Source organism: Equus asinus, chromosome 2, assembly GCF_041296235.1.
Source record: "Equus asinus isolate D_3611 breed Donkey chromosome 2, EquAss-T2T_v2, whole genome shotgun sequence".
Lineage (NCBI taxonomy): Eukaryota > Metazoa > Chordata > Mammalia > Perissodactyla > Equidae > Equus > Equus asinus.
Window position 1 is genome coordinate 13372080 of NC_091791.1, and position 141949 is coordinate 13514028.

Consider the following 141949-nt stretch of genomic DNA (forward strand, 5'->3'; position numbering starts at 1 on the left):
TGGGAGGAGGAAAAATGGCCTCTTCCCCAGTAATCTGCTTAAAAGCCAATGATTCTCTGTTAATACGGATAAGGAAAGAATCCAAACCATCACTTACGGTCTTTTTATGACTAGCATCAATCAGGCTATGACACTGAAGCCGGGTTCCTTTGTTTGAGCACGGTGGCCTGCAATGGAAATGTGGATGCCGTCTTGACAACAAAGGTAGAACTGCTTCCTAAAGGGAAGGAGGAGCTGAGGTGAATTGAATGCAATGTTAGGAGCCCTTAAAACCAGATGACTCATAGGTGAGATGGGCTCCAGCAGTTTCCACCTTCATGCTGCAGTAACATAAACTCTCTCTTGCTTCAGAGACTCTGGGGCTAATTACCTCTGAGATCTTAATATGAAGCTTTTACTCTCCTAAGATAGGCCATTGCAGGTAGGTGAATATTTAATTGACCCAATAAAAGGAGGGCATACTTGCTCCCTCCTTGAAGTCTCAGCTAGCCAGTTATCTGCTAAAAGGAATCTAACAAATACACAGAGTTTAAAAAATGTAATGCTTTGGGGGCTGGCCCCGTGGCCGAGTGGTTAAGTTCACGCGCTCCGCTGCAGGCGGCCCAGTGTTTCGTTGGTTCGAATCCTGGGTGTGGACATGGCACTGCTCATCAAACCACGCTGAGGCAGTGTCCCACATGCCACAACTAGAAGGACCCACAACAAAGAATGTACAACTATGTACTGGGGGGCTTTGGGGAGAAAAAGGAAAAAAATAAAATCTTTAAAAAAAAAAATGTAATGCTTTGCACAGACTGCTTTTTTGACAATTACATAAAATAGAATATAGTACCTCATTTGCCCAATTGAATTGATTCTACAGGGGGCTTAATTCCCCCCTGTAGAAGCAAAGGCGTGGGTTCCTGTGCCAAAGAAATGAGCTTGTGCCGGAACAGGCAGGTTGGAGAACTCATTCGACACAGCTGTCATGGTCTCCTCCACAGAGAGAGGATGCCATCTAGCATGGACTCCGGAGAGCTGCAACCAGCCTCGAAATGGCAAAAGGAAGCCTCAGGTTCCACATTTTGTAGTCTAAAATGAGTCCATGCGTCTGCTAGGCCAGTTGGTACACGACACAAGCAGTTCCCTTGTGCTACAAAGGGAATTCTGCTCTTAAAGTAGTTCTTGAGTCATAGAATATTTCCATCAGTACTTATATCGCAAGCTCCACAACCCTTGTGTGCTCTAGGATCCAGCTGGGATTCCAACGGATCCTCTCCTCTCTGGGATGAGTCTAATCTCTGCGTTTGGGGGAAGGTGAGGAGAAGATTAGCTCGTTCTTATTAATGATGCACGATATTCATTCCATTGAATGACTGGATCATAACTTATTTAACTAGTCATCCACTGATAAATATTTTTATTATTACCAATCTTTTGCTGTAACAATGAGACAATGATTTTTTTTAAAGAGTTAATGAGCATTTTTTTTCTTTTTGTCATCTACCTTTTAAATTTACATACGGTAAAATAAAACTCACTCTTTTTGGTGTTTAGTTCTATGAATTCAGACAAATGTATACACTTGTGTAACCACCAACACAATCAAAATATAGAATAGTTCCATCATCCCTGATTTTTTAACATTCTTTTTTCTTTCCTAAAAAACATCTGACTTCCTGAGAAAGTTAAACAGAATTAACATATGATCCAGCAATTCCACTCCTAGGTATATACCCAAAAGAATTGAAAACATATGTCTACACAAAAAGTTGTACACAAACATTCACAACAGCACTATCACAACAGTCAAAAGGTGGAAACGACCTAAGTGTCCATCAACAGATGAACGGATAAGCAAAGTGTGGTGTGTCCACACAATGGAATATTATTCAATCGTAAGAAAAAGAATGAAGGACAAGGCTACAAAGTGGATGAAACCTGAAAATGTTTTGCTAAGTGAAAGAAGCCAGACACACCAAAAACAAATATTATGTAATTCCATTTGTATGAAACATCCAGAAAATTCATAGAGACAGAAATGCAGATGGTGGTCAGATTGTCCGGGGCTGGGGAGCAGGGAGAATTCCTTAATAGGTACTGGGCTTTCTTATGGGAGGACGAAAATGTTCTGGAACTACATAAAGGTGATGGCTCCCCAACATTGTGAATGTACGAAATGCCACTGAACTGTGCACTTCAAAATGATTAATTTTATGTTATGTGAATTTTACCTCAGTAAGAAAAATGTTTAATCCAAGTAATAGTCGAGGGGTACTTGGATTAGACCAAGTGATGTCAGCTATTCATGTGCTGACCAACAATTGACAAACTACCTGGTGAGTAGGTAGATATTATTATTCCAATTTTATACATAAGGAAATTACAGACCAGAGAAAAAAAAAGACCCCTGACCAGAGAGATGCAGAGTTGGGACTCCAAGACCAGAACCTGACTCCTTATGCGGCATTGTTTCCACTCTCCTGCATGGTCTTCTCGAATGACAGGAAAGGTTTAGCATTTTTGCCAAGTGGCACTCATCTTTCATGAAAGAGAGAATGGGGCAAGAGGCCTAGAGTCCAGGGGAGTAAATGAGTGGATAGAGGGAGAGGCAGAGGCGAGGAGAAGGAAATCAACAAATACAGGACCCGAGCATTAGCACGGTGAAAGAATCACGAGAGGGGGAAGGGGACGGAGAACAGGAGACTGTCTTGCATGGGGGTGGCACAGTGGGGCTTCTCTGCAGGAAAGAGGCTTTGAGCCATGATAAGCATTCCCCGCTAGGAAATTCCAAATTAGGAGCCGTGCCACCCCACTGACCTGGGCAGGTCAGGGGAAGGCAGGAGTGAAGTGCTCCAGCAGCTCCCCTCCGGCAGCCCCCTCATCCTCCCTCCACCCTGAGAAGTGTCATTTTTCCCACTGGGAGGGACCATAGGACAAAAACTGAACAGTGTCTTCATTTTCAGCACAACCTTTTGTCCTACCTCTACTCAACCTCTCACTCTCTGGCCCCCAGCATCTCAAGCCCTCGGGGAAATGAAAAGCAGCTTCTCCTTGCACATGATTTGGAGCCCCTCAGCTAAGTAGCCTTAACAGAACGGGGAGATGCAGCCCATAATAATGCTTCGAAAACAATAAGTTTCAGTGTACAGGCTGTGTGCTTTGTGTTCTGGCACCAATATTTCTAAAATGTTGATGACTAAAAGGGGTCACAAACTATTTAGGCGAAGAGTATTTTCTTGTTGTTATGGGAGAGGTAGAGGAAAAATTCATCTGAGGGAAAGGCTCTCTTGTTTTGGGGAAACACTTTCAGGGGCTTTCAGTTATCTGAAAATCAAACTAACCTCCTACTCTGGAATGGAGAGTTGGAAATAATGAGGAGTTAAACTGTGCTGCATACTACTTTAAAAGGATGTCTTCATCAGGGGAGGCTAATCGCTGGGGATCCTTCTCCTTCTGGGAGAAGTGGGAGGTAGGAAGGTGGGGGAGGGCTGGGATGAGGGAAAAGAGGCAAGATCAAGGATGCTCCATAAGGTGTCCTCCCAAGTGAGCAGATCCCTGCAACATGAAGGAGCAGGGGTACTGCAAAGGAGAAAAGTGGTCCCTAACAGGTCCCAGAGGAGCTAGGAATGGGATAGAATGTACAAACAGGACAGCTCATATCCTGCCTTACGTTTGCCTTGTCTGCATTACAATTCCAATTTGTTATCCCCACGCCTTCATTTTAAAACAATCGCTTGGGGGCCAGCCCCATGGCCAAGTGGTTAAGTTCGTGGGCTCTGCTGCAGAGGCCCAGGGTTTCACCGGTTCACATCCTGGGCATGGACATGGCACCGCTCATCAGGCCACGCTGAGGTGGCATCCCACGTGCCACAACTAGAAGGACCCACAACTAAAATATACAACTATGTACTGCGGGGACTTGGGGAGAAAAAGCAGGAAAAAAAAAAGAAGACTGGCAATAGTTGTTAGCTCAGGTACCAATCTAAAAAAATATATATGTATCACTTGTCTTAGCTGGCACTGGGGAATTGAAAGAAAGGCATGTAACCACCCTGGGGCCCAGAGGTACAAGAAGACCAGCAGCAGCCCAGAGAAGCTGCTGGAGCAAGGGCAAGAGGGGAGCTGAGAAGCCCAGAGCAGTTGTCTGCAGTGGGGTGGATGCCTGAGATGAAGAGCATGCCTGGGATCAGTATGGACAAGATGTGGAGATTGTTTGGGGCCCCAGAGAGGTCCTAGGAATGGAGGTTGGTAAAAGGCTGGACCACTTGCTAATCTGGGCTGGTAGGGGCTCTGGTTGCTGGACTTTGGGATGCCAATGCTGATGACATTTTTGGTAGCCCAGCATGTCAGAGCTGAATCTAATAATCATACAAGTTATCATCATTCAATCAGTTGTTACTTCCTTCCTTTGAAATTTATTGAGTGACTGTTAAGTAGAAAGCATAGATAGGCACTGTGGGACCACAAAGATGAATAAGACATGCAAGCCCTGCCTTTAAACAGCTTCTAGGCTCTTAGGACCAACCAGTCACACATAAAAGAAACTGGAATAGAAGACAGACCAACGTGAGAAGTACAGACTGCAGAAGGAAGGATATTTTAAACTGTTTGGGTCCAGTGTTGGCAAAATATCCTAGAAACCACCCCTTTCACTCACTGGAGGGAGTGTAAACTGGCCCAGCCTTTCTGGAAGGCAGTTTGGCAAAACATACCAAAAATCATAGAAACACACACAACCCTTAGCCATAGCAGTTCTGTTTCTAGAAATACACCCTCAAGAAACAAATAAGAATATGTACAAAGATTAGCTATGAGGATGTATAAAGATCACAATATTGGTTATAATATAAAGAAAAACTTAAAGCAACACAAATCTCCAACAATAGCAGATGGATTAAGTAAATCATGGAACAACACTTCAGTGGTATTCCCACCAACAGTGTTTATCCTGAACATTTGGTATATAATCATGATGAAATATCAAACAAGCAAACTGAGGGACATTCAACAAAAGAGCCAGCCTGTGTTCTTCAAAATGGTGGTCAAGGAAGATAAAGAAAGACTGAAGAACTATTCCAGATTAAAGGAGACGAAAAAGACCAGACAACTAAATGCGATGTGTGACTTTGGGTTGGAACATGGGAGAGTGGGGCAGGGTTGTGTGGCTCTAAAGGACATTGTTGGGACAACTGATGACATCTGAACATGCACTATGGATTCAACAATAGTGTGTCAATGTTAACATCCCTGATTTTAATCATTGTAATGTGGTTGTTATACAGAAGAATGTCCTTGTTCTTAGAAAATACACTCTCAAGTATTGAGAGGCTTTAAGAAGTGAAGTAAACAGTTACTCAATCTACAAACTAGGATAGCCATCAGAAATGATTAAGAAACAAAACACAACTCAAATAATAGTTCAAGGCGACAGTAGGTTTGTGATAAAACACACAGGATTGATCACCAAAAGAATTATGTTGATGGTAACTGCCAAAGGCATTTAGGGAAAGGAAGTGTCAGCTGGGGAGGTCACAAGTGGCTGCATATCATGAGTTTTTAGCCAGGTCTTCAACCAGATTCATCTAAATTTGCTAGGAGTCTGGCATGGGCCAGGTACTGTGCCAGGCGCTGGGGAGAGAACAATGGACAAGATGGATGAGGTCCTTGCCCCGTTGGGGCTTCTATTCTGGGAGGGAGCCCAATAAATACCCAGTAAACTGACAGATAAAGTAATTGTAATTGTAATTTCTGATCAAAGGAAACACACAAGAGCCAAGACAGGATAACAGACACAATCACAAGGGAAGTCCTCCTGGTGAGGATAACAGCTAAGCTGTGACCTTAATAAGGAGGAGAAGCCAGACAGAAGTGATTGGAGAGCCTTCTGGTCAAAGAGCCCAGCGTGTGCCAAGGTGGGGGTTGGGGGTGGGGAAGTGGGGGTGAACCAATATGGCTGGAGCAGGAACGGGTGGGAGGAGCCCAAAGTGAGTTGTCTGAAAGGAAGCAGGGGCTCAGACTGTGTAGGGCCTTATACAAATTTGGGTTTTACTCTAATGAAATGGAAAGCCATTGAAGAGTTTTAAGTAGGAGACAAAATGACCTGGTTGGTGTTTGAAGAAGAACCACGGTTGCTGCTGAGCAGAGAATGGGTTGGAAGGAGGCAAGAGTGGAGGCAGAGAGCGGGTTAGGAAGCCGCAGGGCCCATCATGGGCGGGCAAGAGGGGAAGGAGGCAGACGGGTGGGCTCATGCTTGGACTTCTGCAATGTCTCCAGATCAAGGTCTATGGACTGTTACAGAGAGAGGCTGACAGGACTGAAGAAGATGACATCCATCCTCTGCCTTTCAGCCTGGTTCCCATGACCAGCTCTCCTGGTCTGGAGGGTATTACCAATACTAAATATTTCTACCTAAATCCTAAAATCAGTCTGTGGGTAGCATTTTGTGTTACAAGTTTTGTAGTGCTGTGCCTTAGTTTGGGTTCTCTTAGACCTTGAGACTAAGGTTCAATGCAAGAAGCTGATTTGGGATGTGCAGGTAGTATAGGTGAGGGAGGGGAAATCCTACAGGAAAGCAGGAGATGAAGGTGTGTAAAGTAACTTCTACAGGTGGCTAGAACTTAATCTGCAGGGAAACTCTAGGAAACACACCTCAACTAGTCTACCCAAGAGGTGGGGTATTTGTACACCAACTCCCTCCACTTGGTTATTGCAAGGGCTGCTGGCCAGGGGGTTAATGCTCTCCCATTTCTGCCTTTCTGTAGAGATGGGCAGAGCAGCCTTCCCCAGTTCTATAGAAAGGCCTCAGCACAGAGGTGCAAGCGTGGGCAGCTGGGAATCTCTGGAGCCCGAAGAAGCAGCAGGGTCTGAGGGAGACCAGAGACACGTGACATAGTGGCCTGGACTCTGTGTTGTGTTTTCTTCCACTTTTAAAATAGACTTCACTTGAGGGGCTGGCCCCGTGGCCGAGTGGTTAAGTTTGCGCGCTCTGCTGCAGGCGGCCCAGTGTTTCGTTGGTTCGAACCCTGGGTGCAGACATGGCACTGCTCATCAGGCCACGCTGAGGCGGCGTCCCACATGCCACAACTAGAAGGACCCACAACGAAGAATATACAACTACGTACTGGGGGGCTTTGGGGAGAAAAAGGGAAAAAAATAAAATCTTTAAAATAGACTTCACTTGAAAGAAGTGACCTAGGCCTTGTTGATGGCTGAGACCCCGAGAAGCTGTGAAAGAATTCCAGGGGAGAAACGATGGCAGCCTGGACTGAGGTGGTGGCGGTGGAGGTGGATAGAAGACAGTGTATTGTTTAGGTGCTGGTTGGTGTGGGTGGGGGGATGGCATTGAGGAATAGGTTTGAGAAGAGAAAGCAAGAGTTTGGTTTTGTGTTTGTTAAGTTTGCAGTGTGTAAGTGACATCCGAGTGGAGATGTTGGCAGGCTGGACTGGAGACACAGCTCTGAAAGGGGACAGGTGGCCGGGGGTCAGGGGAAGGGAGGGATGATAGCGGGAGCACAGAGGATTTTTAGGGCAGTGAACTATTCTGTATGATACTACAATGGTGGCTCCATGTCCTCAAACATTTGTTTAGACCCATAGACTACAACACCAAGAGTGAACCCTAATGTAAATTGTGGACTTTGGTGATGATAACACATCCATGTAGGCTCATCTATTGTAACAAATGGACTGCCCCAGTGCAGGATGTTGATGGTGGGGGAGGCTGTGTATGTGTGTGATCAGGGAGTATGGGAACTCTCTGTCCTTTCACTTCATTTTGCTGTGAACCTAAAACTGCTCTAAAAAATAAAGTCTATTAAAAAAAAACCAAAAAGGTCAAGGGATGTGCTGGGGATAGGCAACAAAGATAAGGAGGGAAAGGCTCAGAAGAAAGCCAAGGTATGCCGCGGGATAGAGAGAAGGGGACCGCACAGCACCTGCGAACACTGACTACCCGAGGGCCTGTTGGAGGGCTCTCTCACTCCAGCTTCACAAGAAGCCTGAGGGGTGAGAGTTCTTACATGGAGACCCTCAGACTCTGCAAGGGGAAAGCATCCGTGGGGTTTGAAGTGAGGACAAGTCGACCCCTTCCATCACTCTGCTGGCTGCCTTGGAGGAGATCAACTTGCAGCAGCATAAGGTCATGCAGGAGACAGCTAGGAGGTTAGGCTCAAAAGAGAAGCCTTTGCTGGGAGACATGGCTCAGCTTTGAGGCTTCATCTTCCCTGAACCCAGGAGAGAACCGAATCTGGGGCTCCTCATCACTGGGAAAAGAAGGAAAAAAAATGAATGCTTTTTGCCGTGGAAAGAGGAAGAATTCAGCAAAACCCAGGGTAATGTCTGCCATCCCTAATTGTAGCCCCAGCCGCCAGAATGTTAACTGTGGCTCCAGGGAGCTATTTTCCTAATCATCATAAAAAGTAGCATATATCTTTTCATTTGCCTTTCTCTCAACTAGGTCCAAAAATTCTTCTCCCAAACTCAAGAGGGAGAATTTCAGTTACTTTCTACTCTTTTGGTAATGAGGACAAAGTCAGTTTGTCTTTTTCCTTTAGGGGAAAAATTTGTGTTCTTGTTGTGACAGCTAGAGAAAGCTGAATAAAAAAATAAAAAAGCTGAATCAAAAAAGATGTTTTTCCCAGCATGAGTATGGAAAGAACATTTTGGCCACCATGTCAGCCACTGCTTATTCATTCGACAGACTTTTTCTGAGCAGTTGCTATGAGCCAGGCACTAGCACAGCCATTGGGACCACAGAGATGAGTAAGACGTGAGCTCTACCCTCAAGAGGCTCACAGTATGGTTAAGACATCAAGAAGGCAATAGAGAATTCCCGTGTGATATGACAAGAGCAATGAGAATGAGAAAGGCATTTGTATAATCCTTTCTAGGCACCTGGAAGGTTCTCTAACCCAGACACATGGGTGAGGTGGTCGGGGCAGACTTGGCAGGACAGTGCTGATATTGATGATCAAATACGAACCATGGCTGTCTTCTCTTGGAATGAACAAATGAAGGACTCTGCTTGTCCTTCCAGGGGAGGTGTTTGGCTGCAGCCTGAGATTAGCTGGAGGCCACTCACTTGGCAATTCTGAACAGGACGTTGGAAGGCTCACGTATGAAATTCCTTCTGGGCCTCTGGGCCTGAGATTCTAGGGTATTTCATCCCCTTTAAGACAAGGAGGATCAGCCTTTAGCCAGAGATCAGCAGACCAGGAGACCAACAGGTCCACTGGAGAGTTCTCGGTTCTAAATGTCCCTGAGCCGAGGAATCCTTGTGTAACTTAAGGAAAGCTCTTTTTACAAAAAAAAAAAATTTTTTTTGATGAGGAAGATTGTCCCTGAGCTAACATCTGTGCCGATCTTTCTCTATTTTGTATGTGGGATGCTGCCACAGCATGGCTTAACAAGTGGTATGTAGGTCCATACCCAGGATCCAAACCCACAGACCCTGGGCCACCGAAGCGGAACGTGTGATCTTAACCACTATGCCAGTGGGCCAGCCCCTGAGGAAGGCTCTTTAACCACAGGCAACTGCCTCAGCTTCCTGTTTGGGAAAGAAGTGATGAGCAGCGAGACTTCCTCTCCAATGGCCAAAAGACCTGGGAATTGGGCTGCTGTGTTGGGCCTCTGCTTGGCGTGAGGGAAACAGTAATGCTTTGTTGGGCATGCCTAAAATGCCAATGTGAAGACTGACTGGAATGACCGAGATTTATGGAGATCAAAATCACAAAATGTCCTAGCTTGATTGACATTGAGAGGAAAGGCAAAGGTGGTAAATTCTTAAGATGAAAATTAAACCATCTATCAAAAGGAAAATATAAAAAATGTAGACACAAGTTAATACAGTAGAAGTTAACTCTTTCCATATGACAGAGAGAACTTTTGCAAAATTGTACCAAGCTATTGGATACCCAAGAAGTAAGAAACTGAAATCTGCATCAATCTTAGAAGTGGTCAAGATTTCTTTCTAATCATAACTAAGACCCTTTTCGGGTAGATGGATGTCTGGCTGCACACTCAGTTGCACAAGCAGTGCAGGATAGTTTGCAGAGAGACCAAAAAAAAGACCCAGAGATGGCGTACAAGACATATAGGTTTATTGGGACTTACGTACAAGGAGTGTCCAAGAGCGGCTGGCTGGCTGGAGTTGTGCATCCGCTACTGTGGGCAGAGTGGGCGTTGTTTATATAGGCGGAGGAATGAAGACTACATGCTTGCCAGGAGGGACTGTCCTTTGTACGACCAGCATTCCCAGGAACAGGAGCTCACATTGAAGGGCTCTGTGTTCCTTCAAGATGTGATGTTCTTTGAGTGATATAAGCTAAGATCTGGGTTGGCCAGGCCCTGGATTGTTATAAATCCCAGATGGTTGGCATCCTGCCCAACACATGGTTGCTATAGGGCATATCGGCTAGTGTCCCTACAATGCGGGTCTGATAAGTGTCTTACCATTGTGGTCATCCTTATTCCTCATAATTAGCTTTAAAAGAAAAAAAATTCAAGGTTTCCTGAGTAAGAGCATAGTCCAGGAGCAGGGGCTTTTTTTTTTTTTTTTTTGAGGAAGATTGGCGCAGAGCTAACATCTGCCACCAATCCTCCTCTTTTCGCTGAGGAAGACTGGCCCTGAGCTAACATCCATGCCCATCTTCCTCTACTTAATATGTGGGACACCTGCCACAGCATGGCTTGACAAGCGATGCATAGGTCCACACCCGGGATCTGAACTGGCAAACCCTGGACCACCAAGCAGAATGTGCAAACTTAATGGCTGCACCACTGGGCTGGCCCCTCGGAGCAGGGGCTTGAAGGCAGAAAAGATTAAACTGCAACGAGCAGGTAGGTACGTGGCATCTTCCTTTCCTTGACTTCAAGTCCTTCTAGCTTCCCGAAGAGCCTAATTTGAGCCTGTCTGGAGATCAGTGCTTTTGCAAAAGCCTTATCCTTCACTCCTGAAGGAAAGGACGAAGAGGAAATTCATCACTTTGAGAAAAATAAAATGTATTCAAAGTCTGTGCCAGTTGTTAGAAAATGTAGCATGTTTGCTTGTGGGCAGAATAATAACATATCTATTTAACCCTACTCTGTGCCAAGTACCCCCTAAGCATTTTGCATACATTAGCTCGGTGCTCACTGCTAAAGCTTTGAAGTAGTGAGAATGGAGTGGACAACACCAAGCAAGTCCCCAAAATGGTGACCATCAATTGCAAGGGCAGAACCCACTAGAACTGCTCAGACAAAAGATCAGAAGGTACAGGAGCAGAGTATTTGGGGACATTTCACTGAAGGATAGATGGCTAATACTCCCCCATGCTCCAACACAGACCACCTTTTTAGTAGCATCTCCTAGAAAGCCCCATTGAGTACGTGACGCTCCAACAAATACTGCAGGAGGTGGGACAACATTAAGAATGGGGGCTCCGCATCAGCTTTTGGGGTTTGAATCCTGGCTCCTTCCCTTTCTAGCTGTGAGAGATTGAGCAAATTACTAAACCTCCCTCAGCCTCAGTATCCTCACCTATGAAATGGGGATGGTGAATTCAAAACAGTACCTGGCTCACGGGGTTGTGTGAAGACCAGATAAGATACTGCCTTCAGCCCAGAGTTTGGCCCCAAAGTATGTTCTCAATAGATGTTGGCTGCGAATAGTGACAAACCAAAGGGACAAAGGTCACCGATTACTGCTATCTGCTGTCTTCCCCCATTCCTCCCTCAAGGACAGAATCCATGTCCTCTGATAGCACTTTTTCTATGACACCCTTCTTGTCTCTTTCTGTAAACTCGCATAGCATGTTACCTGGACTTCTCTTTTATTTAATGTAACAAACCTTTATAGTACTTACTATGTGCCTGCAGACTGAGCTAAGTGCTTTTAAAATATTAACTCCCTTATTCCTCACAATAACCCTTGGAGGAAGTATTAATATCACTCCCATTTTACAGATGGGAAAACAGGCAGAGAGTTAAGCAACTTGCCTGAGAGAGGTAAGTACTAAGTGGCAGAGCTGGAGTTTGAACCCAGGCTGTCCACACTTTCATGCCCCTTTCAATGTTGGAGCTTGGTGGGTTGTTTTGTTTTTATGATCTTGTCCTTACTCCCTGAATACATGTGAGATCCTTGGAAGCACTGCCTGTGTGATCCACTCAATATACGCTTACTAAGTGATTAAAATCACATTGTTAATTGATGCAAATTCATCCAACCCCAGAAGGCTCTACCTGGGACCTAAATAGGAAAGGAGTGCGTTGCTCCAGAGGCTGAAATGGGCTCGGGGTGGGGAGGCTGCAGCAGTAACTGAAATAACTGACAGGAAGCAATAGCGGGAGGGGCTAAAGGGAAAACAGAAAGTAATATTACCTTTGCTCTAAAGAGCCCCAGCCAACAAGACAGGACTAATTAAGGCTTCTAAACTTTAAAACTGAAATGAGGCTGAGTGAGGCTACTCTCGAGGGAAGATCCACTGGGTCCTGTTGCTTTGGTTGGCACTCGCTGTACATTATAGTGAAGTTTAGTTATGAACCAAACTGCCAGTGTGTGGGGACTAGACTACATGTGCATAAAATAGGAGAGAGAGAGAGGTGCCCCCCAAAATGAGGAGAAAACAAGGGGTATGGAGCAGAGGATTACAGGTCTAAGGAACATGAAAAGAGAAAGGTACCCTGTGGCTTTTCCTGGCTCAAGCTCTGGCAGCTTGGTATCTAAAGTCTGCGGGGGTCCAGCCCGGTGGCACAGTGATTAAGTGCACACGTTCCACTTCGGCAGCCCAGCATTCACCAGTTCGGATCCCAGATGTGGACATGGCACTGCTTGTCAAGCCATGCTGTGGCAGGTGTCCCACATATAAAGTAGAGGAAGATGGGCACCGATGTTAGCTCAGGGCCAGTCTTCCTCAGCAAAAAGAGGATTGGCAGCAGACGTTAGCTCAGGGCTAATCTTCCTCAAAAAATAAATAAATAAATAAATAAATAAATAAAGTCTGCAGTGTGAGGGAAAAGATGAGAAGACTAGAGTAGACATAATGTCATCTAACAAAATGGCTGGTGAAATGGCGCCGAGGCTGAACTCCAAGTCAGCCACAAATACTGGTGGGTTAGATGTGGGGAGGCTCTGAGTTCTAGTCCTGCCTCTGCTTCCGACCAGCTGTTGTTACCACACAAAGATGGCGTTCTCCTACCCGATGCACATAAAAAAAGCCAATTATTACAGCATCAGCTTTTGGGAAAAGAAAACAGCTTTATCGCCAGATCCATCTACAAGAAGACAGGAGGCATGTGCTCTCAGATCTGTCTCCCCGACCCAGGGCTTGGGGCAAAATTTATGGGTCGAAAGGCAGGGTGGTCTGAAGTGTGGAGATAGATGATTGGAGGCAAGGAGAAGTGAGGTAATTGATGATCCGCGCAAGCCTAGTTAAGCTTCATGGCTCTTTATAGGATGCGTGTTCACAAAATGGCAGCGTTACCATGATCTGAGGGAGGAGTTTTCAGCCGCTTGACGTCAAAAGGGTCACTCATCAGGTGTTTGCATGGGCCCAGTTGATGGGCGGGTGTTCTCAACTGGCCTGAGCTGGACAAGTGGGGACTCTCAGATCCTGAAAAACAACTCTTAATTACTTTATTGATAAGATGGGGTCAGTTGAACTGGTCCCAGTAGGCCCATGGTTATACTATATGACTTTGGGAGGGTCTCTCCATCTCTAAAAGGCTCAGTTTTCTCGTGGACAAAATCACTGGGCTAGACTGTAGCATGATTTTTGTTTTTGTTGTTGGTGTCTACTTCTTTTTAAAACTGAGGTAACATTCACATAACATAAAATTAACCATTTTAAAGTGTACAATCCAGTAGTATTTAGTACATTCGCAATGTTGTGCAATCATCTCTATCTTATTTAAAAACATTTTCATCACTGCAAAAGAAGACCCTGTATCCATTAAGTCGTCAGTCTCCTTGCCCCCCAGCACTTGACACTGCCAATTTGCTTTCTCTTTCCACAGATTTACCTATTTTATATATATATATTTATATTCTTATTTTGGTGAGGAAGATTGGCCCTGAGCTAACATCTGTTGCCAATCTTCCTCTTTTTTTTTATCTCACCAAAGCCCTAGTACATAGTTGTATATCCTAGCTGTAGGTCCTTCTAGTGCTTCTTTGTGGGATGCTGCCACAGCATGGCCTGATGAGCTGTGCACAGGTCTGCATCCAGGATCTGAACCGGTGAACCCTGGGCCACCAAAGCGGAGCCCACGAACTTAACCACTTGGCCACAGGGCCAGCCCCCCTATTTTATATTTTTCATATGAAAGGAGTAACACAATATGTGGCTTTTGGGTCTGGCTTCTTTCACTTCACATAATGCTCTTTTGAAGTTCATCCATGTTACAGTATCAATCCTTCATTCCTTTTTATGGCCGAATAAGCTTCCATTATAGACTATAGCATGATTTTGAGCTCCAACACTATGATCCCTTTTGCTTTTCAAACATCTGTTCAACAAACACGTAATGAGCACTAATTAAACACAAGGCAGGTGCTGGGAGCATGGTCAAGAAACCGGTGGCCCTGTGCTTCTAAAGCAGTCCTTTCCAAAGCTGTCCCTAGCGGTCCCTGCGATGATTTTAGGAAATGCACTGCTGTGGGCATGGGGAGAAAAATAAGTAACATCAAACTCCAAAGTGAGAAAGATACTGTCTTTTTAATGCTCTTTAAATCCTAGGGGCCGGCCTGGTGGCACAGTGGTTAAGTGCACATGTTCCGCTTCTTGGTGGCCCGGGGTTTGCCGGTTCTGATCCCGGGTGTGGACATGACACCACTTGGCAAGTCATGCTGTGGCAGGCGTCCCACATATAAAGTAGAGGAAGATGGGCACGCATGTTAGCTCAGGGCCAGTCCTCCTCATAAAAAGAGGAGGATTGGCAGATGTTAGTTCGGGGCTAATCTTCCTCAAAAAAAATAAAAAAATAAAAAAAATAAATCCTGATTAACCAAAGAGAAGTCTCACGTGATACCAGGGTGTCTGCAACCACCTCTCATCCTCCCTTTTTAACAAAAGGCTCACACTTTCAGCAGGCAACTGTATCTAGTTGATACTGAACAACATTTTGTTTTAATGTATCCATTTTAAATTGCTTGCTATTTATAGCAAATTATAAGGCTTTTCCATTTAAGTTATTTAACATTTTCTTTCAAATAAATTCACTTATGTTTTTAAAAACTGAGTCAACTCAAAGAAAATAGTAAATAATATGCAGGTGATATGCAGACTCAAGGAACTCATTTGGTAATGGAATGACTGGTGTTTGGAAAACACTCACTGAGAGGCTGTGGTCTGTCACATTTACTGCAAGGCCAGTGTGGGATTTTTATATATGTTTGGTGCCTTCTTCAAAGGACCAGGCTCACTACTGAGCACTTAGCTTTACTAATCGACAGAAAACAAATTTGAAATTTGTCCCAATTCTCCCAATTTTGGGAAAAGAGGGCAAAAGGGAAGCCCACAACACCATCCCAAAGGTTTGCTGGACACATGTCTTACCCACTTGGCTTACTAACGGACTAAAATTGCATTAACAATTTCATTTCATGCAGAAGCCAGAAGACTCTATCTGAGACTGAAATAGGAATGAGATCCTTTTACAGAAATAGTAGAAACAGTAGTCCACACAGGTTAACAAAAAAGTCAGTAGGAAATATGGAAATAAATATCTACCTCCCCGAGTGGATTACTTCTTTTTAGGATGGGGTTACAAGGAGACAAAGTGTCGCTTCCCCAAGTATTCAGCTACTCCGAAGCCATAACGGTAATGTTCTCCTCAGAATCCGGCCGAGGGACCCGACAGGGACATTTACACATGCAGGGTCCCCTAAAGGCCAGGAAGCTGTGGCTCAACCGGGACCCCGTCCCCTCCCTGCCCGCCGAGGCCCCGCCCCGCCCGCCGAGGCCCCGCCCTCTCCGTAGGCTCCGCCTCCGCCGCTTCTCCCTCGGCCCCGCGGCTCCCGCGGCTCCCGCGCACACTGAAGATGGCGGCCGCGGTGGGAAGGTTGCTCCGGGCTCCGGTGAGTGGCTGCCGGCTGGGGGACAGGCGCGGAGACACTGCGGTGGCTCTGGGAACGTGCTTCCCAGACGGGATCCCGCTCCCCTGCGGCCTGAGGGCCTTTCGCCGTTCTTGGAGGATGTCAGCGGGTAGCGGACCTGGAGGCCTCCTCCTCCACCGCCCTTCCCCCACCCCTCCTGCGGTCCCTTCCCCAGTCCCTCCTGGCTGCGAACCGCAGGTCTCTAGTCCCCTCTCCACCTAAGCACCTGGTCCTGGAGGCAGGCGACCTGGCCCCTGGTCCCGGTTCTGTGACCGACTCTATGACCTTGGACAAGTTTCGCCTTTCTGAACCTCAGTTTACTTTCCTCACCTTAAGGTAGAAAGAATGGTGCCTCCTTCATCAAGGCGTTGCTGTGAGCGTCCGCTACATGCTGGATGGAAACCAAAGAGCTAGCGTGCAAAAGGCACTCCCCCCCGGGGCCCCGCGTCTGTCCCCGCGCTTTTCTGCCAGCAAAGCCTGGTACCCTCTTGCTTCCCACTCTCCCGTTTCTCGTGGCGGGTTCAACGCAGGCTCTTTCTTCTTCCTGAGTCATGCTGGACCCTGAAGTTGAGCAAACATTTGCCTTGAGCCCTGTCCAGATTTGCCCAGAAGCTGAACTTTGCTCTACTTGTTTGCCTGTATGAGGGCCTGGAAGGGCCTTGTCGTGTCTAAGGAGGACCTTGACGTGGGAAAACATTCTCAGCAGGTGGTGCTGGTAGAGGGGCCTGGCCTAGCGCCCTTGCTGTTTGAACCGTCTGTGTTGCTGTTAAGAGAATGGAGTCTTTATGTTCTTATAATTTTCTCCTCTGCCTTGCAGTCTTTTTTTTTCACTTGTATATTTTTAAAATAAAAATAGTATGTGTTTAAAGTGTACAACATGATGATTTGATCTATATACACATCATGAAATGATTACTACAGTCAAGCTAATTAACCTTTCTTCATGTAGTTACCATTTTTGGTGTGTAATGAGTGTATCTGAAATGTATTTTCTTAGCATGTTACCAGTGTTCAGTACATTATTATTGAGTATATTCAACATGCCTGTGCATTTTCTAGACTTATTCCTCCTACATAATTGCAACTTTGTATCTTTGACTAACATCTCCCCGGTACTCCTCCTCCTTGCAGTCTTGAAGGAGAAAGAAGCAGAAGGGGATGTTAAAAACATGGAGACTCAATCCATGGTCTTAGAGTTGTGGGTTTGGTATGTGGTTCATAGGAACAAGGACAGCTGAGGCCACCATTGGCCTGATGCCCTTTCAGCAGGGCCAACCTTCAGCCACCATTCTGGAACTACTTCCTAATATAAAGTGTTTCTCTTTCTAGATTGCCCGACACGTGAGCGCCATTCCTTGGGGCATTGCTGCCTCTGCAGCCCTTAGGCCTGCTGCTTCTCAAAGAACGTGCTTGACAAATGTATTGTGGTCTGGTTTCAATCAAGCGAAACTCGCCTTTAGCACCAGTAAGTGTTGTTACGCCTTGGTTTGTCCTAGGTAATGGAAACATGAACCATGTCTCTGGACGGGAGCTCTGAACCGTGGCTATACGTTAGACTCACCTGGGGAACTTTTAAAAACAGAGCACTGCCCCAGTCCCACCCCAGACAAATTAAGGCAATCTCTGGGGTGAGACCAGGATGTCAGGATTTTTTTAAAGCTCACCAAGTGATTCTAATGTGCATCGAGGGTTGAGAATCACACACTGCCTTGTGTCACATTTGCTTGTTGGTTGCCAGAGGTTTTGATCCTCTGTGTTGAGGAACATGGAGGGGCAGGGAGTCTCAGGTGCCTTCTGGGCTGCTGTGTGTGAAGGGGTGTGAGATGACTGGAAATGGACTGCAGATCATCTAAAGGCTTTTCGATTCAAACCTGCATGCTGGCTCCAGTTGGCCGCATTAGACCAGTCTAATGGACTCCTCCATGAGCTGAATGAAGCCTAGCTACTTCTTGAGGTTTACTCCATTCTCTAGAATGTGGAATTTACTAAGATCAGCCTCAGATAATGAATGGTATTTGAAAATGCCTCCTTTGGCTTTGTCCCAGCTTTTATTTTTTTTTTTGAGGAAGATTAATCCTGAGTAACTGCTGCCAATCCTCTTTTTGCTGAGGAAGACTGGCCCTGAGCTAACATCCGTGCCCACCTTCCTCTGCTTCATATGTGGGATGCCTACCACAGCATGCCTTGATGAGCAGTGCCATGTCTGCACCCTGGATCCGAACCGGTGAACCCCGGGCCGCCAAAATGGAATGCGCACACTTAACCACTGTGCCACTGGGCTGGCCCTGTCCCACTTTTTAAACAAGCATACGTTTAACATGTAATGGTTTGGGGGATATACTGTAGCAGAGCCTTTGTTTGTGGGTGAAATATTCCAAAAAGTTTCACGTTTTGCTATTCTGGGACTTTATAAAATTTCTAGTAGTGATTTGATGCTGTGGGTTTCAAACTTTCCTCATCACCTGTCTCAAACCCCCACTTCCGACATCTCTGGAGCCTAGGCATTTTGACACTTAATCTCCTTTGTCCCGTGTCCCCAGGTAGAGGCGAATCCTCCCCAGCTCTGACACATCTCTCATGTCCTTTCCTTTCTTCCTTTTCTCTCTACCACACCCCTCCCCTCCATACCTCTCACTTTGATAACTGAAATCACCTCCTAACATCGGTCTCGCCTCCGCCTGCTCCCCTCACCCACCCTGGGCCAGAGTCATCTTCCTAAGAACAGCTCACTCCTCTTCCAGCTCCTCCATGAAATCCCCCAGGGATTCCTTTATCTCTTGTTTGAAGAACAGACCCCTCAGCCTGATATTTAAGGGCCCTCACGGCGTGGCCTTCAGCCATCCTTGCTTTGCCTCCCACTCTTCTTGCTTCCACACACAGCACTTCTCTCTGTTCTAACCAAACTGTGCCAGGGGCTATTCCCCACACCTCCGTTGCTTCCTCTAGGCCGTTTGCCCTGTCCCATCTGGACTTGGCAAAATCGGAACCATATTTAGAACCCACCTCCAGTCTCATGTCTTCCTTAATTGCATCCTTACAATCTTCTGTCTTCTTGTTTTAGTTTCTAAAGCACTTTGAATTGAATTTGTACAATCTAGAACTATGGAACGAAAAAAAACTTAGCTAAGATCTACAGTTGAACTGAATCTTTTAATTAATTTATACTACTGATTAACTATTGCGAGAGGTTTAAATAAAATCAAATAGGTGCTTGATTAGTGATTGGACTATATATGTGTGTGGTTTTTTTCAGGTTCCTCATACCATGCCCCTGCCGTCACCCAGCACGCACCCTATTTTAAGGGGACAGCCGTTGTCAAGGGAGAGTTCAAAGAACTAAGCCTTGATGACTTTAAGGGGAAATATTTGGTGCTCTTCTTCTATCCCTTGGATTTGTAAGTGTAATTTCTACGATGCTGTACTGTCATTCTGAGTGTGAGCAGAGATCCCTGCTTCCACGCTGACACTTCCTGTCTCTGGGTTTTCTCGTTAAGGGCAAGGTTTTTGCTGACCGTTTATCACTGATGACCTTGTCGATACAGCCTGCATCTGTAGCTAATGTACAAGAGATAAGTTTAGGGGTGAATGGCATTCCTTTTAATGGGGTAGGGTTTTAATATGGCTCTATTTTATCTGCTGTGGAGCACTGGTTCCTGTAAGCCAGTCTGTGAGGAAGTTTTCACAGGTCTGGGGTAAAATGAGAAAAGTAAGGATAATAAAATGAATTTTCTTGTAAAGCTACTTTATTTAAATAAAATCTTTTTTTTTTTTTAAGATTTTATTTTTCCTTTTTCTCCCCAAACCCCTCTGGTACATAGTTGTGTATTTTTAGTTGTGAGTCCTTCTAGTTGTGGCATGTGGGATGCTGCCTCAGCACGGCCTGACGAGCGGTGCCATGGCTGCACCCAGGATCCGAACCAGTTAAACCTTGGGCCACCGCAGTGGAACGCATGAACTTAACCAGTTGGCCACAGGGCTGGCCCCTAAAATTGTTTTTTTATTCTTAGAATATACCTCCCCCTGCTTACTCTCATTTTTTGCATTTTTTGATACAACTCTTAAATAGAAAGATGATAAATCATTTCTTTTAACTGGACCTTATTCCTTCTGCCCTTTATTCCTAGCACCTTTGTGTGCCCTACAGAGATTGTTGCTTTTAGTGACAAAGCCAATGAGTTTCACGACGTGAACTGTGAAGTTGTCGCCGTTTCAGTGGACTCCCACTTCAGCCATCTTGCCTGGATAAACACCCCACGGAAGGTATGAGCATCATTCACCCTGCCTTTGCACTTACCGTCTTAAAAACGGAAATGATCCCATAAAAGACCAGCCTAGAAGTTGTTAATGCGTGATGAGTCCAAAGTGGGCTATTCATAAGTCCTAACCTCCTGGCAAATTCTGTTAAACTCTGTCCATATCTCCCTTGACATTGCATGTGTTTACTTCCCCCTCCCCTGGTATTTTCCAGGGTACAAAGGGTAACAGAGAGTGGGCTCAGGGCAGGGAGAACAGCTCAGGTCCATTGCCTCCCCTCTTGCCTGGCAGATCCCACATACCCTGCGTGGCATGTGGGATGGTGGTTAGGTTCTCTGATTTCATTGTTCTGCGTGATCAGGATTCTTGCCTAGAAACTTGCCTGGGAGAATCAAAATTTCCAGCTGTACCCCTGGACTATCACTATCAAATGATTCAAAGTATTTTTTTTATTACTCTTGCATTTTTATGCTTCAGAAATTAATCTTCAACTAAAAGAATACTTAAAGAATTAGGGGGTGATGGCCCAGTGGCCCAGTGGTTAAGTTAGCACGTTCTGCTTTAGCGGCCCAGGGTTTGCTGGTTCAGATCCCAGGTGTGGACCTACACATCACTTGTCAAGCTATGCTGTGGCAGGTGTCCCACATATAACATAGAGGAAGATGGGCACAGATGTTAGCTCAGGGCCAGTCTTCCTCAGCAAAAAAGAGGAGGATTGGTGGCAGATGTTAGCTCAGGGCTAATCTTCCTCAAAAAAAAGAAAAGTTAAAAAAAGGATTAGAAAAGCAAAGATCTCTCATATTAGCTGGGTTTAAATGCTGCCTCTGCCCCTTTCTGGCTGTGACTTGGAGCAAGTTACTTATCCTTCGTGTGCCTGTTTCCTCATCTGTAAAACGGTGATGATAATAGTCTCTACTGAGGATAGTTGGGAGGAGGAAGTGACTTAACAGAAAGAGCTTAGAGCAGCACTTGGCCCATTGTTGGTGCTCAGTTAGTGCTCCCTATTGCCATTATTGTTGGCCTCTGACATCGTGTTTCCTGGCCGAGAGTGTTGTGAGAACGCACAGTATAACAACCAGTCATGTTTGTGTTTTTGTTAGAATGGCGGTTTGGGCCACATGAACATCCCGCTCTTGTCAGATTTAACTAAACAAATTTCCCGAGACTACGGTGTGCTGTTAGAAGGTGCTGGTCTTGCACTAAGGTAAGATTCTGTTTCTTATGAACTTAAAATTGCTTTTCATGTTAGCATCATCTTACTTCTTAGGGGATTTATAAAGACCTTGGTAAAGCATTTTTAAAACCAAAAATCCTTAATTTTAGTCTTTTAATAAGCATTGATGGATGCCTCCTTTGAGGATTGGCAGCCTTTCGGAAATGGCTAGGACATGTTTCCCCCCATACCATGCTGGGTCTGTTTCCGAAGAAAGATATCAGGTGTTGATGGTTACACTGCTCCACTCTCCCTGATCATCTGGGAGCCACATGGGGGCATCCTCCTGGCAGCGGAGCTATCAGAGTGTTTGGAGAAGGGACGTCTAGCAAGGTAGGAGTCAGTATCCTGGAATGGTTAAGATCTCATACGAGCCCTGGAATCAGATTGGAGTTTGATTTTTTTTTTTAACTCAGCTACTTAATAGCTATATGACTTTGGGCAAGTTATTTAACCTTTTTTTTTTAAAACAAGATTTTATTTTTCCTTTTTCTCCCAAAGCCCCCAGGAACATAGTTGTGTATTTTTAGTTGTGGGTTCTTCTAGTTGTGGCATGTGGGACGCCGCCTCAGCATGGCTTGATGAGTGGTGCCATGTCCACGCCCAGGATTTGAACTGGTGAAACCCTAGGCCGCCAAAGCAGAGCGCACTAACTTAACCACTCGGCCACAGGACCGGCCCCTATTTAATCTTTTTGAGTCCCAGTTTTCCCAAAACTAAAATGAGAATGTACTTCCCAGGTTGGTTGTGAGGATTAAATAAGGTGAGGCAGCTGAAGTTTTTAGCACAGATCCTGGTAGCTGCTGTGTCCAGGAATGTATTTTCTGTCCTCATTCATTCTGTGGTTAACCTTTTATTCCTTTGAGTGCGAAAACTTTCCATCTTTAACAGTCCCACATTCAAATGCCACCTTCCTGGGAGGGATGAGAACGTAGGCCTCAGAATTGGCATCTTGATGGCTGCTGAGTGAAGGAGGGACTGGGCGGAACCTTACCTCCAGGAAGCAGGCAAGGACCCCACTTTGATGTGCCTCACAGTTTTGCTGGGGGCCAGCTTGAATCCACTTGCCTGCCCTCTTGTAGCTGACCTCTGGTCTGTTTTCTTTGTGGGTTACACCTGGAATTTTAGCTCTGGGAGCCACCGTGGAGCTTAGGCCTTTTTGACTCCAAGAAGATTACTGTCTTCCTTTAATAAACCAAAGTCTAGCTTTGACAGAGGTGACAAGGGAAGGAGAAGAGGAGTGCTGGCTTTCTCCCCCCAGGATCCCCTTCCCTGTAGAGTCTTGCTAATTTTGCAGTTACCTCCCTGCTGGTTTCACTATTGGGATTGACAAGGGAGAGGAGAGGAGCCGAGCCTGGCTTATAAGATAAGGCTTCTTTCTGGATCCGTGGGCCCTGCTCCATCCTAGCTCTGCATCTGTATCTGCACCATGGACTCAGCTTGGCTCCACTCTCCAGGAGCATGCGCCAGGACCTATCAGGCCTCAAAGCCTACACCCCTAAGGGCCTGGCCCAGGGAGGAAGAACCACCTTTTTACCTTGTGAGTTTTCTCTAACTCAGCTTTTCCCTGAGTGACTAACACTTGGAAAGCCACACCCTCTTAAGACAAACTGTTAAAACCTGTGAGTTAAACACATCTGAAATGTCATAGTAACACCAACCCTTATACAGAAGATGAACATGGGCCACAGGGCCAGGCCTCTCATGACAGTGCTGCTGGGTGATAAGCGACAGGCTTGGTTTGTGTTTAGATTTCTGCTCTGCATAGACTTAAGGGTAGTAGATTGTCTGCAAAGATTTTCCCATGGGATCCCCCCATTTACCCAAGGGTTCACTTATTTCATATTTCCTGAATATAGATAAAATATATCTCTGTCCTTTCCCATTGCCTATAGTTTCTTGCCAAGACTTGGTACAGCAGCCCAAAGAATGCTAATAAGTAAAGAAGCGTTTGTTCGCTGTAGTTCAGTGACTTTCAGATACTGTGTGAAATTCAGGTGACATTCAGGTCACATTTGTAAATGTGACCATAGTGCCATGGTGGCCTGGTCCAGTCTTCCTTTTGTTAAAGCACCTATCATCAATAAGAGATGATAAGCTTTTTGTGCAACAAGGAAAACCCCATTTTTAAGCATATGATAGCACTTAGTAAATGCTTTATTAAGGAGAATTAAAGACAGAGCGGGTAGAAGTTAGTTTTTCTAGCACTGGTACTGTTGAGGTACTAACAAGGATACATTCTGATGCAGAGGGCTCTTCATAATTGACCCCAATGGAGTCATCAAGCATTTGAGTGTCAATGATCTCCCAGTGGGCCGAAGCGTGGAAGAGACCCTCCGCTTGGTGAAAGCATTCCAGTATGTGGAAGCCCATGGAGAAGTCTGCCCTGCAAACTGGACACCGGATTCTCCTACAGTAGGTTTCTTTCCCAAAAACAGTGGGACCCCCACAGAGGGTCCCAGGCCCTCACTGCCTCAAGGGCTGCTGGCCTGGAGTATCCGCAAAAGGAGTCCACCCTTGGAACAAGGGTGCTGATGGTGTGCCAGTGGGTGAAGCAGCTGAAGGGTGGGGGTTGGGGGTGGGACCAGGCACCAGGCAGACTGTTAATGTAACTTTCATCCATGTATTTTTAAGGGAACAGACCAGTCTTTAAAAAGTTAAAGAACATAGGTTAAAATCGAGAACTTTCAGCTCAGTTTTGAGGCTACTATACAGTCCATCACTCAGTGAAATGTTGTTGTATTTTCAGATCAAGCCGCATCCCACCGCTTCCAAAGAATACTTTGAGAAGGTAAATTAGCACATCCTCCCACGTGCACCTGCAGCTTCTCACAGCAGAAAAGAGCCACAGTTGGAACTCACTTGTAGCATTTCAAAGATTATTATTTACAGAAGGCAAAAAACCACTTATGTTTGTATTCATAAATATTACTCTAAATGTTTTGTTTTTGTAACATTGGCTGAAACCTTTTAAACGTGGTTAGTTACTAACTTAAGTCCTTTACTGGTAACGTATTGATGGCCAGCTAGTTTATGTAGATTGCCTAGTTCACCTGTGTCTTGGATCATGTCTTCAATGGGAAAAGGAAACACTCTTCTTTCTTAGTCTTACTTGAACCTTAGTGTACAGCAGAGTAGTACAAACATTGAAAGCTTCTGATCAAGGGTCCTGAAATTTTCTTCATGAATTTCTTTGTATTAAACTGAATTTTCTTGTAAGGTAACAAAAATCATAGTTTTAAGTTGTTAGCATCAGGGGTCTAATTTAACTCTTGCAATGGATGTATATGTGATTGAAACAAATGTGAATCATATTTTTAAAGAAACATGGTGGCAAAGTGACTTAACTGATCATGCATGGTCCCCATTCCTGAGATTTATAGTTTATATAGATATTTTACTTATTTTGTTAGCTGACTTAATGTCTACATACATTTCTAGATATTGATTGGGTGTAATTATGAAGGATATTTATTGAATCCAGGTATTACATTTTGAAATCATTGTAGTTATTTTCCTTTCTGAAGTGCTCAATAGAAAGTATATAATAAAAAATAAACATATTTTAAAATATTTGTGTTTTAACACCATTCATTGTTGGTTCAGGTTATGTTGTGGGGCTCTAGTTTTCCTTCTGATTATATCAACAAATATTTATTGAGCATTTAGCTTGGAGCCCAAAAGAGGAATAAGATGCTGGCTGCACACCCAAGGAGCTCAGTGTAGGGGGCGAGAGAGAGACACGGAAGCCTTTGTTCATTATTTCAGTAAGTCCTTGAGTGCCTACCGTATGCCAGCTGCTGTTTCAGAGGCACACGAGTGAACAAAAAAAGACAACCCCCTTCCTTCATGCACTTACGTTCTAGAGGGGGAAACACAATAAACATAATAAAAATACAGAGAATGTTTGGAAGCATTCCAGTAAAGTGGAGCAAGGGGCTAGAGCAGAGGGTTGCGGATGTTCTGGATAGAGTCATCAGGGAAGGCCTTAAGGGAGAGTCAGTCTCTCCAGGTCCATTTTCTCATCTGTAAAACGAGGGCAGTAAGTGTACCTGTGTCAGGGTTTTGATGAGGATCAAATGAGATAAAACATGGAGAAAGTGAGGGAGTTAGGGGAATAAGAAGGTTCCAGGCAAAGAGCATGGCTGGTGCAGAGGCCCTGAGGCAGGAGTGGGTTTGGGGTAGATGAAGAGTTGAAGGGCTATGTGACGGGTGGGCAAGAGGAGAATGGTAATGGAGAGCCCAGAGTGCCTTATGGGCAGGCTAAGGAGTTGGGATTCTGTTCTGAGGTGGGGAACACCAGGGAGGTTTTGAGAAGAGTTACATAACTTGTTCTAAGAGATCACTGGCTCCTTTGTTAAGACTAGACTGTACGGGTCCTGAGGGGGCTGGGAAAACAGAGAGGTCAGCTGGGCTGGATTTGTGACATACTGGAGGGTAGAGCCAACAGACTAATACGGGTGTGCCAAATACTATGGTTCAAAAGATGCATTCCTAGGGCATAAGGGGAACATAGGAGGGGTACCTCACCCAGCTATGGGTGTCAGGGAAGGCTTCCTGGAGGAGGAAAAACTCGTGAAGGCAATAGAAAAGTGAGCCAGGTGAGCTGAGCAAAAGGAACCTCGAACTCACATGGGCCTAAAGGAAACCGTGAGCTGGTGTCCTGTTCCTGGAGGGAAGGGAAGGCAAGGCGAGGGAGAGAACAGGCCAGCTGGGTGTTACTGGCCCCAGCTGAGCACGACCAATGGACCCAGTGATGGCTGAGGGCTTTGACATGTTTTATCTCACTTGATCCTCAAGAAAACCCCTGAGATAGGTACTATTGTCCTCATTTTACAGATGATTATCTAAATAGGCCTGGAGAGACTGACTTGACCAGGGTCACACACCTAAGTAACTGGTGGCACTGGGTCCCTGACCCGGGACTCCTGAGGACCCCTGAGCGCCCCACACATCCACACCGGCTTCATGAACACGCATAACCCCCCACCCACCCCAGTGCGGGCACAGGGAAGGGGCAGCAGGAGGAAGGAAGGTGCATTTGTTCTCTACAAATGGACCCTACTTGATCTGGTGTTCCACAGAAGAACTCGATCTGCCCCAGTGCTGGAGAACGACTGTTGGGCCGAGAGAGAAGGCACCATATGCAGGGCCAGCTTCACAGGCTGGGCCAGGGCCCCACACTTAGAAGGCCCAGGTTTTGGTTTAATGCTCTAATGTTGACTTTTTGAAATTCTTTTCTTTTGGTAAGGAAGATTCTCCCTCAGCTAACATCCGCTGCCCATCTTCCCTTTTTTTGGCTTGAGGAAGATTTGCACAGAGCTAACATCTGTGTTCATCTTCTATTTTGTATGTGGGACAGCTCCACAGCATGACTGATGAATGGGGTAGGTCCTGCCTGGGATTCCAACCTGGGCAGCAGGAGCAGGGTGCAGAACTTAACCACTATGCTACCGGGCTGGCCCCCAGACTTTCTGAAATTCTTCATCTCTTTTTTAATAAGGAGCACCACATTTTCATTTTTTACAAGGCTGCGAAAATTATGTAGCTGGTCCTAACATCCCCAATACCATATACACTCAACTTTTAGGGCAATTGAAGGGATTTTCGAGGGTAACGTACAAATCTTGGGCGCGCCCGTGCTCCCCGTAAGATGTGGGGTGTTCTCGGCGTGTACTGAAATATGGGGGTTCCCCTAGGTGACCCCCCCAGCCCCAGCTCCCCCCCCACCCCCCCCCCCCCCACCCCCCGGGCCTGGAAGCGGCTACCCTTAGGGAAGGAGCAAGTTTGGAAAGACGGGTCTGTGGGAGGGGTGGGCTCACGGGAACAGGGGGAGCGCGGGGACCGGGGATGAAGGCGTGGGACCCGGTGGCGCTGGCCGGTGGTGACACCCACGAGCCGGAGTGCCGAAACCCGGGAGCGGGAACAGGGGGCGCGCACGCGCCCGGGGCGGGGCCCGCCGCCCGGCTCCTCCTCCGTGGCTGGTCCGGCGGCGGCGTCTCCCGCCATTGCGTAGGTCCCAGGAGGAGGAGGAAACGCTGGGGCCAGGCGGCTCCCGGGTGCAGCAGCGCCGCTGCCCGCATGGAGCCCAACGTGCGCTTCTGGATCACGGAACGCCAAGTACGGCCCGGGCCGCGGGCTGGGGGCGGGGAGGGCGTGCCGCGCCGCGGGGAGTCGCCGGCTGGCCCAGGTGACCTTGGGCAGGCCACGTGGTCGCACCACTCGCCTTTCCTTAGACCCCAGTAAGGGACGGAGGGGAAACCCAAGCTTGCCGGATGCCGGCGGCCACAGTTGTTACTGTGTGTCACCCCTGCCCCAGGCCTGGCTAGGGAGGGTCGCCACAAGGTCACCCTCAGATCGCCCTGAGAAGCAGTGCCCCCTCGCAAGTGTGTGCACTCTGCTGCCTAGGCTGTTGCTGAGCATCAGGTTGGAGAGGAAGAGGTCCCAGGAGGCCCCAGCCTCCCCACCTCGGTACGCTCAGCCAGTCAGAGAGCGAGACTTCGGGGCTGTGGGAAGCCTGGGTGGACCGGAAGTAACACAGACCCCGCCTCCAGGCCGTGTCCATAGAAATATGATGGGAGTCACACAGGCAATTTACAATTTTCTAGTAGCCGCATTAAAAAAGGTAAAAAGAAACAGCTGAAATTAATTTATAATAATAAATTGTATTTATCCTCATACAAAATATTAACATTTATATTAACATTTCAATATGTAATCAATATAAAAAATTATTAGTATTTTACATCCTTTTGTTGTACAGTCTCCAGAATCCGGTGTGTAGTTTACACATGGGGCCCGTCGATGTGGCCTGGCCACATTTCCCGGGCTCCATAGCCACATGTGACTAATGGGACAGCACAATGCTAGGGTGTTCTCTTACGTGAAGTAGGGCCTAGCCTGGTTTTTTGAGGTGGTGAAGTTGAGAAGGCACAGGGAGCTCCAGCTGCCTCAGCAGAGCCGAGCCTCAAAGCTAGAACCGCTGCAAACTTTGGGGGTTTTTTGAAGCAAACCATGCCTTCTTTCTCCACATGGGAACCAAGCTGCCTTATATGGAGGCCTCGCTGGGGTATGGGGTTGCTTATGACTGGAGTTAAGCCTTGCACCAACCCTGAGAGGTGAGAAACAGATTCTGAGACCTTTCTGGGTTGTTGCTTTAAGGTCATATGTGCGAAATGAACGTAGGCCCATTTGAGCCCTAAGTGTAGGCTTTTAAACCTCAAAAGCAATTTGATGTTGGAGTGGTTAAGAGGACAGGCTACTGAGTCATTTCCTGGCTGAGTTTCCTTGAATACCGTCTTGAGCCCTTCTAAGCCTCAGTTTCCTTACCTGTAAAATGGGGATGTTGTAAGGATTCCAGGAGATGCTGTAGGTAGAAGGCAGATCACAGTCCAGGGCCCTCTTAGGGTCCAAAAGAAATGTTACCCGTTATTATTACCATAAATCTTTGTTTTTCTGCTGCCGTTAACCTCTCTGGCGCTTTTCCCCCTCTTAAGTCTTTTGTTCAAAGATTTCTTCAGTGGATGGAATTATTGGATCCTACAAATCTGGTCCTTTCAATTGTAAGTATTTTCTTGTTTTCAGAGATAATGAATTTCACATTTTATTCTGAAACATGATGACTGTGTGTCCCTTTGGAAAGCAGTTGAAATAACAGAATCCATAAATATTATCATGTTTGTATTCCTTCCGACTGAGCTTGTTAGATTGGAAGGGTGATACATAAAAGCAGACATCCATTTAACAGGTAACACCAAGCCCCAGGCCGGGTGCTGGTGGTTCAAAGGGGATCAGAAACCCCCTGATAATGGAAGACACACTGGCAAAGCTAGTCACAGACTTTGACCTAGAGCTCTAGGGGTGGGAGTACCAGGAGTCAGCAACAGAGGAAACGCCTCCCTCTGTCCGGGGCAGGAGGAGTGTTGAGGGAAGGCGGAGAGGGAGCGGGGACTAGTACCTCCTTTTATTGCTCTTTGCTTTATTGCACTTCACAGATACTGCATTTTTTACAAGACCCTCCACCAGCAAAAAGATTACGGCTTGCTGAAGGCTTGGATGGTGGTTAGCAGTTTTTAGCAATAAAATGTTTTGTTTTGGTTTTTTTTGAGGAAGATTAGCCCTGAGCTAACATCTGCTGCCAATCCTCCTCTTTCGCTGAGGAAGACTGGCCCTGAGCTAACATCCATGCTCATCTTCCTCTACTTTATACGAGGGACGCCTACCACAGTATGGTGTGCCAAGCAGTGCCATGTCCGCACCCAGGATCCGAACCGGCGAACCCCGGGCCACTGGAGCGGAATGTGCGCACTTAACCGCTGTGCCACCAGGCTGGCCCTAAAATGTTTTGTAATTAAGGTGCATGCATTCTTTTTTAGACATAATGCTATTGCATACTTAATAGACTACAGTATAGTGTAAACATAAATTTTTATATGCACTGAGAAACCAAAAAATTCGTGTGAGTCACTATATTGCAGTGGTCTGGAACCAAACCTGCAGTATCTCAGAGGTATACCTGTGTACGCAAAGTCCTGGATGGAGAGCAGGTCGCCCAGTCACTGGAGCTTTTCAAGGGGGGAACCAGGCAGTTCCTGGGGTTTGTTTTTTTTTTTTTTTCCAGGAAGATTAGCCCTGAGCTAACTGCTGCCAATTCTCCTCTTTTTGCTGAGGAAGACTGGCCCTGAGCTAACATCCATGCCCATCTTCCTCTACTTTATATGTGGGACGCCTACCACAGCATGGCTTGCCAAGCGGCGCCATGTCCACACCCAGGATCTGAACCGGCGAACCCTGGGCCGCCAAAGCAGAACGTGGGCACCTAACTGCTGCGCCACTGGGCCGACCCCAGGCAGTTCCTGAAAGGCGTTCGGTGCCATGCGGACGAGAAGGGTTTGCGCTCAGCTGACAGGGCCAGTGGTGAGGTTATTGTTTCAGAGGGTGTCTTTGCTGGCCAAGTGGCGAGTAACCAGAGGGGACCAGACTGTAGGCAAGGTGATCAGTTCAGGGAATGCTTAATTGTCCAAGTGAAAGATGAGGGTTTGAACCAGGTGTGGCTAAGGGACGAAGAGGAGGAGATACCCTGTCACCTGCAATGATCCTCAGGGCCAGAGCCAAAGGGACACTCCCATCCTTGTGCTCAAGGCCTTCCACACAGCCTTGTTCACAGTAGAGAGAAACAAGAAACAATCTGAGTGCCCATCAGCAGGGAAATAGATAAATAGTGTGTGGTATGTTCATACAGCAGAATACTGATTAGCTGTTAAAAGTGATGATCCAGGGGCCAGCCGGGTGGTGCAGCGGTTAAGTTCGCACATTCAGCTTCTCGGCGGCCCGGGGTTTGCCAGTTCAGATCCAGGGTGCGGACATGGCACTGCTCGTCAAGCCATGCTGTGGTAGGTGTCCCACATATAAAGTAGAGGAAGATGGGCATGGATGTTAGCTCAGGGCCAGTCTTCCTCAGCAAAAAGAGGAGGATTCGCAGCAGTTAGCTCAGGGCTGATCTTTCTCAAAAAAAAAAAGTGATCTAGTTATCAACATATGATATTAAGTGGAAACATGCAATATTTATGATAAGTGGAAAAACATCTGTGACGTTTAGTGGAAAAGGAAGATACATAAATACAGCATTTATGCAAATTACAACATAAAAAACCAATACTACATATTTGTTTATGGACATATGTATTCGTGTATGTATAAATATTAAAAAAGGGACTGGAAATTTATACCTTGAACTCATAACAGTGTTTCCCTCTGATAGGATGGGGAGGGAAATGAGACTGGGGGTGGTGGCTCTTTTTGGAAAAAAATTGAGAAGCACATATAACTGAATGTTTACTGTTGTTAACTCTGGGTGAGGGGATTATGAGCATGTAATCATTCTTTGTATTTTCTATATTTCATTTTTTTTCTCAAATTAAATAGAAAAGAAGAGAGGAAATAAGGCTGAACTGACTAGATGTGGGGGTGAGTGGGAGAGCAGGGACTTGCAGGTTTCTGACTGGCACAGCCAGGCGGATGGTGTATGGTTCACTGAGACAGTGGACATCAGAGAGGAATGGGGACAGATGGCAGCACCAGTGGGCAAGCTGCTGGATCTAAGAAGCCAGGGGTCTAAATCTGAATGACACACGGGACTGTCCTAACGGAGACCCAGAGTAGAGAGTCTTGGCTACATGTTGTATTGAAATCAGGTGACAATGAACATGTGATTCCTGTATCTGGACCAGTCTGAACGATGTTGAGATCATGGCTTGATTTCTTTATATCTGATTATAGGAAAAAATAGAAAAATCGAGGCAACTATTGTTAACAAATCAAGATGCATCCAGACATGACGTGGAGGACCAAAGGGTATGTGTGCCCGCGTGTGCCTGGGTCAAGGCTGGGCGCGGTGCCTTCAGGTGATTCTGCTTGCGTGATCTGAAATCAAGTGGAATTTTGTCATTGTAAACACTGCCCAGGGGATCTGCTTTTCAAAACTGGGTTAGTTTTTTTTTAGGAAGATTAGCCCTGAGCTAACATTTGCTACCAATCCTCCTCTTTTTGCTGAGGAAGACTGGCCCTGAGCTAACATCCGTGCCCATCTTCCTCTACTTTCTGTGTGGGATGCCTCCCACAGCATGGCGTGCCAAGCGGTGCCGTGTCTGCACCCAGGATCTGAACCGGCGAACCCCAGGCCGCCGAAACGGAACGTGCACACTTAACTGCTGCACCACCGGCCAGCCCCTGGGTTAGTTTTTGAAATGTGTTAGAATTCCTTCTCATAAACCAGATTAGTGTTAGATGCTAGTAGGAGAAACTACTATTAAGGAGAAAAAAGCATGGGGTTCCTCCTATGCAATGGGTATGAGGGAGGATCCTCCATAGCCGATTCCTTGAACCCCCTGGCAAAGTCTAGAATCCAGGCAGGCCTCCGAAGTCAGAATCTATCTCCCATTCGAGGCAGCATTCTGGGGTAGGGTTGCAACCTGCCCAAAGACCCAAACCAAGTACTTGTTATCTGTCTTGCATGTGTGGGGCTTTCTGGAGGCCAAACATCAGTCCCATGCAGCAGCCTGGGGAAAGCTCATACAGTTAACTTGATTTTTCTGAAAACTTCTCTGGGGCCTTTGGGCTGACATCCTGGCTTTGTTGCAAGTGACTTGGCTCACGCCGTGGTGTGTGGTCTGCACACAGCCTCTCTGCTCTGAGCCAGCGGCAGGCCAGATCCAGGACTCACCTGAGGGGCAGGGCGGGTGTCGGCCTCGAGTTCTCTCCAAAGTCAGAGACTGAGGACTTTTTCATGTTCTGGTTGTTTACTTTATGTGGATCATCTCTTTGCTGGTTAGTTCATTTGTTCGTTTGATTCATTTGATTCTATTTCGATTTGTTCTGTCCACATGATAGAGAACAGTTCTGGCCATCACTGAAAGGCAGAGCAAGGCAGCTCCAGAAATGGCAACGGAGAGGAGATTTCGTTCGCTGCCACACCACCTTCAAAAGCTATGGCTTTCTTTTTCTCTTTTTAGATACAAGAAGCTTGGAAGAGAAGTCTGGTAAGTTTCAGCCCCTTCCTGATTCTTAGTCTCCTAAAAGAACAAAACCAAAGGTCAGACTAACCTTTGTGTCTACCCTTCTGAAGTCCACCGTGCATCCTGACAGCAGCAAACTGATCCCCGTTCCTTTTCGACCTTCAGGTGAGTCGATTCTAATTTTCAGAAGTCGGTTGGGAAGACATGGTTTGGAACAGTTGCAAAACTCTGCCTGCCTTATTTTAATTTTTTTTTTTCCTAGAAGGATTTCTGATGATGAGTCTTAAAAAGATTTAAAAAGAATGTTGGCAGGATCTGGGGTGGAAAGTGGAGAAGAGCAGGTTTGAGGCCCAGAGCTGTGTCCAGTCCTGTGGAAAGATCCGGGCTTTGGGAGTGGTGGGACAGGCCTGGGGGTGAATCCCGCCCTGCTCCATCATGTCCCAGCGAACAGAGCCAATTATTTCACTGATGGTTCCTAGGTGCTAGAATTAGGCATTCCATTTGGTATTCTCTCTCTTGTATCTTAACTACAATGAGGGGAATAAAATCCATGATTGTATAGGGTCCTTCCAAATATTAAATTCTCTCTATATTATAAATAGGAAACTGGTAACAACATAAATATCCAACAATTCAGACTCTAGTTAAATAATTCATTAAAAAGAGTGAGGTAGGGGCTGGACCCGTGGCGTAGTGGTTCAGTTCAGTGTGCTCTGCTTTGGCGGCCCGGGTTCTCAGGTTCGGATCTCGGGGGCAGACCTATACCACTTGTCACCAAAAAAAATCTTCCTGACCAAAAAAAAAAGCAGTGTAGTAAATCCTTCATGCTAATATGAGTGAATGATCTCCAGGAACTAGTATTAAGGAGAAAAAAAATGAAATACTAACAGTGTATAGTGATCCTATATGTATAGAGAAGTGCTGTGTGTTTACGAGAGCGAGAGAGAGAGTGAGAATTTTCGTATGTCCTGATAGATGTTGTGAAAGAAAAATACTCTTATTTCTCTTCTTCACACTCTCCTCTTAATACTTCACTTCTGATGCCCGATGAATGGGTGTTTCCCACACCCATCAATTCTGTGACACCAGCTGGGAGTCCTACAATTTTTACTTGGTTCTGATGTGTCTACCTGGAGTTAGCATGAGATTTCACAGGTTAAGGGCTCAGGCCCACAAGACTGCCCCCACCTCACACGCCAGTCCCAAGTGCAGGTTGTCCCCAGTGCTTCTGACCAACCTGCTGTAAACTAGAGTTCCCGTGACCCTGTCCTTGGGTTCAATTAGTTCACTAGAACAGCTCACAGAGCTCAGGAGAACAAGTTTACTTACCAGATAATACAGATTATATTATGAAAGGATACCACTCCGGAACAGCCAGGTGGAAGAGATGAATAGGGCAAAGTATGGGGGACGGGGTGTGGAGCTTCCTGCCCTCTTCAGGCGCGCCGCCCTCCCAGCACCTACAGTGCCCTGCAAGCCAGAAGCTCTCCAGACCATGCCAGTTAGTATTTATAAGTGGAGGCTTTTTTTTTTTGGAGGAAGATTAGCCCTGAGCTAACATCTGCCAATCCTCCTCTTTTTGCTGAGGAAGACTGGCCCTGAGCTAACAGCTTGCCCATCTTCCTCTACTTTCTGTGTGGGACGCCTACCACAGCATGGCTTGCCAAGTGGTACCATGTCTGCACCCGGGATCCAAACCGGCGAACCCCAGGCTACGGAAGCAGAATGTGCAAACTTAACCACTGCGCCACCGGGCTGGCCCAAAGTGGAGGTTTTATTAATACACATGGCTGATTAAATCATTGACTATTGGTGATTAGCCCACCCTCCAGCCCATCTCACCTCAGTTGGTCGTTTGGAGGTGGGGTGGGGGAGCTGAAAGTTCCAACCGAGTAATCACCTGGTTGGTTCCCCTGGCAACCAGCCCTTATCCTCAGGGGCTTTCTAAAAGTCACCTTATTATCTCAGGTGTGGTTGAAAGGGGCTTATTGTGAATAACAAAAGATACTCCTTTCAACATTATCAGTCTTCTCAGTAAATTCCAAAGGTTTGGGGATCTCTGTGCTGGGAACAGGGACAAGGAGCAAATATATACAGTCATGCGTCACTTAGTGACAGGGATACGTTCTGAGAAATGCCTGATTAGGCAATCTTGTGAGAACATCATGGAGTGCGCTTACACGAACCTGGATGGTCCAGCCCACTACACACCTAGGCTATATGGTACTAATCTTATGGGACCACTGTTGCATATACGGTCCGCCATTGACTAAAACGTCATTATGAGGCTTGTGACTGTATTTCTTATTATAAATCACGGTATCCCAGATGTATTCAATTCATGTGGAAGGATGAACAAGTAACTTGGAGCAAATGACCGCTTGCCTTCTGTAAGAAGTACCAGGAAGGCTGGAGGGAGCCTTGTCAGGTCCCTGTACTGTGCTGTTTTAAATTTATGCCATATATAGTTATTATTTTTGTTAGAAAAAAAAATGGTGCCCCTTTCCAGCCTCTCTCTGCCTCAGCAGCTGCAGTCACTGACCCTCTTCTCTTCTTTGCCAGCTTTCCTGCCTTTCACGGCGCCCATGGTGAGTAAGCTGCTACTCACCATTACGAAACCAGGAGTTTAGGAAGATGTCCACCTATCCCATAACCTTGGCGGCAGTGTCCTCCGGCTCCCACCCCTGTCCCGTGACTGCCTGATAGATGATTATGGACCCCCACCTCTGACCCATGTCTTCTATTCATGTAGTCCCACCTCCCACTTATCCATTTGGGCACCTGGGCCTCTTGAAGGTCCAGAGTGTCACAAGGTCATCCTCTCTTTGAACACCTACTGTGCGCAAAGCACTCCCGAGGAGATGGGTGAATTAAGACCTGCTCCCTGCCACAAGCCCACGTAACTGTCCGTCACCTTCTCTCCCCAAGCCCTCTCCCAGTACAAGCCCTCACCTGGGACCTGGAGTTGTCTCCCAGCCAGGCCTTCCCACCTTGGCTCTTACAAGGTGCTCTGACAAAGTGACATTACTTCTCCGTCACTTCTTCCACATCTGCCCTGTGTGTGCGTCCCCTGGCAAGTGCATGCTTCTCAGCTGCCCCACTCCACTGCAGGTCTTGGAGACAGGGACCGCTGTGCTCCTGGGCTTGCCCGGTGCCCACTGGGTGCTCATTCAGCATCACTTGCCCACTGACCAGTGGCCCCCCCGGGTCCACACCCTCCTCCCCTTGTCCCAGCTCCTGGGGGGCTTGGCTCTGCTTCTCCCCTGGGAAGTTCTTTGCTCCTACGAGCTCTCCCTCCCCCAAAACACTTATAACTCTACTTTATTTTTTTAAAGGTATTTTTGTCGCTGCTGTCAGTAAAAAATCTGAAGTCCATGATTTTACCTCAGGTAGCAATTATTTCTGTTTCATGGTTACTGAATTTTGTTGACTGGAACCAAAGTGTGACTTATTTGCCTGTCTTGCTGCAGGTTTCTTTCTATACCTACACCACGGCGTTCAACATCATCAACGGAAATGCAAGTTACGTGAGTATTGCGAGGCCTGGAGGGTCCGCAGTTTCATATCTGAAGTTTTTCTTTGTTTAATTGTCCTTACTGGGTAAAACTGTGGCATTTGCTAAATATGTACTTTTGCTTTTCCTTAGAATCGGCAGCCGTATGAGAGTATATTACTAGGAACAGGAGTAATTGCTTCTTCAACCTTTTTTGGAGTAGGTATTTTAAAAATCTGTTGACTCTTTTTCGTTCCTCAGAATCAAAAAAACTTCATTCTGGGGCCGGCCCCATGGCCGACTGGTTAAGTTCACGCTCTCCACTTCGTCAGCCCAGGGTTTCACTGGTTCACATCCCGGGTGCGGACATGGCACTGCTCATCAGGCCACGCTGAGGCGGCGTCCCACATGCCACAACCAGAGGTGCTCACAGCTGGAATATACGACTATGTACTGGGGGGCTTTGCGGAGGAGACGGAGGCAAAAAAAAAGATCGGCAACAGATGTTAGCTCAGGGCCAATCTTTAAAAAAAAATACAACTTTATTCTGATTACAAATTTATGTTCCAACTTAAACAATTTAGAAAGTATAAGACATAAAGAAGAAAATACAAGTCACCTGTAATCCTTTCGCCCCTCCCATAATCATGTGAATATTCCAAGTTTCTAGGCATGTGCTCAATACTATCTTCTTATAAAATAAATTTATGCTATAGAAATATACATTGTCTATATATGTATATATATTTGTACATACAAATATACAACTTGTACATTGCTTTGGATGTCAGGACATCCAAAATGTTAAAATGTAGATTTTAATTACATTTGTACATTAATTACATGTTAAAAAGGTAGATTTTAGAGTCAGGGAGGCCTGGCTCATCTGGCTCACAGCCTTGACGGCTCAGTGACTCTGGACGAGTTAGGTGCCCTCTCTGAGCCTCCGTGGCTTCCTCTGATGATCAGAGAAGGCACCACAGTGTTGCAAGAATTAAAGCCCTCACGGCGAGCACCTGCCATGTCCCGCCGTCCTGGGAGTGAGCTCGGTGCCAGCTCTCTGCTGTGGCGTCTGTGCAGCTGATTTTTGGTCCCGTCGATAATGATTTTTCTCTTTTATTTTCTAGTTACTCCCTCGTTTCCTCCAGTTGAGGTTTTCGCTGAATAACATCTTGACGAGAAAGGCCCTGCCCGTCGTCTTTCTCAGTAAGCAGGAAGCATGCGTCTCTGTCATCTTTGAGCCTTCCTCCATCTTCAGGGACACCCAGGTCCCTTGGCCACATCGTGGCTGATGATAGCCTCCATTTGCAGCTTGTCGGGACCCCCAGGCCCAGATTAAGTCTTTGGTTTGAAGGGTGACGTTTTCTCTGTAGATAGTGCTTTAGTTGCCAAAGGATGAACACAAACTCGGAAACACAAATTACGTGTTAAAGACTATCGTACAAGCCTTCTGCATGTATTAGTTTACTTAATCCTGCAACAACTTATGGATAGGAAGTGTTATTCCCATTTATAGATGAGGAGACTGAGGCAGGGGGAGGTTAAGTTACTTTCCTGGGGTCACACTGGAAGAAGTGGTGGTGTAAGTGATTCCAGCCGGCGGGCTGACTCCAGAGGGAGTGGCAGAGGCGCTAACTCACCGTTTGCAGTTTGCCAGCCTGCAGATTCACTAGTTCACACTCCAAATTTGGGTTTGGGAATCGTAGCCATTTGAAGGGTTGGCAGAATGCTGTCAGTGGTAAATCTGTAAAATTATGTTACAGAAACCTGGTCAAATCAGCTTAAACAAAGATGGGGGCATATTTCAAGGATCCCAGGGTTTTTCCTGGAATCCTGTCAGGGAGCCGGGCTGGACTTTCAGGGGTGCTGCAACCTCGTGCTGACTTGGACTCAGGATCCAAGACCGAGTCGCCAGCCGTTCTGACCCCAGCTCCACAGCCCCAGGAGAGAGCTTGGTTCTCACATGTCAGCCACCCAGGGGGCAGGCAAGTACAGCCAGCAGGAAAGAGGCTGACACCAGAAAAGATGTCCCTTCGCTGGACCAAAACTCATCCCTCTATTGTGTGTTCTCTTCTTTACATCCACAGCCCAGGTCAGTGCAGTGAATGTTATTGCATCCCGAAGCTTTGAGCCCTCGCGAGGGATTGAGGTCATGGACAAGGAAGGCAATGTCATAGGCTATTCCAGAAAAGCCGGGACAAAGGTAGGGGGACTCTATGGAGCCGTAGCCACTTGCCTTTTGGGTAAAGAGTTGAATTTTCTGTTTGAGAGCTGGTAACAAATTCATGTCTCCTTTCCACCTTTCCTATCCTGTCTTCCCTCATTATGCTGAGAGAGAGATTTTACATTTTGTATCCTGATGTTTCAAAGATGGCACGTTGGTCTGGGTTCTCCAGAGGAACAGAACCAATCAGAGATGGATAGATAGATAGATGATAGATAGATAGATAGATAAATAGATAGATAGATAGAGTATTGGCTCATGCAGTCATAGGGCTGGTAATTTGGTAATGTGGAGGGCAGACTGGCAAGCTGGAAACTCAGGAGCAGATGCTAAGTTTGAGGCAGAATTTCTTCTTTGGGAAATCTTAGATTTTGCTCTGCAGGCTTTCCAACTGGTGGAGATGCAACCCATACACACTATGGAGGGTAGTCTCCTTTATTTAAAGTCATATGATTGTAGATTTTAACCACATCTACAAAACAGCCCCATAGCAACACCTGGATTAGTGTTTGACTAAGTAACTGTGGACGATAGCCTAGCCAAGTTGACGCGTGAGACTGACCATTACAGATGGGCCTCCGCCAAATGCTAGGCCCCTCTCTGAGTGTGAGATCTTGTTCTGCAAGCCCAGCCTCTACCCTCCCAGTCTGCTCTGTACTCCTGGAAGTCAGTGGACACCCTCTCTGGGTTTAAGAGAAGCCCTGCCTCTCCACCTCACAGCAGATTTTCATATAGTCCTCATCTTTAAGGACCAATTTGCTGTCAAGGATGGCCTAAGGAAATCCAGGGCTCTGACCAGAGCTCTTCTAAAAGACCTTAGTTTTTAATAAGTTTTATCATTAAATAGTATATTCTTTTGCTTAATTCAACACAGTGGCTTCTGTGTGCATTCAGTTCTAAGAACCTGGAATAGCCTATGGTAGTTTCATTTTGGGTGTGGACTTTTTAAAAAAAATATATTTTCAGCAGGTGAGATCTTTTTTGGTCTCTGAGAAGTGCTTTAGCCAAAGAATTGTCATGTGAGGCAGTTGTTTGCAAATGGCCTGAGGAGCAGCGTGGAACAGCCCCTGATTCAAAGCACAGGCTGTGCCAGCTTCTCGCAGGATCAGCGTTCAAGGGGACTCCCTGAGCCGGCTAGACATCCTTCTGCCCACATGTCGGTGGAGGAGGAGGTCAGAAAAGATGGCTTCTCACTCAGCCGGTAAATTCATCATTATTCGGCTCATGAAACATGTTACTCTAAACCCTACCAGTGATTCACAAAGCTGAACTATAAACCATCGGATTGCTGCTACCATATTTCTACCGGACCATTTAGTAGCAAGTCTGAAAATGGTGTCCGCCTTTCTAAATGAATTACAGTAGGGACATGCTAATTACAAGTAACCAGGGGAGAAATTGCTGCCAGAAATAAAATACCTCCTTTTTGAAATGAAGGTTCTCTGCCTAAGGAACCACCCTAAAGGGATGTTTTTAACAGCGTTATTGAGGCATAACTGACATACTATAAACGTCACCCATTGTGAGGATATAGTTTGAATTTTAGTAAATTGTAACAGTTGCGCAACCATCACCACAGTCCAATGTTAAAACATTTTCAGGGGCCGGCCCCGTGGCCGAGTGGTTAAGTTCGCGTGCTCCACTGCAGGCGGCCCAGTGTTTTGTTGGTTCGAATCCTGGGCATGGACATGGCACTGCTCATCAAGCCACACTGAGGCAGCGTCCCACATGCCACAACTAGAAGGACCCACAACAAAGCATATACAACTATGTTCTGGGGGGCATTGGGGAGAAAAAGGAAAAACTAAAATCTTTAAAAAAAAAAAAGAAACATTTTCAGGGGGCTGGCCCAGTGGCGCAGCGGTTAAGTGCGCATGTTCTGCTTCTCAGTGGCTCGGGGTTTGCCGGTTTGGATCCCGGGTGTGGACATGGCACTGCTTGGCAAAAGCCATGCTGTGGTAGGCGTCCCACATATGAAGTAGAGGAAGATGGGCACGGATGTTAGCTCAGGGCCAGTCTTCCTCAGCAAAAAGAGGAGGATTGGCAGTAGTTAGCTCAGGCCTAATCTTCCTCAAAAAACAAAAAAATTTTCATCACCCTAAACATTTCCCTCCTGCCCTTTTACAGTCGCTTCCACCCCGCAGCCCCAGGGAAATGCCCATCTGCTTTGTGTCTTCATAGTTTTGCCTTCTCTAGAAGTGTCTTATAAATGAATCATCCAGTAGTTTTTTGTGTCTGGCTTCTTCCACTTCCGAGGTCCATCCTCTGTGCCATCTATCAGTAGTTGGTTGCTTTTTATTGCTGAGCTGTATTCCATCGTATGGATGTACCATAGTTTTGCTGATCCACTCCCCAGGCGATGGGTATTTCGATTGAGTCCAGTTTCTGGCCGTTATGAATAATGCTGCTCTGAACATTCATGGGCAGCTCTTTGTGTGGACAGGTGTTTGCGTTTCTCTTCAACTCAGCGTTAACTGCAGGGCATTAGCGTTGCTGTGAATTATTGACGCAGCTGGAGAGAAGAGTGAGAGCACAGGTTGCCTCCACACGGTGTTCCTCAGCACCTCCGGCCCGCCAGGCTCTGTGCCAGGCACTGAGGCCCAAACCCTCAGCAGTCAGAGTCCCTTCTCTCCAGGAACGCTCAGCCTCCCGTTGCGGAGGCAGCCTCAGGCCCTGCTGGCTATCGAGATACCTAGACCCTCTCACCAGGAGAAAGTTCGTTTTTTGCAGGAAGGCCCATTTAGGGTAAAAGAAAGGTTTGATGGTCTCCTTTAAAAAAAAAAAGTTTATCTTTCTCTTAAGAATGAAGTGTCTGCAACTGTGCGTAAGCATGAGTGTTCTTTTATCGTTTCCCTGTCACCGAAAGGTTTATTTTCTTTGGCTAAAATTTCAGAAACTGCGTAACCAGCAATATCTGATTGTAATAGGGCACCTTTGATCAGATTTCAGGAGCCTGGTCCATGTTGTTTTCTCTTGACTGGACTTGTAAGCCACCCAGTCGCAAATGGTAACGCTTCCTTGTGACAATGTCTGGTTTGGAGTGTCTTCCCCTGGCACACAAGACAGACAGGGAGAGGCTGGCCTCACCCCACTGACGCTGAAACACAGCACACTCAGCAGCCACTTTTCTCTTCCTGAAGTCAAGCAATTTTATTTAACATTCCTGAAAGTTTATTTTATTATTTTATTTATTTATTTTTTTGAGGAAGATTAGCCCTGAGCTAACTGCTGCCAATCTTCCTCCTTTTGCTGAAGACTGGCCCTGAGCTAACATCCATGCCCATCTTCCTCTACTTTATATGTGGGATGCCTGCCATAGCATGGTTGCCAAGCAGTGCCATGTCCACACCCAGGATCTGAACCAGCGAACCCCGGGCCGCCAAAGCGGAATGTGTGCACTTAACCGCTGCACCACCGGGCTGGCCCCTGAAAGTTGATTTTAAGAGCTGCCCTCCATGGTTCCCTCTGTCCTCATAGGGGAGAGGCATTCCCTGCAGGCGATCTGATGGGCTGAGCGTTAGCGTGAGAAGGAGAGAGCAGGGCTGCCAGGCTCAGGAGAGGAGTCTGGAAGGTAGGCTGTAGCAAAGTCAGGGGACACTGGAAGTGGAAGGAATGGAGTTAGGGGGAGGGAATGGTGGAGCGTGTCTGTCCTTCCTGTGCAGAGCAGTGCTGTTTGTGAAGCTGTGTCTTACCCAGGGGTTGGATTCTGAAGTTGACTTGCAAGTGTCATCTACAATCAAAATTTTCCTTGCAAGTCTCTTACATTGCCCTTGAGGACACATGATTTTGTGCGTATGTTTAAATGTTCAATATGGAGAGTAATGTATGTTATAGAAAAGATGACAAAAATGTTACAAACTCTACATACGCGTTTGTGCAAAATAAAATTTTATAGCACACTTTTAATTACACAAGCAAAAGATGGATGCGTACGGGTGGACTGGGGCATGTTATGTGTGGGTGTGATGCCGTGCCAGTGCACGTGGAGCTGAGTTCTTGGAGGATTCCTCCATTGGAAGGGGTAGGAAGAACTGAGGAGCTGTTCAGGATAGGGAGGCCAGTGGCAGGGTCCTAGATTGAAAGGAAAACATGGCATTGTCCTTAGTCGTAAATCCAGCATTTCCACCAAGGGGATTTCCATTTGATTCTAAGCAAAGATATGTCTATAAGCTGCCTTTGCTTGTACTTCGTGAGTATTTTGTTTGGGATGGTTGATGGACTGATGGAGACCATTATGGAGTCAGGGGGAGGTAAATCGTGTTTCCAGTTGGTCCCAGCACCTACCCCAGCCATCTTCCATACTTGTGCATGTCCTCCACCTCTTTCCACATGCATTATTTTTCTCAGTGAGAAAGGAGAGTTGCTGTTTGCTTGTCTCTGTCGTGAGTTGCAGGATCCCTGGAAACCATCTTCCTCCACGTGCTAAGCGGCTTTCTTTTATTTCCACTAGGCTGTGAAGGATACAGCCACATCCAGAGCAGTGCTATTTGGGACCTCAGCTTTTATCCCCGAAGTCTTCTCCTATTTTTTTAAAAGGTAAGAGGTACACTCATCTCCCTGGGTAGGAATAAATATTTTGACAGTCAACATCGTTATAAAACTTGTCAAATCCTGACCTTGGTGGGAGGGGCAGGAAGAAGTCGCTTCAGTAATCTTCCTACTAAACTCTCTTCCTCACAGTTAAGATGGCAGGATTGACTCGGGGCTGGCATGGAAATCCGGGTGTGCTTATTCCAGCAAACCTGGAAGGCTCCAGGCCCTGTCCTCGTCAGCTCTGTGTTCTTGGGCACGTCCCAGCACCTGCTGAGGCAGGTTTCTGCCCTTCTAGAATGATGAGTTTGGATGATCTGCAGGTTCTCCCAGCTCGGAGGTGCTGTGAATATTGCTCAAGCCTCTTTCCCCTTCATGCCAGGCATGTGTTAAATTAGCTTAAGAGGCCCAGGATCAGTAGACTGTCATCCCTTTTGAGAAGAAGAGATGGCCTGTGCGGAGGAGGGCCCGGGGATCAGCCAGTATGAGAAGCGCACTTGCAGTAGCTTAGACGGAAGGGAGATGTGCTGGTTTCATTACCGGGTCCAGGCAGGGAGCGTTGCCTGTGGTGGCTGAGCAGGAGCTCCAGGGCAGAGACAGCCCTCTCTTCTCCTTCATGGGTGTCAGCTTCCTTCTCTCCTGCCACACATTGGCTTCTCCTGACACCTCCCAGCTCGTCTCCTCACAGGGTCCTGATGAGAAATAGCCACGCAGCCAGCCACTCCCCATCCCAGGGGAGGCAAAGACCGTCTTCCACTCAGTTCAGAAACTCCTAGGGAAGGATTCTACTGGCCCAGGTGGGGTCTCCTGCGTGCTGCTGACCAGTCCACTCTGTCCAGCGTGGGGAGCTGGGAAGCCTCTGCTAGGACCACATAAGGAGCACGTTTTCAGGAAGTAGCTGCATCCTGTGCCGAGCCAACTGTTACTTCCCACGTCGATCCACCTGGATGGATATGGAGACTTCTCGGTCAGGGTCTTCCTGAACCACTCTGGCTGGCCTCAGAGCTGGGGCTGCTGGGAAAGCTGGGGCCCTCTGGTCTGCCTCTTGAGGCCTATGTAATGGTGCCGGCTGCATGGTGGGGAGATATGGTCCTCATTTCCCAGAAGGCCTTGGGGTGCCCAGAAGGACCGTGTGCCATCCCACAGCCATGACAGTATCCAAGCTGGAGTGACTTCAGTCTCTCCCCTGACTCAACTGCTCCCTTTTGCATCTGAAAAAATCCAAGGCTCAGAGGGGAAAGTGACTTGCCCGAGAGCACATGGTCAGTCTGTGGCAGAGCCCCAACCGGACCCCAGAACCCCGGGTCTCTGACTCCTTGCTGAGATTCTTTGCATCTTCCCACACTGTCTCTTGCACTCTTTTTTTTTTTTTTTTTTTAAAGATTTTATTATTTCCTTTTTCTCCCCAAAGCCCCCCGGTACATAGTTGTATATTCTTCGTTGTAGGTTCTTCTAGTTGTGGCATGTGGGACGCTGCCTCAGCGTGGTCTGATGAGCAGTGCCATGTCCGCGCCCAGGATTCGAACCAGCGAAACACTGGGCTGTCTGCAGTGGAGCGCGCGAACTTAACCACTCGGCCACGGGGCCAGCCCCAGTCTGTCTCTTGCACTCTTAAAGGTCAGGCTCAGAATGTCACATGCGTGTCAGCACTGCCCAGGTGGAGAGTACGGGCTCTAGTATCTGACCTCTCACTTTTGAGCTGGGGGATTTTGGACAAGGGACTGAGCTGGTCAGTGGCTGTATTCTCCTGTTTGTATAAAGGAGGTGATGGTAACACAAGCCTCATAGGGTTTTTGGAGGATCAAAAGAGCAAATGGGGGGCCGGCCCTGTGGTTGAGTGGTTAAGTTCATGCTCTCCACTTCAGCTGCCCAGGGTTTTGCTGGTTCAGATCCTGGGTGCAGACATGGCACCACTTGTTAGGCCACGCTGAGGTGGTGTCCCACATGCCACAGCTAGAAGCACCCACAACTAAAAAAAATATATATATACAACTATGTACTGGGGGGATTTGGGGAGAAAAAGCAGAACAGCAACAAAGAAAGATTGGCAACAGTTGTTAGCTCAGGTGCCAATCTTTAAAAAAAAAAAGGGCAAATGGGTGTGAAATGCTTAACCCTGGGCCTGACGCGTAGCAAGTGCTCTGTCATGAGCTGCTAGTGTTTCCACTTCTCTGGGTGAGTGGGAACCAGGCGTGGGCCTATAGCTGCATGCGAGACAATGGCCACCATTGGAGTGGAGGGCCAGCCTCTAAACAAAGCTCTGTCCCCTTGTCTCTTACAGGACCCAGTTTTTCCAGCAGTATCCATGGTCACTGTGGACCTTAAAGCTGTCTTGTACCATCTTGGTGATGGGGCTCATGGTGCCAGTCTCCTTTAGTATATTCCCGCAAACCGGACGGGTAAGCGCTCCCTTCTTTTCTCAAAAATATAACTTTATCCCCTCTCATGATAAGAGTAAAAGAGATTATTCTCCTTCTAAAAAAATCTGCAAAGTTTAGCAAAGTATAAAACAAAACAACATTATTTACATATAATCCCATCGCCCAGCTCGCTTGTGCAGTCTTGGATTCTATTTTTTTTTTTAACAGTGTCTCGAAAGTTTTTCTGGGGCATGAAAAAAAAACGCTTGCGATATTTTAAGTATTCCATAATATTCTTTGGTGATGTCCCATCCGATGGACCTTTGTGCAGTAATGGAAATGTTCTGTATCTGTGCTGTCCACTGTGGAAGCCACTAGCCACCTGTGGCTGTTGAGCGCTTGAAATGTGGCCATCGTGACTGAGGAACTGAATTCTAAGTTAAGTTCAATTTAGTTTTAACTTAAGTACTCACATGAGGCGAGTGGGTGCAGTACTGGACGGCGCCGTTCTGTGGGCTGGGATATTTTATAATTTATGATGAGGCAGACGCCCTGGGTTCAGATTCCCAGCTTCTCCCTGACCTTGGTCAATTCACTGAAAACCTCTGAGGCTCAGGTTCTGTCTCTGTTAAAGAGATGAAGATAATCGTATCTGCAAAAGGGCGTTGCTGGTGTCAAGGACGTGATTGATGTAGTAGATATTAGCAATTTCTGGCAGTTCTTGGCTGAAAATTTCAAATGCTTGTTTCTGTCACTAAGCTTAAAAATCCTTCGTGTCCTCAAAAGCATTGGTATTTGTGGAGTGATCTTGTTCAGAACCCAAATTCTCTGTTTAGGTTTATAAAACGATTAATTCAGGCAACGTTACCAGCACCTAACATAGAAGTTTTAAAGTTATTTAGATAATGGCTATACTCACAATGGGGGCCATAAAGGGCGGGGAAGGAGGGGTGGACAGCATCTCATTCAAATAAATTTTAGAAGAAAAAAATATTTTTAATCCTCACAGGCCTACTTGTTAGAACACAGTTTGTTACGTTAAGATTGCAGTAAATGTGAATCCTTTTGCCAGTAATTCCTTCCCATTGCATTGGTGCTCTGAGAGTGAAGCGAGTGGCTTATCTCTAGGTTAGATCATTGACGTCTTTAAATCTTGTGGGGATTTCCCACCACCGCGATCTGGGCTCTCGTATTCATTCCACAAACAATGACTGTGGGCGTGCCCTGGCGGATGGACGCTAGGTGCTGGGGTCAGCGGTGAGTGAGTTAACAGGGTCCCAGCCTTGAGTTGTGGTCGAGGCTGAGCAGCTGTGAAAAAGCAGTGACACGTGGCCACCACAGGCTTTGAGAGGGGAAGTGGGGGGTGGGGGAGCCCCAGAGCCCAGCTGAGCATGGAGCAGTGGTCTTCGGGAGATCCAAGCAAAGGAAAGGCCTCCCTTTCCGGTTTGTCTCGTATGGATTTGTCATTCTGGGGAGTGGGTTCGTTTTCTGGTGTCAGGAGTAACTTGGTTCCTTACTCTGTAGTATCATTTTGGTCCTCAGCTAGTGGCCTCTGTCTGTGTTGGGGTCCTTGCGGGTGTGAGGTTGCGCATCTTCTGGAGAGGCTGGATCCAGGATAGCCTGTCAGTGGTCAGGATGAGAGGCGGCCCTCTCCCCCTTCACCACTACTATTCTCTGTTCCCCACTACAGGCCAATGCCACTCACTGGCCTTCTTGAGTCAGACAGCCACTGGGGCTAAACGGACGTGCTTGGGTCCTCCGGCCAGCAAGGAGAGACTCCCACACTAGAGGCCACTGGAGATGCGGTGGGATTGCAGTGGGATTGCGGTGGAACAAAGACCCGCACAGGGGCGTTGTGGGCACAACAGGGGCAGCGTCAGCATGGCTGGGATGGGGGCAGTGGCGGGGATGTGCCAGGGAGGGGCAGTGTAGGCAAAGGGAACAGCCTGTACACAGGCATGCAGGTTTGCTCTGGCACGGCCCACCTGGGACACTCCGAGTGGTCCAGATGGCTGGAGTGTGAGAGAGAGGAAGCTACAGGGTATTCTCACTTCTAACCAGTGTGGTTTCTGTTTATCCAGCACCTTCTGTGTCCTGGGCCCTGTGTCAGGCAGTCAGTTTCTTGTCTTCAAAACAACTCTGCAGGGTAGTCTTTCCCCTTTTACAGATGAAGCATCTGAGACTCAGGGGAAATTCCCCTGTAGGTTGCTCAGCTCTGGAGTGGCACGGCGAGGGGTGCCGGGCTCAAGCCGGTGAAGGACCTCACAAGCCCCTCAAGGTCGCAGAACTTGATTGTGGAGGCAGTGAGGCAAGTGTGTCTGGGGGAGTGGCTGAGGTTGTAGTTTAGAGATACCACGCTCTGGATCCTTCACTGTGGGTGAGGCGGTCCTGGAGGCTGGGAGCATTGGGAGGTTATGGGAATATACTGGCTGGAGGTGCTGGGGGCTCAGAGAACGTCAGCGGTCGTTACTTAGACAGAAATCCTTGAATTGGACAAGTTGAGAACTTGTGAGCATTCAGATTGGTGGTAAAAGTGATGAAGAAAAAGGGATCCAGGGGCCACCCAGATTTCTGGCTCAGGCCTGATGCCAGTGGCCGGGATGGAGAACCCCAGAAGGAAGGCTCAGTAGGATTCTGTTTGATTGTAACTGAGATCCAAAACAGCAGTGCCTTGAACAAAGTGGAAGTTTATTTCTCATTCACATAAGGTCCAGCTAACGCAGCTGTGTCTCTCGGACTCCTCCAGGACTGGATTCCTTCCAGCTCAGCACGCCAGCATCCGTAGGGTTTAGCCCTCATCCTCAGGGTCCGGGATGGCACCATTCTCATTCCACGCGGCCACGTGGCACAGTGGCCAGAGCTTAGTCATGTGCCCAGGCCTTACTGCGTGGGAGGCTGGGGAGTGAGGTCTTTATTCTGGACCTATTTGAAATCCCGCTGCTGTGGAAGAAGAGCACAGATACTGGGGGCAGATGGCAGTCTCTGCCACAGGCTTTTGTGGGAAGGAAAATGTGTCACATATGGAAACAACTGTCACGTGATAGAAAGTAAACATGACTGAAAGGCTATGGGAAGATAGGGAAAGAAGAGAATTGCCAGCTGATCCAGGAAGCCTGGAAGAGGTAGCCTTTGGAAATGGATGAATCTGAACTGGCAGAGTTGGGGAAGGGAAGAGGGCATTCCCAGTGGAGGGTGCAGGAGGGCTGAGGAGTCCATAGTGCCCAGGTACATGTGGCTGACTGTGACTGGTATGATGCTTGGGGCCAGGAGGCGGGGCCTGCAGTGCCAGGCTGAGGATGCAGGCTCTACTCTGAAGGCAGCAGGTGGGTCATGCAAGGCTTGAAGGGGGCAGGAGTCTCAGAGGCCAGAGTGGAGGCAGGAAATGGAGTCCATCTTCCCTCTGAAGCCTCCTCTCCCCACTGCGCCCCCGCCAGCAAGTCTTGGCATTTGCCGACCTTGAAAATACCCTGTTGGTCCAAGGCGGGTACTGGGGTGGCTGAATGGTGGTCCTGGGCCAGTGGTGGCCCCACCTCCCTGTCCTGCCTGTGTGGCCACCTCCACTTGCAGAGAGGGCCTGAGGCTGTGGGGGATTCGGCTAGGCGCCGGCCTAGGACATCTCCTCAGACATACCACGGGCTGCAGCGCTTTTCACGTCTGGACCCTCAGCGACCTGGACAGGGCAGCTCCATTTCCATCAGTTGCCTCCGCCTGCCAGTGTCAGCTAGCACAGCGGCTGCTAGACTAGAGATGTGGCCGGGTATTGGGGGTTATTGTTAATTTTGTTAGGTGTGATAATGGCGTAGTAGTTATATGTCAAAGTTTTTATCATTTGGAATTTCATACTGAAGTGTTTGTAGGTGAAGTGCCACGTCTGGGAATTGCCTTAAAATACTCCAGTAAAAACAGCCCACAGCTGGGTATGGGAGGTGCTTGGTGAAGTCAGAGTGGCCGATAGTGAACGGTTAAAGCTGAGTGACGAATATGTGAGGGTTCATCATATCCTTTCTGCATTTGTTTCTATTGGAAGTTTTCCGTAAGAAAATTTTTAAGAAGTTAGGTTTTTTGCTATAGATTAGACATCTTTGAAAAAGTTGGACTATGAAACAGATGCTTTCTGAAAATGTTTTTTTAAACTTGGCTTCTAAGGCAAGAAAAGTTCGTAATATAAATATTAAGAATTTAACTTTGCTTTTCAGATACAGTGCAGTATGCTGGAGAAGGAAATTCAGTCTGCAACGCAAGAACCAGAGCTCTTCTATAACAGAGGGGTGTAGGGGGCAGTGGGAGGTGGATTTCTTTGGTTCCTGCTTGAAAACCCGCTTCACAAGGTTTCCGTTTCGAGAACTCTGCCAGAGGCCTTCTGGACCCCGGAGGTGTCTGCACCCGCGGGACGGCGTCTACCTACCAGGACCATCTCGAGGCCGGCATGCCTGGGATTGGGAAGCTGGATGAAAGTAGGAAATGGGAGGCTGTTCTGTGTGACTCAACCCACGGGGTTGCTCAGGGGATGGGTGGTGTACGATTCGATTTTCTATTTGCTCGTCAGCCTGTGAGAGGATTCTGTGAAATTGCTAATAAACTTGTCTAAAGTTGAGTATTTGAAAAAATAAAGGAGAAGGGTCCCCCATGCCCAGGGCACAGGCATTAAACCACTAGCCCATCTCCAGGTAAACATGAAACTCTGGTGAGCTGTTGAGGCCTCCGACCCCCAGAGAAGGCCTATTTCCCTACTAGCTTACTCCCGTTTTGGACAACTACTTAAAATCTTCACCACTCGCCACCCAGCTCCTTCTTTCTCTTCACTGGGAAACAACCCTGCCTCCTCCACCGTGAAATGGCCAAAGGCCATTGGCCAGCAGCGGAAGCCCCTGGCACCATATGTGTTGAGCTCCCGCCACTACAGCCAGCCTTCCCTCCTCCACGCCAGGGCAGCCATGCCGGGGCCATCCCTTCCTGTCCTCAGGGCCTTGCTCTGAAGCCTCCATGTCCCCTCCGGCTCCAGCCTCCTCTGCTCCTTCCCAGTAGCATTTGAACTGCTTCAGTCACCTGCCTCATTCCTCCCCCTCTCTGCTAAGACTGCACTCACCCATGCTCCGCCCAGGCGCTGTACTGCCACTCTGCCGGTTCTCAGACCCGTCACTGGGCCCACATCCAGCTCCCCTGCACTGTATGCCATTTGATGCCCGCTGGAGGCCATCTTCCCTCCCACTCTCCAGAAATGGCGCCACCACTTACCCAGTTGCATCAGGATCACCAGCGTCCCCCTGACTTACTCCTCCCTCCCGACCCCCATTCAAGTCTAGAACTTACTCCTCCGTGGCCACTGCTACTACCCCAGCGCAGTCCAACAGCATCCCCTGCTGGTATTACTCATCTCGTCCCCGCCTGGCTCCCTCCAATACATGCTCCAGCTTGCTCTTCTAAACCACACCTGCTTAAAAGGCTTAAATGGCTTCCCAGTGTGTCAGGCTCAAGTCCAAATTCCCTGCTATAGCAGGCAAGAGCCTTTACCTTACTCATCTCTTTCCTCTGGAGCAACATCCAGTTCTCAAATGGGCTGTGGTCTCTTCTCTGGGCCTTCACACTAGCTGTTCCCTCTGCTTTGGGCAAACTGCTTATGCTTCAGGTCTGCCTTGGACATCAGTCACTCCCTCCAGGAAGCCTCACAGCAGTGAATTAGGTCCTCCTACTGTGTGCTCCCAAAGCACTTACATGGTGTCTGGTACTTGTCACACTGCAGTGCAATGGCCTGCTTGCTGACCCTGTGCCCCCCTAAACTGTGTGCCATGAGAGCAAGAACTGTGTCTTGTGTATCAAGGAAGCCCCAGGATACAACACGGTGCACAGCACACACTAGGCATCCAAACATTTGTGTCCTGGAGAATGTTTCCAACACACTCTGCCCCAAATCATCAAAGACTATACCCGTGGCTTTCAGTTTTCCCTCGGCCAGAAGGATGGTTAGCTCCAGATTTGGTAAAAAGAGTTTCACAATAGCTTAAATGGACAAAAATCAATAAAAATGATCTATGAGATGGCTCCATATAGCCACAGGCTTACACCAAACAAAATTAAAGAAGAAAATGTGTCAAGGCTCCAGGCGAAAGCTCAGCCACCGACAGATGACAAGGGAGATGTGAGGGCATCTTTTCAAAGGAGAAGACACTGACGCTAGCCGGCTCTTGGAAGTGGGGGTGGAGGGGGGCTGGGGCAGGGAGAGGAGGGGCCTGGACCCTAAACTTGCAAACAGGGATTAATAATCTCCTGCGCATCCACAGGTGACAGAAGGGTTTTTTCTTTTGTTTGGAGTGTAGAGAATCAGAAAAAGAGAGCACAATTCTTCATCGGCCCAAAACTTTGTTGAGTATCAAAATATTTTCATTTTATTTCTGTATCATAAATTTGTAATTTTAACAACTTTGATCATTAGCTAATGTAGTAATACAAAAAACAAGGGAGAAAAAGATGTTAGTATTCATTTTCATAAAGTGCAGATTTAATCTTCAATTGTTTGCCTTAGTAAACATCTCATTTCAGATCTTCCCCTGCCGCCACCCAAGGAGGGAGGGGGAGAGGCTATTTTTAATTTTCACTTAACAAACGTCTAACACCAAGAATAAATGAAAGATCCAATAAAGACGAGATTTTTTTGCAAATGTTTTTCTGGGTAAGATTTCTGAGGACAACAGTACTGAGTGTAAAATAACCTTTCATAATTAATATGAATACATACAATAAAATAGCAAGTACATAATTTAGACCGTCATGTTTGTTTTGCAATTTTTAGGTCTCCAATTATGCGAGAGGTACAAAACTGAACCAGAATGGTTACCTTCATATGTGGCCACATGACTTTACTGAAGCTGTCTGAAGACATCCTCTGGTTTGGGCCCTTGCAAGAAGTCAATTCTCACACTCTCTTCCCAACTGCATAAAGTTGCTGTTTCGTCAGACGTTTATATTCAAATGGGCTTCTTATTTTACTCTACCATGTAAGGACTCGCATCTTTTTCAAAAGAATATTGCTAGCAACAGGGTTAACTAAGAGTACTAATGGTTTAAGTTTGCCAAGTGCTTACCCCTGTGACAATATAAATATGCATTATTAAAGTTGTCTACTCAAGTATAAAATCTACGCAAAACCCTCATAATATAGGCAAAACGTTCAAAGGCCAAGAAAAAAAATTTTTTTTTCTTTTACAAGAAAGTGCAACTGCAGGGTCTTTCGAATGATCTTCGAGACAGTTCTGCAGAAAACTTAGTAGTTTGGCTCAGAAAGTAGAGTTCCTCATGAGGAATCAAGGTTCTTCCTAGAAGAATACAAAGCAAAATCTCAGGCAGCTTTCTGAAAATAAACCATTAGTTTGTGGCTACACAATGAGACAAACTGGGACTTAGACTAACGAAGGCTTTCGGATTAGCTGGGATGTGGCGAGAACTTGACAAGCTTTTTTCTCTTACTCCAGGACACCGGGCCGTGCTATAACGTTATATACGGTAGTTACAGCACTTGGTCCAACATGGATACAGGCATGAAGCTAATCAGAGGAGGAAATCAGAAGTGTTTTCATGTTTCAGTGCTTTTTCAGGTCAGATCTTAATACTTTCAAATAAATCATTAAAAATATAACATTTTCTTTGCTACTTTCAGTATTTTACATAGTTAATAGATAACTGCGGTGAACGAGCTTGCTCCCCGCCGGCAGTGTCGCATCCTGCCCCCGGTCAGATGTTCAGCATTTGTTCGGCTGCTGCCAGATGGTAAAGGAAGTTTTCCGTTGCAGGTGGAAATCGTCTTTGCTTTAGCAACTCAAAATTGAGAACCAGCTTTTCTCCATCACCCGAAACTTCTGAAAATGGTGCCAGGTTGCTCAAGATTTCTCTTGTTTTTAGGGAGATATCCTTCAATAGAATGGGAAAATATGCAATATGTTAGCATTAAAAAATCTGAATAGTTGTTGATTTGAATAGAATTCTTCCTGCTATTTAAAAAATTTTATCAGACTAACTTTATTATAAATTAGGGAAAATGAAATAAACTTAGAAAAATCAATATCATGGGTAATTTTTTTTAAAACCATTTGAGGCATTTTAAAGTGTCCAATTCCATGGCATTAAGTACATTCACAGTGTTGTGCAACAATCACTACTATCCATTTCCAGAACATTTTCATTATCCCAAAATGAAATTGTGTACCCACGAAATAACAAGGCCCTTCTCCCCGCCCCCCAGCCCCTGGTAACCACCATTCTACTTTCTGCCAGTGTTAATTTGCCTAGTCTGGGTACCTCGTATAAGTGGAATCATACAATATTTGTCCCTTTGTGTCTGGCTTATTTCACTTAGCATAAGGTTTTCAAGGTCCATCCATGTTGTAGCACATGTTAGAACTTCATTCCTTTTTAAGGCTGAATAATATTCCACTATCTGTATACACCACCATTTTGTTTATCCATTCATCCATGGATGGACATCTGGGTTGTTTTCACCTTTTGGCTATTGTTAATAGTGCTGCTATGAACAAGGGTGTACACATATCTATTTGAGCCCCTGCTTGCAATTCCTTTTGATATATACCCAGAAGGAGAATTGCTGAATTTATGGTAATTCTATGTTTAACCTTTTGAGGAACCCTGCTACTGTTTTCAGAACGAACCTCTTCCTAAAGTCGTCTTCTGCCTGGGATAAGTAACCCGGCACCTGCCCCACAGGCTTCATCCTCTTCCCTGGCTGACATTCCTGTGGATGGCTGAGCACTCACCAGAGCTCTCACTAAAGTCACGTCTTGTTCTCGGTTTGCTGACATCCTCAAGTCAGTCAAATATCTCTGAACCCCTACAGCACACCAGCACTTTCATCACACTTTGTTGGTGTCCCTTCTTTTGCTGAGGAAGCCTGGCCCTGAGCTAATATCCATGCCCATCTTCCTCTACTTTATACGTGGGACGCCTACCACAGCATGGCTTGCCAAGCGGTGCCAAGTCCACACCTGGGATCCGAACCAGTGAACCCCAGGCCACCGAGAAGCAGAATGTGCGCACTTAACCACTGTGCCACCAGGCCGGTCCCCTTCATCACACCTTATACAGAGTCACCTGTGTATCATTTTTACTCCATGAAAAACACAATTCAAAACTCAGAATTCACAACATTGTGAAGAATCAGTGTTTTTACTCTAAGGTTGATGGAGGGATGGATGGCCAATGACGAGCCACGTAGTGGGAAAGGAGTCTCAGCGTTCAGGTCCTCAGGACAAGACCCACCCACTCTTCCTGGCCACAGCTCGCCGGGCCACCAGCCCTGGACAGAAAGAGCAGTGCTGCTGGCGGGTCCCTGTCAAGTGCTGGGACCCCTCTCACCAGCACCCTTCAGCACACATCACCTCCTCAGAGGGCTCTGACCTGCTCTGTAATATTCTCGACCTCAGCTCCTCGTTCCTGTCACAGCATCCATTTATCACGGTTCACAACGATCCTGTTGTGTATATTACTCTCTGTCCATCTGCTCCACTAAAACACAGACCACAAGGGCGGGGGCTTTGCTCGCCCTGTAACCCCACTGCCCGTGCAATGCCTGACAAAGAGTCAGTGCCCAATAACTATTGCCTGAGTAAATGAATGGGCGAATGAAGAAAAGAGCCAGGTCTGACCAGGTGAGCAGGGCCTGCTTATCAGAGGTGCCCCCCAGGAGGCACAGGTGCAGACAGGGGGAGACAATCCTTCCTGGCCCCCAGCTCCCAGGCTATGAGACAAGCGTCTAGATGAGGCAGGGTCTGGGAGAGGCGAGGCTGGAAGGATCCCCGCAGGAGAGGAGCAAGGAGCTGGGAATAGGCACCATGCACACAGGCAGCAGACAGGATAGGAGATGGGTGAGCTGTGGGGCAGAGGCGGGCTCCATCACCACATGGAGAGGCATAAAGAAAACCCATCTGCACCCCAGTCTGGCAAGGGGAGGGCAGAGGGGCCACATGACACTCTGGTGAGCTTGACACGTAGACCCCACAGAGGAACCCGCCCTGCAGCGTGTGGTACTAGAGTGCGAAGTCTGGCAGGGGTCTGACTATACGCTTACTGATGTCCTGGAGACAACACATCAAAGCTAGATTAAGATGCTTGATCTAGTTCCCCACGCTCAGCAGCAACCTCCTCTCTACAATTTGTTCCTTCATGAAAATTCTGCTAGGAGGAGACAATGCACTGGCCAGCCCAGAAAAGCATTCGGACCACCTGGCAGTTACATTTCTCACTATGAAAGCTTGGCTTCAGCACCAGCCCCCTGTATATGTGTTCCCAAAGCCTGATAACTGACCAGCCATGGCAGCCCCACCCGCTGGCCTCTCCAGTCACTTCACTCCGTCTGTGGGTACCGCAGGTAGCGAGCACCTGTCTGCCACACGCCACCCAGTGGCGCCGCTTCAGGACTCTGAGTAAGTCAGAATATCAAGAATTACCTGAATAACTTGGCTGTCTGATTTCTCTGGATCTTCTGCAGACTGAACAATTAGCTGACCAATCTCTTTGTGCAGTTTGCCCATTGTCATGGCCTCTGGTGAGATCAAGAAGAATATGTTGTATGAATATTTAGAAGTTTACATAATAAAAAATAATCATGCCATCTATCTGAAAACGTGAAAGAGCATACAGGTGGAATTTTCAAAAGGCAACTGACAATGCCGCACATTTCTGTCTTATTTCTTTTTTTTTTTATTAAGATTATGATAGATTACAGCCTTGTGAGATTTCAGTTGTACATTATTGTTAGTCTTGTTGTGGGTACACCACTTCCCCCTTTGTGCCCTCCCCCCACCCCCCCTTTTCCTTGGTAACCACCGATCAGTTCTCCTTGTCTATATGTTATCTTCCACCTATGAGTGGGGTCATATATACTTCGTCTTTCTCTGTCTGGCTTATTTCGCTTAGCATAATACCCTCGAGGTCCATCCATGTTGCTGTGAATGGACCAATTTTGTCCTTTTTTATGGCTGAGTAGCATTCCATTGTGTATATATACCATATCTTCTTTATCCAATCATCAGTTTCTGGGCATTTAGGTTGGTTCCACATCTTGGCTATTGTAAATAATGCTGCGATGAACATAGGGGTGCAAAGGACTCTTGGGATTTCTGATTTCAGGTTCTTAGGACAGATACCCAGTAGTGGGATGGCTGGGTCATAAGGTATTTCTATTTTTAACTTTTTGAGATATCTCCATACTGTTTTCCATGGTGGCTGTACTAGTTTGCATTCCCACCAACAGTGTATGAGGGTTCCTTTTTCTCCACAACCTCTCCAACATTTGTTGCTCTTGGTTTTGGATGTTTTTGCCAATCTAACGGGTGTAAGGTGATATCTTAGTGTAGTTTTGATTTGCATTTCCCTGATGATTAGCGATGATGAACATTTTTTCATGTGTCTATTGGCCATACTTATATCTTCTTTGGAGAAATGTCTGTTCATGTCCTCTGCCCATTTTTTGATCGGGTTGTTTGTTTTTTTGTTGTTAAGCAGTGTGAGTTCTTTGTATATTATGGAGATTAAGGCTTTGTCGGATAAGTGGCTTGTAAATATATTTTCCCAATTAGTGGGCTGTTTTTTTGTTTCAATCCTGTTTTCCCTTGCCTTGAAGCAGCTCTTTAGTCTGATGAAATCCCATTTGTTTATTTTGTCTATTGTTTCCCTCAACTGAGGAGTTACAGTGTCCAAAAAGATTCTTTTGAAACTGATGTCAAAGAGTGTATTGCCTATATTTTCTTCTAGAAGACTTATTGTTTCAGGCCTAATCTTAAGGTCTTTGATCCATTTTGAGTTTATTTTGGTGTGTGGTGAAAAAGAATGGTCAATTTTCAATCTTTTGCATGTGGCTGTCCAGTTTTCCCAGCACCATTTGTTGAAGAGACTTTCTTTTCTCCAATGTAGGCCCTCTGCTCCTTTGTCGAAAATTAGCTGTCCATAGATGTGTGGTTTTATCTCTGGGCTTTCAATTCTGTTCCATTGATCTGTGGACCTGTTTTTGTACCAGTACCATGCTGTTTTGATCACTGTAGCTTTGTAGTATGTTTTGAAATTGGGGATTGTGATTCCTCCGGCTTTGTTTTTCTTACCCAGGATTGCTTTAGGAATTCGCGGTCTTTTGTTACCCCATATGAATTTTAGGATTCTTTGTTCAATTTCTGAAAACAATGCCCTTGGGATTCTGATTGGGATAGCGTTGAATCTGTAGATTGCTTTAGGTAGTATGGACATTTTAACTATGTTTATTCTTCCAATCCATGTGCATGGAATGTCTTTCCATCTCTTTATGTCATTATCAATTTCTTTCAAGAAAGTCTTGTAGTTTTCATTGTATAAATCCTTCACTTCCTTGGTTAAATTTATCCCAAGGTATTTTATTCTTTTTGTTGCGATTGTGAATGGGATTGAGTTCTTGAGTTCTTTTTCTGTTAGTTCATTGTTAATGTATAGAAATGCTACTGATTTATGTATGTTGATTTTATACCCTGCTACTTTGCTGTAGTTGTTGATTGTTTCTAATAGTTTTTCTGTGGATTCTTTGGGGTTTTCTATATATAAGATCATGTCGTCTGCAAACAGCGAGAGTTTTACTTCTTCATTACCTATTTGGATTCCTTTTATTTCTTTTTCCTGCCGAATTGCTCTGGCCAACACCTCCAGTACTATGTTGAATAGGAGTGGTGAAAGTTGGCACCCTTGTCTTGTTCCTGTCCTCAGAGAGACGGCTTTCAGTTTTTGTCCACTGAGTATGATGTTGGCAGTGGGTTTGTCATATATGGCCTTTATTATTATTATATGTTCTATACCCATTTTATTGAGGGTTTTTATCATAAATGGATGTTGGATCTTGTCAAATGCTTTCTCTGCATCTATTGAGATGATCATGTGGTTTTTGTTTCTCAATTTGTTAATGTAGTGTATCATGTTGATTGACTTGCAGATGTTGAACCATCCCTGTGTCCCTGGTATAAATCCCACTTGATCATGGTGTATAATCTTTTTGATGTACTGCTGTATTCAGTTTGCCAGAATTTTGTTGAGGATTTTTGCATCTATGTTCATCAGTGATATCGGTCTGTAGTTCTCCTTCTTTGTGTTGTCCTTACCAGGTTTGGGGATCAGAGTGATGTTGGCTTCATAGAATGTGTTAGGGAGTACTCCATCTTCCGCAATTTTCTGGAATGGAATAGTTTGAGAAGGATAGGTATTAAATCTTCTTTGAATGTTTGGTAGAATTCTCCAGAGAAGCCGTCTGGTCCTGGACTCTTGTTTTTGGGGAGGTTTTTGATTACTGTTTCTATTTCTTTGCTTGTGATTGGCCTATTCAGATTCTCCATTTCTTCCTGATTCAGTGTGGGGAGGTTGTAGGAGTCTAGGAATTTGTCCATTTCTTCTAGGTTGTTCAATTTGTTGGCATATAGTTTTTCATAGTATTCTCTTATGATCCCTTGTATTTCATTGGTATCTGTTGTGATTTCTCCTCTCTCATTCCTAATTTTATTTATTTGAGATTTCTCTCTTCTTTTCTTGGTGAGTCTGGCTAAGGGTTTGTCGATTTTGTTAATTTTTTCGAAGAACCAACTCTTTGTTTCATTGATCCTTTCTACTGTCTTTTTTGTTTCAATATCATTTATTTCTGCTCTTATTTTTATTATTTCCCTCCTGCTGACTCTGGGCTTTGTTTGTTCTTCTTTTTCTAATTCTGTTAGGTGTCGTTTGAGGTTGCTTATGTGAGCTTTTTCTTGTCTAGTGAGGTGAGCATGTATTGCAATGAATTTCCCTCTAAGGACTGCTTTTGCTGCATCCCAAATGATTTGGTATGTTGTGTTCTCATTTTCATTTGTCTCCAGATAATGCTTGATTTCTTCTTTAATTTCTTCAATAATCCATTGTTTGTTCAGAAGCGTGTTGTTTAGTCTCCACATTTTTGCACCTTTCTCTGCTTTATTCTTGTAGTTGATTTCTGGTTTCATAGCATTATGATCAGAAAAGATGCTTGATATTATTTCAATTCTCTTGTATTTATTGATGCATGCTTTGTTTCCCAAAATATGGTCTATCCTTGAGAATGTTCCATGCACACTTGAGAAGAATGTGTAACCTGCTGTTTTTGGATGAAGTGTTCTATATATATCTATTAAGTCCATCTCGTCTAATTTTTCATTTAATTGTATAATTTCCTTGTTGATTTTCTGTCTGGATGTTCTGTCTTATTTCTTAAACACAGATATGATGACATGCTAGGACATAAGACATAATCATGATTTGTACACTTCATGTCCAAAACAAAAACACACCAATACCAAACCCAATTTTTCCTTCAACCTACCTCATAAGGATTTTTATCTTTTCTTTCTAGACAAAACCTAATGAAAACTTCTGACCACAAATAAGTTGTGACTGGAAGCCAGGAGCCTGTCCAGGTCTTTACAGTTAAGAATTCAAGTTTATCTTTCTGGTGGGGATACAGTAAAAGCAGCACTTCCTGTCAGCTCTACAGAAGCCAGCAGAACATTCAGTCTGTAAAGGCTCTTAGAAACGAGCAAAGGAAACAACCACACATTCATTATACATATTGCTATTTTCTGCAGCAAAGAGAATAACAGAAATTTCTGTTTGTCACTCCAAGGGAGAAACTCCATTTGGATGGTGCTGACCAGGATGAGCCCATTTTATACACTCAGAGCAACAGAGGGCAGCAGGGACATGGCTGGTCCTAGCGCTTCAGCAATTTAAGTGGCCCTGGCAGAAGCTAGTTTTCTGTCGCTTTGGCTTTACAAAAGGCAGTATCTCCTAAAGATCTGATTCTGTATTTTGAATTTTTCACCATGAGCATGCATTATATGTTTATAATTTCAACACAAATTAAAAGAAAACTAACTCTGGGGGCCGGCCCCATAGCATAGTGGTTGGGTTCATTGCACTCTGCTTCCATGGCCCGGGCTCACAGGTTTGGATGCCAGTCACAGACCTACATCACTCGCCAGCCATGCTGTGTCAGTAACCCACATATTAAGTGGAGGAAGATCAGCACAGATGTTAGCTCAGGGCTAATCTTCCTCAAGCAAAAAAATGAGGAAGACTGGCAATAGATGTTAGCTCAAAGCTAATCTTCCTCAGAAAAATAAAAAAAAAGAAAAGAAAAGAAAACTAGTTCTGGTTCTATTAATTTGAAATTACTAGATAAAATCTCACATAATCAGAATCTATCTAACAAAAATCCCTAACTAGCATTCAGCTGCTCTCACTTTAAGGAGAAAAAGAAAGGATAATATAAAAGCTGTTATATTCCCCTCTAAACCAATGCCTCAGTAATGCCTTGGACTCAACACACACTTAACCCAATCTTTACCACTTTATATAGCTGTAACTTAGAACAATTTAAAGTTTCACAGAGACGACACTATGACACTAGAACACATTTTCTTTCTTTCTTTTTTTTCTTTTTGCTGAATAAGATTTTCCCTGAGCTAACATCTGTTCCAATCTTCCTCTATTTTGTATAGGGGTTGCCACCACAACATAGCCGCCGATGAATGGTGGAGGTCCATGCCTGGGAACTGAACCTGGGACGCTGAAATGAAGTGTGCCAAACTTAAATCACTAGGCCATGGGGCCAGCCCCTAGAAAACCCGTTCTTGATTAGCTCCAAGAATACATTTATCCCTTGTGCTTACTGAGACAGCCTTCAAAAAGATTTTCCACACAGGAGTCATACTGGACCCTTGAGTAGTGGTAAATGTTCACGTTTACTCTTTGATACTCCTTCCTTCATGAGGTGGAGCCTAATTCTTCTCCCTTAATGATTTGCTTCCAGCAAGTAGAATATGGAGGATGTGATGGTGTATGACTTCTGAGACGAGGTCATAGACAGCACTGTGGTCTCCTCTGGCTCTTGGATCACTGGCTCTTGGGGAAGCCAGCTGTCACATCATGAGAACACTCGAGAGGCCCATGTGGGGAGGCCGCCTGCCAAGAGCCATGTGAGTTAGCTTGGAAGTGGATCCTCTGATCCCAGTCAAGCCTTCGGATGACTGTAGCCCTGGGAACATCTTGAGCGAACCTCATGAGACCCTGAGCCAGACCCTCCCAGCTCAGTCGCTCCTGGATTCCTGCCCATCAAAACTGTGAGATAATAAATATTTGTTATCTTCAATCACTAAGTTTAGAAGTGATTTGTTATGCAGCTATAGATAATTAATACACCTTGTTTGAACAGAACAGTGGAGAAACAAGGTGAACAGACTGTCTTACTAACTTATCCTGTGCAGCAGAAGCACCCGGGCTGTATCACTAACGTGGCTGGTCTATGAGAATAAGTGCTGTGTTCAGACACAGAAGAATCCCTCCAGCGTTGCCAGAGCAGGTTGCGCAGGCCCTCAAGTACCGATTGTAGATAATCAGCCTAAAGAATACAACTGCCTGACTTACATCTTGTGTCAACAACAGAACAGAACAGAACAGAGAACTAACCTTTCGCAAGTGGAGCAATGGTAATCTCAGTATCTGCCAGATTCACAAACACGTCATAGAGGTCTGGTCTACTGCTCACCTCCAGGTCTACAAAGCCAGCGATGTAACCTGCGTCACAAAGAGGACCAACATTACTGCAGGAGGAAGACATCATATTGTGAACACATCAAAAGAGAACTAGGGGGCCAGCCCAGTGGCATAGTGGTTAAGTCTGCGTGCTTTGCTTTGGTGGCAGGGTTTGCGGATGCAGATCCCAGGTGTGGACCTAGTGCTACTCGTCAAAACCACGCTGTGGCGGCATCCCACAGAAAATAGAGGAAGACTGGCACAGATGTTAGCTCAGCAACAATCTTCCTCAAGCAAAAAGAGGAAAACTGGCAACAGATGTTAGCTCAGGGCCAATTTTCCTTACACATACACAAAAAGAGAGAACTGGGTCTGAAAGCTCATCAGCTGCTTTCTGTCACTGCTTTATTTATTCAGGGTGCATTAGCTGTGCCCTGTGGTATTTATTAAGACTACATTACGGTCAACTGCCTGAAGGAACTTACAACTCAAAATGTTCTAAAACTAGACTCCAGTGTCAGGAAGAAGGCTGAGGTAAAGCGTTTACTTTTGAGTTGCTGCTATTCAGGTCCAGAATGACAGACAAGGCGGACGGTGGCAAGGACTCCCTTGACCAGTGTTCTCCCTTTAGGTCCTCGTCTCCAAGAAATCAAAATCAAACACCCGGGTTTCTCAGGGTAACATGGTGGAAACAGTATCATCATCTGCCAATTTCAGATATGATACAATAAATGCCAAAGGAATCAGGGCAACTCAAGAATCAGCAGACCTTTGAAACTGGTGTTAAGATAATAGTTCTCAGACTTTTTGGATTTTACAGAAGAGTAGAATAAAAATAATTTTTTTAGCCTGAAAAGAAATGCTAAAGGTATTTACTTAAGTGGTAAAGAAAAGAACACAAATAAGAAAATTATCAAAAAAACCCCACAAAACAATAAAATCACTGGGAAAGGCAAACATACAGTAAGGGTAGCAGATCAACCACCTATGAAGCTAATATGAAGGTCAAAAGACAAAAATACTAAAATTATCTATTTCCATGATAAGAAGGTAACAGATACACACCAAAAAAAGAGGTTAAATATGACACCAAAAACATAAAATGTGGGAGGAGGGGAGTAAAAGAGTAGAGCTTTCAGCAAGAGGCCAAACTTAAGAGACCATCAACTTAATATAGATCGCTATTTACGTAGGTTATTCTTTATGAACCTCATGGCAATCAGAAACCAGAAACCTCTAATAAATATACAAAAAATTAAGAGAAAGGAACCCAAACATAATACTAAAGAAAGCCATCAAACCACAAGGGAAGAGAGCAAGAGAAGAAGAACACAGAAGAACTACTAAAACAGCCAGAGAAAAAGTAAAAAAATGATAATAAGTACATTCTTAACAATAGCTACTTTAAATGGCAATAGACTAAGTGCTCCTGCCAAAAGGCAGAGAGTGGCTGATTGGATTAAAAAACAAGATCCATACATATGCTGCATACCAGAGAGATACTTTGGACCTGAAGACACTCACAAACTCAAAGTGAAGGGGTGGAAAAAGTTACTCCATGCAAATGGCAATGAAAAGAAAGCTGGGGTAGCAATACTTATATCAGACAAAATAGACTTTAAAACAAAAACGGTAACAAGAGACGAAGAAGGACACTACATAATGATAAAGGGTACAATCCAACAAGAGGATATAACATTTGTAAATACCTATGCACCCAACATAGGAGCACCTAAATATATAAAGCAATTATTAACAGACAAAAAAGGAGAAACAACAACACAGTAATAGCAGGGACTGTAACACTGCATTTACACCAATGGATAGATCATCTGAACAGAAGATCAATAAGGAAACATTGGCCTTAAATGACGCAGTAGACCAGGTGGACTTAGTAAATATATAGAGAACACTCCATCCAAAACCAACAGAATACACATTCGTTTCAAAGGCACATGGCACATTCTCCAGGATAGATCACATATTAAGCCACAAAACAAGTCTCAATAAATTTAAGAAGACTGAAATAATACCAAGCATCTCTTCTGACTACAATGGTATGAAACTAGAAATCAACTACAGGAAGAAAACTGGAAAAGCCACAAACGTGGAGATTAAACAAAGTGCTACTGAACAACAACTGGGTAATGAAGAAATCAAATGAGAAATAAAAAAATACCTAGAGACAAATGAAAATGAAAATATGACATGCCAAAATGTATGTGATACAGCAAAAGTGCTTCTAAGAGGGAAGTTATAGCAATACAGGCCTACCTCAACAAACAAGAAAAATCCCAAGCAACCTAACAGTGCACCTAAAGGAACTGGAAAAAAAGGAACAAACAAAGCCCACAAATCAGCAGAAGGAAGGAAATAATAAAACTCAGAGCAGAAAAAAATGAAATAGAGACTTAAAAAGTAGAAAAAAAATCAATGAAACTAAGAGCTAGTTCTTTGAAAAGATTAAAAAAATTGACAAAACTTTAGCCAGACTTAACAAGAAAAAAAGAGAGAAGGCTTAAATAAAATCAGAAATGAAAGAGGAGTAATTAAAACGCAGACCTCAGAAATATCAAAGATTGCAAGAGAATACTATGAAAAACTATATGCCAACAAATTTGATAATCTAGAAGAAATGGATAAATTCTTAGAATCATATAACCTTCCAAAATGGAAGCAAGAGGAAACAGAGAATTTGAATAGACCAATCACCAGTAAGGAGATCAAAACAGTAATGAAAACCTCCCAAAAAATAAAAGCCCAGTACCAGACAGCTTCCCTGGTGAATTCTACCAAAAATTCAAAGAAGACTTAATACCTAGCCTTCTCAAACTCTTCCAAAAAACTGAAGGGGGCGAACCTTCTTAACTCATTCTACGAGGTCAACATTATCCTGATACCAAAACCAGACCGGTACAACACAATAAAAGAAAATCACAGGCCAATATCACAGATGAACATCGATGCAAAAATCCTCAACAAAATACTAGCAAATTGCATAGAATACATTTAAAAGATCATACACCATGATCAAGTGGGATTTATTCCAGGGATGGTTCAACATCTGGAAATCAGTCAACATGATACACCACATTAACAAAACAAAAAATAAAAAACACATGATCGGGGCCGGCCTGGTGACACATTGGTTAAGTTCCCATGTTCTACTTTAGCGGCCCAGGGTTTGCCAGTTCAGATCCTGGGTGCGGACATGGAACCGCTTGGCAAGCTATGCTGTGATAGGCGTCCCACATATAAAGTAGAGGAAGATGGGCATGGATGTTAGCTCAGGGCCAGTCTTCCTCAGCAAAAAGAGGAGGATTGGCAGTAGACGTTAGCTTAGGGCTAATTTTCCTCAAAAAAAAAAAAAATTTATCATCTTAATAGAGGCAGAGAAAAGCATTTGACAAGATATAGCACCCATTTATGATAAAAACTCTGCATAAAATGGGTATAGAAGGAAAATATCTCAACATAATAAAGGCCATATATGACAAATCCACAGCTAATAAAATACTCAAAGGAGAAAAATTGAAAGCTATCCCTCTAAGAACAGGAACCAGACAAGGATGCCCACTTTCACTCTTATTTAACACAGTATTGGAAGTCCTAGCCAGAGGAATCAGGCAAGAAAAAGAAATAAAAGGGATCCAAATTGGAAACGAAGAAGGGAAAGTGTCACCATTGGCAGATGACATGATTTCATATATAGAAAACGCTAAAGAATCCACCAAAAAACTTTTAGAAATAATAAATGAATAGGTAAAGTGGGAGGATACAAAATCAACATACAAAAATCAGTTGCGTTTCTACACGCTAACAACAAAGTAGCAGAAAGAGAAATTAAGAATACAATTGCAACAAAAAGAATAAAATACCTAGGAATAAATTTAACCAAAGAGGTGAAACACCTGTACACTGAAAACTATAGAACATTGCTGAAAGAAACTGAAGAACACACAAAGAAATGGAAAGATATTCTGTGCTCTTGAATTGGAAGAATCAACATAGTTAAAATGTCCATATTTCCTAAAGCAATCTACAGGTTCAATGCAATCCCTATCAAAGTTCCAACAACATTTTTCACAGAAATAGAGCAAAGAATTCTAAAATTTATATGCAGCAACAAAAGACCCCAAATAGCCAAAGCAATCCTGAGAAAAAAGAACCAAGCTGGAGGGGCTGGCCCCATGGCCAAGTAGTTGGGTTCACACTCTCTGCTTCGTCAGCCCAGGGTTTCGCCGGTTCAGATCCTGGGTGCAGACATGATGCCGCACATCAGGCCATGCTGAGGCAGCATCCCACATGCCACAACTAGAAGGACCCGCAACTAAAACATACATCTATGTACTGGAGGGATTTGGTGAGAAAAAGCACGGGGAAAAAAAAAAACATAGCTGGAGGTATCACACTCCTTGATTTCAAAATATATTACAAAACTATAGTAATCAAAACAGCATGATACTGGCACAAAAACAGAAACACAGATCAATGGAACAGAATCGAGAGCCCAGAAATAAACCCACACCTCTATGGACAGTTAATTTTTGACAAGGGAACCATGAACATACAATGGAGAAATGAAAATCTCTTCAATAAATGGTGCTGGGAAAACTGGACAGCCACATGAAAAAGAATGAAAGCAGACCATTATCTTACACCATACACAAAAATTAACTCAAAATGGATTAAAGCCTTGAATGTAAGATCTGAAACCATGAAACTTCTAGAAGAAAACAGGCAGTACACTCTTCAACATCGGTCTTAGCAGCATACTTTCAAGTACCATGTCTGACAAGGCAAGGGAAAAAATAAACAAATGAGACCACATCAAACTACAAAGCTTCTGCGCAGCAGAGAAAACCATCAACAAAATGAGAAGACAACCTCACAATAGGGAGAAGATATTTGCAAACCATGTATCTGATAAGGGATTAACATCCAAAATACATAAAGAACTCATACATCTCAACAACAAAAAAACTAACAACCCAACTAAAAAATGGGGAAAAGATTCAAACATTTTTCAAAAGAAGATATACAGATAGCCAATAGGCACATGAAAAGATGTCCAACATCATTAATTATCAAGGAAATGCAAATCGAAACTAAAATGACATATCACCTCATGCCCACCAGAATGGCTATAATTAACAGACAAGAAATAACAATGTTGGAGAGGATGTGGAGAAAAGGGAACCCTCATACACTATTGGTGGGAGTGCAAACTGGTGCAGCCACTATGGAAAACAGTATGGAGATTCCTCAAAAAATTAAGAATAGAACTACCACATGATCCAACTATTCCACTGCTGGGTAATTATCCAAAGAACATGGAAACATGAATGTGTAAAGATACATGCATCCCTACCTTCATTGCAGCATTATTCACAATAGCCAAGACTTGGAAACAACCTAAGTGCCCATCAAGGGACGAATGGATAAAGAAGATGTGGTGTGTATATATATGCAGTAGAATTCTACTCAGCTATAAAAAAAAGATGAAATCTTGCCATTTGTGACAACGTGGATGGACCTTGAGGGTATTATGCCAAGTGAAATCAGACGGAGAAAGTCATATACTGTAGGATCTCACTCATAAATAGAAGATAAAAACAAAAACAACAAACACATAGATACAGAGATTAGACTGGTGGTTATCAGAGGGGAAGGGGGAAAGAGACAGGCCAAAGGGGGTGACTGGACACATGTGTACGGTGATGGATGGTAATTAGTCTTTGGGTGGTGAACATGATGTAACCTACACAGCAATCAAAATATAATAATGTATACCTGAAATTTATGTTATAAACCAATGTTACCTCAATTAAAAAGAAAAAAATTTTTTGAGGACCAATTCATCATTGCTAAAGTTTTACTTTACCAGGTGAAGGCATGTAAAACACAACAGCAACAGAGACAAAAGCTTACCACAGAGCACCCAGACACAGAATCACTCATGTATGAGAAAACATGACACATGATAGAAATGATTTTGCTGATTACTGGAGAAAGGAGGACACTATTTAATAAGTGTTCCTGGGCCAAGTGGCTATCCAAATGGAAAAAAGTAAAATCAGATCCCAAACTCACACTCTACCAAAAAAGTAATTCCAGGTGGATTAAGCACTTAAATGGGGAAGAAAAAAATTTTTACAAGAAAATACAGGAGAATATCTTTCTACTCTTGGAATAGAAATTTTCTTTTTTTTTCTTTTCTTTTTTTTGAGGAAGATTAGTCCTGAGCTAACTACTGCCAATCTTCCTCTTTTTGCTAAGGAAGACTGGCCCTGAGCTAACATCCATGCCCATCTTCCTCTGCTTTATATGTGGGACGCCTGTCACAGCATGGCTTCTGCCAAGCGGTGCCATGTCTGCACCCAGGATCTGAACCGGCGAACCCCAGGCTGCCGAAGCAGAACGTGCGAACTTAACTGCTGCACCACCGGGCTGGCCTGGAATAGAAATTTTCTTAAAATATAAAAACTAAAATCATAAAAGAAAAATCTAATAAATTCTAACATATTAAAATTAAGATTTCTATTCATCAAAAGATGAGAAAGAAAAAAAGTCTTCAAACGCAGATAATTTTGAAGCATATATAACCAACAATGGATTCATATCCTGAATATATAAAGAACTTCTATGAATCAATTAAAAAAAACAACAACCCAGGGACTGGCCCCATGGCCAAGTGGTTAAGTTCATGCGTTCTGCTTCAGTGGCCCAGGTGTCACTGGTTTGGATCCTGGGTGCGGACACGGCACCACTGGTCAGGCCACACTGAGGCAGCATCCCACATGCCACAACTAGAAGGACCCACAACTAAAAATATACAACTATATACTGGGGGGCTTTGGGGAGAAAAAGGGAAAATAAAATCTTAAAAATAAAAAACCAACCCAATGGAAAAATGAGTAAAAGATAACAGTCATTTTGCAGAAGAAGAAACACAAACGACAAAAACACAGAAATATGCTTAACCTCATTAGGAATCAGGAAAATGCAAATTAAAATCACAAGGAAATATCACTATATAGCCACCAAGTTGGCAAAGACTTTAAAGTCTGATAGTACCAAGTGTTACTGGGGTCATGAAACAATGGGATCTCTGCTACACTACTAGTGGTAGTGTAAATTGGTACAATCCCTGAGGAAAACACCTGGCATTATCCAGCAGCTTGAGGATCTGCATCTTATAACCCAGAAATTCTACTCCCCAGTGTATAACCTAGAGAAAATCTTGCATATGTGCACCAAGAGACCCATAAAAAGAATGCTCATAGCAGCATTGTTTTAAAAGTGACTAACAAGAAAAGTCCAAAGGAACAGACTATGGTACAGCATTTAACGGAATCCCATACAGCAACGAAAATGAATGAGACTACAGATATCCACATGAACACAGATGAATTCCAGAAAAATATTAAATACTAAGCAAAACAAAACAAAAAACCCCACAATAGGCCACAGGAGAATTCATCCATCGTGAGTCCATATACACAAAGTTAGTTTAGTAAAACTAAACAATCTGTTGTTTAAAGATTTTACTTTTTCCTTTTTCTCCCAAAGCGCCCCATACATAGTTGTATATTCTAGTTGTGGCATGCAGGACGCCGCCTCCTCATGGCCTGATGAGCGGTGCCATGACTGCGCCCAGGATCCGAACCAGCAAAACCCTGGGCTGCCACAGTGGAATGCGTGAACTTAACCACTCGGCCACAGGGCCGGCCCCCCATCTGTTGTTTAGAGGTATGTGTTTACGTGCATGTGGCCAGAGGAGGGGAGTAAGGAAAAACGGTGGAATGAGATCAGAAGGCACACTGGGTGCTCCCAAGTACTGACAATATTCTACTTTTTCATCTCTCTGGTGAGTCCACAAGTGTTTATTTTTTATAACTTGCAGAAATATTACATATTATTTTATATGTAAGTACCTCACAGTGGAACAATAACAAAATCCCCTAGCATCTATTCGTCATCATCTTATCAAAGGAACTTTTAAGACCACAGAAGTATATAGGGCCTTATATTTAAGAAAACAAGGACAAAAAACGGTATCACTATAAAGTTATGATTCCTGTAGGCATAAGTAATAGTGTATTATTAAATTATTCCCAGAATCTTATTATTGAAAATTATCATACAAGTATAACAACATCACTTAAAAATAACTTATTTTTTTCTTTGAGAAAAAATAAGGAAAGGCTCAAAATAAAATCTAAATCAAATCACTAATAGGGAAACTTTTAACTCCTTTTTTTTTTTTTTTTTTTGCTGAGGAAGATTCACCCTGAGCTAACATCTGTGCCAATCTTCTTCTATTTTATATGTGGGCTGCCACCACAGCATGGCTGATGAGTGGCGTAGGTCTGCCCCTGGGATCCAAACCCAGGAACCTGGGCTGCCAAAGCAGAGGGTGTTAAACTTAACCACTATGCCACAGGGCCGGCCTCATAACAGGGAACCTTTTAAGATAAGAACTTTACAAAATTAAAAGTAAACTGCATTTTGGTGATGGTTGCACAACAATGTGAATGTACCTAATGCCACTGAACTATACACTTAAAAATGATTAATACGGCAAATTTTATGTGTACTTTACCACAATTTTTTTTAATTAAAAAACCTTTTTTTAAGAAGAAAAAATTGGTTGCATTTGCCAAAGAAATAATAAACGATCAGTATTCCCCTGAGAAATGTGAGTGTGTGCATGCACACACACGAAACCACGACAACCCTGGTTAAGCCGAGTCTGTCCTCCCCTGGGAGCCTGTGGTCTACCTGGGCACATCTGCAGGGCTTCCAGCTCGTCAGCATTGAGGTGCACGTAGGAGTGAAGTATGGTCCAGTCCTGGCGATGCCACACCAGGGCAGGCAGGGTCCTGGGGAACGAAGGTGAGAACTCAAATGGCTGCTGGCCCGCACCTCAGGGACTCAGCCTGCCCCCTTCCGTCGCCCTCCCGAGGACGAAGTGACCGGGGTGGAGTCGTAAAGCTATCAGAGGCAGAAGGGAGACCAACCCCTAACTGTGCCAACGCCTCCAGGCTTCAAATTAAAGTCCTGCAACACTTTCAACTCTGCTTTTGGGTCAGATTAGCTACAAGAAGCTCGAGGTGAAGTTTCAAAAGCTCTCCATGGAGTCACAGAGCAACACTTCTGGTCTCCTCCAGACACTCACTCTGCGGCCTGCACGGAGACCGGGTCTGAGGGAAAACGCCAAAGCGAGCCCTGCAAGCAAGACACTTTTTTTGCTGTCTCTCATTTTATATTTAAAATTCCAGTCAAACTTGCAAACCACTTTGTGTTTGTTTTTATACAAAATAGGTTTTCTTCAAAAAAAATTGCCAGCAAAACAGCTGTTGTGGTAAGATGCACCAAATTTATCTGTGGTTTCGTGAAGCATTTGGTGTCCTGCTATGTATCTCAGAAGCTGTGGACACCCCAGTTTCAGAGGGAAGAATGTAGAGGAAAAGGGTAATGGGGTGGGAAAATACTGAGTTCTGGAGTCAGAGCAGGGTACGAATCCTGGCCCTCTCACCTGAGATCTGAGGCAATCACAATCGTCTAACAATAATCATTTCTCAAGTGCACACTATGAGGACGGAACATACTAAGCACTTGGCACAGATTATTTCCAATCCTAAAACAAGCTTAGGAGAGGGGCATCATTATCTTCATTTTACAGATGAAGAAACTGGGGCTCAGAAACATTAAGTATCCTTTATGTGGTCACAGAGATAATAAGTTGCCCTCCTAGGACATTAACCCAGATCTTTCTGACTACCAAGCCTTTCTTCTTTCCATTACCTAACCACATGGCCTCTCTAAGCCTCAATTTTCTCATCCATAAAACAGGCTAATAATGCTTCCTTGCAAGGTTCTTGTCAGGAGTAAATTTAATAATTTAAGGTGACTTATACAATGCCTGGAATTCAGTAAACACAGCATAAATGCTAGTTCCTCTTGCTTTTAAAATAGAACCTAAGAGCAAGTTAGATTTGGCAAAGAAAAAAACTAAAAAAAAATCTACGTTTATTATAAAAATAAGAGAGTCTATGGTAAAATTGAACACAAGAAACAAGTGACCTAAAACAGGGATCAGGAAACTGTGGCCCATGGGTCGGCTGCCTGTCTTTGCGCGTAGTTTTACTGGGACACAGCCAGGCCCATGCAGTTACATACGCATTGTCTGTGGCTGCTTTCAAGCTACCCACGGCAGCTGGGTACTTGGGACAGAGACCATATGGCAAGCCTAAAATATTTATTCTCTGGCAAGGAAGTTTGCAAACTCTCTGCTCTAAAATATTCATATTTCTAAATTTAAAGAAAAATCTGTCCAAATTCAGTGACCTTGAAATACTAAATCTAAACTGGAACATTAGACCAAAATGATAATTCACCCCCCGACTAACACGTTCTCTTTATACCAAATGTGGGACAGAACAGAGCACATAGTGACACTGAATGCTCCAAATTGGCTGCCAACAAAGCTTACACTTTCAAATGATTAGAGATGATACCTGGTAAACTCCTGGACAGCTTCTATTTTGGGGTGATAGACGACAATTCTTTTCTTTAGCATCAGTGCTGTGTGTAAGATAACAGTTTCCATTCCAAACTGAGATACAATGTCTAAAAACAAAAGACAATGTACTGTTACTGCATTAAATATTATATAAGGACGTACAGTTTTTATTGGAAAGAATTTTTATCACATGAATGCAAAATTATGTTCAATACAGAGAATTCAGACAAATGTTGTAAGTTCCGAAGCACCTTATTTGGTGGAGGGGTTTATCTATCCACATGTCTGCTCACCAGGATGGGTGTGAGAGCTGCCTACACCTGCCTCCCAAGGGACCCTCCGCTGGATGAATACATGACGCCAGACTCAAAGAAAGTGCAACCAATGATATGAAGGGGAACCAGCATCTTTCTGTGTCGTGAAAACTTCTTAAGTTTTAAAAAACGTTCACTGACACCACCCTCCCCCCGTCGTTACTTACCTCCTTTTCAGAAAACTTGACAAATACCTAACACCTCAAGGTAACACAGGATGCTTAGAAAGCATACGGAACAGTGGGGTCAAGAGCAAAGACAGGCACGGTGGGGGGATGAGAACGAAGGCCAGCACTGCCCTCAGAGTTCCCCTCTCCTCCCTTTTAAGGTCCCCCAGGTCTGCGGCTTAGCCCTGGGCTGTCTGCCATTTTGGATTTTCCAGCTAGGAGAGAAAGGCGAGGAGTTAATTGGGAACTCTGGGTCAGGGGCTTGAGTTCTCCAGGTGCAAGAGGGACCTGCTAAGAATTAAGGAAAGAAAAACCATGGAAGTCAGTGGAGACCTCGAGCCATGAAATTAAGCTTACTGGTGAAAGAGCATTTCTATATTAACAGTCAGAATCATATGGAAAGGAGCACCACAAAAATCTGATTTCCTATGACAGAATTCTAACCAAATAAGGAAATGTACAAGTTGAACTACCCACCTGTATAGGAAACAAATATTATATAGATGAAAATATATGGAAATATGGAATAGCAGAGTCTAATGAGAGACTGTCCTTAGCTCGGGGATTTGTTGTTGTGGGGATGGAATCACCTAGGATGGGTTTTTGTTTCTTCTTTTGCTTTGCTTTTTTTTTTTGTTTTTTTTACCTTTGATGGAGCCTGCAAGGTATGCCTTTCGGGCATCAAAGTCCTTGCTAAGGAAAGAGCCATTTTCTTCACTCTGGCATATCCCCTTTGTGAGAACTGCGATATAACTCTCCATCATTTTAACTGGGCTCCCATGTTTCAGGTACATTCTGTAAGAAAGGACAAAAAGCAACTGTGCTTTTATTTAGCATGAACCACATGGAGAAATACACTAACGCCAGGCATGGGTACTTTCTAAGGAATCTAAGCCAATTTGCTAATATACTTCTGAACACCTGAATCTTTCCATGACATGATTACTTCCTTAATTTAATCATAAAATGTATTAAAAAAAAAAACCACTTGAGAGATCTTTAACAATTCTTTGAAGTCAGCTCTCTCTTTACATCTGGGGAAGCCTGCTATAGTCCACTCAGGCAAGAGAATGAACTATGGACTGTCTGAGGCCTCATTATTCTCAAGAATATTGTATACTTATCTCTTTTTATGTTTTACACTCACAACAGGTGTTCTTAGTCATAACAACTCTGTTTTATTGCTGGGATTTCCTTTGACAAGAAAGGAGTTTATGCATTGTTCACAGACAAAGCAGTAATTAGTTGTAGAACCTATACTTATCAGAGTTCCCAGAGGTGGCTATATTTAGATAATTAAAAAATCAAGCTCCTTTAAGTTTCTGGTGATAAAAGCACACTAGATACATTCATCATTAAGCTAGAACTCCCAGAAAATGCTGACAGGAAGCTGGCTGCGTTCAGAGCTCACGTGTGAAACCAGCCCTTCCCCTGACCTCTTCCTGTGAGTAAGCAAATCTAAATTTTGCTTCAGAAGCAGGACTGGATCTACTTGGGCCTTTTAGTAGCTGAAGGGATGGAAAACTGGGAAGAAAATAAAATCATTTTTTAAGACAGATCACTTGAAATTTATATTTATTGTAAATTAAGTGAAAAAAAGCAAATGTTTTAACCACTTACTAAATTCTGTCAATCATCAGTTTTTTAATGCACAGATTAAGAAAAAATGGTAGAGAACAATGAGTATGGTAAGCTATCATATATATAAAATACAGGCAAACCCATGAACTCACACACATGCTTACATATGGAGAAAACGTCTTCCGTAGGGCGTAAAGAAAACAGGCCAGGTTGCTGCCTTGGGGTGGGGGCTCAGAAGGTAGAACTGGAGGCCGGGAACAGGGGAAGGGAAACACTTACCCTATGCACCCTTCTGTGCTGTTTGTATTTTTTTGTTTTACTATGTGCTTACATTACCACCAACAACAAAAAAAATAAAAACACCATTAAAGTTACAAAATAAAGCAATATATGGTAATGGAGCAGAGAAACATGAGTAGTAGGTTAAGATGACAACCCTGGGCCATGAGAGATGGAGCAGAGGGAGGAATCCCTCAAAAATCACTCCTGAGGAAAACTACAAAGGGCAACCCAGGGGACCTTATTCAAATGGACATCCATAGACTGCCACCTGGCCTGGACGATTTGGACCCCACAGAGGGAATGAAGTCCCCCCATCCATGCGGGCTTCCACTGCCATGGTGAGCAGCATGCTGTGAAGGCACACCTGCCTGCCACTCTCACCAGAAATGGAAGGGAGCACCTCCATGGTAACCTCACCATCATCAAAATGTGCTTGTCTACGGGTGTGTATGTGTACACACACGTATGTGTCGGGAGAGGGAGCATGTGTGTGCCTGAGCACGCGGGTGTGTACACAGGCAAGGGCAAGTACTTGAGTGCCGTAAGAGGTAGTGGGCAGAGGAGGTGGCCGGCAATAACTCTGAGTCCTCCCTTCTCTTGCACTGTGACAAGAGAAGAGAATCTAGAATGCTACAATGCCACAGCTCTGCAGAAGCTGAAAAACGCTCTGGGCTTCCTCCTGGGCAGGAAGTGGGATCTAAAGCAACCTTGCCTTCTGGGCCCAGAATATTTCTCGGGGAATTCAGTTAAGTAACCTAACTCTGACTCAATCAAATGAAACGGGAGTCCAGTGTTTGATCAACAACACCTTTGCAGTGTTTTTAGGTCACAGCTTCTGGATAGCATCTCTCCGAGCAATAATAATAATCTCTCCGTGTCAGTGCCATATTAGCAGACAACTGTTCTTGTTCCACAGTGAGTCATATACTTGGAATTTATCCTGTGACAGCAAGAAGTCTTTCTTATTGTAGCTGGCTGCAAAAACAGTAAAACTGCATCTTGTCAGAATACAACTGAACTGAAACTCTCAGGTAATGAGAAGGTATTCTTACACTATGTTGTGTGTGCACATAAAAATGGCGAAAAGACAGCTATTTATCAGGCTTACGGTGAGAAAAACAAAACCCCCCTTATCCCTCCCCACAAAAAAACTACTATTGGGCATGAGCCCGAAGATAATACATAACACCTAGAATTATAATGCTATGTAGTAACACTATTAAAAAAAAAAACTAAACTAAAACCCTGCGAAAGCCTTCATTACAGAAAAAGCCAACGTCTCTAACATATGAGAAAGATTTCATTTAGTCCGTATATTCACCAAGGTAAGAAAGTAGACTGGTATATTTTAGATAAACTTTCAACAAATGGGATGGAATAAAGGAGTCTACTTGCATCACAATTAACCAATTAGTCAGAGTTTCTCAGCTCCTCAGATTCCAGCTAGGAAATGTTTCCCTGTGCTTTGGTATAATTCAAAATGCCCATTAACTTCCCCAAAAATGACTCCACACACAGACCTTGACACATATGAACCAGCTTACCACTTCATAAAGCACTTAACTTATCCATCCTGCTAAGGAAAGCTCTAGACTGGGAGTGAATTAAAGTAAAAGACGAAAGTGGCAAGTGACTCAAAATACCCAGGAACTACAATAGTTGTGCCAGCTGCTTTTTCTCCTCCCCTCCATCATTTTCCCAAATAAGAAGAGGAGTATCTTTGAAGCAGAAGAGAAAGTGCCTCTTTATAACATAGTCTCTGAAGGGCCACTAAAAATTAAGCTGGGGAGACAGGGCTGAAACTTGCTTCCTGAGTGTAGAAATCTGCTATGTAACGATTGAGCAAGAACTTCATTTCTGTACATTAGCATGTAATACAGTTTTCATACAGACCTACACAATATCCTAGCGAAGGTGGAATATTTCTCTGGGTTAAAATCTTTGGCAGTCAGGACAATAGAAAAATGAGTCACCTGTCCAAAAGAAACAAAAAAAGTATACATTTTAAAGATACTTTTAATAGAGTTAATTTTTATTACCATATTCTAACAAACCTCTTGTGTAAGATATACCAACATTAAAAGGAAAAGACCCAGATTCAACAAAGTCCTCACTTGCTTCTTTATACTTTTATGTACATATAAAAATGTGTATTTGTATATACATATATTTAATTTCCTACATAAGAATGTAATACTTTTAGTTAAAAATTTTTTTCAAAACCACAAAAATATTTCGAATATCAAAAATGTGAGTTTTTATTTAAAGTCCTGAAACCTCATCAAAGCAGAACTAGGAATGCTATACAGACATAATTTACCAACTATTTTTAATTAATGAAATAGAAGGATAAAAAACAACAAAAATATGTCTCAGTAAGATTCACACAGTTCCCCAAACAGTCAATTCTCTGTAGAATGCCATATAATTTAAAGGGCACAATAAGCTTCATTTCTTAATAGGCCTCTATTATTATAAACATAAATTTCTAATAATCATATAATTATTATTCTCATGAGACAAAATTCAGAACTTTATATAAAAAGCAAAGCACCTGAGAAATACACTTTTAAAAATCATACTTCAAAGTATAAGAACTGTCTCTAAATCTTACTGTTTTTCAAATCTGAAAAAGAGATCTGAAATCGAGGTTGCTATAATTTGGCAGTCTGTAGTGCAAAACATGGATCAATCTACTTGAGGATACATCAAGACTTTTCAGTAAGAACTAAATGAACATAAACCAAAGATTTTATAACACATTGAAAACTATCTTTTTGCAAATTTACATTTTCTAATTATGAAACTCTGTTTTGTCTTAAACTTCTAACAGTTCCTGTTATTTTAAATATAACTCCTTAAATTTAAACTGGTATCTTGGACATGCTTCATACAGTCCAATTATTGGCTATAAAATTAGCCCTGAAAAGGAAAGAGAAGTCTCCACCCAGATACACACCAGGAGCCCACTTCTTTCCAACATTCTTTTCTTCGAGAAAACCTGCTGGTTGTTTGGGACTGGGAAAGTCCACAACGACCAGATACTGGTTTCCAACATGTCACACTGATACTGTTCACGTCAAATGACACACAGAAAGCCTACTGAAACATGAGTTTCCTTAATTATTCTTTTTATTCTTAATATATTCTTACCATCCACAAACACATGAAAAAAGTTGTCTTAACTATGCCAAAGATGATTATATCCTTTGAAATAGTTCTTAATTATGGAAAAATGCTTCTGCCCACCTTTAATCAGAGCCAAGACTTTGAAACTGCTTCTACATTTCTACTCCCTCAGAGCAAAATCCAAGAAAGGCTCCCCTACATCAACCACAGGGTCAATCAGACAATGCCCACCAATATTTACAGAATGAACGAGAGCGACACGTGAGAAAGAACACTCCCAATGAAAATCAGAGTTAATATTTTTCAAAGGTGTATTGTGAATGATAAAGGCTAAAGCTGAGAGTGACTGGAATAATTTTATATCACTTTAAATGTTTTTGGGTTTTTGACCTTTATGCAGTCATACCTTTTTCAAAACTGAAGAATCTGGAACTTCAACTGTTGTGATATAAAACCATGTTCTTCTGTACTGACCAAAGACGAAGGGATGGAGAAGTTTGTTTTCATCTGTAAGGCAGCATTTTCTCAGCAGCAGATCCCTTAAAGGAGCTGTCGTGGAAGGATAACACCACACCCACAGAACTTCTCCATTTGTGTCCTTTTCTATGGTGGAAAGATGGTCACTGTGAGAATGTCAAACAGCAGCAAGGAAGTGAATTGATTGGTGACTCAGAAGCACCTAGCGGAATTAGTTCTAACATGCATTTTACAAAGCAACCCAGAGCACACGAGACCCCAAATTCCTACCTACTTCTATTGGTCACATTATCTAGCTTTCCTGACTCTAAGTTTTAGTCTACCAAAGTAAAAAGCTTTTATAACAAATCATAAATGAAAATTTAGCCTTACAGGTTTGGTAGAGGTCTTTCCTATCTCCTCCCACACAAATTCTCGTAAACTTATCATTACTTTACATTTTTACCTAATTAGAAGGATCTTTAACAAATACATTTTAAAAGTTTGTTAAAAACAAAACTGGAGATGGGGGCCGGCCCGGTCGCGCAGCAGTTAAGTTTGCACGTTCTGCTTCTCAGTGGCCCAGGGTTTGCCAGTTTGGATCCCGGGTGCAGACATGGCACCGCTTGTCAAGCCATGCTGTGGGAGGCGTCCCACATATAAAGTAGAGGAAGATGGGCACGGATGTTAGCTCAGGGCCAGTCTTGCTCAGCAAAAAAAGGAGGATTGGCAGTAGTTAGCTCAGGGCTAATCTTCCTCAAAACAAATAAATAAATAAATAACTGGAGATGAAGAAAATGGTGAAATCTCTTTTAAATCATGTTACATACTGATTGTACAAATTCTATATTTAAATTTTAATAATAATAGTAATAATAAAGATTATCCAGTCATATATGTAGTTCCATCATCAAACACCTCAATAACAAATAGGAGCGATATACTAATAATAAAAACTCCAGGAAAAAACCGCCTAAACTTTCAAGAAAGAGTTACTGCATATATAGCAGTAAGAATCCAGATTTTCATCTATAGCCTTAAAAAAAATTTTATTACGGAAAATATCGAGTATATAAAAAAGTAGAGAGAATAATAAAATGAATTACCCCTCTCCATCACTCAGCTTCAGCAATTATCAACATCTGGCCCTCCTTGTCTCATAGGAGGGAGGAGCACCCCCTCCCCATTATTTGGAAGCAAATCCCTTTTAAATGCACATCAACATGAAAAATCAAAAACCTGCTGAGTTGAAAACATGATAAGTCATCCTTTTCTTTGCTGTTACCAGATAAAAGTCAGTTTAACTCAGCCTCAATTCAGAAGCACCTTCAAGCAGGACTAAGACGCCTGAGGTACTTAGGTTTTGCTGTGAAGCACTTTCTAACATCACATTACAAACGAATACAGGAAGCCGTTCCCAGATAAATGCACTCCTTTGAGACATTGAAAATAATTATCACTTTTCACTAGTTTTGCAAAATCCAAGCCATCTTCTTGTACACTAGGGGAACAGAGGGAGTGTTGAGGGGTTTGTAAAAATCTCAACAGAATAACGTTTTTTCAAAGGACAATGCCACGCAGGGAGCCGACAGACCCAAATTCGAACCGCCCCGTGCTCGCTTACTGCCTATGGGACAAATGGTTCCCTGAAACACCGCACACGGCTCAGGCACACGTTCGGGCTGTCCTAAAGTCGTAACGTACTTCCTCATCCAGTAATTCCTGAAAACCAACAGGGATCCACCGAATGTGATTATGTAGACACTCCTGCTACATGCATGAGGTCCTATGATGCAGGAGTCCTTCACTGGTATGAGTTGGGGCTCTGGGGCTAGACTGCAAGGATCCTGATCCTGGCTCCGCCACTGCCTGGCGTGCGTCCGTGCACAAATAACACCCTGGGCCTCCATCTGTTCCCCGGCAAGGTGGGCACCAAACGTTACCGACACCCCCTTGAGCCATAGTAGGAGTTAAACGGGAGATAATCCCTGCATAATGCGCAGCACCCGGGACCAGCACAGTTGGTCACCGTGCCTCGAACAGCTCGATCACACCATCGGGGCCAGCCGGGCGCCGGGCAGGCAGTCACGCGTGGCTCCTCCACGCTCCGAGGGACCCCAGCCCTGCCGTCCCCTCGCCGCGCGGCCCGCGAGCGGCTCTCAGCCCAGCCGGGGCCCCGCCCGCGCAGCGGCCCCTGCAGCCTCCGGAGCTCGGTCACCCTCCACGTCCGGGCTCGTCTGCAGCCCGGGGCGTCCTGGAGGAGCTCCCTCCGCGGACCTGGGAGGCCCGGGGGTCCCTCCGCCCCGCCGCCCGCCCCGGGCGGGCCCACGCGAGGCCGCGGGCGGACAAGCCCAGGGCGGCTGGCCGGGCGCCCGCGCCAAGGAGGCCGGGCCCCGCCGCCCCCCGCCCAGGCCCAACACGCAGGGGACGCGCCCTCCCCACCCGGGCGGCGCCGGGGGCCGCGGGAGCAGGGGCCGCCCCGGCCGGGAGGAGGGAGAGGCGGAACTGGGGTACGGGTCTGCGGGGCAGGGCGCCTGCGTCCTCACCGATCAGCCCGACTCCGAGCATCAGCTGAGTGTCCGCCGCCTCAGCCGCAGCCATCTTCCGCCGCCGCCGCAGCCGCCGACTCAGCGCGCCGCTCCCATCCCCCCGCTCGCAGGCCCCGCCCCTCCCCCGGGTCCGCCCCAACCCGCAGGCTCCGGCCCCGCCCCCTCCTCCAGGCCCCGCCCCAGCCCTGGAGGCCCCGCCCCCTCCCGGTCGCAGAGACTTCCTCCGCTCCTCCGCTCACCTTCCGCCCTTGGCTCGTCACCCTCAGAAGGAGCTCTCATTTCCTCTATTCCAGATCTTCATCCGCCTTCTCCTCAACCCTCTCCGATCCTCACTGTGCTCCTCAGGCTTTCCACTTTCTACCTGTGCCTTCCAGTCAGGCTAAAAAGAGGCCTCCTGGGGCTGAAGGAAGGGTCTCCATTCATTCATTCGTCATCCATCCCGAGAACAAAAAAAATAATTGAGGACTTACGATGACTTTGGGAATATAGTGTTGACACAGACGGAACATTCCAGTGGGGGAAGACGGACAGTTACCGAGTAAGATAATACTAAAACTGCCCAGAGTGATAAACCCATTGTAATAAAATAGTGCAGTGTGTTAGAGGATGGGGGTGTGCTGCTTTAAAATGGGTGTCAAGGAAGGCTTCTCTGAGGAAGGCATGTTTGGACCGAGATCTGAAGGACGGGAAGGAGCCAGACTGTTTGGGCGGCTCCAGGATCCCTCCTGCATCCTCTGCACCTCCAGCCTCAACTCACACAAAGCTAATTAGGGAAGGTCTTTGGTGTCTACAGGAGTACAATCCCAACCCCATCTCGTTTGATATTTTTTTTAAAGTACTAATATGAAATATTTCATACATACATACCAATCTAAGGAAAACACGTTACCACTCAGCTTAATAAGTAAAGTACTACAGATATAGTTGAAGCTCTTTCCTTCTCCTCCCTAATCTCCTTCCCCTCCCTATCCCACAGAGGTAACCACTGTTCTAACTTTGGTGATTGTCATTTCCCTATGTTTTTTGTCTTTTTTTTGAGGAAGATTGGCCCTGAGCTAACATATGTTGCCAGTCTTCCTCCCCTTTTTTTTTCTCTCCAAAGCCTCAGTACCTAGTTGTATATCCTAGTTGTAGGTCCTTCTGGTTCCTCTATGTGGGACGCTGCCACAGCATGGCTTGATGAGCAGTGCAAAGGTCTGTGCCTAGGATCCGAACTGGCAAAACGGGCTGAGGAAGTGAACTTGACCACTCACCCACCAGCCGGCCACTTCCTATGTGTTTTTAAACTTTGGTATATGTATGTGTTTCACTCAACAAAATACTGTTCTCCTTTGAAAACTTTATACCACTGCAACACTAGCTAACATTTATTGAGCCTCAGGCACTGTTCTAAGTGTTTGACTCATATTACTTCCTTAAATCCTCACAATGCCCCTATGTGTAAGTCCTATTATGATCCCCGATTTACAGTGAGAAGACTGAAAGGTGGCACCATTTGCCCAGGATCACGCAGCTTGCAAGTGGTGGTGTCAGGATGTGGACCCCCACTCTGGCACTCCAGCCCACACCAGGTTGCTGTGCTACAAAGCCTGCCACTCTGTAGCATGCTGTTCGTTAGTTTGTAAACTGCTTTTTTTGCTCAAAAAAAAATCTTTTTATGTTTTGTTAAAAAGATTTAACCAAATTAATACTTACAGTTCTGGTTCAGTAATTTTAACTGTTGAGTGACATTTTCTGCATGAAAATATGGTTAGTTCCATTGCCTGTTAATGGACATTCACTTTGTTTCCTGTTTTTTACCTTATCATTACGGTGCTGCTGTATTTTGAACAAGTCTCCTTGTTCTCCCTGCTGTTTGCCTTGGGAAATTCTACATCATCAAGGCTCCAATACCGTCTCTTCCCTAAACCCAGGCAAAATGAATTTCTACCTCTTCCAATCTAGAAGCCTTTGGCCCTAGAGCTAGGACTGAGGTCTACTTAGGTGTGTGTAGCCCTTCTGTTTCTCCCATTAGACTGAACTCCGGGAGGGCAGTGCCTTTGCATTCCCTGTGCTTACTGTGGTGGTAAAGAGTTGTTAATGTTTCTAGTTGTCACAGAAAATACAAAGGTATTGGGGGCTGAGGAGGGGAGGCAGATTCAGAATCAGTTTGGAAGCCAAGTAGACACTTGCTCTCATGTCTCATTGGCCTTTGCGATCTCCAGCGAGGTTCTACAGACAAAGCGTTGACAAGGGAAATCGATCCTCCAGTGGATTCCATTTAACAATCTCGACGATACATCAACCTGCATCAATCTGCACCTCAAATACCTGCTTTTGGTGAAAGGCACTGCCATCCAATCTACTAGGATCATTACCGATACAGCTACTCTTAAGGCAGTTTGTAATCCATGTATATGGAGCGCCCTGCTGGAGATTATATTTCTGTGGGGTTTTCCCTCTCTTCTCTTGCAAAAGAGAAGCTTGAAAAAAATGACCTTTGAATCATTAGAGCTAACCCTCTCTTCTCTCTGCAGTAAAGGCCTGGGCCCCTGAGTTCACTTACAGTCTTCCATGGACGGGCAATTGTTCCCTTGTCTGGGATTAAGACATACAGTCACATCCTTTTGTGTCTGGGGAGTTTAAGAGAAAATGTGCCCAACACCCGAGGGGATCCCAATACCTCCAAGGAGAGAAAGGGACGAGGGGGTCTGTGTGTGTGGAGTGATGGATCCTGGAACCAACCCTAAAATACTGTTCCTGCGGCAGATGGTTCCCCAGGGGGGCTGGGTATTAGAATCAGAGTAAGAGTTCGTCAGCCAGTCAGGGAGAGCGTTCCCCCTCCCCCAAGTACAAGCACAAGAAGCCGCGCCCTGAGGAGCATCACAGGGAGCCTGAGGCTGCAGCTCAGCCCTCAGCAGTGATCTATGATGCTTCGAGAGTCACAGTTAGAAGGGCCCAGAACTAGTTCACAATCTCCTTGGGTTTGTATGTTGGCCCGCGAGTAAGCCCCTGGGGTCCGGGACAATTGGAAAGAAACCCCTAGGAAATACTGAATCCACTGGTAATAAGGCAGGTAGTTGCTCTAGATTTTAATATAAAAGACAAAAGCAACATGACTATAAGTGCTTATTAAGTTTGTGGCAGTTCATATCAATTTTACTGGGAAATACCCTGCTTGGTTCAATACGGGTTTTTTATGTGTTTAAAGAAGATAGGTTAATGAATGAAGCCTTTCTGGAAGGCAGTTTGGCAGTATCTATCAAAACGGAAAAGTGCATACTCAGCAATTTACTTTTAGGAAATACACATGTACACAAATATTCACGCACAAGGATGTTCATGCAGTGCTGCTGGTAATAGCGAAAATGTGAAAATACCTAAATATCTAATAATGAAGAAACTAAAAAAATGATGGTATAGTCCATATTGTGGAATGCTATGAAGCTATTAAGGAGAGTGAGGTTGACATTAACTCACTGTGATCCCATCTATGTGTAAAACCCCAAGCTGATATATAAATATATATAGGATTGGAGGGATGTGTACCCACTGCTGAAAGTGGCTCCCTCAGAGGCAGGGTGTGTGGGACGGTGTGGAGGAAGCTTTGGAGTGTGCACCCTGGCTGCTTTTCACTCTTTTACAATGAGAATATGTTCACATAGAAACTGTATAATAAAAATGCAAATATAAATATTTAGAAAGGTATAATATATAAGTATATACATTTACAAATATTTATAAATGTTTATTAAATACGTAAATGTATTAAATGTCCTAGACATGGTCCTTAACTATAAAAATATCATTGAAAAATATCCAGATGCTAGTAACAGTGGTTTTCTTTCAGTGGGTAAGGCTTCAGCAATTTTTCCTCCTCCTTTTACTTTTATCTCATAATTTTTAAAATACTGTATATCATTGCTTCCAATAGTTCAGATTAAAAAAATCTTTGAAACCGGGGGATTTCAAAGATTATAATTAGAAATTTTTTTTCTTTTTTAATGATACATAAAATGATGTGTTTCACCACTGATGGCATTTCTAGATTTGATGAAACATGGAAAACAGAAAAAATTGAGAAAGTACATTAAATCCGTAGACCCCAGATCTCCTGTTCTTCCCACTTCACCAAGGTCATTCGTTGAATCTTACAGAGATACATTTAGCCCAAGATACATAATATAATTTTCTGTGGTATTTGGGCTTAGGGAGTCATTTTCCATTAAGTTAGCAAGAATGTAGGATCAGTAAAACTCCATTTCCTTTGCTCAGTGTGCAAACATTTGCAAAACAGGCTGTGGCCTGGGCTAAAGGTTGGGGAGATGGATAGAGAGATAACCACAGCAGAGTTCAACCTGTGACCACCTTACAATCAGGTGGGAAGACAGAAATGAGGAGAGGGAAGGCCAGACCACATCTATTGCTTCTGGGATTTCAGACCTAGAGAGCCAAACTTCAGGAAAGAGAAAAAAAAAGGCAAAAAGTCTTAGAGCCTTGGGTTTATTGTCTCGGGTTTGTTGCCTCTCCTTGCTCCTGCTGGGGTTGCTCATGCTGAGTCTCCTACAGTCCCCGACCCAGGGTAGGCCTCTAAGTATTTCCTCAATCAATAAGTTAGAGAGCAGGGGCCGGCTGGTGGCGCAGCGGTTGAGTTCGCACATTCCGCTTCTCGGCGGCCCAGGGTTCACTGGTTCAGATCCTGGGTGTGGACATGGTGCCGCTTGGCAAGCTATGCTGTGGTAGGCGTCCCACATATAAAGTAGAGGAAGATGGGCATGGATGTTAGCTCAGGGCCAGTCTTCCTCAGCAAAAAAAAGGAGGATTGGCAGCAGATGTTAGCTTAGGGCTAATCTTCCTCAAAACAAAAAAGCAAAACAAATAAGTTAGAGAGCAGCCCCAAGTGGCCAAGGCCCGTAGATGCCTTTGTCCCTGGCACAGAGGTGGCATTCAGAAAATAAATGAGGATGAAGACGATGACGAATAAATACTAGAGCAAAGGATCTGAGTTAGATGGTGGTGGGTGCAGGGAGGGAAGGATAATGAAGGCTGTGGCCAGGCTTGGATGGACTGGGACATAGGGTGACGGGTTATCTACGGGGAGGTGGGAGGATGACTGGAATTGACATCTCCTTCCCTCCTTCCTTCCATTTCATCACCTCTTGGTGCTGTCAGACCTGCCAGACAGGTTCCCAGAGTTAAGAGGAAAGAAGTAGAAGGTGGGGAGAGGGGAGGCGTTCCTAAGCTTAAGCAATAAGGCTGAGGGCTGCACGGTCACAGGCGGAAGGAGCTGGGGTGTGGAAACAGACCAACCGGAGTTCTAATCCCAGCTCTGCCTGTCTTAGCTGCGAAACCTTAAGCACGTTGCTTATCTGCTCTGTGCTTGTTTTCTCAGTGATCAAATGGAGCTAATCATGCCTTCCCTGTGCCTCTCCCAATGAAGGTGTGAATCAAGAAAAATCTTTATGCTAATGTTATACAGATAGCTTTGTGTAGGGGGTCCCCAGGACCACCCCCAGATTTGATGATTTGTTAGGGGGACTCACAGGATCTGTGACTATGATTTATTCATGACTATTATTTACAAAGTCAAATCAGCAAAGGGAAAAGGCACATGGGATGACATCCAGAGGAAAGAGGCCCAAGCTTCCAACAGTCTTCTCTGAGTGGCGTGACACAGGACGCACTTAATTCCTTCAGCGACAAGTTGTGACAGCATATGAAATGTTGTTGACCAGGGACGCTCATTAGAGACCCAGTACTTGTTAGAGACTCAGGTTTTTATTGAGAGCCAGTCACCTGGCACCTTCTGCCTAGCATGTACCAAAATTCCAGACTCTCAGAAGGAAACAGGTGTTCAGCATGAACCCCATTGTTTGTACAAATAGTTTAGGCACAGTCAGCCACTCTGTCAATTCTGGGAATGGTGGGAGCACTCTTAAAATCCAAGTTCCCCATCAGCAGCCTGGGGCCTACCTCACCAGCAGGCCTTTCCAAGGATAGCAGGCTCAGGCCTGCTGTGTCTTGTTTGCACAGCCGGCTTGCTCCTTGCTTCCCAGGAGAAGAGTAAGAAGTTGTTGGCACTGATGCAGATTTGGAAAACGCCCATACTGTCTGAGTGGGTGGATGAGGGACCCCAACATCTTCCACAGATGTTCCAGTTCCCAGGTCCCTGTGAGCCAAATGTGGCTCTTCTTTTTATCTGTTTCAATAGTTGGATTTAATCAGAGATTAGGTATGTGTCAGCCAAGAGAGCCATTGGGGTGGCAGCTCTTTTAAGGGGATGCCAGGCCTGCTTGGGGACTGGGGAAGTCACCACTGCAAGGAGCTTCAGTCAACTGCCTGGACACTCTGTCCTGATGGTTAACTGGCTTCCAGCCTATGTGAGGCTTCCAGAACATTCCCAAGAGGAAGTCATCCTTCTTGTGTTCTCCAAAGTTTCAGGGTGCTGATACTGGAACCTGAGTAGATCCTAGGCTCCAAGAAGCCCAGCTTTGAAGCTGTGTTGCATTAAAAGAAACAGTTCAGCAAGAAAAATGCAATTAAAATGAATTCTGATCTTTATTTGCATTTTTCAAAGAACATTAAAGATGGAATTCATTGCCTACAGTGATATATCTTAAAATCCCTTTCTCCTCATATTTTTTATTTATTTTTTTTTGGTGAGGAAGACTGGCCCTGAAGTAACATCTGTAGCTAATCTTCTTTCTGCTTGAGGAAGAGTGGGCCTGAGCTCACATCTGTGCTAATCCTCCTCTATTTTGTACGTGGGATGCCGCCATAGCATGGCTTGATGAGCAGTGTGTAGGTCTGTGCCAGGGATCTGGACCAGTGAACCCCGGGCTGCCGAAGTGGAATGTGTGAAATCAACCACTGTACCACCTAGCTGGCCCTCCCCTCATTGTTTTTAAATGTTTTCTTTTATTATGTTTTATTTAAAAAGTTTTTTTGGTACTGAAACCTTGGATAAACGTTTTATTTTAGAATAGTTTTAGATTTACAGAAAAGTTGCAAAGATAGTGCTGAGAGTTACCATATCCTCTTCACCCAGGTTCTTCTATTATCATTTTACATCAGCATGGTATATTTGTCACAACTAATGAACCAATATTGTTACATTAGTAACTAAAGTCCATATTTTATCCAGATTTCCTCAGTTTTCACCTAATGTCTTTTTCCTGTTCCAGGATCCTATTTAGGATAACATACTATATTTAGTCAGTACGTTTCCTTTGGATCCTCTTGACTGTGACAGTTTCTCAGACTTCCCTTGTTTTTGATGACCTTGACAGTTTTGAGGAGGACTGGCCAGAAGTTTTGTAGACTGCCCTTCAGTTAGGATTTGTCTGATGTTTTCCTTGTGATTGGTTTGGGTTATGTGCTTTGGGAGGAAGAACAAGGATGTAAAGAGCTGTTCTCATCACATCGTATCCAGGTCACCTCAAGGTGTTCACCTCAATCACCCAGCTGAGGTAGTGTTTGTCGAGTTTCTCTCCTGTAAAGTGGCTCTTTTTTCCCCCCTTTCTATACTGTCCTCTTTGGATAGAAGTCACTGTGCACGGCCCACGTTAAGGAGTGGAGGGCTATGTTCCACCTCCTTAAGCGCAAAGCATCCACATGAATTATTTGCAATTCTTCTCCACGGGAAATTTGTCCACACTCTCCCATTAATTCAATCATTTGTTTCTACTGATGTGGACTCCCTCCATATTTTTGTAAACTTTCTCTCATTCATCCATCACAGGTTCTGAAATCGCCCTCCGCTCTCCTTACAAATAACTCTTCCTGTTGCCATCTTCGTCTCTCCTCTCTCCTTTTCTTCCCCAGTAGCCTTTTTTCCACCCGTCTATATGTCCTCTTTCTCGCATCTCAGCCCTTTCCTAATTGAATATCCTACCCAACTTCTCCAGCTGTCCTCCCAACTGTGACCCCATGTTCCTAATAAAACATAAATAGAAAAAAGGCAGAGGGAAAGGGGAATGACCATTAGTCAATATTAGAATATTTTAGCTGAGTTAATATTTTAATTAACTAACTAGATATATTTAGTTGAGGAGGCAGAAAGAGGCTCTGAATATTTCATGCATTGATTATTTTGTCCCTCTTATATGCATATATGTGAAAATGACTTCTAGAGAGCTGTGTCAGGAACTGCCAAGAAGGCTACATGTAATATCTCATTTAAACCTCACAGTGACCTCATCATGCCTGTTTCCCAGATAATAAAACTGAGGCTCAGAGAGATTACTTGCCCAAGGTTATAGTGCTGGTAAATGGCAAAGCTGGGGTTTGAAGCCATGTCTGACTCCAAATCTGGCATGCTTATGGCACGAACTGAGATGTATTTATAATCCTAGTTCCCTAGGAAATGAAACAGACCCCCTAGTTCTAAAAACACCAGTGTGGAGTACTACAACATGTTCATAGTCTTAGAGTCCTTCGACGGGGCTTTTGCTAGAACAGTCTGAATTTGCATAGTTAAATCTTACAGTCTTGCCCTTTTCTTCCATTGAGCTGTACCTTCGTTTTCATTTCATGCAAGGCAAAGTCACTTTAGAATTCTAGACTCCATTAGTGTTTCATTCTTCTTTCTCTATGAGTTAATATGGAGAAAACTGTTAAGGTCTCTGTATTACTTTTCTATTACTGAATGACAAGTTACTGCAAACTCAGTGGTATAAAACACCCATTCATTATCTCACACTTCTGTAGATCAGAAGTCCAGGCACGGTAGAATGGAACGAGGTTCCCTACTCGGGGTCTTGCCAGGCTGAAGTCCAGGTGTTGGTTAGGCTGCATTCCTTTCTGGAGGCTCTGGGGAAGAATTTGCCTCTACAATCATCCAAGTTGTTGACGGCATTCAGTTCCTTGCATTTGTAGGATCAAGACCTCCATTCACTGGCTGACTGTTGGCTAGGGGCTGCTCTCAGATCCTAGAGGAGTTCCTTGCCATGTGGCTCCCTCCATATGCCCACTCAAGCTTTGAATCTCTTACTCTGCCTATGACCTCTAGACCCAGATTTAAAGGGCTCATGCGATTGGTTAGGCTCAGTGAGATGATCTCCCTTTCCTAAAGTCAGCTGTGACATACAACATAACCTAGTCACAGGAGTGGTACCCGCTCATATTTACAGCCCCAGGTATTATACAGGGCATGTACACCAGGGAGTGGGAGTCTGGGGGATAGCTTAGGTTTTTGCCTATCACAGTCTCCATTCCTTTATTTATTCACACATCACATATTTACGGAGTGCCTGCCCTGTGGCAGGCATAGCTCCAGGAGTTGGAGATACAGTGATGAACAAGACAAACTTGGCCCCTTAAAGCTTATCATCTAGTGTGGTGAGACAGACAGTAACCAAGGAAACAAAGAAAACTCATGATGAGTGCTCTGCCGAGAATTAAAATAGAGTGGTCGTTAGATTCAGATTGGGTGGTCAGGAAAGGGCTCTCTGAGGAGGTGCCATTTCAGCTGCTCCATGAGAAGATGACACAATGAAAAGGTCCATGTGAAGATTGTCTAATATCTACAAACCTGAGATGAAAGCCCACACCCTGTGCTTCCAGGGTTCCTTCTAATCATATTTAACACATTTAACAGAGAAGCCTCTTTTCAAACCACACCCCAACCCACTCTGCACAGTGTCTTACATTCTGCTCCTGGGCCCTAGTTGGTCTGTGTAGCTTTGGGCATAACCCACTAAACCCCCAAGTGGAAGCGGGGCTTTGTGGCATGCCAGCAATGGCATGTGTGTGTGTATGTGTGCCAATGCCCACAAACGTACTCCCTTTCTTCCCCTCAGCCTTTTCCTGGAGGCCGGCAGAATATTAATGGGCAAAGACTCCTGACTGTAAGATGCGCTTCTCCCAATAAATAACAAATACTCCAGAACATGTTTTTGCTAAAAATATACTCAATTGCATTTGCATTCCAATTTCCTGCTTTAAATCTGCAGAACCCAAAGGGACATTGAGAACGGCTTGGCCCAGGCACAGTGCGCCCCACATCTGCCCTTGGTATGCCACTGTTGAAAAGATTTCCAGCCCCAGCTGGACACTCTCACAGTTAAGAATGCAAGCCTCTGAGGTTTCGGACCTTGTTTGTTACCACGTAGTTGGAATCATCAAGGTGCTCTGAAACATACACTGAACACACGCTTGCTGGGTGTTGACCACATGCCAGGCACTGTCTATACACAAGGATGACCTGTCCCAGTCACTACCTTTAAGGGACTTCCAGCGTCACAGAGGAGACCAACATGCAGTGAGCAATTATAATATAGGAGGCTTGCTTTAATCAATTAAGTCATTTTTCAACAAATATTTATTGAGTGTGTAGTCTGTCCCAGGCACTGTTACTGGGGCTGGGGATACAGCAGTTGAACAAAAAGGACACAGATTCTTGCTCTCATGAAGCTTATATTCTACATGGGTAGACAATAAAGAAAGAAACTCACAAAATATATCAGGGACCAGATGGTGATACATAAATAAATGCTATGAAGGAAAATAAGAGAAAGGTGCTAGAAAGTATAGGAGGAAGGGGGATTATTATTACTTCAAAGAGGTGAGAGAAGACATCACCAAAAAGGTAACACTGGCATGGCATGGGAGGGTCGAGGGGCGGGGAAGGGGTTGTGTGGGGCCTTGAAGGCCATTATGAGGACTTAGACTTTTACAGAGTGACCTGGGGAGCCACAAGAGGGTCTTGATCGGGGACTGACAGGATCGCCTCACTTTTGTTTATAAAGGATTCCCCTGGGGCCGGCTCAGTGGCCGAGTGGTTAAGTTTGCGTGCTCCGCTGCGGCAGCCCAGGGTTCGGATCCTGGGCGCAGACATGGCACCGCTTGTCAGGCCATGTTGAGGCGGCGTCCCACATCCCACAACTAGAAGGACATGCAACTAAGATATACAACTGTGTTCAGGGGGGGTTTGGGGAGATAAAGCAGAAAAAAAAAAGATTGGCAACGGTTGTTAGCCCAGGTGCCAATCTTTGAAAAAAAAAAAAAAAAAGGATTCCCCTGCTTGCTACATGGAGAGCAAAGAGAAGGGAGCCAGGGGGAGGTAGAAAGGCAAGTTTGCAGGTTATTATATACTCCAGATGAGAAATGACAGTGACTTGGACCAGAGTGATAGCTGTGTTTGTGGTAGATATGGGATTTGTTAATGGATTAATTGGATGTGGGGATGTGACAGAAAAAGTAGAGTTAAGGATGTCTCCAACACTGTTGGCTTGAGCAACTAGAAGAATGAGGTTGCCATTTTTTACACGGGGAGGATGACAGGATGAGCAGGTTGGAGGCAGAAGAGACCAGGAGTCTGATTTGAGGAAGGCTGGGTGTATGTTGTGTTTTAAACATTTAATGGATGTGTCAGGTAGGCATCTGGGTGTGAGACTGGCTTTCAGGAGAGAGGCCAAGTGCTGGTGATACAATTTTGTAACATAAGCATAGAGATGATGTCTAAAGCCATGAGCTACCGAGAGATGAATGTAGTTGGAGGAGGGAAGAGGTCCAGGGGCTGAGCTGTAAGACTTTTCAACCTTAGAGGTCAGAGAGATGACGAGACATCAGCAAAGGAGCTGGAGGAGTAGTGAGAGAGGTAGGAAGAAAATCAGGAAAGGGTGATCCCGGAAGTGAGGCAAAGGAAGTGTCTCAGGGAGGTGGAATGGTCCACACCGAGTGTGAGACGAGATGGAATCCAATGCACTAGGATATAGTGGTTGGCTTTAAATGGCAGCATGGACTGAAGAGCAACAGGAGGAAGGCAGAAGTACAAGCACAGATGCAGGTGGGTGGGTAGAGGGCAGAGTGCCCAAGTTCTCTTCTAATTGCTCCGCTGTTTGCAGTGCTATAGAAAATGAAGACATCGGCTGAGAGGAGAAGATTGGACAGAGAAAAAGTATGAAAGAGTCATCTGGGAGAATGAGGACATGGCGTAGGGAAGGCAGTAGAATAGCTGAACAGCATTGCGGTGCTTGTTGAGGCGTACGGTCATGAATTTAAAGTGAGGCTTGTCGACATGGTTGTGCATTTTTCTCCAGTCATATTAGGCTGCAGGCAAGGAGCAGGTGGAGGGTTGGATTGGCCAGGGTTGGGGTTTTGCCAGGGTTTTGGGTAGAATAAAGGAAAGCCAAGCAAGAAAATAACTAAATGATGGCATCTAAGTTGGGTACGGAGGAAACAGGGGACATGGGGGATGAGGAGCAGTGAAAAGGAAGTAGGATTGGTAAGTGGACTGCAGGTCCTGGCCAGGCAGCAGTGCTACCGGTTTGGGGCACAATAGAATTAACCATAGGAGGTGGGGGGCCAGAAAGTGAGATGCTTGCAATCAAGATGCGAAAACTGAGAAAGTTGGTATGACAAGGTCTAGGGTAGGAATCAGCAAACCATGGCCTGCGGGCCAAATTCAGCCTGCTGCCTGTGTTTATACGGCCTTGAGCTAAGAATGGTCCTGACATTTTTAAACGCAATGTGCAAAATAGGGAAAGACTACTACCCTTTAAGCAAGAACAGCTGCTCCAAGAATTGAAGCCATTGCCTCCTGGCCCACAAAGCCCAAAATATTACTATATGGCCCTTTTCAGAAAAATTTTGCTGACTCTTGGTCTAGACTTCCAGGGTGTCAGCATGTGTGAGTGACCGAGGTTAAGGTAGAGGACACAAGCGTGAAGGCCAGGTGGCCAGGATATTGGCAGGATCATCTACACGGGTATAGAAACCACTGATATTTATGATGGTAGTGTTGGAGAGCGACAGGGAACCAGAACTAAGAGTCAAGGAATGAGGGGGTGTGACCTGGGACCTGTAGATGCCTATAGGGGACTGTAACATGGAGGAATTGCTGGTGGTCTAGTCTGATGGTGTGAGCTGCAAAGGTTGGAGTTTAGGGGTAGAGAGAGAGAAAGAGAATGCTCTGGAAGCAGCTACTAGTGGGAAGAGCTAGTTGGTCACTGATCCACCTCCAGATGCTAGTGGTTTGAGGAAGGACTACAGCCACCCCTTGCAGGGCAGCAGAGTGCTCAGGGGTGGCCTGAGCAAAGAGCACAAGCAAACGAGCAGTTAAGTCAGCCTTAGCTGGCAGGAAAGGCTGTGCAGAGGAAGCCTTTGTGCTGAGGCTTGGAGTCTTAGCAGGAGTAAGTCAGGAAACAGTGGGTGGGATGGAGAGGAGGGGGGGATCTATAGGTGTAGGAATGCATGATATCTTTGAACACTGACCTCAGAAAATCACAAATGAACTTTGGTACACCAGGAGGTTCAGAGCCAATGCAATTAGGAGCTTTGGGTGAAGAACGTTATTGTTTCTTCTTTAACATTTGCATGCTGGGGCTTAAGTATATTGAGAACCACGTGTAGATGGGGAGATGCTCTATGAATCAAAGACGACACACACTGGACTTTCAAGCTTGTTACTTCCCCACAGGTACAGTAGGAAACTGTTGCATATAAATGTTATATGGGGATTCATTCATTTCTCTCTCCAGCACTTTTTGAGAGCATCCTTTCTGCCCAATGCTCTGCCAGGCATTGGGGAAACAACGGCGAATAACACAAATATGGTCCTTCCTTCCACTGAACTTACAGTCTGCAAGTAATTACACTGAAGGATGATCAGTACTAAGACAGGACATTATTGGTGCTCACTGCCTCAGCATCTAAACTAATCTTGGGGCCAGGGAAGAATCCTGGAGGAAGTGACATTTAGCCTGAAGGAGAAATAGGTTGCTGTTGTCAGAGCAAAGAGTGGATGGCAGTGAAGAATGTTCCAAGTGAAGCGATGGCACATATGGGGTTGGAAGTGGGAGAGAGGGCTGTTTAAGGTATTGAAAGAAGCTGAGTATGGTGAGAGAAGGGGCTGTAGAGATGATAGGGGCCTGGACTGAAGTGGTGTCTCCGTCTTCACAGAGCTTCTGCTAAATGTTCAAAGTCTTTCCTCTTTCAAGACTGAGAAGTTGGAGAAGGCAGGAACCAAGTCTGTCCTGTTCACTGGCATTCACCCACCTATCTGGTGCTTACTTCCTGTGCCTGAAAATGGTTTGTTGAACGAATGTATGACTGTGAACCTTAGTTTACCTCTCTGAAATTTATGTTCCTCATCAGTACAAACACCTTCATTACAGGATTTTTGTAAACAAAATGATGAATGTGAAAGCATTTTGTAAACTGTATAATGTGATACTTGTTTTAAAGCTGTAAGATACTGTGTTGCGAATATGTATCATGTAGTACCTTGTTGTGCCCCTAATAACTGCTTTTTTGAGAATCTTATTTACTCCACTCAAGTTGGAAAAAAAACTCCAAAACATTGTATCAGAGAAATTATCCAGTCCTATGTAGTATAAAACTGGCTTGATTAGGGAAAAAGCCTTCATCAGCTTGATCACATCCTTTTACCACTTTCTACAGTGGCTTCCAGCATATTCAGGTTGCTTGCTTTCTACTAAGTGAGCATTAATCAACAGCAAGTAATTATGCTTTTCTCCGGGCCCACAATAGATCCTATCTTCTCCCTCATTTCATACTCACCTATCTTCATCAGTGAATCATCAGGTCCTTGGAAGCAGGCATCTTGCATCTTTTCATACCCAGCATCTAACACTATGGCTCTTGGTTGAATTTATTTATTTGCTGGGAAAGATTTGCTCTGGGCTAACATCTGTTGCCAATCTTCCTCTTTTTTTTTTTTTTGTTCCCAAAGCCCCAGTACATAGTTGTGTATACTAGTTGTAAGTCCTTCTAGTTCTTCTATGTGAGCCACTGCCACAGCATGGCTACTGACAGACAAGTGGTGTGGTTCCATGCCTGGGAACCAAACCTGGACCACTGAAGTGGAGCACACTGAACTTTAATTGCCAGGCCATCAGGGATGGTTCTGTTGGTTGAATTTAATAGGTGAATTTATCCTGGAAATTGACATTATACCATTTCTTCATTCCCAAATACTAGACTCTAAATATACTTAATGCACTTAAATGATCACTGGCTATTATATTAGCAAATGCTTCATATACTTTGAATAACTTGAAAGAGAAAAGGATGAAAATGTAGAGCTATTGGACTTCATTTTACCTCCCAATTTTCTAGTGTTTATCTTGTTTTAGTTCTACCAAATAATGAGTAATAATCAATGAGGTCATTTTACTTTGTTTTTTGAGATATGATAATGGAAAGGTAAGAATGTTGGAAAGTTTTTCCTGATTTTTAGGGCAAGTTTCCTTTTATTTTGTTACATCTCTCTGTGGCCTACTAAATAGTTTTCTATCTAAGCATTTAAAAGCCATAATTGCTCTGTTTAGCTGTTTAATTTTGACTTAATAATTATATACACAAATGAGTCTCTTGATCCTGCCCCATAAAACAGTTCTTACAGCTTCTTAGTACTCATTGCTCAACCCTGTCTGGCTCTCATTTTGCAGGGAGTAGGCTCAGACATTTAGATTGGGCTAAGCATTTTGGAGAATGAATTCTCTGAAATTAACTTTAAAATAACCTTTTTTTAGAACTTGTGATTTACTTTTTGCCTATGTCTGTATTTCCTCAATTTTTTTGCTTTACAGTGATAAATCTAGTTAAACAGAAAAACCTCTCTGCCGAGGCAGAAGGAACGAGGGAGAAATGTTTTTTGCATGTATGTCCTGTGGTTTCTTTGCTCATAAATGCAGTACTAGCATTAATTCACATATTGCATCCATTTTTACAAAATGTGTAATAAATTTGCAACAATTTATTCCACTGCTGCTTTCTGATTTTTCCTTCTGAACTCATCTTAATTTCATACCAAGGGCTTGAGTAATCAGATTCGGTTTAAATGGCTTTTAAGTTCTAGGTACAGTAGTTAATGTTTGAACATTAACATTGTTAATAACAAAAGACGGTAACAAAGGGCCTGTCATAAACCGATTTTGCTGTCACTTACACTCATTTTTGTTTGTTGGTGAAGCTGAAGGTAAAGACGACCACACTCCTAAGTATTCTCAAACCTTATGCAGGTCTGCTCTGCCGCAGGGCTTTTGCCCTCTGCCAAAATGCTCTGTCCCGTCTGCCCCCATCCTTCAGGTCTCAGCTCAAAACTCGTCTTTTCTGAGGGGTCCCATTCCTCAGGCAATCTCTGTGTCACCAACTTTTTTATTTTACCTAGATATGGAATAAGCTTATTTAGTTACTTAAGTCCCTCGTCTCCATGCTAGTCCGTCATGTGACAAGTCACCACTACTTCCCAGAGGGGAGCAGCGCCGGCTTAGTGACACCTGCTCACTGCATTTCCGTGAAACTGATAAATTCGGCATTTTCACTTAGCCAAGACAGCCCATTCCCCAGGCGGATGGGATCTGATGGTCACTTTGCATGACTCCGCGTAAATCCCGTGAAAACCCAATCTATACAGACGCCCGCCTTCTCCTCGGACAGACACTCTGACCCAAATCTCACCCCGATCCTCGCTCCAGGAGCAAGGGGTCCGAGAAGCACCTCCCAAAGGGTCCCTTCTGAATCCCGAAAGGGAAGCGGACCGCGCAGAGGACGCCGGCCGTGGCCACGTCAGCCGGCTCGCGTGCCGCCAGCGCGCCTGCGCGCGGGGGAGGGGCGGTGCGCGCGCAGAGGCCCGCCCCCTACATCCGGGGCCCGGGCGGCGGCGGCGCCGCGGCGCGGGGGTCACGTGGTCTCTTCCTTTCCGTCTCTGGCCGGCTGGGCGCGGGCGACTGCAGGCGAGGCGCGTGGGACCTCGCGCTGGTTCCCCTTGGTCTCCTCTCCCGGCCCGGGCCACTGAGGAGTTCGCTGACGCCGGGTGAGCGGAGCCTGCCGCCAAGATGCCGGCGTATTTCCAGAGGCCGGAAAATGCCCTCAAACGCGCCAACGGTGAGTAGGAGATCGGGGCGGGCCGGCTGGGGCCGCCGAGGCCTCGGAGGTCGTGGGGCCCGGGCCTCCTTCCCGCTGCTCCGCCGCTCGGCTGTGGCCGGAGGGGAGGCGAGTGCGGCTCGCCCGCCCCCGGCCCTGCCGGTGGCGGCGCATGGTTCCCCTTCTCGCTCCAGCCGACCGGGGCGAGAGGCGCGGAGCCGGGAACCGTCGCCCTGGGGGACGTTCCTTCCCCCCGCCGCTCCTGGTGCATCTCCGGGGCCGCGCCGCGGAGACAGAGCTGCCGGGGCCTCGGCTCCTCCCCCGCTGTCCGCCTCCGCCGGGCCCTCCAGGCCACGGGGCTTTCGTGTGCTTAGGCCCCGCACCCCCGGCCGCCATCTGGGAGTGCCGGGGAGGAGGAAACATGGCTCCCTCCCGGGGACAATGCACGCGAGAAGCTCGGCTCCACCTCCCGCCGGGACCGGAGCCGAGCAGTCCCACCTTCCGGCCCTCTTGCAGACTCCTCCGCCCCCCAAAATCCTGCGCCGGGCTTGCCTGGGTCAGGGTCCAGCTACCCTTCCCCCAGCCCCTGTGTCGCCGCTTCGGGGACTCTGACCTATTTAACCTCTTTCCTGTTTTTTCTGGCATTGATTATTGGCAGCCCAAAAGTCTATTCCGAATCAGAGGAAGTTGGAACGGAGTTAATAGTGTAAGAGAGAGACTTCAGGTTCTCTCTTAAAGATAGCGAAACTGAGGCCTAAAGAGAGAATGGTTTGCCCAAGGTCACTCCTGGAGTTAGTTGTTGAGCCAGGACACTAAAACCAAGGTCTCTTGGCTTCTAGATCAGTCGTTTTTTCGCCACAGCGCTGCTGCCTGCGGTTTTTATTTCCGTATGTGTACTTAAGTCACGGGCGCTTTCGGGAAAACTTCTGCGTGTCCCGCTCTGTTCAAGAGGCGTTTTTTACGTTGGCATTATGAGGGTGCAAATGTATTGTGCTGTGTCTGGTCTTTCAAAACTTTCTTGTTTGTTTTTTTTTTTTTTCTTTTTTGTAGTCTAACAGTTTCTAAGTGTTAGGGCGTCCACAGCTCTTATTCTCACGCTTCCTCCACCCAAACAAGTTTTGGGTCTTATCCATGTTGTAGATGGATATTCCGTGTCTGTTAACAGTTTTCTGTTTGTGCAGCCTATTTTGTTAGCTTGTCTGAAAACTGCTGTTGTGAAAAGGTCAAGTTTAGTCATTACATAAAATTGATCCTGCTGGTAATCTGTCAGGGCCAAAGATGTGTTTGTCACATGGTTGTTACTTCAACTGAAAGTAACAGTTTTGGGCGGGGTAACAGTTTGAAGTAGGATAACTCCACATTCTGTGGAACAAATAAAAAACAGTTAAAACTACAATTCAGATCGATCACTACTCATTCTAACCAGTGATCTAATGGTTAGAACAGGCCAGAAGTTTAAGGATGTTAATTAATTTATAGGAAAGAAAATAGAGTGAAATGGAAGTTTATTTCTGCAAAATAAACTGTAGCAAAGTTAGGAAAAATTTCTTTTTTTGATGTTTCAAATTTAGGGTTGTAGTGTATTTAATGGCTTGGGTGAAATTACTGCTCTAATCGCTATTGTAGATCTATTTTGCAGTCATTTGGATGCTTTACCAACAGGCATTTCCCCCCATGCTAACAGGCTGAAGCGCTGTAGTCTCCATGCCCTGAGCAGTACACAGGGGACCCTTCAGGCCTTGTTTCATCACTCCTCCCTTCTGAATCTGCATGTGGACTTCGTATTCAATAGCTTTAAACTTTAAACTTTTGTGTAGTTTTTAAAAAGGCTGTACTGATTCCTCATTGCATCCCTTTTGAGCTGTAGGATGGGTGTTTCTGTGGTAGAGATGAATGCCGTACCTTTCAAGTAGTAATTTCTGTACCTTTGATCTTGTGAATGAGAGATCCCTTCTCAAAGTGTCAGAGTGGAATGTGGATGGCACATGGCACTGCTTACAAAACTTTAAATAGGATGATAAAAACATTTCGTTCAATGGAAATAATATTTTATCTAAATGTTTTATCTAAAACTTGTAACCTCAAATACAGGCATTAAAGTTCTCAAATACATTTAGACCTAATCCGTTACATTATCTTAATAAAATGTGAATAAATTTAAGTGGAATAATCCTTCAAGTCGCCCTGAGTTTGTATCTGAGAACGGTATTTTTGGAAGCAGTAATTATTCAGGAAGGTGAGAATTTGGTCTAGCAGTTACAGGTGAGAAATTCATACCCCAAAAGCATTTGGAAGAAGCTCTTTTTCTAGATTATATTGTTAGTAGTGGCAAATTAGTTGTTCCTGACCCTATAACAGCCTAATATTTGCACTCTATTACCAGTGATTTAAAAATAGTTATTAAATCCACAAATTGTGTAACATTATAGCTTATCTACTTGGTCTGTTGCACAAATAAACTAGTAAAAGTGAAGAGCTGACCTAAACTTTTTCTTTATAGATACATAGTTTCAGTCATTGTGTCTGAAAGGTAAGCTCAGAATGCTCGCCGCCGTCTTAGTAATATAGTTTATAATTCCAGGTTTTAGTTTTTATTTCAAGAATGTCATTCTGGAACTGAACATTTCTTTAAACATTGCAATAGAACCTTTTGTGAAAGTTGTTTCTGTTTTTTCCTGGTTAGATAGTTCAGAGGAACTAAATCCTCCTTGTATGTAAGTGAGGGTAAAATCAGAAACTCACCGTCATAGGTTATCGTGATAAATTTGTTCCCATTCCAGTTTTTTCTTTTACGAACATTCTTGCCTGGTAGCCACGTTTTCTTTTCCTCTTGGTGATGGCAGGGGTGTCTGCTATGAAAACTTATTTTTTAATGTATTTATTATTTTTAATACCTCTTAATGCTTTGGCTTGTTTGAACCTGTTTCAGAGGTTGAGACTATGGGATTTGGAATCATAAATTTTGATTGATTGGTCTGTTTTGAAAGTGAAAAATAGTTTTAGTTCTGTCCCTAAACAAGATCTTTTGTTTTTGTAAGAAATCACAATCTCACATTTAAAAATAAGAGATTGGGAGGGTGAATTATTTTTAGACAGTTTAGGATTTTGTCATCACGCTGTGCTGAGGCCAGCTCTCAACTTTAACTTTCTTTCTGCATATTTCACGTTGCAAAGCATATTAGCAATGCTTGTGTACAGTAGTGTAACATTTAAATCCGTGTAAGATTGGGAATTGGATATAATAGGTCATCTTAGTACTGCTGCCTCGAAATTCTTAATGTAAAGGATAAATTTAACTAAAAACATTGACTCCCAAATTTTTGGTTGATAGAGATTTTGTTAAATAGTTGTGAAAAACACCTAAAGTACTGTTGGATTTTAGTAAATAAGCTTTGTGTGCATGCTCCAGGAAGAAGCTAAGGAGATCCTTCCCTTAAAACAGGAAAGGCTTACTATTCCAACAAAGTATCTAGTTGTGTTATATCTTTGTTTCATTTAGTAGGATTTTTTTTTTTTTGGTAATAAAATTGACTCAACTGAAAATGGACTTTATCCCATAATGGCAGGATTAATATTGAGATTATTAACTTGAAGTAGTAAAGGGAAAGGGTTTGTATTCATTTGCATGTGAGGAAATATGATTTGATATAAATGGCATGATGTAGGATGTTGGGTACTTATTTCAGTATGTTTTGTGATTTGTCCAGTTGCAGACTTTTTAATGTACTAGAGAATTGGAATATCATTTATAGTTTTCCTGGAGGAAGGAATGTTCTTAAGCAACATTCCTTAACAGTGTGATAGTTGGAAGAAGAAATAATGGAACATTACTGAATCTGTAGATCTAGTAAAACCCCCAGATAAGGGACGTTTGTGCCTATTTTTTGCCTCGCACAGAGTTACATGGTAGATAATGCTACACATTGTTACCTTAACTCTTAAGGAAAAAGAATTCCTTGTCAGAGATTTTTTCTTAGGAAGAAAATAAACAATGATTTTTAAAAACAGATGTAGTATTTTAAGACATTTTTAATAGTGTAAACTGATGTTTTAGTCTGCCCAAATTGTTTTTCATATGTTCATTGGGAAGATTTTTTGTGTGAAATTTGGCAATTACTGAATTTTAAGTTGAAAATAACCAGATGACTTAGGTTAAGTAAGTCCTTTTCCCCCCGTCTATTAAGTGTTTATGCCAAAGAAGAAGTAAAAGGTGAGAAAAAATAAGTTAAATTTTCATCTTTGTCAGAAGTAATGTGGTAGGGGTAGGTTTCTTTGCCCCACATTCTAAGATTTTTTTTCCCAGCTTTTAAAAATAAAGTTTTAATTTCAGAAGTTTGAGATTTACAGAATGATTGCAAAGATAGTACAGAGCGCTCACATATATACTACACAGTTTCCCCTATTAATGGATATCTTATAGCAGTATGGTACATTTGTCACAACTAATGAAGCAATATTGATATACATTATTACGAACGAAAGTTGGTATGTTCAGATTTCTTCAGCTTTCTCTAATGTTCTAGGATCCCTTCTAGGATCTACACATTACCTTCTAGGAAACCACATTACCTTTCGTTGTTGTCTCCCCTTAGGTTCCTCTTGGTTGTGACAGTTTCTTAAATTTTCTTGTTGATGACCTTGGCAGTTTTGAGGCGTATTGGTGAGGTGTTTTGCAGAATGTCCCTCAATTTGAGATTTGTCTTAATGTTTTTCTCATGTTTAGACTAGGATAAATAAATGGAGAGATATTCTCTGGTCATGCATTGGAAGACTAAATATTGTTGTCAGTTCTTCCAAGCCTGATACATAGATTGAGTAAAATCCCAATGAAAATCCCAGTGAGCTGTTTTGTAGATACCTACAAACTAATTCTAAAGTTTATGTGGAAAAGTAAAAGACTTAGTGTAGCTAACACGATATTGAGGAACAAAGTTGGAGCACTCACAGTACCTGATTTCAAGACTTTACTCTAAGGGTACAGTAATCAAGACAGCAAGGTACTGGCAAAAGACTAGGCACATCGATCGATAGAGAATGATCAAAATAAAGAGCCCAGAAATAGACCCATGTAAGTAGTCGATTGATCTTAAGGGAACAAAGGCAGGCAGTGTATTTATCTGCATCAAGTCTTAGCATGAACTAGCAAAAATTTCATCAGCCACATCACTGACTGAAATCATACTTGATCTTTCTGCGTTTGCAGAGGGAGATTTTTTTCCCTCATGACTTCAATTTCTGGAACTTTAAAATTGCTTTTAAAAGACACGATTGGTGGGGCTGGCCCCGTGGCCGAGTGGTTAAGTTCGCGCGCTCCGCTGCAGGCGGCCCAGTGTTTCGTTAGTTCGAATCCTGGGCGCGGACACGGCACTGCTCATCAAACCACACTGAGGCAGCGTCCCACATGCCACAACTAGAAGAACCCACAACGAAGAATACACAACTATGTACCGGGGGGGCTTTGGGGAGAAAAAGGAAAAAATAAAATCTTTAAAAAAAAAAAAAAAAAAAAGACACGATTGGTACAGTAGAATTGAGTGAAATCCAGTTTTACCTGTAGACTGTATTTTGAGATAGTACCAGTTTTCATTGTTTTATCTTGGATGATTTTGGCTTAGCTTTAGAAGTCAAAAATAAATGTGACCTAAATGTGACATAAAAAGAGATGGTAATGAGTTCTGAAATTAAAACAGCCAATTTAAAAAACAAGATTTAAAGTTTTGTATAATATATATAACTGGTTTTAATTCTCCTGAATTACTTTTCCAGAATTTCTTGAGGTTGGCAAAAAGCAGCCCGCTTTGGACGTTCTTTATGATGTTATGAAAAGTAAGAAACATAGAACATGGCAAAAGATACACGAGCCAATTATGTTGAAATACTTGGAACTTTGCGTGGATCTTCGCAAGAGCCACTTGGCTAAAGAAGGATTATACCAGTATAAGAACATTTGTCAACAGGTATGAACAGAGCTGGGTTTTATATTTTTGATAAGTGCTTTTAGAAAGTTTCAGAGGAGTTTACTCTTACCTTTCAAAGTTAATGTATTTTATATGGTGTAAAAATTGCTTCTAGAATTTTCATGGTTGGGAAAAGTGTTTTTAACTTGTTTTTTTTTTTGGTTTAGGTGAACATCAAATCTCTAGAGGATGTTGTTAGGGCCTATCTGAAATTGGCGGAGGAGAAGACTGAAGCTGCTAAAGAAGAGTCCCAGCAGATGGTCTTAGACATAGAAGACCTGGATAATATTCAGACTCCTGAGAGGTATGTGGGTTAGAGTGTGAGCAAGTTTTTCTCAGTGTTTTTCTCTACATGTATCCCCGTCATCTCCATTTGAAGTAGGTATTAGAAAGAATGCTTATCTTTGAAATTTTGAATGTATAGTAACCAAAGAAGTCATGTACTTTTCAAAATTCATAAAAATGGAAAATTGCAACCTTCAGATAGGAGGGTGTGTGCTAATTTAAGTGGTTGTGGTACAGATTGGGAATTCAAATACTTGGACACTAAGTGACAGCTTTACAGTGTGTCCAAAGTTGTAGGAAGAATTTGCACTATTTTATAATGATCGTTAGTGGTTTGGTTTTTTAATCATATGGCCAAGTAGGAAGCCGTGTCTAAAACTATTTTCAACTTTTAATGTTTTTGTAGTGTTCTCCTAAGTGCTGTAAGTGGTGAAGACACTCAGGATCGTACCGACAGATTACTTTTAACTCCTTGGGTTAAATTCCTGTGGGAATCATATAGACAGTGTTTGGACCTTCTTCGAAACAATTCTAGAGTAGAGCGTCTCTACCATGATATTGCCCAACAAGGTAAAACGAGAAGTGATTTGAAAAGTTGACTTAAGAATAGATTTTGCAGAAGATTAACTAGTAAAGTTAACCTTCTTTTCTCCATAGTACTTATTTTACATAGTTTTTATCCTTGATGTAAGGTTGGTGTTCATTTGAATATTAAGTAAGTGATTATAAGAAATTTATTTTACTACTTAATTCTATATCAAATGTATTTCATTGATGTCTGAAAGACCTTTTAAAGTCATTTTGGAATTTTCCAGATGACTGAAAAAATAAACTTTGTGATTGCTTTCTGGTAAATTTGAGTCCTACTTTTGACTCCACTACTGCATGTTCTTGGGTAAGCTACTTAATGGTGCACTGAGTTTCTAAGGTTTTTTTAATGTCTGGACTTAAATGATTCCATGAAAAATACGTATTTTTCCTTTCTTAAACAGTACTACTGAATATAGATCTAAGCCTTTTTGGTGATTCAGGATCATCATAAAAAGTATCCAATTGTTATACTGCATACACTTTTAATCCAAAGAACTGTATTCATTCTTTTCCTGATCTTGTCTCTTTCCCTTACTGTCACTTACCTTGCTGTCAGTGCAGCCTTTTAACTGTATGTGACTGGGATGTGTGTGACTACATGTGACTTGAGACTGGCTCTTGGCTTTATCTTACTTTGGCCTTAGCACGAGATTGTGTCACCATTCCTTTTGCTGTGGGGATGGTTGTCGTTGTTTACTCAAGTTTTAAGTGATTTGTGACTAAGGATATTTTACTAGGAGTGTTAGAACCTATGTTCCATTTTGTTTATATGGCTAGCATATGTGAATTTTCACTTAACGCAAGTAAACTTGGGCTTTTTAATAACTGTTGATACAAATATTAACTTGAGGTTAAACTGCATCCCTTTGTTTAAGCCTATTGAAATAGAAATACTCTTTTTTGTTTTAAAGAAGGGCAAAGGAATTCCAAAAAATTTATCCTAGTATTGCATATATGACAGTAGAAGATTACTATGTGTTTTAATGATGGTGTAAATGGTTCATGTACACATCTATATACACAGTTGAAATTAGGTTACTATAAGCCCCCAATTTGTATTATGCAGTTTTAAGTAGTACAGAAGTTTGTTGATTTCTATGTAAGTTAGATAACAAAATTCATTGTATTTCAGACTAGAATCTTTTTGCTCTTTTCGAATTTGAAGTGATAGGTGTTTGAAAGGAGAGTCCCTCTTAGACCTAAATTTGAATAGTTTCCCATTTGTAAACTCTCCCAAAATCGTGTTTTAGTCCTGGGCCAGGAGTGATGACTATGCCCAAAAGGTGATCAGGGCATACAGAATGTGTTATGACTGATCACTTGTAAAGACTGATGATGAGTTTGGTAAATCTTTTTAAAATAACTGATGTTAATATGTGAAATAAAACCTGTTCAAATACTTAAGTTGATGATAGAAAGTACCTAATAATATTTTATAATTATGCTTATAGCTTTCAAATTCTGCCTCCAATATACCCGTAAGGCTGAATTTCGTAAGCTGTGTGACAATTTGAGAATGCACTTGTCGCAGATTCAACGCCACCATAATCAAAGTACAGCAATCAATCTTAATAATCCTGAGAGCCAGTCCATGCATTTGGAAACCAGGCTTGTTCAGTTGGACAGTGCTATCAGCATGGAATTGTGGCAGGTATGTTGTGAACTGTTAGCTTCCCTTCGTAGTGATAATAGCCAGTATTACTTTTTTTCCCCCCTTTAATGAGTATCTTCATCTTGATATCTACTGGTTAATTTTAATAGACAGGTGAGGAATTTAAGGTTGTCTGATGGAGTAGGAAGAGTTCTGGACGGGAAATCTCGGAATGTTTTGGTTCTCATCGCCTGCTATGAAATCTGGGCCAAATCTATAATCTCTTTTGGACCCAGTTTCTTTCCATGTAAGACAGTTCATCCTCAGTGCTGCTCAGTGTGGTTAAAATGCCTGGTCCAGTCTGTGAACTGTTTCCTGGTCTATGATGAAATAAGTATAGAGGAGAATATGTATTGACAAAGTTTTTGTAATAGAATTTTATGGTAACTTTCTATTTACTCTGATTTGAAAAAACTGAGCTTGTCTTTCCATTTTATTTTTATAGTAATTTTACTGTATTTTATAAAAGTATTGGTGGTGACAGATTAGAAATTAAAAAAAAAACTTGACCTTTGCTGCACATAGTTGAGAAGTGCCACAGTAGATTGTCTCCTAGGTTTCTTAGTGTTGCTTTGGCTTAGTACTCATGCTTGGTGAATATCTTACACTGGAGATCTCAGTGGTGTTGAGAATCTTGTCCTCTGCTTGGCCTTTTTACTCTAAGAATTCCTTGAAGGCATTTTCACATGACTTTGTAGTCATAACTTGAAGCTTTTATATGTTTGATGAGAAAAAATCTAATTGAAATTACAGAGGAAGAAACTGAAAATTGATAGTTTTTCAGCCAAGTGAAAATAGGATTTGATTTCCCGCTTCTCCCCATATATTTTCCTTTTCTGTAGGGACACCCTTTAAGTACCACCTGATGAACTAAAGAGGAAAAAAAAAGTTCTATTGAAAAAAGTAAACATGCTCATTATAGAAAAAAATGGATAAGTCTAAAGAAGAAAGTGTTCATCGATTATCTTATCACTCAGAAAGAACCTCTATCTTGTATTGTATGTCCTTCCAGACTTTTTCTATATATTCCTTCAAGTGGTATGATAATATACACATTTTTTTTTTTTGGTCTGCTCTAAGAAGTTTAAGGATTTAGTGTTTTTATAATTATAGCAGTTTTCTGAAATATTTCAGATATTAGATGAATATAAAGAAGTGTACATGAAAGCATTTTATTTGCCACTTTTATTCTTAAGTGTTTTCTGTTTTAGGTTTTGTAAACAGATTTCAATTGGGTTTTTTTTTGGTTTAGAATGCAGTGACTAATTTATACTATTAATTTTAGGAAGCATTCAAAGCTGTGGAAGATATCCATGGGCTATTTTCCTTGTCTAAAAAACCACCTAAACCTCAGTTGATGGCAAATTACTATAACAAAGTCTCAACTGTGTTTTGGAAATCTGGAAATGCTCTTTTTCATGCATCTACACTCCATCGTCTTTATCATCTGTCTAGAGAAATGAGAAAGAATCTTACACAAGAAGAGATGCAAAGGTAAGAATGTCATAGTCAGATAATACTGAAATTCTGAAACAGATATCTTCCACCTAAATGGTATGGGCATATGTTCTAGGTTAGAGTTTCAACCTGTGCACTGTTGACGTTTGGGGTAGATAATTCTTTGTTGTGGGGGACTGTGCATTTAGGATATTTAGCAGCATCCCTAGTGTCTACTCACTGGATGCCAGTAGCAGTCCCTCCAGTTGTGACAACCAAAAATAACCTCCAGATGTTGTTCTTCTCAGGCAGTATTCTTGGCCTTAAGTAACTATCTTTTGTCCCATAAGCAACTCTATCGAAAGCCCAATTGAAAAAATTAAATATTAGGAAAGGACAGTGTTGTGGTGTGAGCTTTCTGTCCACATGTAGATATTTAGAATCTATTCTTAGAACAAAGTAGAAAAAAAAATAAATACTTCCATCAAGTCACTTTTTTTTCCTGATTATAAAATATTAACTGTTTAGAATATTTGGGGTGTGTGTATAGATGAATATTTAAAAAAAGGGTCTATAACATAACAATCTAAGACTTTTTTCTTTTTTTAGCATTACACAAAGCCTATTTCTTTCAGCCGTGTTTGGTTTTTATACATTTCTTGGACTTAGGTGACTCGCATATACCATTCTTTTCTCTTACTAGTAGACCACATTATTTTGGCCCCTAGTAAAATTATATACATCTATTTTTTTGTGTTTTTAGCTTTGCAGCACTACATGGAACCAGCCAACCAACCAACTGAATTTTTCTGGTATATTTTCTTTGAAACTCTTGAGGACAGTGTTCATTATGTCATTCATTCTTTAGCTAATCCATGTCTTTGAGATAAGAAAAAAACTTGGTTTCTTTTTTTTTTAACTTGGTTTCTTTTAAAGTACTCCTGTACCCTCTCTTTAGATAGTACACTAATAATAAGCATTAGACTATATTTAGCTCTATGTACATTATTTTGCTTAATTTTCACAACAGCCTTGTGACTCAGAAAATTATCTTGTCTAAGGTTCCAGTCTTGGGAATGGTGAAGCTGAGATTCCAGTCCTTGACTCTTGGGCCACAGAGCCCATAATCCTTAGTGTCCAACAGTTCCCTGAATCAACCTGACTTTCCTCTTGTGTTTTAAGGAAGCTAAAATTTAGTTTTTACCACCGCCTCCCATAATTGTGTTATGGTCCTTGTAATTTTTTTCCTCTTCTTGTCCTTTTTTCCCCTTAGTTTTTAAAGCTGCCTTAGTTGTTTTTGTAAGGAAGTATGGGGTATGCAAATGTGTTTTTTTCTGCTTTTTAACCCATAATCTTTTTCTGTAGTGAGAAAACATTGACAGTAGTAAGTGGGTGGATGAAGTTCTGACTCTCCAAGGAGTCATTTTATTTATTTAATTTTTACTGAGGAAGATTTGCCCTGAGCTAACGTCTGTTGTCAGTCTTCCTCTTTTTGTATGTGAGCTGTTGCCGCCGCATGACCACTGAAGAGTGGTCTAGGTCTGTGTCCCGGAACTGAACCTGGGCTGCCGAAGTGGAACCCACAGAACTTAACCACTGGGTCACCAGGGCTGGCCCCCAAGTATTCATTTTAAATAGGTCCATTTCTATCTTAATTTCTCTCATACTTTGATGAATAATATTTATGAATACAGTTCACTGTGGTGGTGTACATGTTCTGTCACTGCCATATCTTACCAATCAAAGATAAATGTCTTTCTGCTTATCAAATAACATTTACAAATTTAACAAATTTGTAACTTTGTTCTCCAGAATGTCTACTAGAGTCCTTTTGGCCACTCTTTCCATCCCTATCACTCCTGAGCGTACTGATATTGCTCGACTTCTGGATATGGACGGCATTATAGTTGAAAAACAGCGTCGCCTTGCAACACTGCTAGGTCTTCAAGCCCCGCCAACACGCATTGGCCTTATTAATGATATGGTTGGTATAAGTTTGAGCATTCTTACAGCTTTGAACAGAAAACTTGTCAGATTTTATAATTCATGATTAAATGCTGGGAATTCTGATACATTGCCAGGGGATTCTGATGCTTTGGCAAGTTTGAGAACCCCTGGTGTCAGTCAGCACTTGTGTTCAGTTGAGGTGATTAATCTCTAGTGGGTGAGCTGGAGTTAAATTTGCTGTAGTAGATGAGACTTGGACTAGCTCTGAGGGGTAGTATGGATCACTCAGTAAGAGGAAAAGTAATGATGGGCATTTCAGGGGACTACAGGAAAACTAATGAAGCTGACAGATGTTGGAAATGTGATGATGAGGCTAGGAAAGAATGAAGTGATTCTGGACAACTAAAGTGTTTCCAACTCTTGTGTCTTTTAAACTTGTGTTACTAAAGCAGTGGCTCTTGGTCTGGGCTATGTGATGAAGTGGTGGGTGAAGTACTTTCTGAAATGCGCATTTCCAGGTTTCAACTACTACGTGTACTAAGTCAGTTTCAGAACAAGAAGTCTAGGCTTTGTGTGTGCGAGTGTGTTTACAGTGTTTTACCTTGATGGAATCTTTGGATTAGTGGAACTTTATCATGTGAGTGTCTGTTACATGTCAGAAGAGTGATACTGAAATGGAATTTGTACTCCAGAGAGGGTTAGATTTTAGGGATTCTGAGTCACAGTGGTCTGACTTAGTGGTTACTGTGGTAGACCTCCAGTAAATTACCTTGGGACAAGAGAGAAAGGGGCAGGGACTAGAGAAAAGGCCTCAGTTTTCTGGCAGAATTGGTCAAGTTAGGTAAGAACTAGTAGTTGTCTTTATAGCAGCGGTTTTCTCTTATGACATATTTCTCTGTTGTGGTACTAAGGCAGATTCCCTTTGTAGTCAACTTTTTAAAAAGAAACAGTATATCTCTGTCTTTGTACACCTCTGTGTTTTATTCTACTGCCACTGCCCACAAAAATCAGCTTTGTGTTTTGGCAAGTTTTTATGGGACTGCTTAGGATTAAGTGTAATAAAAACAGCATTGTCTTTAGGAAGAGGTCTTACTAGCAAATATGTTTAAAAAATTCTTTCTTTTTAAATACTGAAGGAGTGTGCCAAACTGGAAGTATAATCCTTACCTCTTGAGCCTGGGTCTGTATATACCACACCGTGGTGTTAGAGTTGGTCTGTATGATTATGATCCAGGGATCAGTGTTGTAGAGCCTTGGGCCCGCAGCCAGGACATCCAGATTTAGGTCCTCATTGTTCCCACAGATAAGTGTCTATAAGTTTATAAGAAGGGTACTGGTTGGTGTCAGGTGAATAGATTAGCTGACTGCCAAGAAGCATTTATAAATTTTGGTGAGTTCACCATATATCCAAGGTTGAGACTTGAGCTTTGGGTGACATAACTGAATTTGCAAGTACCAAGGGAATGATTTCATTATTTTAGGACAGATTCAAGTTAATTAAGTTCATAAGAGACAGACTGTTCACAAGGCTGATGATCAATTTTAGTGAGAAATATACTTTAGTGGATTATGATAGCCTGTCTTAGCACCTTACCTATTGGGAGGGGATGCTAAATGGAGAATCTAGAATAATTTCTTGATCGGAATGGAAATAGGTCTGGGGGAATTTTATTTGAATGCTTATACCGCATCTTATTCCAGTAAAGGGATAAGGGCACTTAAGGGAAGTATTCAGGTGTGGTAGGACATCAGTCTTTACTCATTTTGCATCGGAGTTAGATTTAGACTAGAGCGCTCAAGTCTGTGGACACCCTTCTTTCCTGGAGATGGGATCTGCCACCATTTGCCTCAGTCTTGCGATGCCGTCTGTATGGGTACATACTCCTGTACTTTGGAGTCTTGGCTGTGTCGGGGGAGTTACTCTGTCTTAGGGTTACCAGTTCCCAGCATGTGTGAAGGATAAACGTTACATAGAGTACTTATTCTAGGTTAAAGCATAGATAAGATAAGATTTGGTTATGGGCAGGTTTTGGGTTTATAAAATTATGCTACTCCTTGTAAGAAAAGTTATGCAAGCAGCGTCTTTATTGTGAAAGTAAGTTGAGTTCTATTCAAGTGTAAACTTAAAATGTTATTGAACTATAACATTTTAAAAAAAGAGTACAAATCATAAAAGTTGTTTCCATCACCACTCTCCCATGTCTATCCCCAAGAATAGCCACTGTCCTGATTTATAACACCACAGATAAATTTTTCTTGATTGTGTATTTTATATGAAATTTAAATTTTATATAAATGGAATAATACGTGAAATGCTTTTTCTCACCATTATATTTGTGAGGTTTGTTCATGTGTTGAATATAGCTGTTCTTTCTTTGACCATTCCTATACATTATGTGAACCTATCCCCAATTGTCCTGAGTTTTTTCTAGTTTGGGGTTATTATGAATAGTGCTGCCATGATAATTTTTGTGTGATAGGTATTTGTAAACCCTGGTATTTTACTCGATAATAAATTAATGTTGGCCACATGAATTGTCTTCATAAATATTTTATTTTATTGATGTACAGTTATTTTCTAAGTTCTCATGGGGCTTTTCACTGTAGGTGGCTGCATAATTTGGGGCAAGAGACTCAATTTGTCCTGGATTACTCTTTGGTAAATTTGAGAGAGATTGAGGCTAGATAGTTTTTCAATCATTTTCCAGATTACTAATCCTAATTTTTTCTTTAATTTATACTCATTTCAAAATCCCAGTTGGAAAATTTCCTTCAGCGATTAAACCTTTTATTTTGCTTACTGTAGGTCAGATTCAATGTGCTACAATATGTTGTCCCAGAAGTGAAAGACCTTTACAACTGGCTGGAAGTAGAATTTAACCCACTGAAACTCTGTGAGAGAGTCACAAAGGTAAGCATTTGTATGTAAGTTTCAGTTATATTACCATGTAGCTGGCCCTGTTGCAGTTTAAGGTTGTGTTTATATTTGTTAAGAGAGAAGTATTATCCTATGCATTTGAATTCAGTGCACATTTCATTGTCTTTTTTTCTTTATGTCAAGAGAAAAGATATTTCTGATGTGCTAAACAAACCTTTGGAGGTAAATTAGCAGCATGACTAATTTAGCCATTGCTGTCAGTCACCTTCAGACAAGTATCAATAACTTCATTTTACATTTTGTGTTTCTTCGCATTGTGTGATAATTTTGTATGTTATGGAAATTGAGAAAGATTCACAGATGTTTTAGTATCTGTTATGTAGAAAGTATAATTTCAGTTTAATGGATTTTATAGGTTCTAAATTGGGTTAGAGAACAACCTGAAAAGGAACCAGAGTTGCAGCAGTATGTCCCACAGCTGCAAAACAACACCATACTCCGTCTTCTGCAGCAGGTAAAAATTTAAAAATGAATGTTTTATGTAAGAACTGGAATTTCTCCCCTTGATTGTTTGGATTGCAAAACTGTGAAATATGTAGGAATGTCCTAGGAAGTGAAACCTTCCCCAAATTCTACCCCCTGCTGAAATGAGTCTTATTGTTTATCTATTTGATTTGAAGAACAGAATTATTTCACATAATTTGTAACTGCTTTTTTCCCTCCTTTTTTGTTGAACACTATCTTCGTACATTTTCTGTTGTTAGCATTGTAGGTCTCCCTTACTGCTTTTAATACCTATATGGTTTTTCATTGTCTAAAGGTACCATGATTTATTTATTTAGATTCTATTGATGGAAATCTGTATTTCTAGGTTTTTTGCCATTAGAGAATGTAGCAGTGAGCGTCTTCCAACATGTGACTTTGCCTACTTCTGTGACTTTCTGTGCATAAGAAATGGAGTTAGTCATAGAGTTTACACATTTAAAACTTGAATAGCTCCTCAGAAGATTTGATTAGTGGACCCTCGCACTGGTAGTGAATGAGAAAGCCTTTTTTCCTGCTAACACTGGATATTATCAGGATTTTAACATATTTTAGTCTGACTTCTTACTGGAGTTTGAATATAGGTTTATAATATGGCTTAAATGTTCCTGTTTTGTCTTCCGTTTGTTTCATGGGGGGAGGTTACTGTATGTTCACTTCGGTATTTGTGCACATTTCATTGACCTGCTTTCTCTCGTATATGTGAGCAGTGTTATTTCTTATGTGCTATATAAACAGTTGAAGGTTAATTAGCGGTATAACTAAATAGTCATGCTGCCAGTCTCCTTCAGACAGTTTTATAAAAAAAGTGTTCAGTTGAACTAGGTAAGTAGCAGGCGTTTATCTACAAATATATGACCATTTAGGGTTTTTTTGTTTTATGAAACTAGGATTTGAAAAGATGATGCTTTTGAGGAATGTTATAATGTGACGGTTCAAAGCGTAGGGTTTAGGGTTGATAGCCTTGGATTGGAGTTCCAGCTCCCCCAGGGTGCTGTTAACATACATTCAGAGCTTCCAGTTTCTTTTCTCTGAAAAATGGGCGTAATTTCTACTTTCCGTGATTGTTAAGAGACTCCACAAAAAAACTGTTGGATAAGTGATAGCTATTATTACTAACCTTGTGTTTTTTATGCAGGTGGCACAAATTTATCAGAGCATTGAGTTTTCTCGTTTGACTTCTCTGGTTCCTTTTGTTGATGCTTTCCAACTGGAACGGGCCATAGTAGATGCAGCCAGGCACTGTGACCTGCAGGTATGTGCTGTAAGGGGACGCCGAGGTGGAGTCCTTTGAGGACTAAAAACACACATATCCTGTGTTTCTCAGCTTTGGTACAGTGACACCATTTTAAAGCTTTACTGAGTGAATCTTCTAGCTTTTGTATATAGCACTCTTTAGTTAATTTTTTTCCTTCAAATTCAGTGGAAATTTTTTAACAAAGTTATTTGTAGAATGACTTCATATTTGTGTATAGATTTTACTATTGATAATATCATTTAATTTTCAAAGGTTCGTATTGACCACACTTCTCGGACCCTTAGTTTTGGATCCGATTTGAATTATGCTACTCGAGAAGATGCTCCAATTGGTCCTCATTTGCAAAGCATGCCTTCAGAACAGATAAGAAATCAGCTGACAGCCATGTCCTCAGTACTTGCAAAAGCACTTGAAGTCATTAAGCCAGCTCATATACTGGTATGCATCTTTGGGAGAAATGAAATATGGAGTTTTTCAGGGGTCCTGTGCTATGTCTTTCACAAAAAGATTTGAGATGATGTCTAAGAGAAGGGATTTACTGCATATTTCCTGTTCAATTGTATTTGATAGTTTTGGTATTTTATCAAGTGTCTTTATCAGGTAGATAGGTCATTGAGCTGCCTCCCATAGGGTAAAATAATAACAGTACACAGGTAATATGATAATATGAGTACTGTTATATGAAACAATGACCACAGATGTGGTGATTCCCCAAATAGAGAGTACTATGATGGGACTTTTCCTTCTTGCACAAGTTATTTTTTGTTTGTGAGCTCTGGTAGTATTCCTCCTTGGCTTGAACACTTTAAAGTAGATTTGGTGCAGAGAAAAGTTGACCTAGCAAATAAAGGTTCTTCAGCTATGTCATTGCTATTAAAAGACTCTGAAAAGTAGTAGCGCCATAGTATTTGGTTTGGGGAACCAGTAGATTAAAGTCATTTTCTGTTACTAAATGCAAACACATATAAGGGTAATGTATCAGGATTCTTTAGAATTTTTTTTTGATGCCTACTACTGTGGTATATCATTTAAAAAGATTTTTTTAATCCATTTGGTTTTGAAGCAAGAGAAAGAAGAACAGCATCAGTTGGCTGTTACTGCGTACCTTAAAAATTCACGAAAAGAGCATCAGCGCATCCTGGCTCGCCGTCAGACCATTGAGGAAAGGAAAGAGCGGCTTGAGAGTCTGAATATCCAGCGGGAGAAAGAAGAATTGGAGCAGAGGGAAGCTGAACTCCAGAAAGTACGGAAGGCTGAAGAAGAGAGGCTGCGACAGGAGGCAAAGGAGAGAGAGAAGGAGCGTATCTTACAGGAACATGAACAAATCAAAAAGAAAACTGTTCGTGAGCGTTTGGAGCAGATCAAGAAAACGGAACTGGGTGCCAAAGCATTCAAAGATATTGATATTGAAGTAGGTGGCATGTTAGTCATTAAAAACTCAGTTTTATCCACATCTCTTAGAAGCATAGTCCTTAATCGTTTATTGGTTTATTTTGGGTTATTTGGTTATTTTCACTCATTTTGGTACAGCTGGTCCACTAACTATAATCTGTGAAGGAAGCATTTGTTTTTAACGGTTCTGTGCAGTTTTAACCTCTGTTAAAATGGAGTTTGGGTGCATGTAGATTGGAGGAAGGAGAAACAGATGTTAAGATTCCATAGTTTTTCTCCCACCATCAAATGGAATTAAGGCTATTGTGAAACATTTTTACATCGCTTAAATTTACCTGTTCAAACATTTACGCATTGTAAAAAACAAGTAATTTAGGATTTGATTCTAGAAAGCAGTGCTCCGTATTGACTGTTATGTATTTCTTTCTTAGTCTTATTAATGATGGTGCATTTTTATTACTTTTCAGGACCTTGAAGAATTGGATCCAGATTTCATCATGGCTAAACAGGTTGAACAACTGGAGAAAGAAAAGAAGGAACTTCAGGAACGCCTAAAGAATCAAGAAAAGAAGGTAAATGAAAAGACTGGTAAACTTTTAACACGCCAAGTTAAAAGAGCTTTCTTTTAAATTACATTTGTTCTCATGTCATTCAGATTGACTATTTTGAAAGAGCTAAACGTTTGGAAGAAATCCCTTTAATAAAGAGTGCTTATGAAGAGCAGAGAATTAAAGACATGGATCTGTGGGAACAACAAGAAGAAGAGAGAGTAAGTGTTTAGTTCAGTTGTAATATTTTTAGACTGTAAGCTGTAATTAAATCCTCTACCAGTAATGGGACCAGGTTTTCAAAATTGATTGATTTGTATTCTTTTGCCAGAAATGGTGCTTTAATGGCAGCATATCAGCCATTGGTGGACAGATAGAAATTTTCACAATAGAGATTTAAAAATGAAACTTGTAAAATACAAAGAACAGCTGTGAAAAGTTCGTTTTTTTAAAACAGCCTTTAATTTACCATTTAAAGTGTATATTTGATGGTTTCAGTATATTTACAGAATTGTGCACCCATCTAATTTTAGAACATACCCCAAAAGAATCTCTGTACTGCTTAGCAGTCACTCCCCATTTCCCCTCCACCAACTCAGCCATAGGCAACCGCTCATCTTCCTATCTCTAGATTTGCCTGTTTTTGGTGTTTCATATAGATGGAGTCATACAGTATGTGGTCTTTTGTGACTTAACTGCTTATAGTGACCAAGTTTGTAGTAAAAATGAGTGACTGTATTCTGGTTTTAAAGAAAGTCACAGGCAAGGAGACAGCCTGCATTTGTGGGGACACAGTGTGGAGAATGCAGCCTCTTGGTTCCATCGGATTGTTGTCATTCTGGGCCTGGTGTTGCCAGTTCTTCCAGTGGTTTTAGAAGTTGGAATTTTTGTGTTGATTCTCTTAATGTATAAAATTAGGAAAAGAAACGTGCTGCAGACCAAATAAAATACTTAAGATGATTTGTTGCAGTCTCTGCCCTGAAGCCTTCAATTTTTTCACTTGTAGCACCAAAGGAAAAGCCGCCTTATATTAGCAGTTTATCTTGCTTTTACCTCCAGTTGTTTTTGAGGAAAATGCCTTTAAAAAGTAAACCATAGTGCTTATTAAGATGAGGTATTTATTATTTTGTTTTACCATTATATTATAGTTTTGTCTTTATAAAAATTTGTGGTATCATGAGGCTAAACAAAAACTTTCTTATAGAAGCCCCAAGACTCTTTCGTCCATCTTCTGTCCTTGATTGCCAAGGACGTGTTGGCATGGATGAGTTAGCCTTCGATTTTTATAGGAAAATGGAAAGGGCAAAGGAGCTTCTTACAGTTATTCAAGATGATCTCAGGAATTTGAGGTAAATTAGTAATCAGATAATGAGTGCTTTGAAATGTGACTTTGTATTACGTATTTGCAGATTACTACTATGCAGCTGGAACGCGAAAAGGCTCTTGAACATAAGAATCGAATGTCCCGAATGCTCGAAGACAGAGATTTATTTGTAATGCGACTCAAGGCGGCACGGCAGTCTGTTTATGAGGTGAGCTTGCTGGTTTCAAAACGGGAAACGTTTATTCATGAGCTTTTTTGTTTTGCCTTAAGAATTCTCCTTTAACATGGGTACATTTTGTCTTGAGCTAACATTTGTGATGGTCATTTAAATAACATTTTAATAGGAAATTTCTTGAAAATATTTTGTAGGCTAAGTAGTCAAGCATCACTATAAACAAATTTTTCTGAAGGTCAAAGTGGACTGCATAAAATTTGCTTTTGAGGGGTCAGCCTGGTGGTGCAGCGGTTAAGTGCGCACGTTCCGCTTCAGTGGCCCGGGGTTCACCAGTTCAGATCCCGGGTGCGGATATGGCACTGTTTGTCAAGCCATGTTGTGGCAGGCGTCCCACATATAAAGTAGAGAAAAATGGGCACGGATGTTAGCTCAGGGCCAGTCTTCCTCAGAAAAAAGAGGAGGATTGGCAGCAGTTAGCTCAGGGCTAATCATCATCATCTTCAGAAAAATTGCTTTTGGTATGAGCCTTTATTTACTGTTTGATTCGGAAAGGAAAATCCTTGATCAGCATCCTACTCTTAGGTTTTAATTTAATGATTCAGTTTATTTTGTATAAAAATAGACCCACTAGGAATAGATAATGTTGTCTGCAATTCATAATTTAAAAACTGTGGAAAAAACTTTAGTCATTTGAAAACTCTGGTTCTTATACTTGTGAGTTGTTTTCTGTGCTTCCAAGAAACTTGTGATGCTTTTGTAAACTTAACTTACTGCTAGTTTGTAGCTCTTCAAAAAAATTGATTTTTCCCCCCCTTTGGTAACCATTCAATTACAGGAAAAACTCAAACAGTTTGAAGAGCGATTAGCAGAAGAAAGGCATAATCGCTTGGAAGAACGTAAAAGGCAACGTAAAGAAGAACGCAGAATAACCTACTATAGAGAAAAGGAAGAGGAGGAGCAGAGAAGGGCAGAAGAACAAATGCTGAAAGGTAACCGACCCTACAGACCAAGATTGAGGTCTGATGACACAAGGGTGCTGTCAGGTCCAATTCAGAGCAACCGTATTTAGAGTATATAGGAAGGGGGAATGAGGATCATTGGCTTCTTAACTGCAACTAACCAGTTCTCAGGTTCTGAGAATGTAACTTTTAGTTGTCCGCAGTTTGTTATATGAGGATGTCACATCCTCTGCCAGCTGATTTCCACACTTTTGATGTTCTTTCAAAAATCAGTATTGCCTTTTAATTTTTATCACTGTAGTCTATGTAGTAGTAGCATTTATTGAGGAACACATTCTAGATGAAGCCTGTCAGTTTCCTTTGTCTGGAATCCCAGATGCTCAGGAGTTGGGAAGGGATTCTAGTATATTCTTAAGTCGTTACAAAACTGTTAATATGAGTGGCACAATGCTGTTTCCTTGAATGTCTTCTTCCCTTTAGCTGATTGTAAACTGTTTTAAAATTCTTAAAAAGAATTTCCTCCTACATTGTGTCACGTGTTTAATACCAGAAAAGTAGATCTAGCCCTAGGGGAAAGGTGCGTGTAGGAGGCATACTTTATAACCTAATGCATTGTGTAGAGCGCGAAGAGAGAGAGCGTGCTGAGCGGGCAAAGCGCGAGGAAGAGCTTCGAGAATATCAGGAGCGGGTCAAGAAATTAGAAGAGGTAGAAAGGAAAAAACGCCAGAGGGAGATGGAGATTGAAGAAAGGGAACGGCGTAGGGAGGAAGAGAGAAGACTTGGTGATGATCCGCTTTCTAGAAAGGTGAGTGTAGACGTTGTGTTTTATGTGATGTGTTTATCCGTCACCTCTCTTGCATGATACATCTGTGAGTGCATCTGTCAGTGTCTGGGGTTGGTGTTTTAAATCGGTTACGTTCACGTTTCTTTTAAAGTCTAGTACTGCTTTGTCTTCCCAAAGACAGAAGGGTCCCCAGGGGGCAAAATTAGGCATGTCTTAGCAAAGCTGGGATTTTTTCTAGGCTTCAGTTTAGAATCTTTATAAGAACAACCTTATGAGACTAAGTATTTCTCATAACACTCATTAGGGCTATAGAAGAGAGACTGTTCTGTTTCTTGAAAGGAGTTGCTGTGAATTAAGAGGTTGATGTGAGTTCTCCAACTCCTTGGTACTCAAAGATGAGTCTGGTGGATGAGCAGCATTCATCGTTCCCTGGGAGCTTGTTAGAAATGCAGAATCTCAGGTCCAATGCCAAACTTTTTGAATCAGAATCTGCGTTTTAACAGTATTCCTGGGTGGTTCAAATGCTGCTCTATAATACTATTTATTTATTTATTTTGTGTAAGATTAGCACTGAGCTAACATCCACCACCAGTCCTCTTTTTGCTGAGGAATTTAGTCTTGAGCTAACATCCGTGCCCATTTTCCTCTATTTTAAGTGTGGGACACCTGCCACAGCATGGCTTGACAAGTGGTGTGCATAGGTCCGTGCCCCGGATCTGAACCAGAGAATTCTGGGCTGCTGAAGTGGAGTGCACAAACTTAACTGCTTTGCCAACAGGCTCTCCCCTCTAAATATTTATTTATAATATGCACTCATGTAAAACTGACTGGTGTTTCCTCCTGTCTTATGTCTCTTTAATTCCTTCTCCTGATTGGTGGCAATGTTACCCACTTAATCAATCTACCGCTCCCCTCTCCTTTCTATCCCTACGTTCCTGCCTGAATTCAGATTTTTCCTTTGGCTGTATCACTTACTGCCCTCCTTACTGTTCCCCCTGATCATAATCTCCCCTCTGCATCAGACTGTCCTCTATGTTGTGGCCTGCTTGGTTTTTCATAATGCATGTTTAATCATTACACTGGTTCTTGGGTTTCCAACCTTCCTTTGATTGACATTCACTCATTACTTAGAGCCACAGGTAGAATGTGCCGTAGCAGTGAAGGCCTTTCATGGTTACTGCTTTTTTTATTAGCTTCATTTGTTACCGTTTTCTTCTTAGTCACATGTACTCTAGCTATTCTGAGCTAGTTTTATGCCTTATCTTGTGTCCGTGACATCTACCTGCATGCTCTTTGTCTTCCCTGGGATGTGCCCATGCTGCCCCTTAAACACAATATTGCTTAGTTTTTAAGGTAAGAGGTAAGTAACTGGAGGATTTCTTGCCTGCCTTTTCTATGCTCGTTTATCTGTGCCATACCTGCATCAGATGCTTATCTTTATTGGAGGACCTGCTGTTTATCTCTGTAGTCTCCAGTTTGTTTTATGATGTATGTAGATAGGTTTTTAGTTTGGTTACTCTTGTTAATTTCTGTTAACTCCTTTTAGTTTTGTTACTCTGGTTAATTTCTGTTTACTTTCTTGTTAACTGTGAATATGGCCTGTATGATTTCTGATTTTTTGGAATTTAATACATTTTTCCCTTGTGTCCCAAAACATCGTCGGATTTCTTAATGAATATTCCTTTCTGTTGGGTACAAAGTTCTGTGTGTATGTATGAAATAAGAGCTGTTGTGATAATTTGCTACATCTTGTTAATTTACCTTATCTTCTGAAGGAAGTGAGGTAACTTACCTATGATTATGGGTTTCTGATTTTTTTCTTTTAGTTTCTGCAAATCTGCCTGTGTTTATTCTTTTGTTGTTTTTCAACCTTCTGTTTTTGTTCTGTGCTCCCTCCTTCCCCACCTTCCCTTTCGATTGGAGAGTCTTTAATTTTATATATTTACATTTAACGTGGTAACTATTATATTTGGTTTTATTCCTAATGTTTGGTTTGGAGCTTTTTATTTGCTTACATGTCCCTGCCAGCGCTTCCTTTTTTAAGCCAAATTTATGAACTTTTCTTGGTTCTTTTTTGTTTTCTCTACTCTTTTAGTGATTACCATCAGTTTTTTTCCAAAAATCTATCTAAACTTCCACAGTCTCTAAATTTTGAGAACTCTTCTGTCTCTTTAGAACAAACCGAAACTCTGAACATGCCTTTTCTACTTACCTTTTGTTTCAAAAAGGTGAATGTTTTTGCCTCAGGGGATTAAAAGATGTTCTCTCTTTAGGGCTCATTTACCAGTTTTACAGCCATATCGGCAAACATGTTTTAGTTTCAGATATGTTTACACTGTATCCCTTGTTCCCCCTTGCAGATAAATTTTTTTGTTTTGTATGTCTTCTAAGTTTTTTCCAGAATGTCTTTGTATATGTCTCACGAGGGGTTTTGTTTTCGTGTTACAGTTGAACAATGGTTCAGTGTTTTGGCCAGTTCAGCATCCTCCTCCCTCAGAAGTATAGAGACCTGTGCTCACTTAGTACACGGTGAACAGCGTCAGGGGGACCATGAGAATCTTGGTCTTGTTACTTCTGTAGATACTCTTATTCCTTGGAAGCTTTTAGAATTTTCTGTCTATGGGGTAAAGGGAGTTTACCACCAAGACTGTTTTTTGCACATGCGTCCTTTCAGTCAGAGGATTCAATTTACTTAGCTTAGAGAAGTTTGAGTTTTTTTTAGCTTAGGGAATTTTTTTTCTCCTTTATTCTGACCTTTCAAAGTCTTGTTCTTTGTATCTTTTAGGGTTTCACTTGTTCTTTTCATCTGTTCTCCTTTTGTAACTGGTTCTGAGATTCCTGTGCAATTTATATGTTCATCAGCAGGGCCTAGTCTGCTGTTGATATATCATCTGACTTAAAAATTGGGGGCGAACACGTTAATTTTTTAGAATTCTCTTTGTTTAAAGGCTATCATAGCTGTTCCTATAATTTCTTTTGAGGTTCTAATATTTGTAGTAAAATCTAATAGCTTGAGTTATTTGTTGAGTTTAATTTGCAGGGTGGGAGAAACTTGATCTTCTGGGCACTGACCTTCCCTGCATTGTAGTGACCATAGGTTACAGTGACAGTTGAGTTCCTATTTTCTCCCACAGTGTTCACTTGGGAAAGTCTCTTAAACAACCCCCATTATAAGAGACAACACAGAGTTGTCAGGAGCTGTGATGGCAGATGATTTATCATCTCACCATTCTTGTCCTTCACTGCTTGTTAGTGTTAGTTGTTGTTAGAGGGTTTTGTTGCCAAGATACTCTTTAAAATTTAAATAATGATCCTCTTGTATACCTACTTGGGATTGTAGTTATTCTCAGCTTCATTAGGTTTTTATTTTAGTCCTCCCAATCCCACCCCTAGATCTAGTTTTAGATCTTTCTGAGCGATCTTCCTTATCTGATTTGTGCCCTTAGGTTGTTACCCTTTGTAGGAGCAGTCAAGCTGTGTCTGAGGTGTCAGTGATTAATGTTGTAGGCATTGCCTGTTACAAAGGTTGTACCAGATATACATTTTCACTTTCAGGGTATTGACTATCTTCACATTGTTTCCATAGTTTTTAATAACAGCATAATATTTTAAAGAGGGTAATACTGTTAATGTGACCATCCCCTATTAGACATTGCATTTGCTCTATCTCTGTTTGTTTAGTAGGTACTATGATGTACATTTTGGGGCACTGGGCTTTTTTCACATACTCTCAAAAGGGAATTTCTAGGTCAAAGGAAATATGTAGACACTTCCAGGGGCATGCTGCCAGATTGCTTTCAAGTGCTGTTTTATCAATTTATAAAGCCACCCACAATACATGAGAATACCTGTTTCACTGTACTGTCAGTCTGATTTCAGGTTAAAAAAGAAACAGAATTTTAAAACTTATATTTAAGGACCTAAGATTATTTTAATATTAATGTAAGTACAAAAACGTTTGAATGGTAATACCAGTAGTTGTAATAAGTGTTGCCAATGTAGCGCCTCTTATTAACTTTGGTCAATGTAGGACTCTCGTTGGGGAGATAGAGATTCAGAAGGCACATGGAGAAAAGGACCTGAAGTAGATTCTGAGTGGAGAAGAGGCCCACCAGAGAAGTAAGTAGAGTTAAGGAAAATAGTACTACCTAGTTATAGGGTCCTGTTAATCTCTTGTTAGTGTTTTCTAATTTGGTTCATTCTGTAGGAGTGGGGAAAGGAAAGCCATGAAGAATTATGTGCATGTCTCTTACCCAAATGTTTTTCATTGTTTACTTCAACACTGTTGTAATTACTGACTTCTAAGCATTTTGAGAAATACATGCTTTAGATTTTTTTATTCGATAATTGAATAGTATTTAGGTTAGAGTATGAACAGTTCCATAATGTATTTTTCTTTTCCTTTAAATTTCTTAAGTAGATCAAACCATCCTTTAAAATGACTACTAATGATAGGTGAGAATGCTGGTCATATCCTACATAGAAATTAAGTTTTGAAAGCTCATAGTAACAGATTTATAAACTGCCAAGGTAATTCTGGTAAAGTGCAGATACCTTTTTAAGGCAGTTGTCTGCTTATTGGTTTATTTGTTCATGTAACATTTGGATTTCATGTTATTTTTTATTAGGAGAACATATTCTTTTAGGACCAGGATTAATTAATTTAGGCTAAAGTGATTTTTAAAAGCAAGTTAAGTAATTCCCAAAAGGATTTTTCTTTTTAGAAATTTTACTCTTAAAGATGTTTGGCTTGTTGCTCTATAGGGAGTGGAGACGTGGAGAAGGGCGGGATGAGGAGAGGCCTCATAGAAGAGATGAGGATCGACCAAGGCGTTTGGGGGATGATGAAGAGAGAGAGTCTTCCCTTAGACCAGATGATGATCGGGTTCCTCGCCGTGGCATGGATGATGACAGAGGCCCTAGACGTGCTCCTGATGAAGATCGGTTCTCTCGCCGGGGGGCAGACGATGACCGGCCTTCCTGGCGTAATGCAGATGACGACAGGCCTCCCAGACGAATTGGTGAGGAAGACAGGGGAAGCTGGCGTCATGTGGAGGATGACAGACCACCTAGACGAGGACTGGATGAGGACAGAGGAAGCTGGCGAACAGCCGATGAGGACAGAGGACCAAGACGTGGGATGGATGAGGACCGGGGGCCGAGGCGAGGAGGTGCTGATGATGAGCGGTCATCCTGGCGTAATGCTGACGAGGATAGGGGTCCTAGGCGTGGGTTGGATGATGACCGGGGTCCCAGGCGTGGGTTGGATGACGATCGAGGACCTTGGAGGAGTACTGATGATGATAGAATTTCCAGGCGTGGTGCAGATGATGACAGGGGCCCTTGGAGAAACATGGATGACGATCGGATCTCAAGACGGGTTGATGATGATCGGATGCCCAGAAGGGGTGACGACTCAAGACCTGGTCCCTGGAGACCATTTGTCAAACCAGGTAAAATTCTGGTATTCAGAAAACTGGATTGGATGCTTTGTAGACTCTGTTTGGTGTGTTTACAAATAGTGAAATTTTACACCAGCTAATCTCCACTATTCTATAGATGATAGGTAGTAGGTTATTTCAAACAAGGAACAGCTCAAACGACTACTTATATTTTGGTTGTTAAATTAAAAATTTTTTTTTGCCGGGAAGGATTCGCTCTGAGCTGACATCTGTTGCCAATCTTCCTCTCTTTCTTTTCCTCCCCGTAGCGCCAGTACATAGTTGTATATTTAGTTGTAAGTTCTTTGTGAGCTGCTGCCACAGCATGGCTACTGACAGACGAGTGGTATGGTTCTGCGCCAGGGAACTGTATCGGGCCACCAAAGTGAGGCCTGCTGAACTTAAACGGCTAGACCATCAGGGCTGGCTCACAAAATACTATTTTTCAACTGAAAAAAAGTGAAATTTTAATGGCTATATGACAGAGACTGGGCTGTATTATTTGTTTCTACATAAACTGGTCTTTTTCTCTTGAATATCTGTAGTGACCAAAAGCTTACCTGAAATAATCCCACACGCCAAAACAAATAACTGCACCCCTTTTTCTACTTCAGTGATGCCACGTGCTTTGTTTTCTTTCTGCTTTGTTGGCTGCTTCTCTTCTTCCTGTGCCCACTCTTAATTATCGGTGTTCTTTAGGTTCTGTTCTGGACCAGCCTCCTCCTCTAGATAAATAATGACAAACAAAATATACTTAGTAAACATTTGTGCTCTTGCCAGCCATGGGATTATGTTCATGGGAGGAGCTCATTTCCTTACTTTCTCAGTCTTGGGCCTGCTTATCTTTTCATGTTTTATTATTCTTGAGCAATTGTGTACAAGTTTGTGACTTCTGTTACTATCTTCTCCAGATGGCTTTTTTCCTTACCTTCAGACCTACATTTCCACCTGCATACTGCACAGAGCACGTCTCTACCTGGAAGTGTCACTGACACGTCAAACTCAACCTGTCTGAATTCACACGCATACACACATAGCTGCTTCTCCAGAGGCACCACTGTCCATCCAGTTGTATAAGCTGGAAATTTGAGAGTTCTCCTTTGCTCTCTTTTTCATTCTTTATGTTAAATCATTTAGTTCAATTCTACCTTTTCAATGTTCGTTAAATCCACCCACTTCTCTGTTCCCCCTACATGTGTACTCGGGTCTGGACCACCATCATTCTTAATTTGAACTCTTGTTGCTACTGGTCTCTGCTGGCTCTCCCACCTCTAATTCTTGTCTTTGTACAATAACCAGAGCAGTCTGTTCTAAATGCAAATTTCAGTGAGCAGCTTCCTTGCCTTTACCCTTAGTCATTCTGTGGTATGCTCTGTCTCTTCTAGTCTCACTTCATTCTACTGTCAAGCTGTGTGACTTTGGGCAAGCCACTTAACTTTTCTGTGCCACGTGTAAAATGGAGATGATAGTATAGTAGATTCTCATTAATTCATGATAGTTATGTTTTATAAAGTTGCTGTAAATACTGAACCATTGCTCCTAGGGGAAATGCAAGGTTAGGTTCCTCTGAGCTCTCTAGTCACAACATTTTTGTCAACCAATCAATATATAACCTTGTTTTACGTGTTTTTGTTTAAAGGTACCTTATTTATTATATAATATTGATTCATTAACATTGGACTCACGGCCAACAGCACTGTAACTTACTCCTGCATGAAGTTTATTTAACACGTGTTTTCTCCCTAAGGCACGTCCATTGCCGCCTTGTGCTTGGGAACACTAGACAACACGTCAGCACTATGCTTGCGGGCCATTTTAAGCAGTGAAATCACCAAAAAGAGGCACAAAAATGTGAAAATGTGGCACTAAAATAGACCACCCAAAGGACACTTGTTTAAAACGTGAGAGCTGCAGCAAGAAGTCACAGTGTTGCCTTGTTGGACCTCAGCTGAGAACCTGCTTGTCAGGCGACTCAAGTAGTTTGCTACTCTGCATGTGTCTGCACGTGACTGTAAAAGTCCTCAAATGTTAATTCTGGGTTACAAATTTTAGCAAGTGTGGAATAATCTACTTAGAGCTGTGGCTAGGACTGAATTTACAGGCAGAGGGTTTAGACTAGTGCTGTGACACATGGTAACATAAATATTGGTGAGAGTACTAATTATAGCCTTGCAGATATAATATGTTTTAATTTGAAATCTCTGCTCCTTTAGCCCTTGTGTGTGTGTGTGTGTGTGTGTGTGTGTATGTGTGTGTGTTCGTTCATTTGTTTGTTTCTAGATTGGGACATCCTGTGGCTAAGTGAGATACTGGGAAAGGTCAGAGGATTTATCATTGACTGAATGGGTGGTAAATGGGGGAGGGCAGGAATATGAAAAGATGGTCTTTTTGGTTATAAAGGTTATGAAAATGTTGCAAGATACAAATGAACTCATAATGGGGCTCTATAATCTAGATTCTACCCCTCATCCTTTATTTTTTGCTTAAATGAGTTGTCTGTTTACCATCAGATCAGATTTTTATACTTGAAATCTCTGCATACAGAACACTTAATGCAGGTTGTGTAAGTTCCTTATATGTTATATGTTCCTGTAAGTTAGAAAAACAATGATAGGTGGTCATAAATAGGAGCTGGTGATTCTGTGAAATGTGATAAATGGTTTTAGTTTTTTGTTTTAAATGAGGTTGGTGTGTCTTAAATCCACATTTAGAATGGTGATGCATTGATGTCAACATTAAGATCTTTCAGTCTGTTTCTTGAGCGGAAAAATTCTTTTGCTTCTTTAAAAAATAGGTGGATGGAGAGAGAAAGAAAAAGCCAGGGAAGAGAGTTGGGGTCCACCTCGAGAATCGAGACCATCAGAAGAACGTGAATGGGATAGAGAAAAAGAGAGAGAGAGAGAGAATCCAGATCGTGATGAGAATGACAAGGACCTGGAAAGAGATAGAGACAGAGACAGAGAGAGAGAAAGGGACAGAGAGAGAGATGGGGATCGAGAGGATCGCTTCAGACGACCCAGGTTTGATACTCATTAAAACTATTTGTGGAGTTAGTTAAGATTCTCTTAAATACTGTTCTGTGTATTCCCAACTATTTTTGGGAAATGGTGCTTCTTAGCCACCCCTCTGAAATTTATCTATTAGAATCATAGTGTAGATTTTAAAAAAATTTTAGCGGTCATCTAATTGAACCAGTTCCCTCTTAAAGTGAGAAAGTAGAGGCTTGAGCTGTGTGGCTGTCTACAGGTTGTATAACTCTTGGGTAATGGAACCAGTCAAGGTAGCTTTACCAGTCCATTGTTTTTTCCCTGTGGCTTAGGTCAGTTTTATTGCCCTTAAATTATTAAAAGCCCCTTTACTTTTAATAGTAGTAACAGTTCTAGCCTGCTTCCTCTGGTCAAAGTGGCTCTGTGCTAATAAGTCTAGACTAGCACCGTTCAATACGGTTTTCTGCAAGGATGAAAACGCCCCATATCTGTAGTGGCCAGTATGGTAGCCAGCAGTCAGGTTTGGCTGTTGAGCATTTGGAGTATAGTTATGGCTACTGAAGGCATGTCTTGGTTTTATTTTAGTTAATTTAAATTCAAGTAGCCATATGTGGGTAATGGCTACTGTGTTGGACAGCACAGATCCAGATGTCCTCATTTGACCTCCACACCTGCAGCATCAGATTGAGATCAAGTTAAGAGTTTAAACTTCATCCTTGTTACATTTGTAAACTTTTTTGAGCACCAACTTGGATATGATATATTCATGTTATATATGTTCATATTATAATTACCCGTGTAGTCTAACAACAGAACTTAACATAGCATTTTGAATGCCTGCAGGGATGAAGGTGGCTGGAGAAGAGGACCAGCTGAAGAATCTTCTAGCTGGAGAGATTCGAGTCGCCGTGACGATAGGGATCGGGATGACCGTCGTCGTGAGCGAGATGATCGCCGTGATCTGAGAGAAAGACGAGATGACAGAGACCGAAGAGGACCTCCTTTGAGATCAGAACGTGAAGAAGGTAAGGATATTCTACACAACTGTGAACTATTGGACAAGCATAATTTCTGGGGGAATTTTGGGTTTTGTTTAATAACCTCATAAATTTGTATGAACACCAAAAATAATAGATATTTATTCAATTTAGAATTCACAGTTCTCATAAACTTACTCCATGGTTGCTGTGTGAAGTTAGCTTATCTCTAAATTCAAAGTATAGTGGTAGACTTGATTAAATTGGATAGTAAGCAATATATATTGATTAAAATGTTTATGTAAACGAGGAAGCATTCTATCATTTAAAAGTAAGGTTCTGGTAGATGGGCACAAAGTGTAAAACATTCTTTCTCTTAAATTGTACCAATTGAAACTTTAGTAAAAAATACTTCTAATGTTTAAAATGACCATTGCACTTAAGTAAGGAGTTGTCTTACAAGCTTTTAATGTTTTCTTTGTACAACTGGATTAAAAGGGTATTTCTTCTGTTATATAGCCATTATGAAAAATATTCTAATGGCTAATTTGATGTGAAAATTTTTTCAATAAGAGCCAAAAATCCTTTTTATTTTAAAATTTTCAGCCAGCCAGATTTCTGTCACCTTATCGTAAATTTTTTTTAACCAATCAAGACACTTCCCAGGCCAGTGATTTCTTCTCATTTGTAAATTTGAATTACCTCTCTTAAAGTCCATATGTTGTTTTGAAGTTGTATCAAAATGATTGAAATATATTTAGCTTTTATTGGTTTTTAATGGAGATTGTATATCATTATCTGCAGTACAGGATTTCTCAGTAATTGGAGGCATTCCATTTTGTTTAAGTTTTGTTTAGTCTTAGCCAGTAGAATACAGTACAGGCTTATTCTCTCTCTCTCTTTCTTTTCATTAAACTTTTTAGCAAGTTCTTGGAGACGTGCTGATGACAGGAAAGATGAGCGGGCGGAAGAGCGGGACGCCCCTCGTCGTGTTCCTCCCCCAGCTCTTTCAAGAGACCGAGAAAGAGACCGAGACCGAGAAAGAGATGGCGAGAAAGAGAAGGCCTCATGGAGAGCTGAGAAAGATAGGGAATCTCTTCGTCGTACTAAAAATGAGACTGATGAAGATGGATGGACCACGGTACGACGTTAAGTCTCAAGATAATGGGTTCGAACTCATGTGTCACATAGGTTTGATCACATTCGCGGATCATTAGACTTGTGCTTCAACCAGTCTAAATTGGATTCTTTAATGTTGTCTCACCATAACACAAAAAGCATGAACTTGTATTAATCCTATATAATAGATTGATCATGCACCGTATCCACAGAAAGCTGGAAAACCATGCCATTTTCTGGAATTTAAGGTGTTGCATTATTTCATCAATCATTTGTTTACAAAAAAGAAAAATTAAAAAATAAATTTGAAATGTGAATCCTTCAGGTATCGAGTAACACCTGTATCTTGGGTATAGAACTGATATTTTTTCTTTTGATTTTGAAATATCTGATATTAATTTGGAATGAGGTAAGATTCTGTTACAGAAAATATGTTTGAAGACTTTTAAAGCAGGGAGCTGGAACAGTTGTCACACCATTAGCAGTTGAGACATTACCTCTAGGTACTTTGAGGTATTTACTATTAACTACATTTAGGAAGTTTTTATGTTCACTATACATGCAGTAAACATTACAAATGTTGGATACAGTGGGGTTTTCTTTAGATTTTACTTGAGAGAAGGTGAGTATAAAGCAATTTGCAGTCATTATTAATGACAAGAACTGTTCAAGTGTGAATCCAAAAACAGTTAGAGCTTTTAAATTTCAAAGCTTTTGGTAAACTATTGCTGAGTTTTTTTCTGTTGCCAATAGCAAACTGCTTTTCCATTAATGGAGAATTCATGCCTTTCAAGCATTTTAAATATGACAATATTTATAAATGTGTGGTTTGGAGGAATTGTTTAAATTCTTTTTCCTAATTTCCTTTCTCTTCAGGATAGATTCTTTCAACAAGTAATTTGTAGTAATGACTGTTGACTTCAATTTTGGAGTGTAGTAGCTATGTTAAAGATTAACTATATGGTCTTATTGAAGCCAACACAGAACTTGCTGCTGTGTTTTTTCTTCAATGATAAATAAAATACTTACCGAATTTCTCTCAGTGTTGATTTGTGGTTATAATCAGTGTTTTGTTTCTAATGGTGAGTTTGCATATTCAGTTGAGTTTACTTCTATTTTGCCAGTGTTATTAATTGTCTCAGTGTTTTGTATCAAAGATAATCTAAATATAACAGAAAGCAAATGTGGCTAGGATATTTCCCCTCAGATGTCCTCCTTTATTAATCGAGGAACTCCGTAGTCTTCTCTGTGAGCTCTTATGCGTGATGTGTGTGTGGGTGTACCATTTTAGATTTTCCCCTGAAATTAGAAAAATCATAACATCAGGGAATGTGAGTTGCAGATTTATAGTGGCTGTAGGCACTTAACATTATTCCTCATAGTGGTGAGAATTCCTGTTGGTACAGCTGTAAGGCCAGAAGAGGGAGTGCTGATGCTTTTTTATTTTCACTAATCAGATGCAGCTTTTTGTGTTTGACGTTACCAGTGATGGAAACCACTTTTTTAAAACATTTAACCTTCTTAATATCTGGTATTTCAACAAGTGGTCTTAACGGTCTTTTGTGAGGAGAGGGCCTTTTCTTTTGTAATGAGTAAAAGAACTTGGGGCAGTACTTGCTCTTAGTCTTTTTTTTTTTTTAATGAAGATTAGCCCTGAGCTAACATCTGCTGCCAATCCTCCTCTTTTTGCTGAGGAAGTTGGCCCTGAGCTAACATCCGTGCCCATCTTCCTCTACTTTCTATGTGGGACGCTTGCTGCAGCATGGCTTGACAAGCGGTGCGTAGGTCCGCACCCAGGATCTGAACCGGCGAATCCTCGGCTGCCCCAAGCAGAACATGCAAACTTAACCTGCTGCGCCACAGGCTGGCCCCGCTATGAGTCTTAAGTTAGTAGGGGACTGTACCTGTGACATCACAGGCCCCAACAGGACAGCTCATTTAAGCTGATTGCTTAGATGAGTTATGGATGCACGTCTGATGGTTAGGTTTCCAGGCTGTTGTGCACACCCACCCTTCCTGCCCAGATACTTTCCCAGACATACTGTCCTCCCAAATAAAGTCTTTGTCCTGCGAGTCGGAATCCAGAGCACAGGCTGAGACTCAGCACAGGCAGCTCTGCTTCTGTGTGATCCTGCTCTTGGGTTTCTACTCTTCAGGCCTCACAACCCTGCCCTCATCCTCTAGTATTTATGCACAGGTGTCAGAGGAAAGCTAACAACCAGCCTACTCACTGCTGTGCTAAAATGTCTTCCATGTTCCCCGTGGCTTCTGCATTTTTAAATGAGAATATCACTGCTGTTAATATGGAGAGATCTGAGGGTAGAGACAGCAGCCCAACAAAGACTCTGTCCCATTAGTTTTTCCGTAGTGGCTATCAGGAGGCGGGTGGCATGCATCTCCGTGGGATTTTTTGTTAGCGACTACTTGCGTTTTGTTTTTTTACCAAAGAATTTGTATATTGATTTGTAATTTTACAGGTCTAGTTGAAATATATGGGACATTATGGAAGGAATGTTCTTCAAGTTGTGGCTAAGAACAGACTAGAAAGTTAGGACTAACTCTGAAACTTTGCTTTCCTTTGAAGTACACATATATTTGTGATATAATTTTGGCTTACTTATAAATCTGTGCCAAAAGTTGTAATCAAAGTAAATAATTCTGCAGCTTCCAAAAAGGACTTCATAGGATGATTAAAATTCAAATTAAAAGCCACTGGAAATGTCTCTACAGGACAGGCAGGTTGATCTGTCGCTCTAGATTTGGTAAAGCTCTTTTGAGGATTCCATACATCGTTTTGTTTTTAGCCAAATATGCAGCATGTTCTTAGGAAAGCAAGGTAATTTTGTCGCTTTTAAACTTTGAAAAATTGGGTTTCTTTACCTTGAATTTAATTTTGCAAGTTTGTTTCAGATTGAGAATGCTAAGGTTCCTTTTAAATGTGTTAATGTGGTTGATAGACTTTTAATAAGAGGTCTGTAGAAAATTAACTGTAGTAGTATTCTGTTCATCTTTTAACCCCCAGAATTTTATGTTAGCTGGAAAACTGAGGCAAATTTGAGGGGCGCTGATCCCGAGTGCTTTTTAATATAATGGTTGTCTGACTAGTTGAGGGTCTTCTGGATACCTGCCCAGTAATCCCCTGGCTTCAAGATCTCAACTCCACGTTCACCATGTTCCCAGTTCAGCTGAAACAGTAATGGTGTCAGAATGTCCAGTTCATATTAAGCACATCCCCTCACCGAGGGATTCTCATGTTGAAGATGTTAAAAACCTCATCCCTGAGACCTGGGAACTGTCTGTAATTTGGCTCTTTTTAAAAATGCCAAGTAGCTGCCTGCGTCTTCCTGTCCTGGAGAACGCACCGATGTGTTTATAGTGACTTGAAAAGTCAGAACACAGCAGTGCTCCCACTGGTCACAGGAATTCGTATTGTCCTGAAAACCACCCAAAAAGCAAAATAATTTAATCTGGCATATTTCCTAGCAAAACGAGAAGTAATTACATGGTTTTTTTGAGCTACTTAAGTTTAGGTCTAGTCATATCTGAAGTTCTCTGGTCTGGGGCTAGACTAGCGAGAGTTGATTATTTTTTCCTGGCAGAGAAACAGTTTGCCTGCCCCACCCCCTTGTTCTGATGTTCCTTCCTTTGACCAGAAGACTCACAGCTGTCCAGTGCTATATGCCCCAGCCTCTCTTACACCTTCAAAGAAGTGTTCAAACCCAGCTAGCTTGCTGTGGAGGGAGTTTGCTGTTTAACATGGACGTTCAACCTCTAATAGCTCTAAACTCTCCTACTGAGATCTTTATATACTCAGAGCCAATCTCTTGCAGGAATTTTCAGTGATGCATTTTGTGTATTTCAGATGCTTTCATCTTAATTCACTTCTGTTTTGTGGCATTCGGCATGGTGGATTTAAAAGTAGGGTGGGAGGTAAAGTAGGAGTTAAGAACTTTTGCCCAAGGATCAGGTTTAATCTCACTTATGGATAACTCGTGGGATTCCAGAAACAGGTCTTCCAGTGAGAATGGGAATATGAGAGGGGCTGCGTTCCTTGTCTCCAAGCCCCACTCCACAATTAGTTCCTTTAATTAGTAGCTTATTCTGGTTTGAGGACTGCATGTGCCTAAAGCCGATACAGCCCAGTGTGGAACCCTCTTGAATAGAGGTTATTACATTAACCTTCCAGAGCTCAAAGGATTCCATCTTCCAATCTTCCATTTAGTCTGAGAGGCAACAGCTGGAATGAGCTAAGAACCCTGAAACTGAGCAATTCAGGGTGAATTAATGCTGTTCCTGTTTGATCTTAATATTACAAGTCTCTTTATAAGACTGCACATGGGGGGTGGGTGCATAGACAAAAGGCCAAGTAACAAAAGTTATAGGCAAGATTAATGAATTCATATACTGTTACTGTATAAATACACAAGTTTTTTTTTTAAACAGCACCATTTCCAAGTGTATACACAATATGATTATAACTTGGCACAGTTTTTAAAGGTGGAAAATGCTAGTTCAGTAATAAAGATCTGGTACATAAAAGGATGAGGAGCTGTATTCTACCTGCTACAGATTGTGCATTTTTACACTTCCAGCCAGGACAGAAACAAGCCACAAGGAAGGATACCCATCCAAGTTAATACTGGAAAATACTGAACCTTCAAACTTCTCAAAACGGTGATGCCACTAGGGGCCTGCTTCACCTGAAATTAGAATAGATGATTAAGGACAACTAAGAAATATTGTTTCAAACAATAAAAGTCATTTTGCCGACATTCCTTAAAATCCCGTTTTAAGTTCAGTCAAGAGGCTTTTAAAAAAATATTCTAGACCTAGTAAAGTGCCTCCATTCGTAAAATTAAACATCCAAGATTAGAATGAGACAATTTCATACTGATGCGCATCTAAAATAGGTCGACGTATAGTAAATAAACAGCGCCTCTAAATTGCCGTATTTCAGTACGTGGAATACCCAGCCTTCACCGTCTGGACGTGCACAAACCAGAAACGAGAGAGAAATCAAGATTTCAGCGTCTAGTCTCAACCGCTCTTGGACAGAAAAGTACTCCTTACGGCCGGCCGGCTTGCGTTGAAAAAAACAGACGACTTTCCAAATTGAGCCAACTCCCAAGCTCCAAGCCTCCCCAACAGCGAGGGAGAGACGGTGCGCAGACCAAAACAGAGAGGGTGGGCAGGCGGCGACCCTGGCGGCGTCAGCGAGCAGCAGAGCGGAGCCCAGGCCCTCAGCGCAGCTTCTTGCCCGGCAGGCCGTCCCTGGCGCTGCGCGGCGGCGGGCGGGCGGCGGGCGGCGGCGGCGCTTTGGAGAGCGGGCAGTACTTGATGGTGTGCGCGTTGTCTCCGCTGGCGCCGCACAGGGGACACGTGTAGCGGCGCAGGACCGGGCACAGCACTCGCCCGTCGGGTCCCTTCAGGATGTGGGTGGTGTAGAGCGCCACCGCCTCCTTGTTGTTCCGGCAGAACACGCACACCTGCAGCTCAGGCTTGAGCAGCCGGGCGGCGGCCGCCCCCGAGGCGGCGTGCAGCCGGGGCTCGGGCGCCCACGCCGGGGCCCGCTCGTCGCGCGGCGCCGTCTCGGCGGCGGCGGCGGCGGGTACGCAGCCCAGCAGCACGGCGGCGGCGCGACCGGCGAACGGGCTCAGCTCCGCGAAGCGCTCCTCCAGCAGCCCGGCCTCGGCGGGGCCCGCGCACAGCTCCAGCGCGCGCAGCTCCAGCGCGCCCCCCAGATAGCGGCCCCGGGACCCCGGCTCGTCGCTGTCGTCGTCCTCGTCTTCGTCGTAGTCGGCCGGCCCCAGCGCCGGCCCCAGCGCCCCGGGCCCGGCCCCCGCGTGGGGAGAACAGCAGGACGAGGAGGAAGAGGAGGGCGGGGAGCCGCCGCCGCCGCCGCCGTCGTCGCCGCCGCGGGCGCAGCCGAAGCGCGGCTCGCCGTCCACCGCCTTGGTGATGAGCGTGGCGAGCCCCAGGTAGTCGTTCCACGAGCTGAAGGGCTGCGGGTGCGCCGGGCCCGGGGCGCTCACGTAGCGGGCGCTGGGCACGAGCGCCATGGGCGGGGGGGCGCGGCCGCGGCGGGGCGAGCGGGGCGCCCAGGGGAAAGCCTCCATGGGCGGGCTGCGGGCCGCGCGCGCCGCCTCCCCGCCGCCGGCGCGGGCCGGACGGAAGGGACGCGCGGAGCCTGCCCGCCGGCCTGCCGCGGGGTGGGGCCGCTTCGCCGCCTTTTATCGGGCCCCGTTCCTCCCCGCCCCCCGGCCTCACCGCCGCGGCCCTGCCCCCTGCGCTCCCCCGCCCGGGCCACCTCGCCTGCGCCCAGGACGGAGGCGGAGCGGAAGCGGGCGCGCCGGGGGCGGGCGGGCGGCCAGTGCGCGCGCTCCGCTCCGGCCCGCGCGGCTCCCGCGCCCCGCGCTGCGCCAGCCTCGGCAGCTGCGGGCGGCTTTCATTCTGGGAGGGGGCGGGCAAGGCGCCGCCTCGGGCCCCGGAGCTAATTGGCTGCCGACCAGGGCCCCCCTGCGCCACGGGCGCCGCTCCGGACGCTGATTGGTGAATCCGGGGAGGGGGCGTGCCCTGCCCGCGCAGCTGGGACGCGAGGGGAGGGGAAAGTAGAAGCTGAAGGACCCAGGGGGACGGCTGCTGGGCCCGGTCTTCGCCTGAGTGCTGTGCTCTGGGTTTGGAACAGGTGACCGGGCCTCGGTCTCCCTCAGCCTGGTGGTGAGACTCGCCAGGGCCGGAGTAGGCATGGCTGTGGGGGAATGCCCCAAGGTTCACGCACCCACCTCCCAGCCTCAGTGCCCCAGGACCAACTTTCAAGTGAGAAGCCCATTCTCCCCTCCTCCCTCTTTCTCACCAGCATCAGCAAGAAAAGCTGTGGGGAGGCAGGACTTGGCGCGATCGAAGGATGCAGTGTTCAAGTCACAGCGGCCCAACAACCCAGTAACTTCCGTTTGCACAGTGCTTTGGGGAGCTTTCAACTGGGTGAAATCCTTGCACAGACCTCTGAGGTGCGGAGAGGTTATGGTTCTTGCCCTCGTAAGTAGTGGAGGGACGCAGCGCTTTCCCACGGCGGGCGCGCAGCCGCTTCCCAACAGGTGTTCGGAGACTGGGTGGCCACTAGCTGGTGACTTAGGTAGGGGTGGGGACTGGGCCAGAAAATCTTCCAGCCCTCGGACAGTGATTGGTGTGTGTGTGTGTGTGAAGCTCCTCATCCCCGGGGGGCTGTATTAACATGTGGGGTGTATGTGCAATTTGAAAAACAAAACATACTCAGTATCCCAATTTAATACTTTGAAATGAATAAGATGTTTTTGTAAAGATAGAAAAAAAATCAAAAGAGTTTTGATTAGGAGGATGCGAGGTGGTCATGCCCTTCCTAGCAGAAGGAACAACACTTTTTCTTAAAAAATGAAAATTAGGAAAGGTTTTAGGTACTGGGAAGTTCCTTGCAGGGTTCTGTGGGCCCGGGAAAGTGCCCCCTGTGGTGGCCAGGCTGGCAGGCAGAGGGATTCCATGGGGCAGGGCTTTCCTGCCCCTCTCTGGACGTGCTATGGCTATTGAAACAAGGAGACGGGTGGCTGGTGCCGGCAGCCCTCATTAGGCGTGAAGCCATGCTCCCGCATCTGCCTGTGCCCAGTGGGTTTAGAATGGCCTGGCAGGGATGCCCAGAACCTAGTGCTGGCACCAGTTAACATTAGAATGAATGCGTGAATCAGAATTCAGCAGTGGGAGGGACCTTTGGGATCACTCAATCCAATCTTACTTTACAGATGAAGAAAACGAGACCCAGACAAGAGAAGGACTTCTTTAAGGTCACACGGTGAATATGTGACAGCCAGAATTAGGACTCAGGCCCCATCACACCTGGCTTGGTGGCCTTCCTGCTACACCATGGTCCCTGAAGATATTTCAGACTATGAGTGTGCCTGCATCAGCAGAAATCAAGTGTAGAACCAGGGCAAACTGAAAGAAGAGCAGTGAGTTGGGGCCATGTGCCTTTGGCTTGGGCCCCTGCCCTCCGGGAGCAATCTAGGGGCCAGGTGGCAGCACCGGGAAGGACTTGAGGCGGTAACGCGATGCCTGTGCTGGCCACCTGTCCGCGTGAGGGCTTGAAGGTATGTTTTTCTGTCTCTTCCTCACCTCCTACTCCCTAATGGTTGATTTAGGTCCTGAAACCAGACAGTAATATTCTGCACTTGCCAACCCAGTTCCTTTTTCAAGTTTGTGTTGGCACTCAAGTTAAAAAGCCATTCCTTTATTTCCTCCCCCTCTCCCACCAAAAATAAATAAAAGAGCCCGAATGGCGTGGGGCCCCTGCAGACGCGTGCAGGTTTGCTGACACTGAACTCTGAGCTCTTACCATGAAAACGCCGGCCCCTAGAGTGGTATGAAGATTATTATTCTATAAATGGAAAATTCCACTCTGTTCGCGCAGCCTTGCAGCCCGCATGCTTTCAAGGTATGCAGGCTTTTCAAGCTCTGAGGAGTAAGTGCCACCGTTCTGAGAAAAACTTCTGCAAGGAAAGTTTAAAACCGCTGGCTCCCGTGTCTGATCCCCCTTGGTCAGGCCAAAGAGAGGAAGGAAATAAGTGAGGTCTTCTTCCCTCTCCCCACGTGATTTTTAGCCTTTGTGGGTTTACGAGGGGAATAAAACTTCTAAGTGAACCGGAATAAGAACAGATGCCTTGATGTGGAGCTGCAGCGTGGGTGGGTGGTGATCATGGCATGGAGGTGCCCTGGAAAGAGGTGGAAGGGAGCTCCTGTGTCCTGGGGGTCTAGCTACAGGCTGCCTCCCCAGGCCGCCCACCTGATCTGCCATCGGCCTTGCCTGCGGTCGGTGTTGGCCCGGTAAACAATGTCTGGAAGTGGAGGCATAGTGTGTGAAGGCTGGTGCGTCCCAGCCCATTCTGGCCAGTACGCTGAGAGTCTTTGCTGTTAGTGACCACTGAAAGTTCCGAGTGGGTGCCTGCTCCAGCTTTGGGTTAAATAAGCAGTTCCTTTTGTCACTAAGCACGGGCCTCAGCCTGGCCATGAGCTCTCCAGCTCTCTTTGAGGTGGTGGAACTGACTTCAGAGATGTTCTTAGCACCTCGATGAAGCCTGCCTGCCTTTTTTCCCTTTCCAGAAGTCTGAAAGGAAACAGAAATAGCCAGAGCGTGAAAGTTTCTTCAAGGGACACCCTCAGATTGGTGGGGGCAGGAAGACAGGTCAGGACAGGCCTCAGCGCAGAGGTTAGAGGGTCTTGCTCAGTCTCTTCTGGAAGAGGGCCTGTGTGGCACAGGCAGAAGGCTCTGGCAGGGTGGGGGTGGCTGTTGGGAGGACTGCCTGGGCTCTGCATTTCCACCTCTCCGTTGCCCCCAGCCTCCAGGCGGGCCATTTCCTCTGCTGGCAGCAGAACTGAACCACGAGAGGCAGCACACAGGCCTCGGGCGTCTTGAGGCTCTTCAGAAACATGAGGTCAGCCCTGGGGAATGAGGCACGTTGGCGGGTGTCCAGGCAGCTACAGAGATGCTGTTTGTCAGGCTCCGGGCTCCTGCTGCCTTGCTTGCTGGGCTCTGTGGAGGGACAGGAAGTGCTTTCGCTCCCCAGCCCTGGGGCTGGGAGGTGGTGAGGGGCATCTGGGCACCGTGGGGGCTCTCTTCTGTGATGGCATTGACTTTCTCCATATCATGCCTCTGGCCAAGCTTAGAGAGTCCTGGAGATGGGACTCCTGCCCCTTGGGGACTTAGAGTTGACCACAGTAAGTTGAGAAGCCACGTGCTCAAGGGATGGGCTGCTGGTTTTCATCCTGGCTCTTCTGCAAAGTCGCATGTGGCCTTGGACGAGGGACTTAAGCACTCTGCTCTCCAGCTCCTTCCTCTGATCTTAAGGGGGCTAATCCTGTAAAGTGGCAGCCACTTTCCCCTTCTTGCTGACTTACTCTAGTTGTGGGCGAGTCCCTCCTTGCCTTAGAGGATGAGCTGTGACGGGGGAAGCCCACAGAAACATCCCGTTTCCCTTGGGCATGGTTGAGTTAGGGGAGGGCTGGTAGCCCTGTTCTGGTGCCTGAGATATAAGGGGAGGTCTGTCAGGACTCTGCGGGGAGTTTGTTCCATTGTTTAAAAAGAAAAAAAAGGACCAACAGGGGCCGGCCCAGTGGCGCAGCGGTTTAGTTCGCATGTTCTGCTTCGGTGGCCCGGGCTTCACCGGTTTGGATCCCCACTGCAGACATAACACTGCTTGGCAAGCCAAGCTGTGGCAGGTGTCCCACATATAAAATAGAAGATGGGCACGGATGTTAGCTCAGGGCCAGTCTTCCTCAGCAAAAAGAGGAGGGTTGACAGCAGATGTTAGCTCAGGGCTAACCTTCCTCAAAAAAAAAAAAGAAGGACCAGGAGCCTCACCATCTTCTGGTCACCAGCAGGTTGTGGAACTGAGGCAGCCCTGAGGTGACAAGTCTTAAGGACAAAAAGCTGGCAAACTGGTGGTGGCCGACCACAAAAGTTACATATTAAAAAAAAAAACCTCGGGACATTTTTGTTGATGACTTGGTGATTTGTTACACAAGATAATTAAATGTCTTTATTGTTCCAGCCACTACAAGCCAAGTGTTTTTACTTGCAGCTGAATTCATTCTGATTGGAATGTGTAGTACTATGAAAAAAAATGCATTTGGCACTTCTGTCAAAAAAGTAGGATACAGTATTCTGGCCTGAGGGAGGTGACCCCCATGTCTGAATGGTGTGTGCGTGTGGACAAAGGCTGGAAGGACACAGAACTGAGAACAGGGACTTTATGGTGTCTCGTCCCTCATCCACGCTGCCTCGTGCTGAGTACTGACTCCCAGCTGAGAGTCATCGTAATGATGCCACCATCAGACCAGGTGCTTGAGACAGCACTCCCATATCCTCCAGCCCCTCACAGCTGCCCCGGGAGGCGGCGGCTGCCTCAGCCTCATGTTAGAGGTAAAGGGAAGACTGAAGAGCTCGTGAGCCGCAGGCCTCAGGCTTAACCCTGTGTCCCCCTCGCTCCAAAGCTGGGCCTGCACCCTCTCAGATGCAGTGGTTATCCTCTGGCCACGGGGCTTCTGGGGCCCAGATGGGGGAGCCTGGCCAGGAGGAGGGGTCAGAGGGGGCAGGAAGAGGCCATGCAAGGATCTGGTGGGGGCACAACTGGGCACATTCCCCACTGTGTCAGAGGTGGCCCCCCAACTCCGTTTAGAAGTCTGTTTATCCAGTGGTGGGTCCTTTAGTGCAGGAGTAATGCTTTCTCTTTGTGACACACCCTCTCTCCTCCCAGCCCTGTGATTTCTGTTAGAAATCTGGATTGTCCCAATTTTGTTTAAAGTAGGATAGGCCTGGAGGCTGACAGCCTGAAAGGCAGATGTCCTGGGGCTGGTGATGCTGATGATAATAGTAATGAATCATTGTAGCTTGCAGGTGGGAGCCCTTGCAAGGCGCTGAACAGGAACTCCTGTCATTTCTTCAGTCCTCCCAGCAGCCCTATGATACCCATTTCACAAGAAGGAAAGTGAGGTTTGGGGAGGCTAAAAGTGTGCCCAGCTCGTTAGTGGGTGGCATTTCTCCAAGGCCTGTACTGGGAGCCGCCGCGCTTCCTTGACCACAGACAGTCATTCTGTTAGAATTCACTATGTCCTGCCCCCTCACTTCCTCATGTGCTTCCCTAAATGGCCATCAGCCTTCTCTTGTCTTCAA

The 141949-nt window shown here is 43.8% G+C and overlaps 5 protein-coding genes and 2 non-coding genes across 11 annotated transcripts; 5 read left to right on the plus strand and 2 right to left on the minus strand.

Annotated features, from left to right (window-relative positions):
• The first annotated feature begins 15926 nt into the window (after positions 1-15926).
• On the plus strand, positions 15927-25093 carry PRDX3 (peroxiredoxin 3). The gene is made up of 7 exons (XM_014849241.3): positions 15927-16033; positions 17381-17516; positions 19305-19446; positions 20176-20311; positions 21406-21509; positions 23768-23933; positions 24268-25093. Exons 1-7 carry the CDS (start codon positions 15998-16000, stop codon positions 24316-24318), a joined length of 771 nt encoding a protein of 256 aa, XP_014704727.1. The 5' UTR covers positions 15927-15997; the 3' UTR covers positions 24319-25093.
• Positions 25094-27459: 2366 nt separating this feature from the next.
• On the plus strand, positions 27460-52384 carry SFXN4 (sideroflexin 4). 2 transcript variants are annotated; one of them, XM_070482373.1, is made up of 15 exons: positions 27519-27638; positions 27927-28143; positions 29015-29080; positions 31797-31871; positions 33029-33055; positions 33142-33196; positions 35594-35619; positions 36367-36420; positions 36502-36558; positions 36678-36743; positions 37652-37730; positions 38612-38727; positions 43199-43284; positions 45560-45677; positions 49835-50284. In XM_070482373.1, the coding sequence occupies exons 2-15, from the start codon at positions 28090-28092 to the stop codon at positions 49910-49912; spliced, it is 957 nt and encodes a 318-aa protein (XP_070338474.1). In that variant the 5' UTR covers positions 27519-27638; positions 27927-28089; the 3' UTR covers positions 49913-50284. The 2 variants fall into 2 exon arrangements, with proteins under 2 accessions (XP_014704728.2, XP_070338474.1); XM_014849242.3 differs by lacking the exon at positions 27927-28143 and having other exon boundaries at positions 27460-27638; positions 49835-52384.
• DENND10 (DENN domain containing 10) lies at positions 51995-81327 on the minus strand. 4 transcript variants are annotated; one of them, XM_044749959.2, is made up of 9 exons: positions 81193-81327; positions 78597-78813; positions 76955-77034; positions 73845-73993; positions 72713-72824; positions 70974-71074; positions 62124-62231; positions 56090-56184; positions 51995-53540 (listed from the first exon to the last, which is right to left on the minus strand). In XM_044749959.2, exons 4-9 carry the CDS (start codon positions 73990-73992, stop codon positions 53364-53366), a joined length of 741 nt encoding a protein of 246 aa, XP_044605894.1. In that variant the 5' UTR covers position 73993; positions 76955-77034; positions 78597-78813; positions 81193-81327; the 3' UTR covers positions 51995-53363. The 4 variants fall into 4 exon arrangements, with proteins under 4 accessions (XP_044605894.1, XP_044605892.1, XP_044605896.1 ...); XM_044749957.2 differs by having other exon boundaries at positions 78597-78793; positions 81193-81315; XM_044749961.2 differs by lacking the exon at positions 76955-77034.
• Positions 81328-97786: 16459 nt separating this feature from the next.
• On the plus strand, positions 97787-131294 carry EIF3A (eukaryotic translation initiation factor 3 subunit A). Its single transcript, XM_070482383.1, has 22 exons — positions 97787-98025; positions 103771-103961; positions 104129-104265; positions 104653-104816; positions 106289-106488; positions 107774-107982; positions 109738-109909; positions 112679-112783; positions 113166-113264; positions 114432-114548; positions 114804-114989; positions 115615-115962; positions 116411-116515; positions 116599-116712; positions 117901-118023; positions 118826-118979; positions 119570-119754; positions 123764-123852; positions 124498-125186; positions 127969-128194; positions 129005-129186; positions 130062-131294. The coding sequence occupies exons 1-22, from the start codon at positions 97977-97979 to the stop codon at positions 130289-130291; spliced, it is 4074 nt and encodes a 1357-aa protein (XP_070338484.1). The 5' UTR covers positions 97787-97976; the 3' UTR covers positions 130292-131294.
• On the plus strand, positions 112898-113027 carry LOC123283635 (small nucleolar RNA SNORA19). The gene has a single exon (XR_006524311.1). It is a non-coding gene; the product is annotated as a small nucleolar RNA SNORA19 (small nucleolar RNA).
• On the plus strand, positions 113961-114090 carry LOC123283634 (small nucleolar RNA SNORA19). Its single transcript, XR_006524310.1, has one exon. It is a non-coding gene; the product is annotated as a small nucleolar RNA SNORA19 (small nucleolar RNA).
• Positions 131295-134664: 3370 nt separating the features above from the next.
• Positions 134665-136524, minus strand: NANOS1 (nanos C2HC-type zinc finger 1). Its single transcript, XM_070482405.1, has one exon. It carries the CDS (start codon positions 136371-136373, stop codon positions 135498-135500), a length of 876 nt encoding a protein of 291 aa, XP_070338506.1. The 5' UTR covers positions 136374-136524; the 3' UTR covers positions 134665-135497.
• Between the last annotated feature and the right edge of the window lie 5425 nt (positions 136525-141949).

Excerpts from the sequence above, each read along its gene's own strand:
- DENND10 (XM_044749957.2), bottom strand. The coding sequence starts at position 81,247 with ATGGCTGCGGCTGAGGCGGCGGACACTCAGCTGATGCTCGGAGTCGGG. Across the intron at positions 78,794-81,192 it reads GCTCGGAGTCGGGCTGATCG|AAAAGGACACAAATGGAGAA; the intron begins GTGAGGACGCAG and ends TTTCCACCATAG. Across the intron at positions 73,994-76,954 it reads TTCGCTAGGATATTGTGTAG|AATGTACCTGAAACATGGGA; the intron begins GTCTGTATGAAA and ends CCTTTCTTACAG.
- NANOS1 (XM_070482405.1), bottom strand. The coding sequence starts at position 136,373 with ATGGAGGCTTTCCCCTGGGCGCCCCGCTCGCCCCGCCGCGGCCGCGCC.
- SFXN4 (XM_070482373.1), top strand. The coding sequence starts at position 28,090 with ATGATGGGAGTCACACAGGCAATTTACAATTTTCTAGTAGCCGCATTA. Across the intron at positions 36,559-36,677 it reads TCAACGGAAATGCAAGTTAC|AATCGGCAGCCGTATGAGAG; the intron begins GTGAGTATTGCG and ends GCTTTTCCTTAG. Across the intron at positions 37,731-38,611 it reads CCTGCCCGTCGTCTTTCTCA|CCCAGGTCAGTGCAGTGAAT; the intron begins GTAAGCAGGAAG and ends TTACATCCACAG.
- PRDX3 (XM_014849241.3), top strand. The coding sequence starts at position 15,998 with ATGGCGGCCGCGGTGGGAAGGTTGCTCCGGGCTCCG. Across the intron at positions 21,510-23,767 it reads GGTGCTGGTCTTGCACTAAG|AGGGCTCTTCATAATTGACC; the intron begins GTAAGATTCTGT and ends ATTCTGATGCAG. Across the intron at positions 23,934-24,267 it reads GGACACCGGATTCTCCTACA|ATCAAGCCGCATCCCACCGC; the intron begins GTAGGTTTCTTT and ends TTGTATTTTCAG.
- EIF3A (XM_070482383.1), top strand. The coding sequence starts at position 97,977 with ATGCCGGCGTATTTCCAGAGGCCGGAAAATGCCCTCAAACGCGCCAAC. Across the intron at positions 116,516-116,598 it reads TAAAGAATCAAGAAAAGAAG|ATTGACTATTTTGAAAGAGC; the intron begins GTAAATGAAAAG and ends CATGTCATTCAG. Across the intron at positions 119,755-123,763 it reads ATGATCCGCTTTCTAGAAAG|GACTCTCGTTGGGGAGATAG; the intron begins GTGAGTGTAGAC and ends TGGTCAATGTAG.